The sequence below is a fragment of the Brachycentrus maculatus genome, unplaced genomic scaffold (assembly GCF_059751285.1).
Source record: "Brachycentrus maculatus isolate JH-2025_06_01 unplaced genomic scaffold, ASM5975128v1 h1tg000024l, whole genome shotgun sequence".
NCBI lineage: Eukaryota > Metazoa > Arthropoda > Insecta > Trichoptera > Brachycentridae > Brachycentrus > Brachycentrus maculatus.
In genome coordinates this window covers 288,106-432,284 of record NW_028280778.1, presented here as the reverse complement: position 1 = coordinate 432,284, position 144,179 = coordinate 288,106, and the positions used below count along the sequence as shown (strand labels likewise).

Sequence of the window (144,179 nt, the reverse complement as noted above, 5' to 3'; positions counted from 1 at the left end):
TGGAACGGTTCGCCAGTGTATCTTTCATTTTATCCAGTGATCCAAAATCTCTATAAATCAGTAAAGCAAAGATATTAGTATAATGTAGACCAAATATGCATATTTTGTTTATTAGCCACTGGTTTACAGCACTTAGTAAATTATGTTTGAATGCATAACTAAAGCATAAAAATAAGTATAAGCAAAAATAAACAAAAAAAACATGCAAGACATTTTTCCAAACTAAGGTAAAAAGCAGTATGTAGTATTGAGTAATATCCTAGAACCATTAGGTTAAAAGACCCATTTTCAGTCAAACATATAAGTAAATTACCCAATTCACCTCTTAAAGTACCTAAATTATATATTGCTTTTTATTTTGTGTTTTCGCCTGTTGATGAGAACATCTGTAGTTCTCTAGACTAGTCGAGATTACATTAATAAACTCAAAAGTGGTCTTATACAAGTGTTTTATTTCTATGCTTGAATCATTGTGTCATTCTACAATTTTAATACCAAATCAATAAATAATGTTAAGTGAGCCAGCATTGTTAAACAGACATTTTGCCTTCCGATATGGCATTGCAGTAGCTCATAAAAAAATCTTTGTTCGTTATAAAATATTCTTTTTTAAATCTTAACATTAGGTATGAGCAATTTCTTTTGACATTGATATCAATGTTTTTTCCCAAATCAATATAATTTTGGTTCACATCATCTCAATTTTTGTTTTCATCGTCCAGAGAAAGACTTTCTTTTTTGCTTATTCGTTTTTGCTGAGCTAAACACATCCGATTTTAGATGGCCCCTTTAGTCTTAAATTAATATTAAAATTATAGTGAGAGATTAAGTGCATTCCCCCATTTTTTATTCTACTTTCACATGGCTATAATGAAATGCAAGGCATAAAATAAGCAAAAAACGTAAAGACAAAAGGAGGTAATATTTATTAAATTACCTCTCGATAGCAGAAAGAAGCTCTTTCGATGGAGTTCCACCATTGGGAGACAAGTTATTCCAGAATATTGTGTGGTTGATGTGACCTCCTCCATTGAAACGAAGAGCTGGCTCCAGAGAAATAATTGTGGAAATATCACCTGTAGCAAATAATACACATGAATGTAGAATTAATAGGAGGAGCTTCCTAACAACACCATTTTTTCTGTATCACAACCGATGCACAGATCACTGTACAGGTAACCACCGTTTTGCGCCCGTTCGATTTACGCCAATTCACAATTATTGAACTTCTCCAAGGTACTTAGCCATATTTATGGATATTTTTTTTGAGGTTTTTAAACAGACGACCATAGTATGAATAATAAGTACACATTTTAATTAAAAAATCATAACTGTCTAAATACTCAGTCTTAAGAAATTGGTTATAATCTTGGATACTGTCAGAGCTTAAAATGCCATAAGTACCATGCACTGTTTTTACCTTAGGTGCTCATAGACGTTTATGAGCAGTGATTAGGTAAATATAGATTTTGATTAAATTTTTAACATCTCAACATAGATGAAGAAGAATATGGAAGTCTGGGCATTTACTGGGCTTACGACTGTTATAGGCTTGGTTAAGTGATCACTTTACACAAATGTAACATACACCAATTTTACCCATGATTGCCAACCACACTACTCAAATCTTTGGAACTTCTAGATATATTGATGGAACTCGTGACACAGTATGTGAGTTTACAACAGCCATAAATATAGCAACAGTCACAGGAAGTGTTTCAATGATTAAAACTTAAAATATGATTAAAATAATGGTATCTTCTTCATCTATGTTGGAATAGAAAAAGCTTATAGTTAGCAGACCCTTTTTATTTATATGCAAGGACAAGGACTAAAAATAACTCCTAATTGGAGATAATCCAGATTTGTGAAGTTTTTGGACAAACTCAAAATGTTGTAAATCATTACGATTGGTTGAGGGATGAAAAGTGGTTATCTTTGTATAACTATTGGTACCTTTAGCTTGCGCAGCGGCAAGTTTGTCATCGGCAGCATTCAAATTGGCAACATATGTGGCGTGGTGTTTGGAATGATGCAGAGCCATTATGTCTCCAGATATGACCGGCTCCAAGGCCTTGTATTCGTACGGCAAGTCCGGCAGAGTGTGCTTCTGTTTGGAACAAACATTGTGCAGAGATTTTCGCCTGTAAAGTAAATATAATTTTTAACTTTTAAGAAACGTCTGAGACATTACTATCTATCATTAGATTCCTAAAAGTCCATCAAACCTCCTCTCCTAGTTTTTCTCTCTACCTCCTTTTTTCCTTTGCCTTCCTTATTATCATCAAATTGTAATCTACGTTTTTTTTTTTTTTTTAAATATTCAAGCACTATCTACCCTTTGATTGCAAACAGCTATATATCAAACGTTTTGACCAATATCACTAGTCTGTTTTTGGTTGGTTGGAAGATATTGCTTTTTAGCAATAAGCCTGCCAATGTACTTATTTCTTTTCTTTTTTCTTTTACATAAAGTTTAAATAAGTAAAAATATTAAATTTATTTATATTAAGCAATTACCAGAAGGTTTAATTACTTCAATTAAAAACAAAGGCCTCCCAAATCATTGCAAGACTATGTTTTTTGAAGGTGCATTAAGTTAGGTATTCACAAGGTTAGGTTAGGTTAGGATCATGTAGTGCTTCGCACATCTGGACTTCTTCAATGGAGACATTGTGCTTGCAACAACTGTGTAAATGAGTGTTCCTCAGTATGCATCAATCATAAGCGCAGTATGCATCAATCAGATTCACAAGATTTACAGTGTCGGATTCGATTGATGGCAATACTTCATTAACTTTTCGCGTACTGATCATCCAAAGATTACACTTGATTGGAAACGGGGTACCAAAAGACCCTAGTTCATATTTGTATGGAAATCGTAATACACAGCTCGCAGCAAGTACCAATTCGCCGTCAGTTGAGTCATAGACGAGACATCCTTTCCAGCCCGTGTTCAGGTGCCGACTTACAGCAGCCATCCCATAAGCGAGAGACCGGAAATTGGATCGAATGAAAGCGGAGTAATCTAACTGTCTCGCTCTCTCCTTACAGTAATACCGCATTTATTAGAGTGAAAGAAACAACAGATAAAATAAAATAAAAAATAAGTACGTAGATCTCGCATTATTGACTGATTGTCCTTTTTATAATAGATAATATTTTGAAACATTTAATAATTTGAAATTATAAATAAAAAAATGAGGGAAAATTTTCTTTATGATTGCAAAAAATATGGAGTAAGTAGCTCTTATAATACTAAAGTCATTGAATTACAATTCATATATGAGGGGTTTCAATCCCCCTGTTAGGGTGGGGACTGACCGGAGCCATTTTGTCGTAATGTAACACGTTACGATGCGAGCATTCGTATAGTCAGTACAGCGGTCGGAGCGCTCGCCGCGAACGATGTTATGACAAAATGTTCCGGTCAGTCCTACCATTAGAGCCGGGTAGGTTAAAGTATAATATTTTGCCACTAAAGAACCACAAAGCATTATTTTGTCAGATTTTAACAGTTATTGTTGTAAAAATGCAGTAATTTTTAAGGTGTAGTTGAACTCAATTATTCAATTCATTGAATTCAAATATTCAATGAATTACTGACTTAGTTTCGAATAGAATTTGGCTAACAAATGATTCGTATTACTAATCACTTCGCAAAACAGATAAAATAAGTTCTTAAATATATTCTTATTATTAGAAATAGGTACATCAATGAACATAATAATGAAGGTTGTTTTAAAACAAACAAGATTATGTAATAAAGTACAATCTAAAAAATATACAGAATTAGTAGTAAAAATATGTTTTGAAATATACGTTTAGTACAATTTGAGAAATAATCGCTAACTCTCGATATCAAATACGTCTTGGTTCACGTAAGGTTAAATTAAGTTACGATAAGGCTTTTAAGTAAAGGATTTGTAAAACATAATTTAAATGAAATATCTAAATACATTCATGGTAAATTATTAACAAAACTTACAGAATTGATACAGAAGACACGCGAATTGCAAACATTTTTATTTCGAAGAGCCGGCTGTGTCAAGTCCACAAACGTCAAATTCGGCAGAAAAATAACATTACGCAATTTGCGCATGCGCAAATACATGAAGAGACGTGTGACTAAAAAATAATATTTAGTACCTAACTACCTATAGAATTAATGTATTTATTGAAACAAAATATTAGGGCAAAGGGTATTTTTTTAGGGAATAAGGGTGAACAAAATTAATTTTAATTCAGTACCCCGTACTAAAACGATCACCCCCCTGAACAGGAAGTGTTACAATGATAAAAACTTCAAATAATGGTTTCTTATTCACGATAAAAAAGAATAGTACCTTATAACTATAATTTTAAAATGTAAAATGTAAATATTAGTTTACTCTTTAACCGCAGGTTCGTACGTTAAATACGTACTACACCTGTGACATTATTTTTTGTGTCTGCTATGCGAATATCACATAAAAAAGGATGAGGAAGTAAAAAAAATGCTTGAATGTAACCAGATGCTCGATAAAGAGATTAAATATGAGAGGATAGAAATTTTGTAAGTAAATTAATATGTATTAAACCCATCTTTGTCGTCTGACCACTTTTCTTACTCAAATGGTGCAAATGGGGATCACAATGAATCAATGCGGTGTCAACTTAATAGGAATTACACAAAGGCAGGGCGATCAGTCCTTCGGTCCAGTTTAATGAATATAGGACTGGATTATGTTTAATAGGATGCAAATGACGTAAGTGAAGGTGTAGAGAATGAATGAATTACTGCTGTTTAGGAAAGGAAATGGAGGAGCAGTATTAGGTATTAGTTTCATGCCCCACCCAAACAGGGTTGAAGTTTACATTATTCATATATACAATGCCTTTAAGATATATTAATATATTAAATTAAGATACCTCAAATAAACATTATCATTTTTTAAAATTATTTATCTCTCTTTCCAACATTATCAAATAAGTACTGTTACGATGGCCAGTACTTTTGCACCTAGCAAATGGATTATATTTTGTTGTTTGATGATTTACAATAGTGAAAAAGAATACAGCTACGTAAGTAAAAATTCCGAGAAGTAACCAATCAAACCAAACCCATTATGAACATTAATTTGAACAGGTGTACTTAATCAGATAACAATGAATCAAAAATGTTTTTACATTGAAACCTAGGGTGTTCATACAACAAGGATTGACATAAATATTGATTGAGATTATGTGAGCATTCTTTGATTGTGTTTTTTTAAATATTTTTACTTGATGATAACGGTTTTAATAATATGAAATATATGTTTATAGAATATAATGATGTAAGATAGATGTAAGGAAAGAATTCAAGCCTGAAATAAGCATTATCGATAAAAGTAAAGTTGTGTTGAAATGGTTTGGGCATGTGGAACAAATGAGTGAAAGAAAAACAGGAAAACAGATTTATGAGACAAATGTTGTTGGGAATAGGAGCAGAAGAAGACTGAGGTATGTTAAAATATGTCAAATATTTACAAGTGGTCAGGAGTCTTTATTATCGGCGAGTATTCATGAGGAGATGCATGAATATGGAAAAGGGGAAGGTTGTTTTCGAAGACGGATTAGTGTGGTATTCTATTCTCTCTGCCTTTCCCTGCGGTGAAGCAGCATGATGGCTAGTTAGTTAGTTTTAACTTATTTATAAATAGATACTTAAGAAAACATTGAAGCGACCCAGGAGTTTAATAAATAAATGAAAAGATGTAATGCGGTGAAGCAGCATGATGGCTAGTTAGTTAGTTGTTAACTTATTTATAAATACATACTTAAGAAAACATTGAAGAGACCCAGGAGTTTAATAAATAAATGAAAAGATGTTATGCGTATGGACAGCAATGAAGATTTGGCACAATAAATCAAATAAAACCTTTTATCTGGTCACAATAAGAGTTTATTGAAGAGAGTATTGGTTAGTGCGATTGGTTACTATGCTAGCAGTTCTAGGTTCGATATCCTAAGGTGTTAATTAATATGAATTTAAGTGATTTAAAAAAAAATTGTAATACTTATATTATCTTGGATTGGTAAGAAAAATTGGACTGATCACATTACCTCTTTGTAATTAACAATCAAGATAACACTTTGTTGAAATCATGTACTGCCCTATGTACCAACCATTGAGTGAAGACAAGAAGAGTAAAATAATATTTTATTTTAACACGCCTTGTACCACTTTTTGTCCAAATAATAGTCAATGTTAAGTAAACTTAATAGCAAACTGAAAAAAAAACTATAAAACAGTAGACTAATAAAAATATTGTTTACTGTCATCATTTCGTAAAACATGACGTTCTGTTTGTGTTACACGTTTTTCACGTTACTTGTACTTGGATTAAAATTTGGTAAGAGTTGTAATCTTTATACTCATTAAATACCATTTTTATTTGAATATATTTTACAACAAATGTTTGTTTATTTGAGATACTATTTTTTTGATGTTTTAATGTTTAAGCCAGCATTTTATTCAGATTATGGAATTTATTGTTTACGTAATTTAGGACTTTTATGTAATACCACATTATTTAATGTAATGAGGATTGTTTTTTTTTTCTAGATGAGGGCTTGACACAGGTCGTTGGAATAGTACCTATAAGCGCAGTACTTACTCGTAAGGTTTTATTTTTTAATATAAAGAAATAATGTTTACCATAATGATAATAACATGCTAACGCTTTAAGTTTTGTACCAACATTTGTTGTTAGAACCACATTTTAAATTATAAAACAAATACTTAGTTTTTCACAAATATTTTATTTGATCAGTGACCGGAATTCATTACCGACACTATCAGACTTATGATGTCAATAACAATGAAACCCGGTCACTGGTCAGATAAAACAATTGTGGAAAAAACTATAAAGTTGTTTTCTTACCTTTGTTATAGCTATTGAAATTTGGTCTCAACATTACGCTTTAGTAAGAATGGTCACAGTTTTTTTTAATGAATTGTAAGCCAAAGATACAAAAGTCAGGTACACTTAAATGTTTAAAGTAGACATTCTAAAAATATATAAGCAATCAGCATGTGAGTATGAATAGTTAATTGTGTACAAATTATATGCCCAGGACATTAATGAAGAGTAATGTTTTTCAATTTGAAGAGCAATTCCGTTTTATATCCATGAGAAGTAATACATGCAGCATTTTCTTATCTCTGGTCTAAATGTACTACTTTATAGTATAATAGTTAAAAATTATTTCATAAGTATTAACTAGATGTCTCTACATTCTTTCTAATCATAAAGTTTGGAAAATACATAAATTTATATAAGTAAACCAATAATAAGCAGCTGTTTATTTACACATTTCAGCACCACCAACTACAAATTGTAGCGGACAGTTTGAATTATTTTCTGAGTGTGGCACGGCATGTCCTGCTACCTGCGATAATTACGAAACTCCATTTCCTTGTACATTACAGTGTATTGTTGGATGTTTTTGCGAAGAAGGATATGTGAGGGATGCTGAATGGAAGTGTATTCTGCCTTCCGATTGTCCACCAAAAGGTATTGAAATATACAAAATCAATAAGGTTATCAATATTTAAGGCATCAACTTTGTGCTCAGACGTTTTCGGCAATCTGGACCAGGTCTAATCCAATGCCCCTATAATCAAACATGCCTATAACACGTTTGCACATATATTTTGGCATATATATGTAAACTATAAACTGGTTGTAACTGGTTAGCGCCACCGCAAATTAAATCAATATCAATATGTTTAGTCATTAATTTTCTGTAAGTGCAATAGCATGAATGACAGTTATTCTTTAAAAAACTTTGTGCTGTCCCGACTTTATTAACATCCCACAGGAACAGTTGCCTGTCCCACCATTGCCTTCCTTCCGAGGTGAACGCACACATTCTATTGTTTTGTCCTCCCCTTATGTGATTCTCTGCCTCTGTTCACCCGTGAAGTCCTTCTTTATTCTTTATTTTTTTGTTCTCTGAGTGTTTTTTTTATTTTATTTTTTTGTTTTCTTTGCTTGTCTCTGTTTTTTTTTGTAACTTAACTCTTTTGTAACTGTGTTACTTTAGTTTTAAATCATTATCTTAAATATAAGTTTTTTTCTGATAAAAGATATACCAATTTTTTTCTCTCTCTTTTCTTCTGGATTATTAAAAAAAATATACGCATAGGGATCCTGAGGGGTGGGGACGAAGTGTGAGCCTTTGTTCATATATCCTCCTCCCTATATGTGTTTGTGTTTTCTAGTTGAGACACCAAAATGTGAAAAGGCAAACGAAGAGTATAACTTTTGTGGGACCGCATGCCCCGACACATGTGAGAACTATGGAACTCCTCGCATTTGCACGAGGCAGTGCGTTATCGGATGCTTTTGCAAAAGTGGTTATGTAAGAGATTCCAATGGAGATTGTATCCTCATTGCAGATTGTCCACTAAAAGGTAAATAGCTTATTAAATTTCTCAACAGAGATGGAGCATCCTTTTGTATGAAAGGAATATGGAAGTCTGGGCATTCTTAGGAGTTACGACCTGGTATTAATTAGCCTTCTAATACCGGGTTGTTCTCTAAGAATGCCCAGACTTCCATATTCCCTTGGTATAAAAAGATGCTTTTTGTTCGTTGAGACATTAAATACATCTTTTTGTATCACTCTTGAGAGTTTTAATGCAGTGTTTGAGTACAATCAAATAAAATAAAAAAGTTAATTAATTACTGTGGAAAGAATATTAAAAACTAACTAAGTATCACGCAGCTTCCTGTAGGGGTAAGGAGAGAGAATAGAACCCCATACCAATCTGTCTTTGCAAACAATCATCATTTCTTCCACATTTATGCATCTCGTCGTACATACTCGCTGATTATTCCAACTCCTGATCTGACCACTTTCAAGTATTTGAAATACTTGATCGTGTCAAGTTTTCCTCAGTCTTCCTGTGCTCATATGTCTAACTATATTCATCTCATTTATTTCCTTTACTTTATTTCTTCACCAATTCGTTACTTTTATCAATAAAGCTTATCTTGGCCTTGCATTCTTTCCTTATTTCACCATTCGAACATCTATCATTTTCTGCACATTGTTTTGAGAAATAGCATTTTGACTGTATTCAGTCTACTTTTATCCTTCTATTGTCAACTCCAGAGTTGACTTGAGTTAGTTACTTGGCAATACACAACTCAGTCCTGGTACCAACTCTAATAAATCATTAGAGTTGGTACCAGGACTGAGTTGTGTATTGCCAGATAAGCTTTCGCTGAAAGGTTTTTAGTTTCCTAATTATAGAATGTAAAATAAATGTAATATTTTATAATATTATTTTATTAATTATAAATTTCTTTCATGATTTTTTTTCTGAAACTAGCACCAAAGTGTCCCAACCTGAATGAGGTTTACCAAACATGTGGAACCGCTTGTCCGTCTACTTGTAGAAATTATAATTCACCAGGCCCCTGTACATTTAATTGTGTTGAAGGCTGCTTTTGTGACACAGGATATGTAAGAGACGATAATAATAAATGCATTCTCATAAAAGAGTGTCCTAAATGTAAGTATTGAATCTTTTGATACATCATACTACTGCTTACTACTTAAACATATTTACTCCGAATGTGTAGTAAACAGAGTCCACAAACTGCTTCTAAACTATTCTGTTGGCCACCAGCTCACTTGCATCCTTAAAAGTTAATTTCAAGTCCCGAATCTCAGAAGAGGGCTTCCGATGGATTGTCAGCAATGAACATCCTGAGCGGAAGGAACCCGATGCCTTGTAAAAGAGGCAAGCTTGATGGCGGCTCTTAGGAGACATGCAAAGTATATGGCCTTGCCCACTGAATCGCCTTTTCTTAGTGATAGTTATGATCATGGGTTTCTGCGTTCTACTCTACATTTCCTCGTTCCTTATGAAGTCAACCTACTGCATACCTAAGATTATTAGCAGGCATCTATTCTCAAAGCTGAGTATACGACTGCTATGGGCATTTGTAAGGTGCTATATCTCACAGCCTCTTCATTTGAACACTGTGCACATGAAAAGATGTTTTGTCTCTTTTGAAATATCATATCTTGATAAATAAAGAAGTTCCTGTTATATACTCGTGCAAACAAAAAAATGTAATTTACATGGTACAAGTACCTACTTTCAAACATTGCCAAGTGCTGTGTATCAGTCTTGTATGTATTATGACACCGCAAACTGTCTTCCATAAATTAAATGTATTTTGTGTTTCTACTTCTTCTATAATGTATTTCTACTTTTCTGTATTGTGTTATTAGATGGGAAGCTACCAACACATTTCAGTCTGTGTAAAGACTATGTGTGTGTGTGTTTTTTATTATATTTATATGCATTTTGTTCAAACTTACCTACCAAAAAAGATATAAAAATAGCCAATCCTCTTTGACTCAATCTTTGTGTTGTTTTTGCAAATTGATATTGAATTGAGACTTTTCAGATGGTAAATGTAAGTTGGCATCTATTTTTGAATCACAACTGAAGCCGGGAGTGGCTTGCGAGAGACAGTGTGACGGACCATTTCAGTGTTCAGCGCCACCAAAGGGAAAGTGTGTATGCGCAAGTGGCAACTTGAGAGACTCTAATGGCCAATGTGTTCCTCCAAGCAAATGTCCAGGTAAAATATTGCCAACTTTTAATTAAAGATTTACTTGGTAAATACCACTATTTCTTAAAATCTACTGTGATGCATCATTTTCAAACGTCGTAATGACGCGGAATGCATCGAAACACGTATCACAGTAGATTTTAAGAAATAGTGGCATTTACTAACAAACACTTTAATTAAAAATGGATAGATTTTTCCACAAAGTAACTGCCGAACCAAGTAATGAAAATATTGTTTAATTAATATAATAATTTTCATAAATAATTTTCTAAGCGTAGTACAATCCATGCATAATGGGCATATTTTGTGTGCATCATTAGATGATGATGTACCAAATATAAGAAAAGGTAGACTAAGTAAATAATTTGTTTGGAACATACTCTGATATGTACACGAACTATAGAAAACCTAATTCTATACATTATGGGGTGTTTTGTAAAAGTTGATAAATTATTTTAAAAAAATGATATTTTCGAAACCGGTTGAAAATAAATATCAAAAACTTAAGTGATTAAAAGCACACTTGGAGTTTTATTTTCTAAAGCTTATAAAATGTGCCACAAAGTGTCAGCAAAACATTCAAGAAAATATTATTATTTCAATGATGATCACGATTTTTCTTAAAAATTTTAGATTTTATTTTGATAATTTTATTTTCAGCTGCTTGCAGTGGGGCAAATGAAATATACGATTCCAGAGTTATAGATGACTTGAAATGTAGCAATATTTATAAACTTGGTCGTCCAAAGCAGACGCCTGTTGAAGGTTGCTATTGTAAGACAGGATATGCAAGGAATAAGAAAGGAGCTTGTATATCCATCGGCAAATGCCTGAAAAATAAATATTAATAACATCGATGTGTATATTTTTAATTCTGAAAAATACTTCGTAACATATTTATTAAAAACTAAACTTCAACACGAAAAGCCGAATCAAAAAAATATTTCTAAAAATAAATTTTGTACATCTTTTATTTTTTCATACTATCCTACGACTTTCCAAGAAATCTATTGTATGTTTCATTTTTTTAATTTTATATTTACTTTGTAAATACCACTATTTCTTAAAATCTTCCTGCGCCATTTTCAAACACCCTAAACTTCTTTCGAAACACGTGTCAAAATGGATTTTAATGAAAAGGGGAATTTACAATGTATTTCTTTAATTAAATATAGATATATCGCTCACTCCTTTCAAGAACGTCATAAATCAAAAAAACTTGATTTTTACATGTATTGTATTAAAAATGAATATCAAGCTACTTTTTAAACTTTTTACTGTGCAACAGATCTTTTTAGGTAAAACTTGAATGTTTTTTCTCCATTTGAAAAATATTTAGTATATTTAAAAAAAAATACTTAAACAATACATTTTCTTCAAAATGCAAAAACAACACTTTCTGCCCTGTAGCGGGTAAATATTAAGTTAAAAATATGCCGTTTTGCTGGGATATAGAACATTTTCTGGGTATTCCGAAAACATGCACTACTGGAAATTGACGATTTTTGATTTATGATGTTCTTGAAAGGAGTGAGCGATATATCACCACAAAGTGACTGCCAAATCAATAAAATATTTTTTTTTCATTTTATGGTATTTTTTTTTAATGACGACCGAATGACAACCGGGGTTAATGATCATAGTTAAAATACATAAAGTAAGAATATTTAAAACATAGTAAATGTGTAAATCTTGTCTATGTTCAAGTAATACTATGTTTTATTTTTAATGTTATTAAGCAGTAAATAAAGTACGAAATGATTTAAATAAACATTATTTTGTGAAACGCAAACGCGGTTAGATACAAGAATATCAAATATATAAATTAAGAGAGAATATTAAAAATCGTAATATGGTAATTACGTGTCTAAATGTATCGCCTGCGTAGTGATTTTGTTAGTATATTTGGCTAGCATGCTGGGATCCAGGGTCGATCCCCGGGGGAAATCCCAAATAATAAAAGTCATATTTATTCAAAATCACCCTTGACTGGTACCCGAAGTGCAGGACTGATCACCTTACCTTCATATAATTAACGATAAATCGGTAGTGTAAAGGCAAAGGGGTATATCTGTAAAATTTTGTTCCACAAAATGACTAAAATAGTGTATTCCATAATCTGGCAAAAGAATAAAGCTGTAGTTGCAGTACTTATTTAGTTTTCTTAAGATATGTACATTTAAAAATACATAAAACAAATGAGTTATTTAATTTCGCAAGTTTTTTTTGCTCTCCTGTAAAATTTGGTCTGAGACAGATATACCCCTTTGCCTTTACACTACTGAAATATACTACGTCTATGCGATGCAGTATCCTATGAACCATTCGATGCGTATGAGGGTTTAAAAGAGAATATATATTTTCTCAACATTTGACGTTCGATTGCGACTAAGGGTGATATAACAAGATGTATTGATATCTATGAATGTGAAAGAGACGAAGATTGCGTGCAAAGACAGATTGGTGTGGAGTTATATTTTTTCTGCCTACACCTGCGGGAGTGGCTTGATAGTTAGTTATTTTTTTTTGTATTTATGACACTTTGTATATGAAGGAATATATTTTAGGTAGGTACATAAATACGTTTTTTAAACATTTTATTAATTATATGTATTACGGCTCTTTAGGCATAGCCTGTGTTGAGCCGAAATACTTACATGTTAATACAATAAAGATTTTTTTTTAAATTATTAGATTATAAACATTACATACAATGGATACAATAACAATTTACAGTAGAAAGGTTTTACAATAAAATAATTACAAACATAAATTTTTAATTAATGTTTAACTCAGTAAATACCACTATTTCTTAAAATCATTGTTTCGATGCATTCCGCATCATTTTCAAACACCGTATGTGAAATTAATTCTAAATTTTAGAGTTGGGTCCTTGGGACGTTGAAGGTTGAAGCTGGGGTTGTAGCTGTTTCTTAATTTTTATTTATTTGTTTACTTTTAATTTTTAATTTTTATTTCTTATCAGTGGGAACATCAGACAATAAAGGGGGAGGCTTTAGTCATTGTCATATTGTTAATTATGGGTTTATTGTTATTTATATTTTTATGAAATTCTATTGTTTCAAAATGTTGCAGTTTATGGCTTTTCGTATTAATTATTTTTAGGATTTCTAAGTTATTGTGGGTAAATTTGTGATCATTATCAATTGAATGGTTAGCGAATTCCGAAAAATTATTATTTCTCAAACATAATTCGTGTTCCTTGATTCTTGTTTTGAATTTTCTGGAAGTCGTGCCAATGTACCACAAAGTGACTACCGAATCAATTAATGAAATTACAAATATTAAGCCTGGACTCTAATCTTTCTACCAACGAGAAGCGACTATCGACTGACACTGTTCTTAGAAACGTGATCACTTTTGGAATTCTTAATGTTTTGATACTTTATATTAAAAAGAAGATATTTAAGTTTTACGAAGCATACAATGTGAATTCAATGCCAAGATTCCCCTTTTATACTTGATAAAGAACAGACTATTCAAACATTTAAAACACGCGTTTGATTGTTAATGCAAACGATTTGGTTAAGGAGAATATTGACACAGGTGAAAATATGAATTTTCTAATAATTTTTTTGAAATAATCCTTACATTTAAAGCACAACTAATTTTCTCCGCCTCCGTAGGATAATGGTTACTCGGCTACCGTACTGGAGGACTCGGGTTTGATTCCCAAGGGGGGTCGAATAAATAAAAATGATATTTTCAGTCTGATATTTATTCAATATTACCCTGGACTGGTCCCAGAAGCGGATGGCTGATCACGTTTCCTTTAAATACTAACGATCAAGATAACACTGCATTCAAATGGTGCAGTACCCTATGCACCATCGGGTGCGGATAAGGGTTTGAAGAATCTTGGGACTGTCTGATTCTAGAACAGTATCAGTTCTTTTGACCAGTGCCAGACCTAAATCAATCAATCTAACCCTTATCCTCATCCAATGGTGCATAGGGCTCTGCATAGTATTGATGCAGTGTTATCTTGACGTACCTACACGAAGGCAAGGTGATCACTCCTGCGCCTCAGGGACCAGCCCAGAGTAAATAAATATTAGAGTGTAAAGTAAATAAATATTAGTTTGTAAAATAAATAAATATTAGAGTGTAAAATCACTAATATTAATTTTCACCCCCCCCTGCGAGTTGATCCCGGGACCTCTAGCATGGTAGCTTAACACGCTAACCATTACACCACTTAGCTGGATCTACTATCGATTTACTTGGCTCACACCTTCAGGCACTTGCTCACAAGGAAGGGGAGAATAATACGTTCCGTTTAATTTACAAACGTGTATCTTCGTCTCTTTTTAGTAAGTGGCTAGGAGTTAGATTACATTAGATACAGCGCTGCTCTCGACTCAAAGGGTGGTAATTGCATATTTGTCAAAAAATACATATCTGTTTCCAACTACACGTTTAAAAAAAGGGTTTATGAAAAAATCCTCACTTCCCTCCAGGGGTAGACAGAGAGAATAGAACAAGTCTTTGCAAAAACTCTTTGCCTGTTCAACATTCAGGAAAAATAGATCCACTTTTTCATAATAAAGCCAAAATGTGTGGTTGTCAATCATGGGTAGAATGGTGAATGTTGCACGTGTTTAAAGTGATCACTTAACCAGCCTACTCAAGTAAAAACTCAAAAGTAAGGCTTCCATATTCTTCGACTTCTTTGTTGACATGTAAAAATGACTCCTAAAGTGGAGAAAAATTATTTGGACATACTCAAAATTGCATTGAACATACTCAAAAAAGCATCGTTTAAAAATTACATTCTTTTTTTTTGATCGAAAAACCAAATTGATCCAAAATTTACAAAAAATATTTATTATCTAAAAACCCGCATGTGCAAGACAATGTCTACTGGATCCGTTTATATAATATAATAATATAATTAATCCAAAAAAAAGTAATTATGGAAGTAGGTATACAAGATGATGGAAACAATTCACTTTTGATTTTAACTGTAGTCAAGATTCTACGTGTGATGGAAATAAATATATTTCTGTAGACACAGCTGTAATAGGAGCACAATGAATTGTTGGTAAGTGACACATTTTGAAACACCAGGTATCCTCAGTGTTATATTTGCCTGGTCTAAAATGGCTGTAAAAGTCATGTCATTTACTCTTAAGTTATTAATTTTATGTGTAGTCGTTCAAAATGGTAGTAAGTTTCATTTCTTAAGTATTATCTGATGTTGAATGTTGACTATAGTGGTGTTGTGCGTACTGATGGTTAAGTCCTTTGATTTCTAGGTTGTTTTAAGGCAAGTAGTCAGATAAAGAAATGCTTCGGGAGACACGAGTATTATCGAGTGTGTGGGCCGCCGTGTCCTCTTACGTGTTATGACTTGATTGAAAAGTCGGCCTGTCGCAAAGAAGACGTTTGTGTCAAAGGATGTTTTTGCAAGCACGGCTTTTACAGAAATGATCAAAACGAATGCGTCCTTCCCGAAGACTGCTTTCCAGAACGTGAGTACAAATGCAAAATATAATTACTTAGTGTTTCCAAATCCTGTTTCATAATAAGTTTTGTGTGAACAAGGTTTTGGACTCGCTCAAAATGGTATGAATAAAATAACTGGTCAAATTATAAGCTTCAAAAAAAATAAAATCATGTTTTCAAGCATCTCTCATTATGTGAAATAATTGTAGTAGAATCTTGCATAGATTTAAAATAAAGTTCTCTATTTTAAATCTATGCTATATATATATATATATATATATATATATATATATATATATATATATATATATATATATATATATATACATATATATATATATATATATATATATATATATATATATATATATATATATATATATATATATATATATATAAATATATATATATGTATATATATATATATACATATATATATATATATATATATATATATATATATATATATATATATATATATATATATATATATATATATATATATATATGTATATATATATATTTATATATATAAATATATATATATATATATATATATATATATATATATATATATATATATATATATATATATATATATATATATATATATATATATATATATATATATATATATATATATATAAATATATATATATATATATATATATATATATATATATATATATATATATATATATATATATATATATATATATATATATATATATATTTATAAATATATATATATATATATATATATATATATATATATATATATATATATATATATATATATATATATATATATATATATATATATATATATATATATATATATATATATATATATATATATATATATATATATATATATTTATATATATATATATATATATATATATGTTTATATAAATCATTAATCTCATGGGAGTATACTAGCTTTTAATTTAAATTGATTATTACAAAACGTGTAAAATTCAAACCGGTAAATTGTTATTAACAACCCCTAAAAGGTTTTGCACAAATAAGCCACCTCCGTAGTGTACTGGTTAGCGCATTTGGCTACCATCTGGAGGTCTCGTGTTCGATTCCCAGAGGGGTCAAAATCAATAAAACTTATTTTAACTCTGGATTTAAAATTACTCTGGACTTTCACGCAATTGACTATACTATCCAGGTAACACTGTATTGATGCGATGCAGTGCCCTGTGCACCATTGGTTGCCGATAAGGATCAGAAGAATATTAGTAACCTTAGTTTTTTTTTAAAGGTTATTATTATTTTGTATTTATTTATTTTTATTAGGGTTATTTAGTACTAATCTCATATATAATAATTGTGTTTTAGTGTTTTTTTGGCATATTAAAATAATTTCCTTTCATAGTATAATGGATAGTTAATTGAGAAACCTGTTTTTTTACAAACGCGACCTAATATAATCAGACAAATGAATGTGGCCTTTATAAATGAAAAGGTTCTCCATAATTGGTAAAGTGGTTACCGAGTTCAATTCCTAGTGAGTTGTAAATAAAATTTACTGTTTTTATACCGTATTATTTATTATATACAGTATGCAATGGTATCTCAATCGGAAGATTGAGGTATTGACGCATTATGTGTCATTGGATGCAGATAAGAGACAACATTAAGAAAAGTATGTTAATGTTAATAGTGATAATAAAAATCAATGAAACTACTTACCGTAAAATCGACTAAAATCTTTCATGTAATATGCATCCTAAAATATTTTCTATATTTTATAAATATTCTGCTTCTAATGGTGCATAGGGCACTGCATCATATTGAAACAGTGTCGACTTGATGACTAACAACACGAAGATAAGGCCACTTATCCTGCGATTTAGAAGTAAGTATTTAAGTGAATTAGTCATTTTTCTTTTCCACGAATCCCAAAGGGAAAAACCGTCTCGAAAATTGAACATCAGACATGAGGCTCGGTAGTCGAATGCTCTTTCCACTTTACCACAAAGGCAGGCAATTTATAAGCTAATTTAGTATGTGCGCTCTTATATTTGAACATTTTAAACTAATTTTTGTTGGTCTTTTTTTGTATGTTTAAAGGAATATTCCGTAAAGTCTTTATTTTTAGAGGTTTGTCTGCAAGTAGGAAAGTAAGGATAGTGGGTAGATGTAAATTATACATCACAAAAATTCAATCCAATTGAATATAAATATTTCTTGTATTCATTTTTCAATTGCTGGGAACCTAACATGCCAGATTCGCAATCGAGCACCTACCCGACCACGCCATGCCACCTGACTAACATTTGTTCTGTATTCTTCAAAAATATCAGTGGTTTATATTTACGTTTTTTGACAATAATTTTCCAGTGCATACTACGTGCAAAACACCGTTGGAAGTTTATAACGAATGCCTTGCAAACTGCGAGTATACCTGTGATAACTTCGGTACTAATTTCCACTGTCCCGATGCCTGCAAGGGTGGCTGTATATGCCAAGATGGTCTGGTGAGAAACGAAGAGGGAAATTGCATACCTCCTTCCTTTTGTAGGAAGAATCTAGCTGGTGAGTATGGAATATAGTAAAAAATCATATTATAAAACCCTAATAAAATATGACTGATTTTTAAATAATGTATTACTAAGTAAATACCACATTTCTCTAAGAAAAAGTGGTATTTACTAAGTAATACATGAATTAAAAATGTATAGATTTTACCACAAATTGACATCCGAATCAATTAATGTAAATATTATTGATTTTGTGGGGAGGGTTTCTTTTTTCAAATCAAAAGGCTTTCTTTTTTCTTATTTTTTATTCATATTATTATATTTTAGTACAACAGTTCTCAAACTTTTTTGATGACGAAACCCATTTAAAATACTAACTATTTTATGGAACCCTAAAACAAGCTAAGCTTAGTTTTATGTTGATTTTCATCTATAATCATTAAACGAAAAATAAAGCAAAAAAAGGTACATTATTATACATTTTGAATTAATGTTTTACTTTGAAAATACCGCTATTTCTTCAAATCTTTTGTGACACGTGATTTAATGCATTCAGCATCATATTTACCAAGTAGAACTTAAATTAAAAATGCATAGATATTTACCATAAGGTGACTGCCGAATCAAGAAATAAAATTAGTTTCAAATCAAGTTGAGACACTCTAATACTCATTTTGTTTGTTAAATTATTATAACTGTAAATTTGAAATGATGAAAAGATTTTGATGATTCTAGATCCTTTGCCATGTGGAACATCTCTGGAAGATTTCCACTACTGCAGAGCAGCATGCGAGTCCACATGCCAGAATTTTGGTACCGAATTGAATTGTTCCGAAGAATGCAAGGCAGGTTGCATCTGCAAAGAGGGATTGGTCCGAGATGAAAATGGCCGGTGCATAATGCCAAAATACTGCAAAAATCTAGAAAGCATTGAAGGTAATCTTATTTTTTGGATATTAAAAGCATTGTTAACATTGTGGTATGGTAATATAACACTCTCCTTATAATTCATCGTTCACTTTGTGTAATACCACTTTTATAAACACTTAGTCATGACAACCGGTTTTGGAATAATCATTTCATCATCAGGTTATAAAAATAAAATTATTACGGTTCAATATTTATTCAAAAATAAAATTTTGAAATAGAGGAAGAAGACTAAATTGAAAATTGAAATTGAAATTGAAGGTAATCTTGATTATTTATTATTTTTATTGTGCTACTGAAATTTGAAGGTTGGCAATCGCTGTTCGCAGTAGCCCTATCATAAGTCTTTATCAGTGGCTGCTGCAGCCTTTTGAGAGACTGGGTAAAAAATACATTTTGAATATTTCATTTAATAATTGGGTAAAAGTTCTTCGTTTTATTTAGTAACCACGACATGAGTATTTATAAACAAAGGTTTTCGAGAGAGAGAAATAATTATTTGACAGATGCCACGCAACAGGCTGGTTTATATGAGGAAATGCATGAATTAGGAAGGGGCGATGATTGTTTAAAATACAAATTGCTTTGGCGTTCTATTTTCTCTACGTACCCCCGCTGGGAAGCGGCGTGATGGCTAGTTAGTCATAATAGTTTTAGACTAACTCTGTTATATTTCAAGTAAATGTTCATTAAACTTATACGTAAATATTTACGAATGCATACATTTATGAGCATATATACTCACTGTATGTTATATACACATACCCACATATTCGATTATATATATATATATATATATATATATATATATATATATATATATATATATATATATATATATATATATATATATATATATATATATATATATATATATATATAAATTTGTGTGTGTGTGTATTTTTTAAAATACGTTTTACTACATATTTGTAGTTGTTTATAATGTTTCTTTTGTTATTTTTCATTCTTATCATAGTAAGTTAGTTAATTAGTTAGTTTAAAAAAAAACATGGAACGTGTGTTCACAACAAACTCACAATAAGTTTACAAAAATATGTAAAATTTAGTTGTGTATTTAGTCGTCTAATCAACATTTTTTATTTATTTTTATTTATTTATATACATTTTTCCAGGTTTTTGCGGAGGTCCTCACGAATACTTTGACTGTGGCTCTCCATGTGAACAGAAATGCAGTACATTGGGGCAACCTTGCAAAAAGTTCTCCGCTCAGTGTGTGAACAAATGCTACTGCCACAGGGGATTTGCCAGAGATCACAGAAATGTTTGCATCCCTATTAAAAAGTGTCCCAGATCCACCCCAAGCTTACTTGCTATCTTTAATTCGCTCCGAAGCTGAATGAAAACTTTATTCTAAATTATTTGAGTATCAAAATTATAATATGAAAGTAATATTATTTAAATAATTAATACATAGTTAAGATACGTCGTGCAAGTTACTTTTTCCGCTGTTAATCTTAATTTTATAAAAAATGTGTTTTAATTTACAAAAAAATCTTAGATTTCAATCAAAAGAGCAATTGTCAGAAAAACATCGTTTGCTTATTACCTAGACCGTACGTATTTTTATTTTCAGACTTATGAATTAAGAAAGGCGTGAATTAATGGTCTCATTATTAAAAAATTCGGCATTCTTCGAAAGTACATATTTTTAAAGAATAATAATATTAAATAAAAAATTATATTTCTTTTCATCCCTTTTTATTCCCTACAAGCAAGCTTTTGTTTTAAAATTTTATTACTATAATTTATATATGTAGATAGCGACTGGATTTTTACAGTACACGTCTGGACATCTATAGAGCTAATGAACTCTCATTGTCTGTTTTAAGTGATCACTTTATACGCTGTGTAATAAACATCATTCTTCCCATGATTGACAACCACATAAAACAGATTTCGGAAAATTTTATACATGCTTCAAATAGATATAACTTATTTTTTTTAAATAAAACTTTCATCTGCAATATTTATAGCTGAAATTAGTATGTTTTTATATTAACAGAAACATGAATGATATGTTATATTAAACATATATGTAGTGTTTCACACGTTAGGACACACCAGAAAATATCATACTTAATTGATTCGACCAGTTTAAAAATAGTATATTCTGAGTATGTATATCTTAATTAAATCTTGATATGAATAACACCAAAGTTCACAGAATTCATGATTAGTCAACAAAAATTAGGATATATTCGTATTCAAAATATTGCGAAATTCTTTACTAGTATTTCATTTAGACTTTGATAGTATTTGATATTTGAAATCTCAAGCACCGCTAAATAAACAAAACATCAAATAATTCTTATTTTATGATGGAGTTAAGGGTTTGTTTGCTGAAAACCATCGCTCCTAGATAAACCTCTATTAATAATTGCCAAGTAATTTACGCGACACTGCGTCTCATGGCAACATCTTGTCTCGCATTTTATAGCCCCGAGATATTTAGCTTAAACTGTGAAGTAAACGAATGAGGAGAGGGTGTTCGTGTACTGGCTGGCTATCGCAGGGGTGTATCTTAATTTGCGTATCGCATGCCTTGGGGTAGTTAGCGCTCGCTAGCCTCGGTCCAAAAGCGAAAACTTTACTTCCGATATCCGCGCCGCTACGGCCGCGGTGCTAACTGAGCCGAATAAAAGTGAATTTACGTTTATTTTAATTTTAAAGCTCGCTTCATGCGGTGGGAATACGGCAACGATGGAAAATTAGATGATTTACAAATAACGATTTTTTACTCGATAATTTTTATTATAGTATTTTTGCTATGCACTCCACTCTCTATCGTATTGCACACCGAAGAAATGACTGTGAGATGCATTCTAACATAAATATTTAAATACATGTTTTTCAATATATTTATTGCGTTGTTTGTGTATGTACGCATATAGTTCAAACCGGTTGTTTTCGCGGTGATAATTTGATATTTAAAAATAACGTATTTTCAAATCTGTGAAGCAATGTATGTTATTGGCTGAATTTCAGGATATGAACAAAAAAAATATGAGTATTTTTTAAAGTTTAAAAAAAAATACATACCTACAAATTCTAATTTTTAATATCATTTAAAAAAAATCCTTTCACATATTTGAAAATTTTTATTTTGATTTTCATTTAAATTAAATCGTTGTTTTGTTTAATGCAAAATATTTTATAACGAACTAATGACAATATAAACGAACGTTCGTGATAGAATTTGCATTTGATTAAAGTTTCACACACACTCACACACACACATATATGCACATATTACTAACTAACCATCACGCCACTTCCCCGCAGAGGTAGGCAGAGAGAATAGATTACCGCACCAAACTATCTTTACATACAATCTTCGCCTCTTCCACATTCATGCATCTCCTCATACACACCCGCGGATTATTCCGCCTCCTGACCACTTTGAAATTTTTGAAATTCTCGATTATGCTAAGTTCTCTTAATATACACATATATGTATATATGCAATATATCGCTCATCTGGTGTAACAATGACGTAATTACACTTTTTTTAAAACAAGTTAAATATGTCAAAATGTGCGGAAAGACTATTTACATCGGGATAAACATCGACAGAATTCATTTTGTGGTGAAATGCCGCGAGATGGTGAGAGTGTCATTGTAGAATTGAGTAAAATGGCGCCATTTCTGTTGCTACAACGTCTGAATGGCACCCCCTGTAATACTTCTAAAATTGTAATTCCGCCATTGTTGCACCAAATGAGCGATACGAGTATATTTTTTAATTTTTTGTTTATAATTAATTTATTTGAAAAAAAATATTTTAGGTAAACCAAGCTACAAATACAAAACAGTAAACAAAACAATTAACACAATGCGAATTACAGGTCAGTTACAAATAGATACATGGCATATAAAAATATTCATTCTCAAACAAACACACTCCCATACACATACGCTCACATGGATACACTACATACACCCACACACACATATGCACATACATATGCACAATTAACCATTATTCGTAGAACCAGCGCCGCACACTAATGTGATTATTTTCAAATAAGTCTATGTTAAAATTTTTCAGAATTGCGTTAAAATTGTTAAAAATTTGCCATAAATATTAATTCTGTCTATAATTAGTAAAAACAAGAGGTGTGTGAAGAGGAGGCTTATTTCTAAGTGGTATTATAGGAACATCAATAGAGAGCTTACAGAGTAATTCAGGACAATCAATTGAATTAGAAGCTTTTTTAAGTAGAAATATAATATTATATTAGCAATTTGACAACGTTTTTGCAAAGGCAGAAGATACTTCTTCTTCATATTTGATCAAGATCATATTGATCTGAATGGTGTATCTCGAATATATTCGTATTTCAAATAAGGTAAGTTACTAGTAATAGACCAATTTATCCGATTACAGCTTATAATGGATATTGATTGATTCCAAAAGGCTAAATGACCCGTCATAAAGTACCCATCATCAATCACCGCCATAATCAGAGAAACGCGGTTATAATAAAGGGTCCGCCAAATAACATTTTTTTTTTGAAAATGGGGCGCAAAACATCGAGTGTAGCTTCGGCTGTGTGGCACGTAGCGCCGTCCTGTTGAAACCAAATGTTGCCAATATCCTCTTCTTCAATTTTTGTGAACAAAAATCCGTTCAACATGGCCCGATAACGATCGCCATTGACTAACGGCCACTCCTTGCTCATTTTCAAAGAAAAATGGCCCAATTATGCCTCTGGACCAAAATCCGCACCAAACAGTGACTCGTTTTGGGTGTACCGGCTTTTCAATGTATGCGTGCGGGTTTTCTGTGCCCCAAATACGACAATTTTGCTTGTTTACATACCCGCCAAGATCAAAATGAGCTTCATCCGAAAAGATGATTTTTTTGGCAAAATCGGCATCTTCTGTAAGTCGAATGTCGCAATATTTTCCAGCGTTGTTCAAGCGTATACACAACCATATTCGCTTAGCGGAAGGATAAAACTAATTATCTGTCAAATCAGACATGAGCTAAGTGTTACCATTCACGAAATAAGCACTAGTTGAAAAAAAAAACTTTAGATGGCGGACCCTATACTAACTACATGATTGTGAACAGTGTACCCTGCAGCTCAAACAGTCATCATTAGCGACAACTACAGCTCTCGTGTTAAGGTAACATTTCCATTTGGATTATTTACATAGCGTTTCATTATTTCCGCGGTGGGGATAATAATTGTCACCCGGGTGGTTTTATCAGGGTTAATTTCATCATCGGAACGGGGTGCGAACGACTGTGTAAATCGTATCTAATGCTTAATTCCATGTTAGAATAGATTTATACACATTTAAAAGATACAGATAACCGTGATTGATTTATAGTGCAGGATAAAATAAATTTTGTATAAAGTGGGCAGTGAACACGTTTTGTGATTTATTTGGAAGGTCGAGGATAAGAGGCTCTGCCCACTTTTAAATGTTTTATTCTTCGCCTTTCACCCTTACTATAATATTCTACAAAAATATCTCGACTTACGTGAGTACATAAGGAATACGTTTTTGGGCCTTTAAGTAACTCTAATATACGTAAATCGAATTTCTAGACAGCTAACATACTTATTACTTCTTGAAAAAACTGCCATATTTTAAAATGGAAAATTGTCAATGTCAAATATGAAAGAAAATATTGATATCACCCTTTAAGGAAACCCTGAAGGACGTAGACCCCCAGGTAGACCTCCAAAAAGGTGGAGAAATAGTCAGGAGTCAACATCCCAAGAGCGACAGGCAGAGGCACAAACAGATCCTGAGGATCTATAAAAAGAAGAAGAAGAAGAAGGTTATATATTATTATGGATAGGATGTATGTCAACAAAATGGATGAATCAAGGGTCCCATACATTGCGGCTAACGAGATACCACCGGGTCACCTCCTTCCCAGAATACCATTAAAGAGAAAAATAATTGGTCATCAATATAACAAGAGTTACATTATTGAGAAAACAGAACTTCAGATCATATATAGGAAAAATAAGAAAATAATTAAAATACATAACATTTTTCAACCAACGTAAGTATTGTGTAGGTAGTAGAATTTTCTCGATTCAAGTATATTTTTGTATCTATGTATTTTTTCTAGACGTATCTCGAATCGCGTAACTGGAGGTATTTAAAAATAACAAACATTAAATTATTGCAAAAGACTAGAATAAAGTAAGTATTTTTAGTCGAAAATGTAAAAAAAAACACAGATTTATGCTAACGAAGAAAGCTGTGTTACGTGGCATTAATTTAACCGGTGATATTTATGATCTTCACACTGAATTGCTTGGCTCTAGTTATCTTTGACATATTTATCTTCATGTAAAATATGTTCGTCTAAATGTTCTACTTTCTTGATATTGTTTTTATCCAATTAAGAGTATGTTTAAAAAAAGAATAAATACATAAGAAAATAAAATTAGAATAAAATTAATTTTTATATTACGCTTTAACAACGCCCTACAAGTCCCATACTTGAAATAAAAATATCTCTTAGAGTTGTCTCAAAAGTTTTTTTCAGATCCAATAGAATTAAAAAAAAAGTGTATTATATAATAATTAACCCAAATATAAAATTATAATAACCCCATTATTAATAATATCACAAAGACTACAGCCTCCACCCTATTGTCCATATTCCCGATATTTAAAAAAAAATACAAAAAAAAACAACTTTTACCCTTATTTCGTTCTTCAACGCCCCAAGGACACAAATCGAGATAAAGCTTCATGTACAGAGTTTGAAAATGACGCGGAATGCATCGAAACACTTACCACAATAGATTTTAAGAAATATTAGTATTTCCCAAGTGAAATAAAAAAAATGGATGGATTTACCACAAAACGACTGCTGAACTAATTGATGAAAACGCTAAGTCAGTTTATAAGAATAAAATAACATGTTAAGTGAGAGTTTAATGTAATATACAAACAATACAAATAATGGATAAATATTACTGTAAAACTTCGATATAATGGACTTATTACGGGGAGGGGTTGCCCGTTATTCCCGAAAGTCCGTTATATAAAAATTAGTTTAAAATAGATCAATAAAAAAAATATGATCACTGTATTAAGGTATATATTAAGGTAATAAATAGTACAACACACATATGAAATTCTATTTATTATCTTCAGACACTCGTCGTGAAGTGACATTGCTGTATGATACCGACGAAATGAGGGAAATGCGTATAATATAGTTGAACATTATTATCTGACAAAAAGTCAATAATTTGATCGGATTTTTTGTTCGTTATATCTGAAGTTCATTATATAGAGGTCCGTTTTATCAAGGTTTAACTGTACCACAAGTAACTCCCGAATAAATTATTTAAAAAATTAATCAGTTTATAAGACCGAAATAATAAATAAAGTGAGAGTTTAATGTACGGAAATGCGAAGTAATGCATGAAATGTAAGAAGTATGATTATTGTACATATACATTATGTACATACGCCGCGTCTGTGGCGATGGCTGATGAATGGAACCTAATCACGCGAACCATTCATTACCCCTGGCCCGTCATGGGATACATGTCATACCGGACTGGAACACACACCTACCGGCTGAATATATTCCACTATCCCATACCGCTTCCACGAAATACTCAGCCCTTTGAATAACTCGCTCGGGCTATTTTACATAACATTTGAATACAAATTCTGAAATTACATGAAAAGTCTAGTTATACAATTTGCCACCAACAAAAAGAACATGCTGTTTTTTGTTATATTTTTTATTAACATAAATTGTTTACATTTATTTAAATCAAAAATTTTAAACAATATTTTTTGTTAGCAGAGACCTACCAAGCCACCTTGTGTGTCTTATCGGTGAAGTTATTATTTTTAACTTGAATGAGTTAAATACATTTTTTTATTGTTTTTAACGATTTTAACCTAATATATTTTTTTCAAACCCTTATCCGCACCCCAATGGTGCATAGGCCACTGCATTCTATAAACACAGTGTTATCTTGATCGTTAACACACGAAGGGAAGGTGATCAGCCCTCCACTTCAGGTACTAGTCCAGGGTAATAATGAACAAATATTAGAGTGAAAAAATCACTTATATTTATTTGACCCCCCTGGGAATCGAACCTGAGACCCCCGGAACGGTAGCCGAGCGTGCTGAACATTACACTACGGAGGTAGACAAAACCTGATTAACCTAATATACACACAAAAAAGAGAGAAAAATTAAGAATGTAAACATTTTACAATTTTCATAAAATTAACACTTGATCATTCACCCATTCCTTTATTTTGCCTTTGTTTCATATTTTATTTTGACCTCTAACATCCGTCAGCAACTATGGATGAATGATAAGAAGAGTGTTGTGTTGAAATATTTATTAAATCATTATTTTTATTACTAAGGCGCCTGAAATTCAATATGACATTCTTGATGGAAGGAGGAGCAAAGTTAATTAGACGTGAAATTGAGTTTTTAAGTGGTGTTAATTTTTTTTACGATGAATGATAAGGAGAGTGTTACGTTTAAATATTTTATTTTTATTATTAAACCATCTGAAATTCTATCCAATACATTCTCGATGGAAAATACAAAGTAAATTAGTCGTGAATTAGAGCTTTTAAGTGGTTTTTAACAAAGTGAACGATGAATGATAAGGAGAGTATTAAGTTTAAAGGATTTATTATTATTATTTAAGCTTCTGAATTTCAATCTGATATATTCTTGTAGGAAAGAGGAGAAAAGTAAATTATCTCCACGAACAAGCTGCTGAAAAATCCAATAAACTTAAAAATGTTATTTCCATAATAAAGTGCAGATTTTATAGTATTACGATCGCTGAGTAAATATTTTTCACGATATTCATATCTCCTGTTTATGTGGCCGGTTGCAGTGTTTACCGGCCGGCCGGGCTCATTCCGCCGCATATCGCGGAACTGCACTCCGGAGCCGTGAACTTGCAAGTTGCATGCACCCCGACTGGGTAGATCCTCGCTCGTCCTGTACGTCCACACGCCTCGCAGTGCGCGTCGAGACGCCCTTGCGATCGCACGTCCCTACGGCCGCCCGAAGCTCCAATCTGCTCCCTGCGTAGCGGAAAACTTTCGTAGTAGCCGCGTAGCATACTGAGAAAAAAATATCACCAATTAAATCATAATAATATCAAAGTTATCGTAGTTTTCATCGTAATATTAAGCAGTAAAATAAATTCTTTAATATAATTGAACTTAAGATAAAAATAAGTTTTGTTAAAACGCTTTTAGGTGAAGTTTGTATGTGTAGGTACTCGTTTACGTACGTTTGTAATGTGTGGTGTTATTTTTTGACGGACAGTGGGGTGTCAAAACAAATGAGTGATGTGTAATGCATAATTTCAATCCGTTTTTAAGAGTGATAATTTTTTTTTGCATATACATATAAGTGTACTTTCAAAAGTTATATACGTGTTTTTGAATAAATAATTTAATGTTATCATAAGTGTAAGAAAAATTGCATGTACATATAAGTGTACTTTAAAAAGTTATTAATGTGTTTATGAATAAATAAATGGATGTTATCAAGAAATTTTGAGCAGGATAATAATTCAATCAAAAGGTTGGTACTTCGAAAAACTTTCAAAAATGAATAAAGTTACTTTAAAAATGTTTTATTGTATCATATGTTATGTAATACAACATTTAAAATATCATTTTATTAAGTTTTATTTAACTAATGTCTTGAACAATGTAATTTTTAATTTTTTTTTATGTTTATGACTTTAAAAAATACATGTACATTTTCAACTCATCTTAAGATATGCTTAGTCATTTAAATGTAGATCATTACCTTAATATGGTTTGTCAATGGAAATTTAAAGGACTATGTCACCTTTCGTAAAAAATAGCGCTACTTACAACGTAACATTTTCTCAATTTTTCCATCCCATAAGGGATGGGAAAAATTGGAAAAATGATACCTTGAATCATAAAAGAAGCTTTTAATGGAGTACCCATCATATACTTAAATATGGAATGTAAAACCTTCTCAGCGATGATTGTAATCAATATTGACATACTATTTTCCTGTAAAAAAAATAACGTCTTAGTAGTATAGAGGAGGGAAAATCATAAAATAAACAAAAAGTCTTTATTTCTATCGGATTCAGGAAAAAATGTTAGCTTATTTTTTCACCAAATCGAAATATTAAAACAAAATAAAAAACAATATGTATCTGTCATACGCTCTAAATCCTTGGATATTGGAATGAAATTTATTTGATAGGATACATATATCGTTGGTGAAGTAACTCAAGGTGTAGACTGCTTAAGGTTATGGAAATGATGATGGAATAGTAAACAGGAAAAGAAGAATCGTGCGATGACTGGGGTAATCGGGTTTGCATACCTGTTCTCGCACAAGCCTATATAAGTAATACACAAAGTGTACCAGGGACCTCAAGGGACTCGTACATATTAGCAGTGTATAAGTTACATAACCTAGTATTGATATAGGTATGTAATATATAAACTCAACTGAGCTCAGAGTAAATGACATAATTGCTTTATGGGGAAATAGAGGAAATATAAAAGATAGAAAATAAGGAAAATATAAGATATTGCTAGTGAACTCAGGATGACATACTCGTAGTTATTTAAGTTTTAAAAAACTACAGTAAAGTTTAACAAGGGGATGTATAAAGTAATAGAAGACAAGAAAAGTTAAAGGTTTAATCTTTTTTTTTGTTTGTTTTAAAAAATTGACGTGATCCAACAAGTCATCACAATTCCATGATAACAGATCTTAAATAATCGTGTGTAGTATTATACATGTTACCTGAATGGTTTCGAGTCTTTTTGGCTTTCAATACCCGTAGATATTGGAAGCACATATACCATATGGAAGTCTACACTAATCATCTCTTTAAAGTAGTCCTCTCTATCATACCCTCGTACATCACAGAACAGAGTTTCTATGTCTTTTACGGCTGTCAAAATATCCATTTTATGATCATTTTTAAAATTCCACTCCAGTGGAATCCTTTTAACCATGAGTATAGTGTCGTCCTTTATAGGTTTTTGTACGCTCGTATGGGCGTCTATTACATACCGATTTTTTTTATCTTATAATCTAATTTACACCACTTATGTCTTTTCCGTTTACATAAGTAGCTGCGTATGTAGATAAGAATTATGATTAGAAATTCTTTTGAAAGTATTAATGTGTGTTTGTTACATATAAGAGAAATTAATAAACAAAAATTAAAAGGGGTTGTTGTATGAATGATCGAGTTATTACAATATTGTTGATTGAAACCCTTAATTCATGAGAGAGTGAATGCCAAAGCTGAAAATAAATTGACATATCGCTCACTCCTTTCAAGAACGTCAAAATCAAAAATCGTCAATTTTTAGCTGTGCATGTTTTCGGAATGCCCAGAAAATGTACTATGCCCCAGCAAAAGCGGCATATTTTTAACTTAATATTTACCCGCTACATGGCAGAAAGTGTTGTTTTGCATTTTGAAGAAAAGGTATTGTTTAATTATTTTTTAAATATACTATATATTTTTCCAATGGAGAAACAACCCTCAGGTTTTACCTAACAAGATATATTGCACAATAAAAAGTTCAATAAGTGGCTTCATATTTATTTTTAATACATTGTGTTATATTTTCAAACTTTAAAAACGTTCTCCTGATAAATCAAGTTTTTTGATTTATGACGTTCTTGAAAAGAGTGAGCGATATCAATACCAGATTTATTTATTTAAAAAGCACGAACTAGATTTGAAATCGAAATTTAATTAAAAAAACACATTTCTTTACAAACAAAATTATGGCAAATGGTACGTAAATTAAAGTTTTGTGTGTAAAAGGTATTTAGTGAAATTAATTATGTAAATATGCATATCCCATGTACCAGACAAAAACCTGATTTTCTAGACCCCTTTCGAAATGGTCGCGGCCGTCACTCATACAAGGAAGATCTGTTTCGGTAATCCGCGGTGACAATGATGGATTTCATTTACCCTGTAGATTTGAGAATCCTATTTCAATATACGTTTATTCAAGTAATACATACTTGAGTCAGAGTAATAGAAGAAATAGCGAAGAACGTTTCAGTTCTAGAGCTGTAATACCAATTTTTAGAACGAAATTACCTAGACTTTGAAGATAAAAGGTAATATCCGTTGTTCGATGTACGTATATACTCGTTGATGCAGTTCTTCTACAATTGACGTTTTCTACAACGGATGCACTTCTTGAAATATGAAACTTTTTACAGAAATAAAAAAATACAGGATTTTGTGAGTTTATTACGCAGATTTGTTTATTAGGTAATGTGAAAATGGCAATGAATACTTAATCATTTATTTTATATTTATAAAAAATATTAAAATCTCATATTTCTAAACTGATATTTCTTGGAAGAACTACATTTATATAATATAATAATAGTCTTGTAATATCGGCAAGAAGAAACCCGGTCATTGGTCAAATAAAATATAAGTGGACAAAATTCGAAAGTTGTTGTTTTACTTTATAATATTGTATATATGCTACTGACACTATATATCTGTAATTAATTATGCCTATGCAATTATGCCCATGCCCTATGGCACTGCATCTATTTGATGTCATTTTAATTTGAACGTTTATCATATAAAAGTAAGGTGATTAGTCCTGCGCTTCAGGTACCACTCCAGGGTAATATTAAATAAAATCAGAGCAAATACACTCATATTTATTTTGATTTGATTTCGATCGAACCCAGGACCTCCAGCATTGTAACCATAAACTATTATTCTATGGAATCGGATAAAAATATGGAGTCAATGTCACACAAAAATAATATTATTTAATTTATGAACTAGTACTATTAAGTAACTGCTAAATTAAACTTAGAATGTCAGTTACACATTTATGACTTTCTTTTATTGCTCATTTAAAATATGTAATATAAACAACAAAACTTGACCCTATTTACCCGAGTTTACGGCATTGCTTTTCGGGTAAAAATAATATGAGAAAATGATGAAGAAAATCTTATGTTATGTTTCCCTTAAAAATAGCTTAAATAAATGAATGTGAAAATTACTAAAGTAGTAGCGCTAATAAACCGAAATTTAAAACACTGGATAAAAAAAAATCTCACGCAAACACTTCATATGCAATTTTTTTATAATATATGACTACTCCTATTACATACTCAGTTCTGGTTTAGTATAGTTAAGACAGTTTTTTTTATTTGTATTATGTTTAAAATTAAATTTAGTTGATTTGTTGGATGTTGTTATAAAGTTTCTTTTATTAGATTTGTACCACGTCAAAGCTTATTTCTTTCAATAGTATCTGACGACTTAAGAAAGCATTGTCTTGGGACCTTTCTACTTAAAACAAATCTGAAAGCTCATAGATAAACCGATATTCATTTTTTTTTCTATACGAACACTCGCGAGTGTAAAAATAAAATATATTATTTGATTTTTATTAATATTTTTTTATGATAACCTCAAAGAGCAGATTTGGACATTCAACATAGTGATAGTTTATTTGTACAACTCGGCAGTCTTACAAAAACCATTTCAAACACGGTGTTTGAAAATGATGTATCGAAATGACTAAATGTATCGAAACCGTCATTTATTTTATTGTAATTACAGCCAGACAGTGTCTGAATTCAATACTCTTTTCTACCGAATGCAAAACCTCAATGATTTCACGGACCATATGGAAGATATCACTTCCTAACTATGAAGCAATAATAATTATAAAATTTAGGCTAATGCATAATTTCTTGTTTTTATATGTTCATCTTTGTTTAGATAAGTACTTTTCGAACCCACAATATACTTAAAAAGAGAAGACATATTATTTTATTATGAAGTATACATGTAATATACTATGTACAAATTGGCTACAGCTGTTTATAAAAGAAAAAATGATTTTAAGAAATACTGGTATTTACCAAGTAAAAAAAAATAATAAAAAAATGTAAAATTAATATGTATTCAAGCACTGAGATGGTATTTGTATAGAAGTAGGTACATGATAAATATTTCAATTTACACCTATAGGCATTATATGACGTTAATTCAATAGGCAGTTGTCGGTACCCACCTCGGTGCGCGATAATGTCGCGGTGCGAACATTCCTAATGGCTTTGTGCATTCCCGCGACTGTCTGGAAATTTTAATAGAATTATTTAAATGCAGGAAGCACATAATGTATTAAGTTTCGAATTCTCGGCGGCGTCGTATGGGGAGATTATTGATTCACCTGCTCGCGCCGTTTTCCGAAACTTTTCCAATCAAACTTGTTGTTGAAAAGAAAAATACCGGCTGTTCCGTAATACCGGATGCAGTTCTCTGCAATGATAGGGCAATATCACTTGCAAACAGATCCATTCCGTCCTGTTATTGCTTGTCTGAAGGGATAACTTATGGAGATCATTTGCTTCCGTTCGATGTTTCACAGTCTCCGTTGTCGTATATATTATTTACGACGGCTTGGATTTACACAGTATTATGATTGTAAATTTGAAGTGCTGTCTGGTTGCATACTTTGAGGTTACTAACATAAACATTTTGAGATACATCACCACATCATACATAACATCCACACCACAAATACATCACGATTCCTTCCAAAACACTTTTATTATGACGAAACCATTATTACACTTTATTAGACTTACTATATTTCTCGACATATTATTTACGATGTCATCTACTTATTTAACAGTCTTATTTTTAACATATTATTTAAGATGGCTTGAATTTATACAATATTATAATTGTAAAATTGAAGTACTGTCTGGCTGCATATTTTGAGGTCACTAAGATCAACTTTTGAGATACCACATCACGATTCCTTTGAAAACACTTTTACTATGGATAAACTATTATTATTCTTTATTTGACTTACTCTATTCACATATTTAGTAGGAATGTTTTTCAGAAGAGGAAACAATGAAAAAAGATATAGAAATAGGAGTGAGTGCTGGAAACGGATGAAAAAGTTAACAGAAATCAACAATTTTCTTTCATTACAATTAAATAAATAAATAAGAAAAGATATGTTTTAAATAAAAATAATAATAAAAAAGGGAAATATAATATAAGAAAAATATGACTACGGAGTCAATTTGCTCTTACATATTTTAACGAAAAAAAATTATGACTTTTAAACTATTACAGAAATAAATTAATATGTTTTAAATAAACTTAAATTAAAGGTGGAACAAACGAGAAGGATTAGCCGAACGAATTACTCGAAGCCTTTTTTATTTTCCGTGCAAGTTGAAGTCGAGATAAATCGAGTTATCCCCCGAAGTAATGGACCAGAGAATTATTCTGTACTTTTACATGCATGAGAAAAATTTTCCGGTTCGAAAACGAAGTCTTGAGGTCTAATGGTAAGGGGTCGGAGTTCTAAGTACTTGCGCCAATAAGCTTACTGCGGGTAGATCCACCGGTTCTATTTTAAGTTTAAACCACGTATAAATGGTACATTATGTATGTAAATTATGTGTTATATATAATCACGTATGTGTGTGTATATGATCCTCATTTTATAGTTACATTTAAGATAATCGAAAATATATTAATTTTTTGACATCTCATCAAAGATGAAGAAAAATATGGAAGTCTGGGCATTTACGGGACTGACGACCGTCAAAGGCTGATTTAAGTGATCACTTTACACACGTGTAACATTCACCAAATCTACCCATTATTGACAACCACACTACTCAAATTCTTAGAAGTTCTATACATATGAACCAATTTTGAAACATTGTCCTTGAATCACTAGAACTTCACTAGATAATTATTGGTGAGATGAAAAGAAGCTTTTTATTGAGCAGAACCACTTTTATAAGTATGTGAGGTCCAAACCCTGGATTATAATCACACACATGAGAAACGTCAGAAAATATCATTTTCATTTTTATTATTTAAGCTTATAATTTGACCGGATAATTTATTTACAACATTTTGAGTATGTCCAAATACTTGTTCACAAAATCTGGATTATCTATGATTACAGGAATTATTTTCAAATTATTTTTTGACATCTCATCAAAGATGAATAAGAATATGGAAGTCTGGGCATTTACGGGGCTGATTTTTTTTTGTATTTTCAAATGTGAGTTAATTATTATAACTGTTGTTTTTAAAAGCCAAAATCACTCGTAAACGAGTGAAGGTATAAGAAATGGTAAATCCTTATTTTTTTCTTTTAACCCTTATCCGCATTCATTGAGTACCTTAGTGCATAAGGCACTGCATCGTATAGAAGCAGTGTTATATTGATCGTTAAATACACGGAGGAAAGGTGACCAGCTATCCGCTTCAGGGACTAGTGCTGGGTGATATTAAATAAATATTAGAATTACATATCATTCATTTCATTCAAACCCTCATCCGCAACCGATGGTGGATAAAGCACTGCATTATAAAGAAGCCGTGTTATCTTGATCGTTCACATATAAAAGAAAGGTGATCAGCCTTCCGCTTCAGACACCAATCCAGGGTAATATCGAATAAATACTAGAGTGAAAAAATCACTCATATTTATTTGACTTCCCCACTGAGAATCAAACCTGGGTTCTCCAGAACGGTAGCCGAGTGCCTAGACCATTACACTAAGAAGGCGAACTGAAAAATTAGTAATATTTATTTCGACCCCCTTGGAAATTGAGCCCGGGACCTCCAGCATAGTAGCCTAGCGCGCACACCACTACACTGTGGAGGTGGACATTCAACATTCTTATATATGAATTACTTCACTACATTTTGAGTGTTTCCAAATCCTTGTTCACAAATCTGGGTTTCTCTTCTTAGGAGTTATTTTAACATGTTGAAATCTCCATATAGATGTAGAAGAATATGGAAGTCCAGGTATTATTCTTAAGCGGAGAAACCTACATTTGTCAACAAATTGTGAATAAAATAACTGATCAAAATATGTGCTGCATAAAGATTTTAAATCATCTTTTCATGCGTCTTCAAGTATGTAAAATAATCCGGTAATGATCTTGCATACATTTAAATAACAGGGTCTCTCCTAAGTTAAAACACATAAATATAAAATTTGTGACAATTGTTTCACCTTGTTTTGGCAATAAAACACCGCATTATCAAACTGCAGTGAAGATCAAATTGAATGAGGGTCCTTATGTAGCTATACAATTCTAGGTACTAAAGTAAAAGTTAGTTTTATCAGGTTAAACATGTAAAGTCTTTGATTTGAATATTTGATTTATTAAAATCAAACTCTTTAAGGAACGTCTGAGACATTACCTTTTGTCATTAGAATCCTAACTGTCCATTAAACCTCCTCCCTTAGTTTTATACTCTGCCTCCTTCCCTAAACTCCCATTTCCCTTTGCTTTCCTTATTTAAATTATTAATTTGTAATTTATGTGTTTTTAAATGTTCAAGTACTATCTACCCTCTAATTGCAAACAGCTATATATGGTATCAAACGTTTTGATCAATAATGTACTTATATGTTTTCCATTTGTACATGAAGTTTAAATAAAAAAATAAAAACAATAATATATAAATTAAAATGGAGTTCAACAAATAAAACACCAAATGTTTAAATAAATTCATTTAATATTTTGAAATGCGTTGAAAAGAAAGCTAAAAGCTACAGCACCGAAAAATTCATAAATACTGCGGTTTTTCTGTTGTCAAGCCGTCGTTTTCTGCTTATTTCACATTTTCCATTCGGAATTCAAAAGTGAATCCTGGCGCTCGTGTGCGCCGATTCCCGCGCGACGTCGGACAGAGTTTCCTGATTGGCTCCCGAGGGAGGCGGCGGGAAACTGGATAAAAATTATCGGTCACATTTGCGGTCCGAAAATAGGCCGTTAGCGCCGTTTAATTGTTGGCAAAGGTTTAATTAAAACCCGCCGGACGTACCGGCTTACTGTCCGATGTCGTCTCCCAAGCATTTCTGCGCTCCTGTCGCCTCATCGACGGGAGCGGTGGGGTATTGGGTATCAAAATTACAAGATAAAACTAGTTTTAACTAACAAACTAACAAACCAACCATCACGCAGCTTCCCACAGGGGTAAGCAGAGAGTAAAAACCGCTATACCACTCTGTATTTATAAACATTATTCGCCTGTTACACCCATCATCCATTCATCCATCTCCTCATACATGTCCTTTGATTATTTCGACTTTCAAGTATTTGATATACCTGATCGCGCCAAGTTTTCCTCGGTCTTTCTCTGCTACTTATTCTAACTACATTCGTCTCATAATTTTCTTTTTACCGTTCTTTCCTCACTCGTTCGCTCAACATGTCTAAACCATCTCAGCACACCTCTATAAATTTTATCGATAATTCTTTTCTCAGCCTTGCTTTCTTTCTTTAATTTACCATCCGAACATCTATCATACATTGTTTTGCCGCACATTTGTCTGAGGGATCGCATTTCGAATGCATTCAGTCTGTATAATCCTTCTATTGCCAAATTAATGCTTTTATTCCATTAAGGTTGGAACCAGGACTCTGTTGTGTACTAACAGATTAGCTTTTATTTGTATGTGAGGTACGAATCCAGGATTATATTCACATACTCGAGAAACGCTAGAAAATATCCTTTATTATTATTTTTTTTAAGTTAATTCCGAATCAATAAATAATTTAGATAAAAATACAACATTTTGAGTGTGTCCAAATACTTGTTCACAAAATCTGGATTAACTCCAATTACAGGAGTTATTCTCATATTATTTTTTGACATAAACATAGAACAAGGCTTCTAAATTGGTTCATATATATATATAGAACTTCCAAGAATTTGAGAAGTGTGGTTGTCAATAATGGGTAGAATTGGTGAATGTTACACGTGTGTAAAGTGATCACTTAAACCAGCCTATGGCGGTTGTCAGCCCCGTAAATGCCCAGACTTCCATATTCTTCTTCATCTTTGATGAGATTTTAAAAAATAATAGATAAAACTAGTTTAAATCGGGTTTAAATTCGCAAATACAAGGTTTTATCTTGCTTTTTTCCGTGTGTCCGCATTCTGATCGGCTACCTCTTGATATCACGGTCATTTTTGAAATGTGATCTCAGAATTTTATTATCAATTTAAGGGTATGCGAAATCATTTCATTTTTCTTTATAGACGACAAGATGGCGAGGAATGCGAGCCGTCTCGAAAAATTCCGTCACCTTTATCGAAATTCTCAAAACATCGATGAATAATTATTTTCCAATGTTCTTAAAAACGATGGAATCCAGGAATTTAATTAAAAGGTGTTTATTAATTTGTGGAAATATTTTATTCATGTCTAAATGGAAAAGAAATATAATCGTAAATAAATTATATTTGAAGCACTAACTTTGTGATTTTTCATTTTATAATTAAAATGTAACTTTGTTTTATAATCACTATAAATATTTTATTATAACTTAATAATAATGTCTACCGGTTTCGAAGCTAACCGCTTTTTTTTTAATCAAGTTTGATTTATACTAAAACACTATCTACTTAACAGAGTTCAAAATGTTTTGACGGTTTGGCAAAGTAGTTTGGGTAGATCTTAAGTGGCTTTATTTTTTTATGAAGCGGTTAGCTTTGAAACTGGTAGACATTGTTAAATTCGCCAAATAGAAAAAAAATATTAATTCAATCTTTCACAAATTAATGCAATATGGATGTATAATAAAGGGCAGAATGGAAAACGTTACACAAATGACCGCTTAAATCAACTAAATGCCAGACTTCAATATTCGACATTTCGCTCACTCCTTTCCACAACAACATTTATCAAAAATCGTAATTTTTCAGTTATATATGTTTTTGGAATGCCTAGAAAATGTACTATTTCCCAGCAAAAGTGGCATATTTTTAACTAAATATTTACCCGCCATAGGGCAGAAAGTGTTGTTTTTGCATTTTGAAGAAAAGGTATTGTTTAGTTATTTTTTTAAAAATACAAAATATTTTAAAAACGGAGAAAAAAAATTCAGGTTTTACCTCAAAAGATCTGTTGCACAGTAAAAAGTTCTATAAATGCCTTGATATTTATTTTTAATAAATTTCATTCTATTTTTAAACTTTAAAAACGACCTCCTTAAAAATCAAGTTTTTTTTATATACGACGTTGTTGAAATGAGTGAGCGATTTGTACACCTATAAATGTCATTGAATCAAACATAACTAACGGGAAAACAACTCTCTAATGATATATGAGAGTTTATTTTTTAAAATTTATTATTAGATTAAAACCAATATTTTTAGCTTTTCCACTTTTTTATTTGACCAGCGACCGGGTTTCGTCGTTACCGACATCATCAGACTGGTGAGAGGCTATACAAATTGTTATGTTATATATAAAACAAGGCAGGAGTTGATAACCATGATTTGATATAATTTTATGAGAAATTAATTCGCTGTGGTTATCCGGATAACCGGATAACCACAGCGTAGTGGAAAAAGCCGTCAACCAGCATTTCCTGATACTTCGTTACATAATTTAAATTCATTTACAAAAAATGCAAATCTATTATAACTTTATATAAAATCGTGCTTTCAATACAAAAAAACCTTTATAAAAAATATTTTTAATATCATACAATACTTAAATTCACTCAAATTAAATTAATTTCTCATAAAATTATATCAAATCATGGTTATCAACTCCTGCCTTCTTTTATATATAGCATAACAATTTGTATAGCCTCTCACCAGTCTGATGATGTCGGTAACGACGAAATCCGGTCGCTGGTCAAATAAAAAAGTGGAAAAGCTAAAAATATTGGTTTTAATCTAATAATAAATAAAAAAATGTAATTCCATCACGAAGTGTCAGTGGATAATATAAATCTATTATATGAGAGTTTATTTTGCGTCCTCTAAATATATGATGACACATCCTTTTCGACTGTGCAACTCGCCGAATGATGTTTTATTTCTTCAGTACCGTAACGAATGTGCACTAAATCTATCGTGTAATGCAGCTGACGGCAGCTAGCGGTAGCGAGTGCCTAGCCGCATAGATACAGACACAATGTGTGTCTAAATTTTGTCTATATTTATATACGAGCATATAACATATCCACACGTATTTATACGTACGTTGCCTGGCACCGGCTAGATACGTACGTATGAGTATACCCCATCTACCGTAGCATCTCTCGTGCGATTTTCAATCCGTTTATAAAAGCCTTTCAGAGTTTGCGAAGTGGAAAACTTTAACATTTAATTACGCTTCTGACATAAGGCAGCGAATTGGGTGTGTTATATAAAGAGTTTATCATGGTCATCCCTTACTTCGAGCATGTATAAAGGTTTACATTGACTAATGGATTTCTATTTTCTATTCAAATAAGTCTAACTATCGTTTATTTCGTAATGTTGTCAGTAAAGCAAAAGTCATGTTTTGGTAAAATAGATATTGACATTTCAAATAATTTTGTATGAAAAGTGACCTACTCATTAAAGTCAAATATGTATTATACGATAAGCGCTTATGAAACCCAGATTTGTGAGCAATGATTTGAACACACCCAAAATCTGGTCCAATTAAAAGCTTCATTGGTCATATTAAAAGCTTTATTAAAATGAAAAATCATGTTTTGAAGCGTCTCCTAAAGTGTAAAATAATTAGATAGGATGTTGCACATTTAAAAAGGTTTCTGCTAATAATACAACTTAATCAAATCAGCCATAGATACTGCCTTGAACTCGCACATGAAGCGACGGATGCTTGCACTTTTTGCCTCATGGTTTAGAATAAATATGAAAAATAATGTGTATGTACTCGTAAATGCATATATACATACCATCCCAACCCACCGTTCTTAATTTATTTCGTAAATAACTCTTTTGCCAGCCTTGCATTCTCTCCTAATATCATTTTATCGCCATTCGAACATCTATCACATATCGTTTTGACATTTTCGCATTCCGACTGCATTCAGTCTACATTCACCCTTTCTTTGCCAACTCTATGCATCTATGTATAGATTTTATAAAGACAAGAAAAATATTACAGCGGTGAGTTTTCCATAACCCGAAACAGTTTTTAATCAATAAGAAAGAGGGGTCAAATACAAAATATAAAGGAGAAATTACTTGTGACGACATCAATTGAATGGAAGTATTAGATATACCTGATAATAATGTATTATCTGCGCTTTAAACGAATTTCGTTCCACCCTCCCTTCCAGCTGATAAAGCGGTCGTGTGAAGGGTCCCCCATACGTCTTCACACTCCACTCTTCACTTTACCGATAGTCCCATCTCCTGTGGAGGGGTGGGCGCTGGGTGCTGCGCTGATGGATCAGAGATGTGGGCAAGGGTTGATAGTCTGATAGTGGGCGGCGTCCTTCAAACCCTTACGGAACTACGGTAGCCTTCGCAGTGATTTGTGGAGAGCATCTCTGCTGAAAAATTAGACAAATATATCTCCGCCATATTGATATTATACTATACCTACATACGCCCAAAAGAAACTATGTATCTTAATTATTTTAAAAGACACTCCTTTGCATATATATTTTTTTATAAATCTGATTACAATAAAACCTAAACATTCTTAGTGGCGTAGTTGGGTAGACGTTCGACTGAGAATTTGGCATCGCAGGTTCGATTCCCGCTAGTTGCAAAATTAATGCAATTAAGGTTTTTATTAAATTGGTTTAGGATGTATTTTTCACATTTATCTTCTCTATCTTTAATATCCTGCCTGCAGACAAGCCTCTAAAAGGCTTTGAAGGTTATTCCATCGAAAAATAATACTCGTGTATTTTAGATACGCAAATATCCGCCTCCGTGGTGAAGTGTTTAAAGCAATGGGTTAGCATGATAGAAGTCTCGGGTTCGATACCTAGGGGAGTCAAAATAAATATAATCGTTTTTTCACAATATCATATATAATTAAAAAATTTACTTACTCAAATCAACCATAGATGCTGCCGCAAACTCGCACATGAAGCAACGTATGAATCATCTTATATATACATATACGAGTTCCAAAAGATATAGTTGTGTTTATAGAATGTTACACGTGTGTAAAGAATTACTTAAACCAGTTTGTGACAGCTTATTAGGTCTGTGAATTTCCCTGACTTCCACATTCTTTTCCATATTTTTTGATATGTCAAAATGTTTAATTTATCCGTCTTATACTTCAGTTGCTATTTTTTTTAAGTAAAATCAATCGATAATTCAGAATCAATGCTATGAAAAAATATTTTCGCGTTAAACTCACATTCACCTATTGATCCTAGAATTACACTCTCAAAAGTACCTACTAACTTTTCGTAATTACTCTCACCCTACATTGTAGAATAAGAGCACATAAATCGCAATTTAGCATGAATATGGCAAACTTAACTCAACTGTAACTGGCAATCTCTTCCAGCCGACCATTTATTTAGAGAGTCGTAAAATATTTATATGGGAAATTTTGCATTCGAGAGAAGGGCCTGCTATTGTGTTCGACTATCACGTACGTACCTAGCGTGTTGGGTTATTTCTGGGAGTATAACGATGCTTTATGGCGACTATCTGGTAAGCCAACTAAAATAATATTACCTCTCCATAGACATCCCGAATGCGGATAGTGCTAACTTTGTGCAAACAGTGAATCACGTGTGCAAATTAGTTTTGCAGTTGTTGCAATATTTTGGCGTTCAGATAAATAAACTTCTATCACTTTGCATACAATCGCCCGCGTTCAAATATCGCCGTACGATGTTTTGATTTGTGGGTATTTAACTAACAAGCAAATCATATGTCGCTCACTCCTTTCAAGAACGTCATAAATCGAAAAACTTGATTTTTCAGGAGAACGTTTTTAAAGTTTAAAAATATAACACAATGTATTAAAAATAAATATCAAGCCATTTATTGAACCTTTTTCTGAGCAACAGATATTTTTAGCTAAAACCTGAAGGTTTTTTCTCCATTTAAAAAATATTTAGTTTATTTAAAAAAATAATTAAACAATACCTTTTCTTCAAAATGAAAAAACAACATTTTCTGTCCTGTAGCGGGTAAATATTAAGTTAAAAATATGCCTCTTTTTCTGGGGTATAGTACATTTTTTAGGCATTCTGAAAACATGCATAACTCAAAATTGACGATTTTTGATTTATGACGTTCTTGAAAGGAGTGAGCGATGTATGACTTTATACACATATCGCTCACTCTTTTCAACAACGTCATATATAAAAAATCGTAAATTTTCATTTGTGCATGTTTTCAGAATGCCTTAAAAATATACTATATCCCAGCAAAAACGACATATTTTCAACTTAATATTTAACCGCAACAGGGCAGAAAGTGTGGTTTTTGCTTTTTGAGAATAGGTATTATTATTTTTTTTATATACTAAATATTTTTCAAACGGAGAAAAAACATTCAGGGCATATCTAAAAAGATCTGTTGCAAAGTAAATAGTTCAATAAGTGGCTTGATATTTATTTTTAATACATTTTATTATATTTTTAAACTTTAAAAACGATCTCTTGAAAAATCAAGTTTTTTGATATATGACGTTGTTGAAAGGAGTGAGCGATATGTTTCATTCACATTACTGTTTCCTATTGCATTAGATGAAGCAATAAATCAGTATTCTGATATACTACATACGCATGTAAACTGACTAACTAACCATCACGCCACTTCACTGCAAGGGTAACCTGAGAGAATAGAAAGCTACACCAATCTGTATTTGCGAACAATCTTCGCTTCTTCCACATTCATGTATCTCTTTATACGTACCCGGTGATTATTCTGACTCGACATTTGACGACGTTCAAGTCTTTGAAATACTTTACAAGTTTTCCTTGGTCTACTTGGTCTACTATTCCATTTGCTACCATATTTTTTGATTCACTGTTTTCTTATTTTTTTCAAAATTTCATTATTTGTCTATTTTTGTACTTTATAATTTACCTTTTGTCCACCTCCATTGTGTAATGGTCAGCGCGCACGGCTACCGTTATGGAAGTCCCGAGTTCGATTTCTAGATGGGGTTTAATAAATGTAAGTGATTTTTTCACTCTAATATTTATTTAATATTACCCTGGGCTGGTACCTGAAGCGGAGGGCTGATCACCTTTCCTTCGCGTGTTAACGATCAAGATAACTCTGCGTTTATATGATGCAGTGCCCTATGCACCATTGGGGTGCGGATAAGGGTTCAAATGAATGAATGAAATAATTTACCTTCACTATGATCTTATTCTTCTTACTTTGATTTAAAATTTATTTGAAGGAATATATGTAGAAATAACTAATGGTTAATGAGTGTTATTTTAAGACTGTTCCATTTTTCGCAATTAATAGCATTCAGAAAATAACATACTAAAAAAACTCGAATCTTGTAAAAAAAATAAGAGTCCGAGTAACTTCAATAGAACGTGTATAAAAATAGCTTTTTGTTTGTTTGTGAGAATTTAAATTCCATAATAATTGTAAGTAACAAACTGCCGTGAGGTTAAATTCAATATTCGTTTAGTAATAGATTAACATAATTTTTACTAACTGCTCGATAAAAAACCACATAAACGTTTTAATTCCAAACTTTTCCATACAAATGAAATAATTCGAAATAAATCTCACTCACGTAAAGTTTTTTTTTTTTACATATGCAAGTTTAAAAAATAACAATTATGCATTTGTTTAAATGATGGGTGGAATTTAAACCGTATTTTTTTACGCTTTTTGCGTACAAAGTGATCACAAAGTATTTTAACATAAAAAATATTGGTAGAAGAGAAATCACATATGAGTATAATATTCAGACATTCATAAAAAACAATACATGTTTCCAAATGCCTTTTTTGTATGTTTTATTTACAGTTGAAATAAGAATGATATTAAACTGTACTGTTTTGTGTAAATAAAAAAAACCTTTCCGATTAAAATCGGAAAGCTTTCCTCTAATTCGATATGTGTCTATATCACACCCAAAATAGGTTAACTACTTATTTATTTATACGATAAGAGTTTTAGAGACGTAAAAGACGAAGTACATAAAAGGATTGTTTATTTCCAGGATCCTTTTTCCAAGAATGCCTTAAATTTGCAAATTGATAAAGATCATTCTCCCTTTCAAGTTTCTCTGAGGCAAGTTGCGACGGGTGGATGATGGAAAATCGTCGATATAGAAAGTCATAAATGGATTACTTCCAAGCTCTAGGAATGGGAAAGACGGAAAATGAGATCTTGAGAAAGTTGTCGTGAACATAATTGCTATTGTATGAAGTGAACTTGAACGAATCGAGTATTATCGGTGATATTCATTCAAATTACTGGTTTTAAACTTGACGGCTAACTTTAATAATAATCGCGTTTCATGGGAAGTAAAAATTTAAACTTACATGTGCAGAAAAAACGAGAATATTCTATGCACTTGGATGTTAAAAATAATAACGCTTCTTTTAAGAGACATATTTATATTTATATTTGTTTTCAGTTGTTGTCCGGATGCGATAGTGCCAAATTTTCCAAGGTGCTTCTTTTTCCAACTACATTCACATCATATATTTCTTTAACCGTTTTTTCCTCACTCATACGTTCCACATGTCCAAACCATCTCTCAACTCACCTTTATTAATTTTATCGATAGTAAATAAAATAAAATAATAATATTCAATATGTTCAATAAGTAAAATAATAAAAAAATAGTACTTTTTTTACAAACGTAGTCTTTCTTTAACCGTTTTTTCCTCACTCATACGTTCCACATGTCCAAAGCTTCTCAGCCCACCTTCCTTAATTTTATCGATAGTAAATAAAATAAAATAAAAATATTCAAAATGTTCAATAAGTGAAATAATAAAAAAATTGTACCTACTTTTTTTTTACAAACGTAGTCTTTCTCTCTAACAAGTTAAAGCTTTAGGTACAGAATTAAATCGGACTCTATTATACATGGATACAGCCGAGGATTCGGGTAGGCGAGATAATAAGATAATTGTATAAAGCCAGTTGTACATCTATCTGAAATCTAATTAAAATCTTTCGTAATTAAGGCGCCCGAATTATACAATATTTTCTTCACTTATGATTTAATTAGCTCTTTTAAAAGAATAACTAGATTCGGGTTTAAAATTAAAACTTATATTTTCAGGAGAGCGGTTATTAAATTAAATTACCTGACGATGGGAGGATTTTTCTCCCGAAACTAACGTTAATTTGAAGCCGTTTTTGATACTTTTAGCTAAGTAAAAGAAAAAAACAATTTAAAAATTAAATTCTGATAAAAAAATAAAATAACTTTGTAGTTTTTTTCCAGCATCATAAACCAGTCTGACCTGCATCACAAACCAGTCTGACGATGTCGGTAATGGCGAATCCCGGTCATTACATAGTCAAATAAAATCTTTTGAAAGACCAATTTTGAGTTATTAATGTAAACACTTTGGACAGTTGTAAACTGTTTTTAAAACAACAAATGTTCTTGAAATTAGTCGTGTTTACATGAATCAAATCAAGAGTGGCCTTATGTTTTTTTAAAACCAATATTTAAAAAAATAAATATGATCATAAAATCATGAAAACGAAGTTTTATAAAGTTTATGGAATTTCCATTTCTTTATATTTTATTTTAATTACTGTTAGTTATTTTTTATATTCTGTGATAGTTATTATCATACATAATAAGCATATCAAAATTCATAAGAACATGTTAGTGAAGGATATAAATATAATTTATATTTGAAGCACTAACTTTGTGATTTTCCATTTTATACTTAAAATGTAACTTTGTTTTAAAATCACTATAAATACATAGTGATTTTAAAATAAAGTTACTTTTTAAGTATATATGATACAGCATTAGTTGACAAACCTGAATTTATTTCTTATTTTTATGTTAATGTGAAAAAAGATTTTTTCAAAATGATCGAAATGAACATGTTAAAAAATCATGATTTTTTAAAATAAAAAAACGTGATTTTTATTAAAAAGTAAAAAATCGAGTTCTGTAGTGGAATCAAATGGCGCAAAGAACACAATAGTGACGGAGTTTTAGGACTTAACAGTACAAACAAAAGTTAAGTGTATTATTGGTAAAATCACTTTTGTTCTCAGAACTTCGACCTCACAAATAAATCCTCTGGACGTTAAGAGTTTGAAGTGTATAACGACAAAATAAAGGCGACAGTAGAACCTGATGCCTTCCAAAATACAAAGTTAGGAACTGGTTTTAATGTCACTAACAAAATAATTTTGATCCATTTACTTCAAGTCATTAGAAAATATGCCACTAATGACCTATTCGTGTATATATTATTAAACGTATCTCAACTTGATGTGAAACACACATCGTTTTTATATGAAAGAGGATGGAAGTCTGATTATCCCAGGGTTTACAACATGACATTTGGCTGGCTTAAGCGTTCAAAACTCTGCCCATTATTTAAATAATGAATGCAATGATGATGTTTTATAATGGGAAGAATGGTGAACGATACACAAGTGTTTATAAATATATTATTTAAAAGAGAAATATTTGTGTTATAATTATTTTTAAAAAAACTTAAAATTCACACTACTTCTGTGGGCCTAAACCGCTCATTATTATAAATGGGTATCAAATTATGGTAGAGTCCACAAAATCACAATCCAACACAGATAATCACCTAAGTCAACCAAATAGCAGAGCATAAGCCCTGGAATTATTTATTTATTTAGAAATTTAACAGCACATTAACATAAATACATATAAAATAATGAATAAAAAATAAAACAGATAATTGTAACATTCCAATAACAAAATTTCACAAATGTTAAATGAGTTTAAAGTAAACAACAATAATAATATATAGCAAAAGTTAATAAGGCAGATTTAATTTAGAGCTAAAGTAAAAACATTAATAAAAAAACATAAACAGTTATAAGATATACAAGTTAGAAGAGCAATAAAGTAAAAATAAGTAATTTAAGGCAACAGGAAAATAAAGAAGAAAAAAACAGTAAGCTCATAAAATAGAAAACATATGCAACAGATACGTAGCTATTCATATATTGATACTTAGTATCAATATATTGATACGTACAATACATAAATATCTCCATTGTGAAAAAATCCAGCGCTGTAAACAAAAATTCGGACACAATTTAAGTATTGTCGTATTTCTCATCTTATCAGGGATAAGTAACTTTTTTTTGCTCAGACTTATATCTTATTTCGTAAAAAAAAAGATGGAATCCTATGATATAACATGATTTAATTATAACAGTTTTGTAGTTAATATAATTTTGCAAACGTATTTTTGAATTTGTATACTCCCTGCACCATTCTATGGATTCTTCCATTAGTCATTCATGGTATTGATTGAAATAATCGGTATATTACACTTGTATGTCTGTATGCATGATACGTGACTTCCTCGGAAACAGTATTGCATGATATATGATTGGAATTGATATAAATATTTTCTTTGTTGTGGGATTGCGTGGCTCCTGATAAATATTTGTTTTCAACTAACTTTGTGTTCAGAAAAAAATACTCTTAGCAAGTAAATTGGAAATGAAGTTAATAGCTACATATATAGTACTTAGTAGCATGAAAGCGTTATTTCACAATAAAAGTTTAACCGGGATTTAAAATGTTTTTTCCTTAATTTTGTATTAAGGTTCAGGTACGGTTAAGGCAGGGAAATGCCGTGGAAATGACATCATTAAGGAGATTGGGCGGAAAGTCGTTATTCGATCGTGTGGGAATTGGGAAGAAAAGAATGCCAGGAGGAGAGAATCCTCATTGCCAAACGAACTTTAAGACCGTTAGATTAAGAAATTCAACGACAGCCATTTCCGGAAAAATATTTTCAGTAATATCGTTAAAAAGAAGTACTATTAAAAAGTATACTTAAAAGCCAATGAAGTGCCCACAATGGAATTGTGTGACTTATACATGTACTCTTACTTATACCCAGACTTCCATATACTTCTACAAAAAAAAATGAATGAGTTGTATGGATATCGAGAAGAACGAATTTATTGCTCTATTTTTTCAAGCAACATAAATCGTGTTTCCATTGTAAGATGTAAGGTTTGTACTGACATTTTTTGTTGGAACTACATTTTATACAATTTTTATTTTATTTGTTCGGGAATTGTACAGCTTAACATATAAAAAATGATATACTAAACAATAATTACATTAAAAATAATAAACATCACATTACATTAACAAAAATAGTTACGTTAAAAAAACCAATTAAACAATTCCACATTTATGTTATAAAACTATTAAAAAACATTAAGAGATAACGTTAAAACCCAATCACATAAAATAATTATTAAAAAACCTATATAGTTGTTTTATTTTAAATCGTAAAATGATAAACTTTTTAATTGTTTAAAAAACGACAATAATTAACGCTTTAACCGCTTTTCTTTCCCCCCTTTTTTTCAAGTATTGCACGCTTACTACAGGAATGCATTAATTCTTTATTTCAAATCGGAAATGGAGTTCGCAAACCGTTATTAGCATACACTATTATATGTGCATGATCCGGCATTTAAATCCAACGTTTAATTTGCGACAAGGATCACCGAGTGATTGATCTTGGCCCAGCGGTGGGTGAAACTACACAGCCCCTCGCTTAGATTCCTTCACTTTGAAATGTTAATGAGATCTGTTCCGTGCAATCCAAATACAGTGTTTAAGCTCGATTTCCTTACTAGCTTGGAAGGACGTCCTGGAAAGCGAATGTTAATTTGCCTGTTGGGTTTCTTAAAAACGATTTATGGTCGATTGTATGCGACTGGAAATATAAACATGAAGTTGACTAAGAAACTTAATCGTACCTTAAATGAATAGAATAAGGCAATATTTATTCAATGTAAATTATTGGAGACGGTAAAAAACACTTAATAATTTATTTAATATTTCGTAAAACTTTATTATCGATTATATAAATTGAAAATACAGAAAACATTGACAAAGTCCTGGAGTCCTGTTTCCGACCCTAATGTATGGAAATGAAACATGGAGTTGGCTAAAGAAGGATGAAAGTAGACTGAATGCAGTCAAAATGCGATCTCTCAAATGAATGTGCGACAAAACGATGTATGATAGATGTTCGAATAGTGAAATAAGGAAGGAATGCAAAGCTGAGATCGCATTTCGACTGCATTCAGAATAATATAATATATTATAATAAAGTAATACATAATTGATAAAACTAAAAATATTGTTGTCTTTTTGTTGCTTCCAGTACATTTCCATTATTTGATATAAATAAAAAATAGTATTTTTTTTTTCTTTTTCAGAAACAGTGATGCAACATTACTCATCGACCTAGCAAAGCAAAAGTATTGTCACAATATATTATTGTTAAACAAATAAATATGAAATACGAGAAGCGTATTCAGAATGGTGAAAATAAAACGGTTGAGGAGGGTGACTAATGAGAGCCGTACGAAATTGCGTATTTCTAATCTACCCCCTGGGTGACGTGTTGCGAGGCGCTGTGATGATAGTTGCACTTCTTCCGGAGAGAAATCGGAAGGATATTAGTGTTTCCCCAAATTACACACTGCAAGTAGTGAAGCGCAAACTGTTGCAATAAAATCCGAATCGAGTGTCCCGCCGCGTTGTTGTATCAATCAGTGTTCAAACTAACAAACAAGTTTAAAGTGAACCCTGCAGTTTGAATAGTTTTGTTTCAATGTGAATTGATGTCGTGTTCAGTGGATAAAGTTTATCGTGTCGATAGTGATACATACACCGTGTATTTGCGGTCAATTAATTTCACGTAAAGTTTTGACGATTCGCTACGATTAAAGTTTGAATAAAGGTAACTCAAAATGGAGGACAGAGCGGAGGCGAGTCATTATCGAAATAATGACTTGCCCGAAACGCATCGTTATGGCAAGATGCGCAGCGGGGAGCTGTCGTCATTAGCGATGTCTTCAGACGCCAGCGAGACGAGCGACTCATTCTACGCTAATAGGGCGAGAGGAATTGGAAGAGTAAATCAATCGAATGACGGCGTAATGACTTGTCAGAGCTCTCCGATGAATAAGAGGAAGGTGCAGGTGACTATCGATCCTGCGGCGTTCGCTAAAGGGAACGGTGGACACACCCCGTTGTGCAAAAGGCGCATGGAGGTACCAGGGAATCAGAAGAACAGTGGAAGTTTCCCGAACACTCCTCAAGTGTTACGGCGAGTTGATATGATGCAGGGAGCAATATCAGTGTCTAGTTCTCCTGTAGTTTCGCGAAGAAGCGAGCTGATGTGCGAGAGCGTCTCGGTGCATCGATCGCCAGCTCTAAGCAGGCGTTCTGAGATCCTGTTCTCCGGGGAGAGCAGCTTGACCAATTCGCCTATCGTGGGGCGCAGGAGCGTGTTCGGCTCGCCGGCGCGCAGCATCGGGGAGCCGGGGGTGTTCGCGTCTCCAATGCACGGCGGCGGCGGCCGCGGCTGGCTCGAGGAGGAGGAGGCTGAGCTGCAGATCGGCGAGGCGCCCCCGGACCAGACATTGGTATCGGGATGGCTCAAGTTCCGCGACAATAAGAGAGTGAGTTATCATTTCAAACTAATTTGTAGATCTCCATAATTCATTTTGTAAATATTAAAATCAAACACTTTTTATTGTAAAAAAAGAAATTTACCTTAAAGACAAATATTTCCATAACGTATTCTTTACTGAGTAATTATATAATCCAGTAATTTTACTTACCATTGTTAAAAGTTTAACTAAATTATTTGTTATTTAAAAAAAAAATACATTGTCTTATTTTACTTCGCTTACTAAAATAATTTGAACAAATCGTAGTCATACAGGAGAAAGTGACTAAGTGCATTTTTTACAAAACCGTGATCATTAACTTTTATATCTTACTATCTTAATATTGCCATGAAAAAAATCCCAAAAGGAATATAAACTTGGAAGTATAATATATTGATTTGTTAAAAATGACTAACTGCATTGATGTTTCTTTTCTTGCGATGCAAAAGTGACTAAATGGGGCCTCATGAAAATTTTACGTTTTGGTAGTTGGTCACTTTCTCCTGTGCGTCTTTCTCGTTAAGTAATTAAACATCTATCTTTCTTCTAACCACTGTTAAAAATATAATTAAATATTTCGTAAAAACGAAAATTACATTGTATTATTTTGGTGTGCTCACTTTGAAATGACGTATTTTTGAAATGTTGAAAATCGCAAATTATTCTATCCTTTTGTTGGGAGGACGGAATGGTTTGGGACATGCGGATCCTACGGCTCCTTCAGTTTGTTGGCCACAGATGGCGTTCAATCACTAGACGAATTTTAAACAATGGACGCCATAATGAGAAACGGACGCGTAATCATTATTTCTCAGGAGACTTTTGTACAAGCGAAAAGACTTTTGTACAAGCGAAAATACTTTTATACAGGCGAAATAGAACGCTACTTCGGAATTGAAATTGAAACTTAATTACAAAATAATATTACACCGCTAATGTCATATAAAGGTGAATGCACCTTATCTCTATTTCCGGTATAAGGACTCGCCTTAGGAGCAGGAAGCTCACATTTACCGGAAACGCAATTTAAGATTTCTCTTCCTTATTTTCTTATTTTGTTTTTTCTCCCGAAAAATAGTGCCGTAAACTAGGGTGAATAGGGTCAGGCTTTGGGTTCTTTTTTTTTCCTATAATAATATGGCAATAGGTAAAATATACTCTATTATATAAATGTACCCAGTATTTTGAGTCTCCTTTATAAGTTTGTAATTTTTATTAAATTTAATACGCACATACACACATACCAACACGCATGTATTTCTAATTACCATCACGCCTCTTCTCCGCAGGGGTAGGCGTAGAAAATAGAACACCACACTAATCTGTCTTTACGAATAATCAGATTACTTATTTCTGACCTTATCTGAACCAAATGTTGCAAAGGGCACTACATCAAATTGATGCAATATTAATTTGATCGTGTATTACATGAAGCACCATTCCAGGGTAAAATTTAAAAGAATATTAGATTTAACTAAAAATAACTTTTATTTATATTGACCCCCCTTGGGAATCGAACCTGGAACCAGCAAGATAGCCAAATGTGATGTCCACTACTGTATAAACATATTACGTATAATTATTATGATAAAAAGAAATACAGTCTGATGAATAATGGAAAAAAAATCACACCGTCTTATGAATATTCCTATAGGATTTTTCAATGAAGATTGATGTTTATACATAAAATTTACAGGACGATATTTCGTTTTAATTTCTACGATATAAATGTCTTCTGAATTCCTTATATAGAATTAATTTATTGCTCTAAATTAATGTGTTTAAATTTCTTTAAAAAAAAGGTTTTATTGTGTTTAATTTTGTGAAACATTAACCCCATGAACGTTGAATACTTAATTCAAAGTAGTTTGAATATAAAGGTATGTAAAATTATAACATTAACCCGAAAGGAAATTAATAAGAAAATTAGTTCACGAGTGAAGTACAGCCTAGAAATAATAAAATATATAGCACTAGGTAATTTGCGGGAACATTGAGGGAACATTAATATGCTTGCTCTAGGAACATTATGCGATTTTCCCTTTTCCTTTGAGTACGAAAACTATTATTACCTCTAAAGTACGCTATCAAGTTACTTGTTGTAACAATATACTGCGGACTTTGTTAGCGAAAGCTTTTAATTCTGCTTACATTCTATCCATTTGAAATACCGTTAGTTCAACGCTTGAGCAAATTATTACTGCATTAAAAAGGTCGTGGACAGTATTATGCTCATAGAATATACCGTTTACATAATATTAAAATACACCCCTGTCTATCCTCTTAACGTCATGAATGCTAATTTGTTTGGTAATTTTGATGTTTACCTACTCATTACATGCGAAGTAGTGTCAATTAACTTGTATTTTGTATATTAAAAGCATTGTTAACTTTGTAATAAGGTAATATAACACTCTCCTTATGACTCATCGTTCACTCTAAATAAAAAAAGTTTCGAAGAAGAGCTATCTATAATTACATTGCTGTTAATAACGAATACAATATTGAATAATTCCAAAACATTTTGAACAGAATAAAAAACCCTCTCCTTATCATCCATTGTTTACTTTGTGTAATACCACTTTTTTAAACACTTATTTGTGACTACCGGTTTCGAAAAATTATTCCATGATCAGGTCATTAAAATACCATACAAATTATACCCTAAAATCAATTGTTTTATTACCATACCACAAAGTTATCAATGCTTTTAATATACAAAAAAAATACTTAAAATTAATTTCAATAAAAAATATTTTCTTTCTCCAATTACCGTAGACAAAAATGAAAGCTGAAAGAATTTTGTATGTAAATTCATTTAGTAATACCGGCGGGCGTTGTCTTTAGTAATATTTCAGTAAATTTTGGATCTATTTGATCATTCATCCAAAAGAATTAAAATAAAATAGACGTTAATTGTAATGAATGTTAGATTGAAATAATAAGTGGAAATTGTTGAAAAATGGTGCAATATTGGTAATGTAAACGATTATTTTTATTCTCAACATTTTTATTGTCCAAATACTTGTTCATAAATCTGGGTTTTATCAACTTAGGAGTTACATTTTTACATATATATCACAACATAGATGATGATTAAAATAGAAGTCTTACAACCTGCGATAGGATGGTTTAAGTGACATTTTACACACGTGCAACATTCACCATTCTACCTTTGATTGACAACCACACTACCCAAATCTCCTTAAAATTGTATTTATCCTATTTTAAAAAAATATTTGTTTGTTAACAACATTTTGAGTGTGTCCAAATATATGTCACTTGTCTCTTTTCTTCTTCATCTCACCAATAGATGTCACTAGTGAAAATTCTAGTGATTCATGTACAATGTTTCAAAATTGGATCATATGTAATATATATAACTTTCAAGAATTTGAGTTGTGTGGTTGTTAATCAAAAATAGAATTGGTGAATGTTTCGAATATGGAAGTCTGGGCTTAATATAAGAGTTTCTGCTCAATAAAAAGCTTCTTTTCATCTCGCCAATAGATGTCTCTAGTAAAGTTCTAGTGATTCAAGAACAAGGTTTCTAAATTGGTTTATATATATAGAACTTCCAAGAATTTGAGTAGTGTGGTTGTTAATCAAGAATAGAATTGGTGAATGTTTCACGTATGTCAAGTGATCAATGTAACCAGCATATGAAGGTCGTAAGCTCTGTAAATGCCCAAACTTTGTTATTCTTCTTCGTCTTTGTTGAGATTTCAAGAATAAGGATATTGGACTGTTTTGTAACTGATGAGTCGCATATGTTTGAAGTTTTGCAGTATCAAAACACTTGCAGTAGTCAGAGAACAGATACCTACCCTCTTTCAGGAGGGTACTCAACGCGGAAGCATCCCTTGAAGAGCGTGTGATACTAACGTCTGACTGCTTTAGATATGTGAGAGGGTTGGTACTTTACCTGCAATTCGTACACTGTACAGTCTGTACGCTGCGCGGTGAACGTATTTCTAAAATATAGAGAAGAAAACACGTGCTTGATATTATGTTGAAGCACTGTACAATATAAAGTGGAAAAAAGCACTAAAACATTTTCAAAAGTGAACTAGAATAATGCAATCCGATAGTGTATGGTATACTTAAGAATCGTTTTTGCAATAGAACTTTGAGGTTATAATTCTTTTTATTGTATTTTTATTTTTTAGTTTTACCAACATAAATTGTGTATTATTTTTTGACATCTCATCAAAGATGAAGAAGAATATGGAAAAATTAAAAAAAAAATACGAAAATAACTCCTGTAATTGGAGATAATCCAGATTTTGTGAAGAAGTATTTGGACACACTCAAAATGTTGTAAATAAATTGTATACATTTATTTTATTTACAATTTAAAACATATTTTAAAAAAAAACTATTTTCCAAAACCCACCAAGCCACTTTGTGCGTCTTATCGGTGAAGTTCTTTTGATTTTTTTTATTGTTTTTAACCATTTTAACCTAATATACAAACAAAAAAGGGAAAAATTAAGAAAACATATATTTTAATATTTTAATATTTTAAAATTAACTCTTGATCCATATTTTACCTTTGTTCCATATTTTATTTTGACCTCTAACATCCGTCGGCAACAAACTAAAAATGTTCAGAAAGATATACTGCAGTGTTTGACTCCCATATTTATTGTTTATTCTTGGGGCTATCAAACCTTCGTTGTGTATAAATCGTGTATCATGGTTTACATTCATTCAATCGTGGTTATTATTCTGGATAATCGAGTCAAATATTTAGGTTCGAAACTAACACCACCAAAATTGGATTTTTCTCTTTTTACTCATATCTGCACTCAATGGTATATTGAGCAGTGCTTGATAGTAGCATTGGCAATCATTTTATGTTTTATAATTTATTTATTATATTTAACCATATTACAAACATAAGTCACATATAATATTCCCGATGAGTAATTTCCATTACTCAATGTTTCAATAATTTCCTCTGCCAACAAGAAATCTGCCTAAAATAATAAGCATTCTAGTTTTATCTTTTTTCATATTTTCATATTATAAATGAAAAAAGATAAAACTCTCCTTATCATTCACCGTTCACTTTATGTAATACCATTTAAAAATTAAAGTGATATAACACAAAGTAAACGATGAATTATACGAAAAGTTTTATTTTACTATACCACAATGTCAACAATATTTTTGATATACCATACAAAATAAATGAAAAAGAGATTTCACATAATTTTTGACATTTTTTTGACACATCAAAGATGAAGAAGAATATGGAAATCTGAGCATTTGCTTGGCTGACGACCGTCATAGGCTTGTTTAAGTGATCACTTTTCACACCTGTAACATTCATCAATTCTACACATTATTGACAACCTCACTACTTAAATTCTTGGAAGTTCTATAAACATATATGATCTAATTTCGAAATATTGTTCTTGAATCACACAGAGACATCTATTGGCGATATAAAAATAAGCTTTTTATTGAGCAGAAACTCTTTAATTAGTATGTAAGGTCCGAATCCTGGGTTATAATCACACATATGAGAAACGCCAGAAAATACCATTTTCATTTTTATTATTTAAGTTTATAATTTGACCAGATAATTTATTTACAACATTTTGAGTATGTCCAAATACTTGTTTACAAAATTTGGATTATCTCCAATTACAGGAGTCATTTTTTCATATTATTTTTGACATTTTTTTTTGGATTATCTCCAACCAAAGGAGCTATTTTTCATCTTATTTTTTGACAACTCATCAAAGATGAAGAAGAATACTGAAATATTCTTCTTCGTCTTTGATGAGATGTCAAAAAATAATACGAAAAATAACTCCTATAATTGGAGACAATCCAGATTTGTGAACAAATATTCGGACACAATCTAAGTGTTAAATTAAAATAAGATTGTTGATTTTTTCTCATAATTCTTTAGTTTAAATGCAATCAGAACTCAGCGATGCATTCTAGTCTTGTATATTTTAGAAATACGGTCGCCGCTCATCCTCGCGGTTCATGAAAAGTCTTTTCAAGAAATATCTACCCAACTCCCTCGAGCAATTGGACTAATGATAATGTTTTGGTTCTCCACTCACATGGGATCTTTATTTAGTCAGCATAATTGGAAAAACAAAGATAACGAAAAAAATCGTTTGAATAATAAAGGATTAAAATGATGTGGTTTTCGGAAGGAAAATTATGAATATTAAGTTCTCGAAATCGATTTTTTCCTTCATATTTTATTCTATGCTCGAGTTTCTCAAACTATATTAAGTTTAAAACGAATATTCTACCATACTTGAACAGGTATTTTATATTTTTTTAATGAATTCATCTAACATACCTACACTATAAAAACATCTTCTTCTTCTTCTTCTTTTTAATGGCTTTTCACCCATGTTGGATGTTATAGTCATACTACAGAAACTAAAGTATGTATAGAACAGAATATAAATTATTTTATTTATTGATTTGGCATTAATTTTGTGGAATGACATGTTAATTATTAATAAAAAAATGAACACTTGTATAATACCACTTAATGAGTTTTTTTTCATTCCACACAACTAGTTTCGAAAATTTTATTTGTCCTCATCTGCAGTTGTACTATTCACCTGAAGATAAAGATTACTGTAGTTTTTTAAACTAGTCGTGTGTAATGAAATAAAACTCATTAAGTGGTAAAGTGAAAGTGTTTATTTTATAATAAAAAGAAAGAAGGAATTACCAAAGATAAAAAGTACGTCAAATGTTTCGTTAAAATTTCTTATGCGCGAAGTGCTCCAAGGCTTAAAAAGTATGAAAAACCCTGATTTATGCTCAAGTATATGATATATACACTCAAGTATTAAACTGATATTTCACGTAATTATTTCTTATGGATAAATAAATTTATCTCAAAATATTTTAACGCTTGTTTCAGATTCAAATAAAATAAAATGTAAGAAAATAACTTGAGTACGAGATAAGCTTTAAATTGTACAGTTCTCAAATGAGTTTTTGCAGTAGATCAAAGAAAAAGCAATAAAAAACTAAAAAGATAAATTATGAAATACGTTAATCATAATTTTTGATAAAAAATGTATATTTTTGGCATTAATTTTCGACGAACAAATACTGATGTTTATCATTCGGAAGCCTACTTACAGAATAAAAAGAATGATGAATGCGTAAAGTTTTTTCTCTTTTTGGATTCTTGAAATCGTTTACAAAATTAATTAAGTCTGAGCAGAAATTTGTATTTGTTTTCTACGAAAAATATTACTGACGCAATTGAAAGTATCAAAACTTAAAACCATCCATGGAAGAGGCACTTGAATGTTTAAAAAATCCCCGAGAGTGAAGCTTATTTATGTATTAAGGATGAGAAGGATTATTAAAATGATTAAGAGGGGAGCTAGCAGGTTTCCCTTGGGCAGGCCACGAATGCTAGAATATCGACTTTTTTCTTCTCCCAATCCTTTTCCGTCTATTTCCGCCCTCTCGTGTTTTTCATTAGAACATAATGGCGAGATGCAAGTAGAGGAAAATGTGAATAAAAAAGAAATAATTGAACGCGCTCCCCGCCGTCCTCCCTTCGTTCTCCTCGTCTGCACTCAAACTTTCCACCGATGGCGATGTTTTCCCGGTTCATTTTTCGTTAAAGTGATTCCAAGCCCGAATATGCAAAAAGTTGGCACTGCTATGGAAAGAACAAATAAAAGTTTGAAAATTCCGGCCAGCTGAGTTGTCGAATTCCGCGATATAACTTTGTTTATCTCCACACATTTTTGTATTGACACACTGAAATTGCGCTTTTAATACAACTGTAAGAAAAACTTTATATTGTTTTTTAAAAATATTTTTCCTGTCTCCATCCCAATTTATCGTCTTTTTAGATTCTTAGGGTCAGCTCTCCTCGTTTCAGGTTGTAGGTCCTTCCATAATTTACAACGTCACCTAGATCATGCCTTCGAATCATGTTATCTATCTGTAGAAACCATGATTTTTTTGGTGTTCCTCTAGATGTCTTTCAAGATCCATGGCAATTGCCTGGTTTACAATAAGTTCAGGTTCTCTACGTCCTATGTGCCCATACCATCTCAATTGCCTTTATTGAAACTTACTATTTTCTTGAAAAATATATATGTGTCAAAATAAAAAATATCATCATGTTATCATAATAAGTCAGAAAAAACGTTAAATTGTCTTTGTTTTATATTAGTAAATGTTTGTGCTTCCCTCAAAATATCAACATCAAAAAAATATACGACGTCAGATTGATTGATTGCAAATAGCGGATCAATTTTCAATTTAATGAGTTATGAAAGCTTCCATTTCCAATTTCCGTTAGTCAATAAACATTAGCTATCGACACCTAGGATATTTGGAAATTAACAGAATGTTCGAAAGTACGTCATGGCTTACTGGGACAAACGTTCAAACGGTAACTGAATATTTAACCAATAATATATAAACGTTTTTTAATTAAAAATACTAAAGTTATTTAAAAACCTGGTTTATTTACATAATTTTTTTATAAACTTAACCTATTAATTCAATTCTTCAAAATGAACTCTTTGCATCAGTTAACGTTTGTTAACATACATACATTTATATGTCCCATTTTTTTAAATTAAAATATTGCAAAGCGTCTATTAGTTTTGACAACCTCATATCATTGAACACTTGATTTGACTTTTAAATAGTTGAAAATTGTTCATTTCAATACAAAATAATCGTAGACTAATAAATAAAAGTAATTTTAAATATTTATAATAATAATGCCTATTTCTTGAATGTCACATTTCATAAACTTTATAAAATAAAACAAGTTGTCATCCGGAGTTGACGTATTCGCTGCGCAACGCTCAATAAAGCAACATTTGGGAGTTTTTTTGGGAGAAAATAAATTGGATAATGAATAATATGTTTCGGAAACGTTCCTTATATTCCTTCTTAATTGCTTGCTTTATTCTAGATTTGCATAAATTGCATTACGATATGCTACGAGACATTACATACAAATTGACAATAAATTGATTACAGTGACATTCCGTACTATTAGATTAAATTTTTGTTCTGACCTTTTTTATGGTGGAACTGCATTTAATATAAGAAAATAACAACTATATATTTTTTACACGTAAAATTTATTTGATCAGCGAATGGGTTTTATTGTAACAGACTAGCGCCTGATGACATCGGTTACGAATAAACTCGGTCGCTGGTCAGTTAAAATTTATATGGGAAAAAAAACTATAGATACAGTTGTCATTTTATTGTACAAACTATTAAAGTTGGCTATGGAAATGTTTGGGTGTAGCACGGTCTTTAGGACCATTAATTATTCCTTAATTTATTACAAATATGTGAGTGTTGCACCTCAATTTTATTCAATAATGTTATTCGGAAACTATTACGAATGAACAATTACGATACATGCTTACAGCCAGTCTATACATATAAACATGTGCAGTTTACAATGCTCATTGTCAGACTTTCAGTAAATTATTGTTAGCGACATCGTTTTGTTAACATAAAAATCTCTATGAAATACCGAAAATATTCCTCAAAACTCACTATAGGAAGATTTAAATGTGTTTTTGAATTGAATTTGCATTTGATTGTGCCAAGTGATTGCCTTTATTACCAAAAAGCATGAAAGTAACTTTATCCGATCGAGAAATTCAAATATACAATACATATATCGTTTTAGAGAATCAAGTATTAATTTTATCAAAGCAATGCTTTTTGTGTAATATAAGTTACCAAATTAAGAAACAGAATGCGTTGTGACAAATTAAATTCAATATAAATTAAAAATTATAAAATAACTGCAAGTAGGATTTGTAACTGCTTCATTACGCTTTTTTTAAAGGAAAAACCCGTCTCAGCTTTTAAAAGGCTTATCTTTAGGGAGGAAAGAAAGGATGGGGATTGTAATTGAAAAAAATATATCAAAAACACCCAGACTAATTCAAAATGATTTATCTTTAGAATTTATATTGCACTTGGCAAGAATCGAACCCGCGACGTCGGTTTCGCAGTCGAGTGTCTACCTAACTACACCACGGCGCCTGCCTATGTTGTTCGCCTGAAAAATTTATCTAATTGATAAACATGATTTGGTCAAAAATTTCTTCAACTGACAAAGGAGAATAACTGTTTTATAAAAATATAGAAAAATCATGAATTTCTAATATCTACATAGTTTGTTTATTGATTAAGTATTAACTGTATCGGGTTGTGGTCCCGTAGTTAGTATCGCGGACGTTTAAGTCAGAGTTTCTAGGTTCAAACCCACTCCACCACAATTTGATCCCAATTTCTCATAGAAATAGTATGAAAATGAAATATTTGTGTAAATGGTGAAAACACCAATATTTCTCATTTAATTAAAAAAAAGACCTTGTGCAATGACATATGGATTAGTTAAAATAAAATACTTGTATCAGAACACTAATTGAGTTTTATTTTACACGACTAGTTTCGAAAACTGCCGATAGTTTTATCGACAAAAGGCTGAAGTACTAAATTTTTGTGATCACTGCCGATGAAACTATCAGCAGTTAAACAAAACTTGAACAAAATGAAACAAAACTTAATTAGTGGTCTAAAACAAATGTAATTTTTTTATTTATTATATTCATAGTTGTGTTATAAATTATATAGTAGAGAATCCCATGAAGATAATACTGCCTTATTTGAAAAAAATATACATTTTCATCTCAGAAATTTTTCAATGTTTTCGTAAAAGGGGCCCTTTCTTTTGCAACTAAATAAAACCGTATACAGACAGAAGTTCACTGTCAAAGTTCATTAAGATTCACTAAATTTTCATCAATTTGAATGAAAGGACTAAACAGGATAACTTTTTGTATAAATTATCTTTTAATAACTCTGGAATTTACGTTTTTGCTGTCGCGTCTAGGCCAAGTTTGGAGGTAAAGTAAATATACAAAACCATTACTTGTCGCTTCAGGAAACAGAACAAACTCTTTCGGAGTGAAGATGAAACCATTCGCTCCCGAGAAAGGAGCTGGCAGTGCTATGGGGCGGGGAGGCACGATTGGTAACGATATAACTTAATAAATCGCCGACAGCTATGGGACTGAGACGTTTCAATAGATTTCCTTTACCGGGCTATCCTCTTGGAAATTTTGTTTCATGTATTTTAGAAATTACCAGTGGCGCATCGTGGCCTGATCCAATAATCTTGTAAAAACAATGCTTTTACTAATCAATCATTTTATTTATTTAATTCGATTCGACTTCCCTCTATATTATAAAATGATCCCTTTACATACATAGAATTTCACTAGAGACATCAATGAATATGAAAGAAAGTTTTTTTTATTTACTATTTTTTACTTTTAAAAACTCCTAATTGGAGATAATCCAGATTTGTGAACAAGTATTTTAACACACTCAAAATATTTTAAATTAATTAACTGGTAAAATTATAAGCTTAAATAAAAAATGAAAACGGTATTTTCCGGCGTTTCCCAAGTATGTGAATATAATACAGGATTCGGACCTCACATACAAATGAAAGAGTTTCTGCTGAATAATAATATCTATTTAATAAAATGTCTATCGAGTTCAAGAGCTGTGAACCGAGTTAAATCATTACAAGAATTTGAAAAGTGTGGTTGTCAATCATGGGTAGAATTGGTGAATGTTACACGTTTTTTAAGTGATCACTTAAACCAGCCTATGACGGTCGTTAGCCCTGTAAATGCCCAGACTTTTATGTTGTTCTTCATCTTCGTTGAGATGTCAAAAAAAACACTTATATTTATGCTCCCCCCTGGGAAGTTGGAATATAAATCCTTCGTATAAATAAAAGTAGGGATACCTTTGTACACAAACACGCGGCGCCACAGAGATCGAGGCATTAGCTTAAGGCGGTTTTTCCTCCACCCCGTCTTTACTCCTTTCCTGTCCGTCCTAATTTCGGAAACTAAGTGAGTTGCGTATCGTCATACAAAATGAGGAATATCCCAAATCAGAATCGATCAATATTTCTCCCTAAAAATAATCTCGTTTTGAACCGCTGAATGGTAACCGCTTGACAAATACACTTTGAATACATAATAATATTATATCAATGTCAATCTCAAAAGGTGACTTGGACAACACTGACGGCATTTTTGTAATTATATTTGTAAATATCGAATCCTTGAAAGAACTTGTTTATTTAATAAATCATTTATTTAAAAAAAAATTATTTGGACAATACTGTGAACAAGCATTTGAACACACTCAAAATTTTGTAAAAAACCCTTATTTTATGTAATTATCACAATATTTAAAAGTCTATTTTATATGAAAATCCTTATCTTTTCTTTGTTTATTGTTTTGAAATAAATTGCAATTAAAAATCATAAAATACTTTCACTTTTTCGTATTTTTTTGCTTGTAATTACGAGACTATTTACTTTTATATTTAAATATATTTGTTCGATTTAGGACAAATGTTTTTTAAGGATTAATATTTTAAGGAAGTGGATTATTAAAATAATTTTTAAATATTTGTTTTGGAAATACATCCATAGTTATTTTAAAGATAAAAAAACTAAATATTTTGATTTCGATCATTGTATTTTAAGATAATACTGATGGGTAGTAAGTTCAAAGTTAACCCAGATTGACTGTATTGTTTAAATGATAAAACCAATTGCTTCATATTTCTCTTTCCATTTCACGATTTGATGGTAATGATTTCAACATATACTTATATTGATGTAACATTTATTAATATTTGATATGAAAATATTTTTTTATAAAATTGCACAAAAAACATTGATTCACGTTTACTTATAAAGTCTTATTTGGTAAATAAAAATGAAATGTTACGGCACATAAAATTATCACTCGACTATCAAAGTTAAGTTTAGAGATACAAACTTACTTTTCGAGTTAAAGGAGGATCTTTTTAATAGATTTATATTATCCACTGACACTTCGTGATGGAATTGCATTTTTAATTTATTATTAGATTAAAACCAATATTTTTAGCTTTTCCACTTTTTTATTTGACCAGCGACCGGGTTTCGTCGTTACCGATATCATCAGACTGGTCTGATGATATCGGTAACGACGAAACCCGGTCGCTGGTCAAATAAAAAAGTGGAAAAGCTAAAAATATTGGTTTTAATCTAATAATAAATTGAGGATCTTTTTCTTTAAGTATAGACCAGAGAAAACCACCCAAATATACAACAGTAGTATTTTCAGGAATTTCATATAAAACAAGGCAAAAAGTTATGTCTGTAATTTTATTTTTAATGCTTAATTTTTCCCAATGCTCTAGACATTACTAAAGAAAGACAAAGCCTTACTTTTCTTTGATGACTTGCCACCCCTCAAAAATGTGGGTACTATTAAGAACATCCCTAACTTGAACATAATATTGTGGTATTTTGAGTGGTTTACGATGCAAATGACTAAAATTTTCAAGAGGGTTTCATTAGACAATATTGTTATTTCGTTTAATGCTATATAGCTATGATATTAGACAATTTGGAGATAATGAACTATGAAATGATAAATGTATAAGGAGTTAATGACTGACCATAAATACGTGAAAATGCGTGAAGTGTTTGTACTAATAGATTCTTAGTAACAAAGTGTTTTATATAAAATAATACATAACATTTAAATATTGCCCTTAAAGGATATAATGTATGACAAATCTGTTTTAAATAATAAAACATATTTTTTTTATTTTTAAGTTTTGTTCTGACATTTCTTGGTGGAAAAGCATTTTATATAATAAAATAACAACTGACAATTTCTTCCACTTATATTTCATTTAACGAGTGCAGGGTTTTGTCGTTACCGACATCATCAGACTGGTGGGAAGCTTGACAAAACTCTACATATGTGAGCTATAATTTATAAACAATAATTATTATAATACACTTCTAAAATTCACAAAATATAAATTCAATATGTCAGAAAAAATATTTTTAATTATTTTAAACCGCCACTTTGTTGTGTGTACAAATAAAGTATCTTTTAATACAGATAATACAAAAGTTTTTACCACATGTGGTGGATTTAGAAAAAGGGATGCATGAAGATAAAAATATAAAAACAAAATCTTTAAAATTGTGTTATTGTCACCATGATGAACTAAGATATATTTTGATATATATCTATATGGATATATGAAATGAAATTTAGTTTTAAATGTCATGTGGTAGCTATAAAAATTAATTAAAATAACAATATTAATTGGTGAATTGATATAAAAATCATATTAAAAAAAATATATGTACATATATATATGTGTATATATATATATATATATATATATATATATATATATATATATATATATATATATATATATATATATATATATATATATATATATATATATATATATATATATATATATATATATATATATATATATATATATATATAATATATATATATATATATAAATATAAATATATATATTTATATACATATGTATATACATTTAAATATATTTGTAAGATGAATGTGTTTGTTGCTTTTAACCAAGTTTATTTAAATTTATTCATCTATTTGTGACACTTTACAAAGCATATTTGTTTTCATATTATAAGTAATAAATAGGTACAATGAATACGTTTTCTTGTGAACAAAAAGGTTGTCGTGCTTTTGACAGTCTTTTGTGTCCGTTAACTTTTTGCGTACAAAAAGTTTTCCGACACATTTACTTCAGCGCTACTTATATTATATGGGTCCCCTCAGTTCACAGGGTGTTAAGAAAAAGTTTTGAAACAAGGAAACTGACCCAAAGAATCAATTTATTCGGAAAGTTTACGCGATTGACATGTATTATAATATATAAGAAACTTACAAAGGCGATAGATAAATAAATAAATACCAAAAAAAGTTTTTTTCAGTTTTCATTCGTTCGTAAACGTTTGTTACTCTTCATATTATTTTTTGATATCTCATCAAAGATGAAGAAGAATATGGAAGTCTGGGTATTTACGGGGCTGACGACCGTCATAGGCTGGTTTAAGTTATCACTTTACACACGTGTAACATTCACCAATTCTACCCATTATTGACAACCACACTTCTCAAATTCTTGGAAGTTCTATATATATGAACCAGTTTAGAAACCTTGTTCTTGAATCCTTAGAACTTCACTAAAGACATCTTTTGGTGAGATGTAAAGAAGCTTTTTATTGAGCAAAACCTCTTTTTGAATTGATGAATGTTACACGTGTGTCTCACATACTAATAAGAGAGTTTTTGCTGACATTATAGATCTTTTTAAGTTCTTATTAAAGTATTGATACAACGGCTATTTGGTTGAGGTTGCATACCACTTGGGGTGACATACCAGTATTCGTGCTTGTGTAAGTCCCCTGAGGTTGCTTATGAAGGTTGGTTACACAAATTATGATATTTCGTTCATTGATGGGCTTACACAATATTATAGGGCAGTGCCCGTAATCGTTATTATCCAATAAACTATTATGATGAAAAATCAATAACCACATTTCATAATTTAGAGAAGACTTGGCAGTAGCGCCAATACTGTGTGTATCGAGACACAAGGGATATGCTGAAATACTGAAGATAAAATATTTGATACGAGAAACATATTAAGGCATATTTCTTTTTTTGATGATGATTTTAGTGAAACGATGGCTATATTTTTTTTCCTTGAAATTTTACTATTTCAATAAGCTATTTAAAATGAGCATTATTTTTTTTCGATTAAGTTTTGTGCGTGTGTGTGTGTGTGTGTGTGTGTGTGTGTGTGTGTGTGTGTGTGTGTATGTGTGTGTATATATATATATATATATATATATATATATATATATATATATATATATATATATATATATATATGTATATATATATATATATATATGTATATATATATATATATATATATATATATATATATATATATATATATATATATATATATATATATATATATATATATATATATATATATATATATATATATATATATATATATATATATATATATATATATATATATATATATATATATATATATATATATATATATATATATATATATATATATATATATTTAAATTTATTGAATGTAGCTAGAAAAAAATATATTCATTTGCTAGACATTTCAGTTTTCATCATATTTTAATTAAGACATCTTAATAAAATAGTGAAACAGTGGTTAGGAGAATGTTGCAAGATAAAAGTGCTTATCTGAAAGTTGGAAAAACAAAATCATTTGAAAAATATACCAAAATTTAATTTATGAATTTAACCTAAAGAGTTATATGCAAAGAAGCATATGATCGAGCTTTAAACATGATATGAAAAAAAAGTGATTTTAAAAATTTGAATAATGACGTCATTTTATTCTAGTTCACCCTTCACTTATGCTAAAAGATGAATTGCTCAGTATTCTCAGTGTAATATTAGTATGGCTGAAAGCTAAAGCGAAGTGTTCTGCGAGTAATCTATGAAGTAATCATTGTTATGTCTCGTTATAACGTGTCTGCCATATAAACGGAAGAAATAATGTCATAATGTAATTGTTTTACATGAACGCGAGTCTTTCAAGGGCTAGGGGAGCAGAAACAATGAGGGATGGCATTGTTGGTTTTCAGGTGGATAATAGGACATAAACTAGTATCACGTGTTTCTATGCAAGAACGGCGGTTTGGTGAGGTAGAATTATTGTACAGGAAATATGAGAGGGGATGAAAATGTAGATTGTCATAACACAGACCAAATATAATTGTCTAATTATAATGAAAATAAGATGTAAGGGAAAATAGAGGGTCGACGAGGTGTGAGCAAAAGACAGATATCCTGGCTCCGGAATAAACGAGATTGGACGGTTATTAGGACCGTCGAGCCGCTGTCTAGAGCTGCCCAAGATAAGGAAAATTACTCTCACGTGATAGTCGATATCAGGAGAACCTGACGTGACATATGAAGAAGAAGGAACGATAGTAACATAGTCATTAACAGTTTGAAAAACAGTAGCATCACGCTTCTCCGATGTAAGCAAAGATAATAGAATGCCACACCACTATCTTGGCCAACATTTCAATGAAATACTCGACCATACCAAGTCTTCCTCCTGTTTTCAACTGCATTTGCCTCATAAATTGTTTTGACGTTCTTTTCTCAATAATTCATTCTACATGTCCAAACCATCTTAATACACCTCTCTTAATTTTATCGATATTACTTATTTCAGCCTTCTCATTCTTTCCTTATTTTACCATTTGAATCTTCTGTTCCCAACATTCACCCTCCTTTGTACATATTTATCTATCTTTTATTTTTAGAAAACAAAGTAGTATATGAAATTTAATAAAAGTTGTAATATTATCTGTTTTAAAGCAATTGCAACCATTGTAAAGCATAGAGCGACTAAAAAATAATGTACAGTGATGCCATATAACGAATCTCGATTCACACAACAGGCTGTATCGTATTTCATTTTGCCGCTACAAGATTGTATAATCAGTTGAAAAATAATTTTTAAAATATATAGCCAGCAATCATTTATCCTAATACAATATGTATTTAATGTAAATTTGAGTTTCTCATGTTTTGTAATGCTCTTAACGTTATATGCATTCGCATATTTCGTTGATCCCTTAATATATTACTTAAGTAAGACAGCGCAGTATTACCCTTGATAAGGGTTAAGCTAAGTCAGAACTGTCAATATTGGAATGTAATACAATAATTTTTGATTTTAGGTACCCGCCGTTGCTGTAAAACAGTTGCTATTTTGGAACCGAAAACATATTTAATTTTAAAGATTTTCTTTGTACTGTATTCTATTTCATTAAACTTAACAAAAAGTGATGTAGTTTTAGATACACTGAAAGACGCCTGAAAACATGATTTTTATTATTTGTATTATTATTTATTATTAAAACCACATCTGCTCCCTATGTGGAGCATATGAAGTCCACAAACCATCTCCAGGCTTTTCTGTCGGCTGTTAGCTCCCTTGCATCCTCCCAAGTCAGGTTCTCGTCCCAGGTTCAGAAGAGAACTGCCAACAAATTGTCAGCAGTAGTCGTCCTGGGCTGCGCAAATCTGATGTCTTATAAAAGACGCATGTTTGATTAAGGTTCTCGGGAGATAAACGGAGTACTTGGCTAAGCCAACTGAATCGCCTTTTCTTGATGACAGTTGTGACCAAGATTTTGTGCGTCCTACGCTTTATCTCTTCATTTCTCACAAAGTCAAACCATCGCACGCTTGAAATTCTTTACAGACACCTATTCTCATAGTTAAGTATACGGCTGCTCTAGGCCCTTGTAAGGTGCCATGTTTCAAAGCCGTATAAGAGAACAGGAGCAATGGAGGCATTGTATAGGCGGCATTTGGTCTTCACCGAGTACAAATCTGATCTGAAATATAAACTTATAAAGATAATATTATTTTCATTGAATATATTTTATTATTTATTGATTCGGCATTAACTTTGTGGAATGACATAATTTTTTTATTAAAATTAAACACTTGAATAATCCACTTAATTGTCGTGGAATTATTTTTCGGAATTTGCAAATCATATCATGGAAACTAACCACTCATTTGACTCCCATACACTTAAATTATTACACTCTGTTACAAATAAAGGCCAAGTCATGAATAATTTAGAAAATTTAAGAATACATAAAAATTTAAAATCAGATAAAACAATAATTAATAATATACTGTTTCAAAATACGTCACCATTATTATCAATGTTTCCTTTTACAAAAAATGTTGTTCCTTAACCCCCCTACCTATATTTATTAACCTATATATACACCTAAATATATTTTTATTCGTTAGTTTTAATTTGTACCAGAAGATGAAAACAATTCCCGTTTTCGAAACTAGTCGTAAATAAAAATAAAACTCGATTAAATGGATTATTCAAGTGTTTAATTTTAAAAGAATAAATTTTGGTAAATGGGGAGATTTTGGAACAGGTAGATGATTTCATATATTTGGGTAGTATGTTTTCTAGGGATGGAAAGATTGATAAAGACAAAGGAGAGTGAATGCTGGGAACAGAGTGAATGGTGCACTAAAATCAGTTTTAGCAAATAAAAATCTATCAGCGGAAGCTAAACTGGCAGTACATAATGGAGTTCTGGTTCCAACCCTTATGTATGGAAGCGAAGCATGGAGTTGGCAAAAGAAGGATGAAAGCAGACTGAATGCAGTCGAAATGCGATCGCTCAGACGAATGTGTGGCAAAACGATGGTTGATAGATGTTCGAATGATGAAAAAAGGAAAGAATGTAAGGCTGAGATAAGCATTATCGATAAAATTAAGAAAGGTGTGTTGAGATGGTTTGGACATGTGGAGCGTATGAGTGAAGAAAGAACGGTTAAACAAATTTATGAGGCGAATGTAGTTGGAAAAAAAGCAGAGGACGACCGAAGAAAACTTGGCACAATCAGGTATGTCAAATACTTGAAAGCGGCCGGGTCAGGAGTCGTAATAATCGTCGGGTATGTATGAAGAGAGGCATGAATGTAGAAGAGGCAAAGAATGTTTGCAAAGACAGAGTGGTGTGGCGTTCGATTCTCTCTGCCTACCCCTGCGGGGAAGCGGCGTGATGGTTAGTTAGTTAGAATAAATTTTAATATTATTATCACCAATGACTTAAATTGTATTGTATATGAATAGTTATTAAAAGTTCATAAGATCTTCAAAACTTAAGGGGTAGTTTTCAACATTTTGAATTCAAGTTTTAACAGTCACCAATAAATTGCAGAAGTTTATTTAAATTTCCTTAAGGAATTCATAAATACACCGACACCTCCGGCAGCTGCCAGTTATTATTATGATACGATTTATTCCTGAAATTTGAATTGTCTTCAACTTGCAAAAAGTACTTTGGTTAGAGAATTTGGTTAAACTTATAACAGGTGCATTTGTAATCAAAGTTATTGAAACTTTACGTGTTTAATGGAGATAGGAACTTAGCAAATTCACTTAAATGTTTAAGTTGATCTGTAAGTACAGTGTCTGGATGAATGATTAAGAGGCAAGTTAAAATTAAACATAAAACTAGCTGTACCCGACCACGCGCAAACAATTTTATTTTTATATAATTTATATTTGAAGCACTAACTTTGTGATTTTCCGTTTTTGTTTTGTTTTTTGTTGATTTTTTTTTTCTGTTTTTATTTTTTAGTAGAAAGTGTTTTAGTATTAATCAGTCTTGATAAAGAAGCGGTTAGCTTCGAAACCGGTAGAAATTATAATTAAGTTATAACAAAATATTTATAGTGATTTTAAAACAAAGTTAAAATTTAAATATATAATTTCATTTTAATTTATAAAGAAAGATCGATAAATACAAACTCACACATATCAATAAGCAAGGCGTATCAAAAATTCAGAGCAATCCAGAAACCATTTTTTTATCCGTTTTATTATCAGCCCATGTTTTTAAAAAATAATATTGTTTGACCGCCATGGCAGAGCCATCAGTTGGACATAACAGCCATAATAGCAAACCCAAATGTTGATCATAGTGGACAGCATACTACTTGACAGCTGCTGATACTTTAGATACTTTGCACTGTGGATTAAATTGTAATTTTATGGATTAATAATATTTTCATTGCTTTAAAGATATGTTTGACTTTATTATATTTTATTTCTTTTCCATTTTACAAGACTGAGCCACAGCTATGCGTGATAGGGTACAGATAGTAATGATTATAATTAGTTAAATTTATCAAAACATGCATAATATTAAATATTTTCATTAATTTATTCAGCAGTCACTTTGTTGTCATTTCATACATTTTTAATTTAAGTTTTATTCGGTAAATATCACTATTTCTATTGTGACTTGTGTTTCACCGTCACGTTGGTTAAAAATAATGTGGAATGCATCGAAACACGTATCATAATAATGTTGAAGAAATAGTGATATTTACCATGTAAAATATCAATTTAAAAATAAATAAATGTAGTGGTAATGTGTGTATTCTATTTTATTTATTTTCTATTTCACCAGACTGAGCTACAGCGACTCATAGCCGTGTACTGCTAGTACTGAATATTATAAATTTTGAAGTAAAGCTAACCCACATGTATGTTAAAATATAACATGCATAGGTACGTTGTACGTCTGTCGCTAATCCCCTTAGACTAAGGTTCTTATCTCCAAAGAGCGTTGATTCAGTGAAGCTGCAAGCCCTATATTGTATACACACTTAGTCATATAAGTACTGTGCAAGCTTTGCTATTCAAGTAAAAAAGGAAGATTCAGTTAACCGTCCTAGAATCAGCAAGATCTACTGAAAATTGCTTTTTTAAAACGTGCCATATATTTGACGGAATTTAAATTCATCGTGAATTTTGCTCGAGAATATGTGTAATTATATTAGTAATAAAAGAAGGAGGAATATAATCATTTTCTTCCGTCGAAATTACAACGAAAAACTTGAAATATAAATTATGACGTTATTTAGAAGTTTATTAAATTATGAATAATATTTATTCTTTGATCTATCTTGTTTAAAAAACATTGTTAAATTTGTCATCTTCTATTTAAATAAAAATGGAAAAGTTCTTTATTTCAATATCATAAATCTCCTTAAGTTATACATCGATTGATTTGAAATTTTATCACAACCTTGTATACGCACGTGTCTATTTATATACACCATTGTTAAATATGTGACAAGGAAAAACGCTCACTCCTTTCAAAAACGTCATATATAAAAAATTGTCAATTTTCAGTTGTGCATGTTTTCTGAATGCCCAAAAAATGTTCTATATCCCAGCAAAAGCGACATATTTCAAACTTAATATTTACCCGATACAGGGCGGAAAATGTTGTTTTTGCATTTTGAAGAAAAGGTATCGTTTTATTATTTTTTTTAAATAAACTTAATATTTTTAAACGGAGAAATAACATTTCGGTTTTACCTAATAAGATCTATTAAAATGTCAATATTTGGCATGATATTTATTTTTAATACATTTTATTATATCTTTAAACATTAAAAACGATCTCCTGCAAAATCAAGTTTTTCGATATGTGACGTTTTTGAAAGGAGTGAATGATATGACTTCTTAAGCCATATACCCAGACTCTCATATATGTAGTTCTTCATCGATGTTTATATGTCAAAAAGTAAAAATACTGTAATAAGTGAAATTATCCAGATTTGTGAACAATGATTTGGGCGCAACTAAAAATGTTCTGAAAAAAACGTATTTAAAAACAAAATCGGTCGATGGCAGCACCATCTATTGAATGTAACAACAAACATGGAATGATAAACTTTTCACATGGTGGAAGCTGCTGATACTAAGATTTTAAATCTTTTCCGTTCAATTGATTTTTCATAGATTTTTAGCATTTTCGTTGCTTTGTGAAATTATAGATTTTAGAAATTCGTGTTTTATTTATTTTTTATTTTTCATTTAACAAGATTGAGTAACGGCAACGCTTGGCCGGATGAAGTTGTCTTGTATCAAATTACGTTCCCGCTTTCCAGGATGATTCGGTTTTGAATTATTTTGTTAGGTAAACGAATGACAGGCTGTTCGATCAAGAAGCTATAAAATTTACGACTTTTAGCCGAGCAATTTTTCCACCATCTTGAAACTTGCAAGAGTTGCAACCTCCATAAATATCCTTTTATTGCGAAGTATTTGGAATTGCATCGGGATGTTTATTTTAAAATTCACAAGTACCAATAAAAGCTGTGGGTGCTTTTAGAAAGATAAAATATACATCATACTTTGCAACTGTTTGCAGAGTGAAGAAACTTACTATTCATAAAATGCAGTCAACAAAACTATCGATATCTCAATAACTTGGGGAGGATTTTAATTATAAGATTGAAATTGCTTACTCAAAGAAATTGATTGAAGTTTATTCACAACGTTTTGAATTTGTCCAAATACTTTACAAATCTGGGTTTTCTCCATTTAGAGTTATTTTTACATTTTTGACATCTCAAATGATAAGAAATGTGGCAATACACACGTGCAACATTCACTAATCTCCTATGATTGACAATCACACTGCTTTAACCTTTGGACCTACTTTTATTTTATTTTATTAGAAGGAAAAACAACAGTTTCAATACATTAAAATAAATCAGAATACATTTTTTTTAAAAACCAATTACAGTTTTTAACATTTATGCATAGGAAAAGTCTATATAAAAGAAGAGATATGAGATAAGGATGGGATAAAGAGAAAAGGAGATGACAGGGATAGGAAAAGAAGAAAAGGAAAGGACTGGGAATAGAATTACCCTTTTTATAATAATAATAATAAACCCTTATCCACACCCCAATGATGTATAGGGCACTGTGTCATATAAACGGAGTGTTATATTGATCGTTTACTCATGAAGGAAAGGTGATCAGGCCTCCGCTTCAGGTACCAGTCCATGGTAGTGTTAAATAAATATTACAGTGAATAAATCACTTATATTTATATTATCCCCCTTGGGAATCAAACCCGGGACCTCTAGAACGGTAGCAGAGCGTGCTGACCATTACACTACAGAGGCGGACATATATAAACCCTTTTAGGTTTTTAAAATTTCGAATAAATTTTAACTTTTAACCACTTTTTTTTGTATTTTTTCCAACTGGTTTCAACAAACACTTTGTCATCTTCAAAAATAGATATGTACTTAAACATATATCCCTAAAGATAACAAGGCGATTGTCGAAACCGGTTGTATAAAAAACACCAATAATGAATGTGCTTGAAAAAAATATAGATTTTTTCATAATCATGTGTTAGATTTTCACTTTTCATAAATATTAGTCTCTCAGACAAACACTAATATAGAGTTTTCTTGAATGTTTTTCGCAGATTTTGTGGACATTTTATAAACTTTATAAAATAAAACAATTTTGTTTTTAACCACTTTTTTGTTAGTACGTTTTCGTTAGAACCTTGTCATCATCAGGGTCGATACAATGGTGAAGTACATATTTAACCCTGATAATGACAAGTTTACTCTCAAAACCGGTTAGATAAAAAAATGAACCAATAAAAAAAAATTTAAAACAAAGTTGTTTTAATTGAAAAAGTACTAAGACGGTGCACTTAATCCATGAACATAATTGTTTCCCCAGATCGATCAGATACCTACCTACTTATTTCTAAGTTATCACAATTATTTTCAAAAAAAAATAATTACCTAGTAAATACCACTATTTCTTTAAATCTTCTGTGAAACGTGTCTATTGTCTATGTTCCCACTGATAAGAATTTTTTTTATATAAATAAGGATAGGTTTTACCACAAAATGACAACCGAATCAATAATTTTTTTTTTAAAGTTTCATTTTTAAGTGTATCGGGTTGTCTACCCGTTATTAGTGTCGCAGACTCTTAAGTAACAGTTTCTCGATTCGAACCCACTCTACCACAATTTGATACTTTTTTCTTATAATAAGTCGCTTAGGCTCAAGAAATTGTATGACATAGAAGTATTATTTTTTGACATCTCATCAAAGATGAAGAAGAATATGGAAGTCTGGGCATTTACGGGGCTTACGACCGTCATAGGCTGGTTTAAGTGATCACTTTACACACGTGTAACATTCACCAATTCTACCCATTATTGACAACCACACTACTCAAATTCTTCCATATTCTTCTTCATCTTTGATGAGATGTCAAAAAATAATATGAAAATAACTCCTGTAATTGGAGATAATCCAGATTTTGTGAACAAGTATTTGGACACACTCAAAATGTTGTACAAAGAAGTATTTTTGTAAATAATAAAAACACAAACATTTCTCTTTTTAGTATTTTTTTTTTTACAATTTTTTTATCAAGTATCAGCAAAAAACATTCAAGAAAAAATAATATTGTTGACATAACTTTTTTAAACTTTTTGTTTTTGTTTTAAGAACATCGGTTACGATATTTTCTTTGAAAAATATATTTTAAAGTCTTTGAACTTTAAAAGTTGCTCATATTTGATGCATGTGTATAGTAATGGTAGCTAACGATGTCGCCATAATTACAAGAGCCCGCAATATGTCCTGCCGATAGTACAGGCACATTAGCGGGGTGGATTCAAAGGGGAGAGTCGGCCAAACTGATATTTACGAGCGAGGACACACTTTATAAATTACTGAATTTTTGCACAGAGGGGAATCAAGGGGAATTGTGCCGACTTAATGAAGAGTAATTCCGCTAGATCAGACATCGCAGCGCAGGGCCAGACCCGGAATTCATTATTATCTTGGCGTGCAGTGTCCGATTAAATGCACGAATTAAATGTACACCAGTACTCAAGTATGTGAATAAATAATACGTAACTGTACGATACAATTATTGTACATACGTACCTACGTACTTCTACCAGATTGGTAAAAACTCCCAATATAAAAATTATTGCTTATATTAACAATTTAAAAATACTTTTACAAACTTTTAAAAAACTTTTGTACTAACATTTCTTGGTGGCACTGCATTTTATGGAATGAAATAACAAGTTTGTAATTTTTTTCCACATGAATTTTATTTGATCAGCAACCGCGTTTTGTCGTAACCGACATTATCAGACTGGTGATGTCGGTTACGACGAAACCCGGTTGCTGGTCAAATAAAATTCACATGGAAAAAATTACATAGTTGTTATTTCATTGTATAAAATGCAGTGCTACCAAGAAATGTAAGTACAAAACTTTTTTAAAAGTTTGTAAAAGTATTTTTAAATTGTTCATATAAGCAAACAATTTTATATTGGGATATTCTTTATTCCATACTTTTACAAACATTTCAAATGAAAACAGTCAATTTGTATATAAAACATAAAATTAGTTTAAAAAGGCTCGTTTCTTTAAATATTTAGTTTTATGAAACAATTAATGTTTTAGTAAATCATGAAAATCTTTAGGCGCTTTAATATGATGTTACAAAAGATTTTCAAAAAATATAACTTGTTTTTATCAACCTAGATGTTATGAATGTTAATCGACATTTTTTCGCGAGTTTAATGTATGGATTTAAAAGAAAATTTAGTTTGCATAGACTATTAATTCAAGAATTGAAAAAAATATTAGTATTTTTAGACTGCAAAAAATAATACTATCTATTCATTCGGCATTAACTCTGTGGAATGACATGTTAATTATTTTTTAAGTTAAATGCTCATATAATTAGATTTTTTTAACACTTGACGATGAAAACAACTGTAGTTTTCGAAACTAGTCGCGTCTAATGAAATAAAACTGAAAAATGGTAGCATACAAGTGTTTATTATATTATGCAACAAAAAGGTAAATGAAAACGATAACAAACCTTATTATGAAAATACTGCTGACACAATTTTTTTAACCTTTGATTAAAAATAGCACGAGTAGCCTTTTACTTGTTAAAACATATTCCAAACGCGGTCCGTGATGTTGAAATTGCAGAAGGTTTAATTGAAAATACTTGCCGAAAATGCAAAACGTGAAATTCTTTCTTAATTCCTAACAATAACAAAAGCATTTGATTGCTTTGATTGATAGACAAAGCGTGTTTTTGTGTTTGAGTTAATGAAAAATCCCCAAATCTGACTCTGCCAATAGACGAAGTGACAGTTTAAACGATAATGGCCTTTGATGATATTCCTTCTCAGGGGAGATTTGTCGTAATTGTTTTGGACGAATCCAGTATGTACCAGTTGGTGGCATATACTATCCGAAGTAAGTACTTTGACAAGTCTCATAAGTTCGTCGTTAGGGCGGTAATTGCTTGAGAGCGTGCTTTCTGATGGCGTGAAAAGTCTCGTACTTAGCGGGAAGAAAAGTGCATGTACTGACCCATGAAACGATTTCTCTACAGCTACCGATTATAACATAACAGTTTGTTCGTACATTCTTATATTGTAAGATTTTTATTTATAATTTTTTAAACGATAAATTAACAAAATATTTTGAGGATAGCTTTAAACAAAAATTGTCATGAACATTTCACTAGAAATAATGATGAAATAAGACTGCCATTATTGAAAAAAACAGATTTGCAAAATTGTTTAATGTAAAAGGGTTAGAAAATGTATGATGAGATGCCTGAATGTATGAAGAATGAAAAGAGAAATAATTTAAAAATAAATGTTTTGTTTACTTTTTTTTACTTTCCGTTTTTGTTTACTTTACAAAGGAAATGTAAGTATACATTTCCTTTGTAAAATATGCATTGGTGTTTATTTTCTTGCCAAGCAAAAATGACTTAAATGGCCCTCCAGAGCAACGTTTTGGTAGTTGGTCACTTTCTCCGGTACGACTACGATATGTACATGTAGTAAATAAGGTGTATATAATAGTTTATATTGATTGTATTATAAGCTAAGTTAAGAAATAATAATAATAATAAAAATATATTTAAATATCGGTAGTTCAACATTATGAATAATTTAAAGAATGTACGCTAAATATTTCACGTTTGTCAATAAATTATAATTTTGACGTCAAAAAATGATCTCGTTGTTTTGGACGCATCGATGGCGTCCGTTCTTTACCAAGGTGTAAATGAAAAAACATAAGTGTTGCCCTATGGCAACCTGTGTTGACATTATAAAAAAAGATTAGGTTAATCAAAAATGAGATGGAACCTACCTGGTCATTTAACTTGACCTACCGTTTCTATAGATGAAAATTTAAAGGAAATACAAAGAAAAAAATAACAAATAAAATAATTGATTATAATCTCACAATATTCCGAAAAGACTAATATTCAGTTTAAAATGCATACAAATAAGTGTTTAAAAAGTAGTTATACACAAAGTCAACAATGTATGGCAAGGAGAATTTTTTCATCATACCACAAAGTTATCAATGCTTTTAATATACAAAATATAAAATGCCTATAATTAATCTGTTTGGGAAAAAGTTCCATTAAAAATTTAATAGTCGTAAAATATTTCTTTCTGTTTTTTCATACGTTTGTATAAATCCGCAGATTTTTTTAAATACATTTTTATTAAGAAATTTTACAATATAATATAATTATAAGTACAAAAAAAACTACTGTATAAGTACAAAAGAATATCCTACAAAGGCGTTGCCTGTGTTTGGGTGCACATTTTATTTTAGATCATAATAATGGGCACTGAAAAAAATACAATATTTCAAAAATATGAATAGAATAAAAGTGCTAATACAAACTACAAATATTTAACTAAACAGAAAACAGAAATAAAAAATTGAAGTGAAGTGAAAATAAAAAAAAGTTATTAAAACGTTGATGCCTACTTTATGAGTTATAAATTCAAAGGAAGAGGGTAGTTTGATCTGCTTTTTTAATAAATAAATTCAAAAACATTTTTAATCGAAACAAATTAAGATAATTAGTGTCATATAATAGTTGAATGTAGCATTTCTCTTCGTGAGAAGTTCATGTTCCATATCGGGTGTGAAAGTTCTAGAAGTGAAACATGAACTAGTATTTAGCTAATAGAAACGTCAAGAACGTAAAGTTGAAGGATAATTACTTTCAGCTATTAGACATCCCCGGCGGTCAGTTGGGTGGAAATTGTAAGTCGGACCGAGAAGGGTTCAAGGGAGAAATGAGCGAGATTGGGCGCAACGAGTCAACAAACTTGACACGTCAACACTACCACGAGTGTACTTTGTACTCTATACTTGTATGTTAAGATTGCAATCACGATCAAAAATGTATAAACGGTTTTATTGATTCAAATTATTCCACGTATATTATTATAAATATATATATATATATATATATTTATATATATATATGTATATAAATATATATATATATATATATATATATATATATATATATATATATATATATATATATATATATATATATATATATATATATATATATATATATATATATATATATATATATATATATATATATATATATATATATATATATATATATATAAATATATACATATATATATATATATATATATATATATATATATATATATATATATATATATATATATATATATATATATATATATATATATATATAAATATATATATATATATATATATATCAAAACTTTTCTGGTAAATAGTAGTTACTTAGGTAAATTGTTGAGTGGTTAATTCCAAGTCTATTGGTTGAGTTCAAGTATGCGCATAATGAAAAATGAATATAAACAAAAACATTTCTTTGTTTTTCGTCTCGTATAATGGTCTACACGATCAGCCACCAAACTGCAGTTCCCGGGCTCGATTCATAGGAGAGGGGGCAAATAAATATAAGCGGTTTTTTCACTCTAAACTTTATTCCATATAACCCTAGACTTTGGTACCCGAAGCGTAAGGGCTGGGTCACCTCTCTTTCATATATTAACGATCAAGATAACACTCCATTTATAAGATGCAGTACCCTATGCACCATCGGGTGAGGATGAGGGTTTGAAGAAGAAGAGTATGTATTTAAAAATAAATTAAAGTCTAAATCTCATTGTAAGTGATGTGGAACCAATGATTTCTCAATTTTGATTTGTTGAACTTTTAAAATAATAACTCGTTATCATAATAAGTGGAAGACCGAGCAAAAACTTGGCATGATAAAGTATTTCGAGTGATTTAAAGTGGTAAGGTAAAAAGCCTGAATAATCAATGAGTATGCAGAAGGATATGCATGAATGTGGGGTATTGATTTGTTTTACAAATTGCAATGTATGTACAATTTGTTTCAAGAAACAAAAACCTTCAGCCATTTCCTAATCAATTTACCATACAAAAAGCTTACATTTGAAAATTTCCTATTGCATTCGTGAAAATAGCTCGTATTCCGCGCAATTGAAAGATTTTCCTCGCTACGGAGCTTTGTAACGAAGCTTCATACACGGAGCTTTAGTAAAGTTATATATTATAGAATACACGGGGTTTAGTAGTGAGCCAATGCAATAAGAGAAGTACAAAATTCTTTCAAGAAAATAAGCTTCTCCACAGTGGAGTTAACTGATTCTGATGTTACAGTACTCCAATATTCTATACTTAGTAAAACGTGTAAAGTGGTCTTTTATTATTGTTAGTTTCAAAATGTTTATAATTATGTTGGTAAATATATTATGACTGGGTTTTCTTTGAGTATATTTCCAAATATGTGAGAATTATTACTTTAATCAATATTAAATTTGATTTTTTAAATATTATTAGTTTTAAAATAATGAAGATATATAAAATGATTAAAGAAAACACTTCGTTTTTTACCACTTGAGTTATATTATAGACTACATGTTTCAGAAGTTAAACTTCCATCATTCAGGTCTGTATAGTAACTATAGTTATATAGTTATTATACAGACCTGAATGATGGAAGTTTAACTTCTGAAACATGTAGTCTATAATATAACTCAAGTGGTAAAAAACGAAGTGTTTTCTTTAATCATTGTAACATGTCTTACCACAAAGTTAATGCCCAAACAATAAATAAAGATATATAAATATATCCGTATCAATTAATGATATGTACCTTTGTTTATTCGGAGAAAGCTTTTTACTTTTTTAATCCTTAACTGATAGCAATCTGACGAGATTTCAAATCTATCGAAATTTCAACAGTTTAATTTTCGAGGGGAATCCTACAATAGTGCATATAAACTAATTTTTAAAATAAATACAATATGGATGTTCTACCGGATAGTAAGCAGAATGCTGAATGTTATACGAGTGTATAAAGTAATCACTTAAAACAGCCAAATAATTGGTCTTAAGCATTGACATTCTTTGACATCTATGTAAAAGAGGCATTTATCTTCTATGAAAATTGTAATTTTTTTTTTTGTATATTAGGTTAAAATAGATAAAAACAATAAAAAAAACGTATATAAAAATAAGTCCACCGACAAGACACACAATGTGGGTTGGCGGGTCTCTGCAAATAAAAAAATATGTTTATTATATTTAGAAATTATTAAATAAATGTAAACAATAAATGTATTTATATGCATATATTTACAACATTTTGAGTGTGTCCAAATACTTGTTCACAAAATCTGGATTATCTCCAATTACAGGAGTTATTTTCGAAATAAGAGTTAAGAGAGTTATAAGAGTTTCTGCTTAGTAAAAAGCTTCTTTACATCTCACCAATAGATGTCTCTAGTGAAGTTCTAGTTATTCAAGAACAAGGTTTCTAAATTGGTTCATAAATATAGAACTTGAGTAGTGTGGTTGTCAATAATAGGTAGAATTGGTGAATGTTACACGTGTGTAAAGTGATCACTTAAACCAGCCTATGACGGTCGTCAGCCCCGTAAATGCCCAGACTTCCATATTCTTCTTCATCTTTGATGAGATGAAAAAAAAAAAATTATATATACTTACATAAAAAATAAAGAAAAACTTGCTTTTATACCACTTGAGTGTTTTTTTTTGTAATTTCAACATGTCTTACCACAAAGTAAACGCCGAAACAATAAATAAAATATTTATGTGTATGTATAAAGTTAACAAATAAATGTAAAAAAAAATGTTATCAAAAAACTCGGTAGGGGACACCCACAATACATTTAATAGATCAAATTTTTAATTAAATTATGACGTTTTCGTTATCACTAAAGTAACAAGTACTACGAAATTCTTTGATCATTTTCCGTTCCATTTTTTTTGAGATAAATTTGTTACAATTTTTCGGAGGGGTGGTCGGGGGTGTTAAAACATTTACACAAAAGACGTAATGGACAAGGAAGATGTTAGCGAAACCGAATATTTCATTTCAGTGTTTTTCTTAATGTTTCTCATTGTATGAAAACATCCTTTATTAAACATGAAGTCACTTAAAACTTCTACTCACCGCATACTTCTATCACTCGTATTTTCTATTGTGTCCGGAATACAGAAAATCTCTTACAATAATAACTTTCTACGTCTTGTATAACTGAAAGCGAAAATATCCACCGTTTAACATGGCACTCCAGGTATAGTAAGTGGTGCCACGTTAGCACATAAATCGAACTAGGGTTGCGCACAAAGAAATATTATTTGTGTAGCACTATTGTAATGAATTGTCGAAAATAGAAAATGTGTCGGACCAAAAAAAAAGCCTTTTTCTTCTCTTCCTCTAATTATTTGTTTAATACTGTAACAATAATTTTGAAGCCAAAAATCACTTATATTTATTTGCCCCCCCCCTGGGAATCGAACCTGGTACCTTCAGAACAGTAGCCGAGCGTACTGACCATTACACTACTGAGGTGGACAAAATGTTAGATTTATTTTTTCTTTCTATTGATATATTAAAATATGACAATAAAAACGCATTTTCACAACGCCTTCACGCCCGTGATTTAAGTAATTGGAAAAATGATCAATATTGACGCAAAATGAATAGGGTCTGGAGGATTGTCGAAAACATTTGTTGGTCAATCATCAAATCAATATGACGCCCAGCGCCATAGTACGTAGGGCAGGGATGGCGAACCTTTTTGAGCCTGAGTGCCAACAATTTTTTTTCAGTGTAGTAATAAATTTCACGTGCCATATGCCTTGCATCAAATGTTTGTGTAACTTCAGATTTTCAATATAAACAAAGCATTAATTGATCAAAAAATAATTAAGTACTTCTAAATGGCAAAATAAACCAAAAATAGAATTAATAAATGTAGAACCCTTAAAAAATTATTATTATGGAGACTTTTGTTGTTAAATGCTAGTTGTATTTTTTTATATCGCGTTCATGGCTGGTAGCGTTTAATAGAATAAGAGCAGTAGTACTTTTGTCTGTTAGTCTAAACTAAAAAAAAATAATTGTATGATCCCTTTTTTCTCTTCATTTGCGTGCCATGCAAAGTGTGTACCGCGGCACAATGGTGTGCCTTGATGATTAGTTGGCGTGCCGCGGAAAAAAATCTAGTTTTTTGAAAATAACACAATTGCTCCAAATTTTCTATAGGCTCACATTTTGCATTAAGCATAATTTGTTAAATATGTGACCATAATATGGTAAATATGCACTTCTAAAATTTCTTACTTTGGTAGGTGTACCTTGAATAAATAAGTACCTTGAATGGGTAAATGATCAAGAGTTAATTTTATGAAAATTGTAAAATGTTTATATTCCTATTTTTTTTATCTTTTTTGTGTGTATATTAGGTATAAATCGTTAAATACAGTAAAAAAATGTATTAAAAAAGAACTCCACCGACAAGACACACAAGGTGGCTTGGTGGGTCTCTGCAAAAAAGTTCTAAATTTGTATAAATCGTGATATAAATAAACGTATACAAATAAAAAAATACAAAAAAAAAAAAAAAAAATTGACACTGACCTATGGCACGCGTACCATAGGTTCGGCATCCCTGCCGTAGGGTCTTCCGCCTTTACCATTATACGCTTGTAATGTGTTTGGATAATAAGTGGCTGAAAGGACGATTGATTGGAGGGTGGCATTCAATGGAAGCCCTTCTGGAAGATGAAAGGGAAGAAGGTTAGAGAGGAGTCCAACGCCAGGAAGCGAACTCTATCAAGATGGAACGATTGATTTATTTAAAATCAAACCTGTCTGTGGACGAGGTGCTAGATTTATTTTCAATCGGATACACATAAGTTTTATATTTGAGAATTGATAATAAATATTATATTAACGGCCGTGGAAAACAAAGGAAATTTATTTTCATTCTTCTTCTTCGTAAGTTAAGATCAGTGTTATGATTGGCTTGCTTTTGTCATGGTCAGCTTCAACCTATCTCTTCAGTTGAACGTATCCGCAACGGTTTTGTATATTTTTTTTATAAATGAAACATTTATTACAAAACTAAGTAGCGAAATAAACTTGTGATTAACTTCAGATTATTACGTATTTACAAACGAAGAGGTATGAATTTTATGTACTTAATTTAATGTGATTTAAATATTAGGTAATACCATTCGTGATTCTCATTCGTTAAATCCAGCTTAGTTTGTTTGGGAGCATCAAATTTTAGTGCGTACATTGTATAGTTTTAAAAATGAGTGAATATTAAGAAGAAATTTTACAAAAAAATGACTTCATTGATATGTATTATACATTACTATTTAATAGTTAAAATTAAGGTTTTAAATAAGGTTTAAATGAATATTTGTATTTGTATAAAGCTATTTTTGTTGAAACGAATAATTATATTTGTATTCGGTTTTCTGAAAATTTCTCTTTTTTTGGCTAGTTTAAGAATAATTTAAAATTTAATTTAATTAATCCAATAAAAACAAAATAAAATTTTAGTTTTTAAAAATATTTCAATAATTAAAACTGAGAAACCTGTTTCATTCGAAATGGGCTCATCATCGAATTTATGTTTAGTCATTGCAGCCTGCTAAAAGTATTTTTTACCCATTTTCAATTTAATTTTTACTTTGTAAATACGACTTTTTAAATATCTACTGTATCAGTATTTCGATGCATTCCGCATTATTTTCCGAAAATGATTTGGAATCCATTAAAACATGTGTCACAATAGATCGTAAGAAATAGTGGTATTTACCAGATAAAGGTTCAATTAAAAATCGAGAGATCTTACCACAAAGTGCCTAAAAAATCAATCAATAAAAGTACATTTTATCAATTGTTTAGTTGTGTCATTATATTTTTGTTCTTCTAATGACCACTCAACGTTAAAAATGGGTGTTGATGTATCATCATTACTGATGTTCATATACGAATCCCTCTTTGGGTCTTAGGCATTCCTCTTGTATTGTGCATTCGTAAAATTGGGGTGCACATTTAGTTGTCACTTTTCTATAACACATTTCCAGCACCCTTCCTAGAGGATGTGGTTAACACGACGCGGTAATGGATGGTCACTCTGAGAGGGATGATCGATCATCCCGAGGTCTTGACCCTTGGCAAGGAGCGTGTATTGGGATACATGCTCACATGTCGCAAAAGGGAAAGCATTCAATATTTAGACCCAGCTCCTGAACATAAAACTTTCAATATGTTCAACGGGAGCAGTACTAAAAAGGGAATATCTGCACTAAAAATATTCTAATATTTAAATTTTCCTCAACATTTCTGTTCCAAAATATCGTTTTGGGAATCTCAGTGGTTTAAACAAATTTATGATTTTTTTTATGTATTGTATTTTAAATTTTAATTTTACTTCGTAAATACATACTACTTCTGACATAATGATGCCGAAAACATCGAAACACGTGTGTTAAATTTTAAGAAACGGTTGTATTTGCCAATTTTTTTTAGAGTATTCTGATCATAAAAATCACACTATAATAACAAAAACGTAGACATCCTAACAATTATCGATACGAAAAATCATAAACTTTTAAACATAGAAACAGTAAAATTCTTAAAAGAATAAATAGTGATCATTAACAGTATGGTGATTATTAAAGCTTCCACCTAAACAAGTAAATAGAAGATAATTAAATCACAAAAAAATACATACCTATTACGTATAAGAAATATAAAAAAAAAAGCAAACAAAAATAGATTGTATTATAAACTTAATTACGTACAATAAAAATACAAATTCAGTGTCAATACAAAGTCTTTCTCCAAGGACAAGAGCTTAATCATTTATTTGGAGAGGCGCAGTGTAACTAGTATAAGATATTTTATAAGGAGAAAATTTCTACATTAAATGTCTAGTTTATAAATTGAATTGTAATATTTTTTGTAAAGATTAGTAAATTAATGAAAATAAAATAAAAAGTGTCATATCTGGTGATCACAAAAAGTACACACCTTTCTGGTAGTTGTGGGATGTGGAAAAATACAATTTAAAAAACATTTCTGTTGTGTTTTTGGTGAGTGTGCTATCGGCCGTGGAGTGAGGTTACTCCGTATATTTACACGATAGCGTGCGGATTACAACATATTTATGGGGTAGAGTGTTCTAAATTTTAATGCCATTTTATCGACGTTTATCGCTTGTTAATGGTTTCATGGAAATTTCGTAAACAATTAGGGGTGAGATAAATTTAAATTATGGAAAACAAAATTATATTGACACGGACATAATATATTTTACATACATTTGATAAATTCGTCTTCCATTTTAGTGAAGTGGTCAACACGTTTGGTTACCGAGCTGGAGGACCCGGGTTCCATTCCCAGGAGGGAGGGTCAAAATAAATAAAAGTGATTTTATTCTAACATTTCATTGATATAACTGTTAAATAAATAAAAAAATGTTCGTTTGTTCAAAATCTTAAATTTCCTTAACTTATTCACTGCTCTGAAATTTCGACACAACGTTGCATTTGAATACACGCATATTTTCATCTATCCATACATGAAAAAGCAATGTATTTTAACGTATTTTATCTTGTATTTAATCATCTTTTAACAGCAATGGCAGCTCCATCTGTTGAAAAATAGCTATATACAAAAAAATGCTTATGGCAGACAACATATTTCCTTAAAGATGCTATCAACGAGTATTTTCAATGTTTTCGATTGTATCGTTATTCAATAGGTTTTTATAAATAATTTTGTTACTTCACAAACTTTGTGAAATTAAACATAAAAGCTTATTTTCTATTTTCCTCCTTTTTTATTTAATTAGACTGAGCCATGGCTGTGCGCAACTAGGTAAAGCCAATAAATAAATCAAATGAATTTTATCAAAACTATAATTTCATTATTACAATATAAAACAAAAATAATTTTTTGACATCTCATCAAAGATAAAAAAGAATACGGAAGTCTGGGAATTTACGGGGCTGACGACCGTCATAGGCTGGTTTAAGTGATCACTTTACACACGTGTAACGTTCACCAATTCTACCCATTATTGACAACCTCACTACTCAAATTCTTGGAAGTTCTATATATATATGAACCAATTTTGAAACCTTGAAAAGAATAATTTCTTGAATCACTAGAACTTCACTAGAGACATCTGTTGGTGAGATGGAAAGAAGCTTTTTTTCCGAATCCTGGATTATAATCACACACATGAAAAAAGCTAGAAAATGTAATTTTCATTTTTATCAATTAAGCTTATAATTTCACCAGATAATTTATTTACAACATTTTGAGTGTGTCCAAATACTTGTTAACAAAATCTAGATTATCTTCAATTACAGGAGTTATTTTCATATTAATATGAAAATAACTCCTGTAAATGGAGATAATCCAGATTTTGTGAACAAGTATTTGGACACACTCAAAATGTTGTAAAACAAATATTACTTCACAGTCATCTTTTTCTTTCTCGATATTCAAGTATCAAGGATATACCGCAAAACATTAAAATTATTTTCAGCATTTTTAATCTTGTATTCATGACCTCTAGCTTTTTGATTTTTCTTTTCTTACCCTTGCCTTCAACTTAATCCGCGATGATATTCCTGCAAAAGGAATGGGGGAACTTCAAATTATGGGTGATTTATGACCAACTTGGGATCGCTGTGGTTTACCGAACTCCAACCGAACGATTAAGGTCTGTCGTTAACTCAACTAAAAATGTACGCCATGTTTCCTATGTTTCAACATGAAATGTGAATAAAATATTTATCAAAATAACAACCATATACACAGGTGTCAAATATAATAATTATTTATATGTTTAAAAAAATCATTATCAAATGGCTGCATAATATGTACTTTAAACGTTAGATTATAAAGCGTCATATTCATTTCAGAAAAAGTGCTTTTCACTGCATTTTATTATTAATATAAATTTTTTTTTTAAAAATACATATTAAAATAATACAAAATAGTTGGTAAATATACAAAACATTTCAAATATAACATTTCTACCTCTCTAATAAAGTAGATACTTGTGTTTAGAGAGGGAGTTCGTTTTACAATGATTTTTTTATAAACAATGTAAATTAAACAAAGAAAACAAAAAATAAAAAAGTAAATAAAAAAAAAATATTCCTTGGTATGGAGTCTAGGTAGGGGTGAGCCTAATATGTTTTTTTTTTTAAGTTTTCGTTTTAAAGGTTTCATAATTTTAATAGATTTTTAATTTTAATAGTTTTATGAAAGTTTTTTATGAAAGCTTTTACTGGAGGCAACTTTAAAAGAATTAATAAGAAATATATTTTACACAATATGTAAAAAACATAAGTGCATAGAAAATAAATTTAGTAAATATTTAAAGAAAGTCCAAGAGGAGTAAAAATAAAAATATAAAAATATTTTCCGAATAAGACGTTTTATCCGTTTATATGCATTTTAATTGAATATTAAAATTTAAGCATTTGTATTAGACTACTATTTGAGTTTTAATTCAATTTATAGAATTACTCTTGAAAACTACAGATGTTTTCATGTACAGGTGAACACTATTTTTTTTTGTCAGGTGAACGTCTTTTTGATCATCTGTAGATGAAAACATCTGAAGTTTCGGAAACTAGTCGTGTGAATCTTTGTATTAATTTCTCAAATATGAATGGTGAGGAATTAACAGTACACGAAATGGTAAATAAAGTGAAATTTAAGATACAAACCATACACACATACATTCATGCATACATATATACATACACATACGGATTAAAATATGAGATAAAAAAATTAAACAGTAGAAAGCAGCAAGTAAATGAGGTCTTGATAATTATTATCAATTTTTTTTAAACAAAATCTGATTATTCATTTTATGCTTCTAAAACTTCCATTATTTTTTTTTCAATTTTCATTAAAAAGACATAAAAGATTATGAATCAAATCAATACACGCTTTTAACATATCGATAATTATGCATTCACTGTACAAAATATACTTTTCTACCACACCTACATTGAAATGTTGATAGTTATAATTGATCGTGAATCCAATTTACATTAAAAAAAAAACATTTTTTCGTGAATCGTAAGAATATCAAAAATAAAGTACGGCTTCATGGGGATCCTAGAGTATGATGAAAAAGCCCTGTTTTATAAGCTTGTAGTAATCAAAGGGAAACATCCTACCCCTCGATAAAAATAAATAGAATGACGAACAAATCCATACTTAACTAACGAAGATACACAACACAAAGATATTAATACAACCATAAAAGAACTTTCTTTTGTTGAAGATAACGATCTCTTTTATAGAAATAATGTATGACTTTATTATAATACCCATAAAAATAATGGTATTATATCCTCACAAACTACCACAATTGTTTGTCTGTTGTTTCGGGAGGGTCTTTAGAAATGCAATATCATGTTTGTTTTTCTATTTTTATAATGCTGAGTTAAGAATTATTTTACGATAAACAATTTTACGTAATGAAAAACTTCTTCAACTTAAGGGGATACAACGTAAACATAGAATTCAATCGCAGGCCGACTACCGGAGAGGTCACACGTCTCTTCACGCCCAATTTTTCTAAAGAATGTATATTGAATATTTTTTCGTTTCAAAAAATATTTTTATGCTATTTTTTAACTTCTTTCCTTTCAATAACTCTTTTCTTCTCAAAACCAAATAATTGATTCTAAGAAAACTTATTTTTAAAATGCAATAACGGTGTTTTAAGACAAAAATAAAAACGTTAATTGTTACCTGGATTTTATCATAATATATAATATAATAAAACCCTCATCCGCACCCCAATGGTGCATAGGGCACTGCGTCATATAAACGCAGTGTTATCTTGATCGTTTACACATGAAGGAAAGGTGATCAGCCCTCCGCTTCAAGTACCAGTCCAGGGTAATATTGAATAAATATTACAGTGAAAAAATCACTCATATTATTCTTACCCCCCCTGGGAATCGAACCCGGGTCCTCCAGAACGGTAGCCGAGCGTGCTGACCATTACACTACGGAGGCGGACAATATAATAATCAATAACTGCATAAAATATAAATACAATCATAATAACTGCATAAAATATAAAATAAAAATGTCAATTTTGGATTTTGCAGTAGTGGGATTTTTCAAATTATTTTATTGCCACAAAATAATAATATTATGAATACAAAGATCATTTTTCAAAAATATGGAAGAGTAAAAAAAAAAGAAAATGCTAAGATTTTTTTTTTTGATATCTCAACATAGGTGAAGAAGAAAACACCATGATTTTAGGCTAGCTGTTCTAGGACGTATCCGTCTTTTTTTTAAAGAAAATCACCATGCACCAAGAAATATCAAATAAAAAGAAATAAAGAATCATCACTACACCAGCATGCAAACAACATTATATATACACCATGCTACATATCGGTCTTTGGTGCGATGATGTGATGAAAAATTTCTGAAAGTAGTTTCTCATGAAGTGTTCGTTGGTGGATGTACTAGTTGATTATATTTGGAGCGTCCTTTGTCAATATCTTTGCCTACAAAGTTTACATATAAAAAAAAAACAAAATTTAAATGAAAATTAATGTACGGACACGATTTCTAATTTAAAAAATCACTTGAAATATAAATTATTACTTTCTTGAGTTATATTGCTTTAACAAGAGATTTACACTTTACAAAAATTTTCGTTTTCCATTATGGGATTCTATTACGAAGTCATTCTTACGGTGTTATTGTTTGATATGGCTTTTGGTTGTTGTTCGTTCTCAATTTGAATAATCTTCCAGCGCAGAGGCCTCTGCAATACATTTTCTTTTTGTGGCGCGCATCAAAATGTTTTTCTTTTCAATTTAATTTTAAACTTTTTTACCGATAAAACTGTATTTCAATGCAATGCCTATCTTTTCCCGAAATAAACAAGATATTTGTCAAAATACAATGTTCAAAGACTTCGCATGTGTTGATTTTTATAATGTTTATATATTTTTTTCGTTGATTCAGGATCAATTTATGGAAAAACATGATGATTTTGATATAAATTTATATTTTTTATATAATAAATTGTATAGATTTATTTAAATCAAAAATATTAAACATTTTTTTTTTGCAGACACCCACCAAGCCACCTTGTGTGTCTGTTCAGTGGAGTTATTATTTTGACTTGAATGAGTTCAATACACTTTTCATTGTTTTTAACTATTTTAAACTAATATACACACAAAAAAGAGAGAAAAATTAAGAATATATACATTTTACAATTTTCATAAAATGAACTCTTGATCATTCATTCACCCATTCCTTTATTTTGCCTTTGTTCCATATTTTATTTTGACCTCTAACATCCGTCAGCAACAAATTTAAAATGTTTGGAACGATATATTGCAGTGTTCGACACCCATATTTATTGTTAATTCTTGGGACTATCAAACCTTCGTTGTGTGTAAATCGTGTATCATGGTTGTGTACTAAAAGATTTCCATATTTTTGTCTAAAATAAAACAAATATTTTGAATCTGACTTCTAATTAAGTTTTTTAATGTAAACACGACTAGTTTTGAGAATTGTGGTTCTCATCATTGCGTGAAAATATAAACTATTTCTAATTCACCCGTTGATGAGAAAACTTGTATTTCTCGAAATTAGTCGTGCTTAAGTAATAAACCCAAAAAGCGGTTTTATACGCGTGTAAAAATTTAACATTTAAAGTTTATAACATGTAGAACAAAATTTCTGTTTTTATACAATCCCTTAAAATGATAACACTTTTGCGTCGGGTACAAATTGCATTAAAATTCATACTGTGATTGTTTTACAGATCTTTAAAAAATATATTATTTTCTGTAAATTATCACAAATAAAATAAAGTTTTTTGTTTTATAAAAAAATAGAGAATGGTACTTCTTTATAACCAAATGTATTAAAATACTATAATTTTTAGAGGTTTAAAATCTGTGCTCTGTATATTTTGGGCCACATTTTATTATGCTATAGTTAATAATATCCTAATAGTGGAATCTGTTAGCAGAATCTTAAAACAATATTTATATTTTTTTTCGTTGAAAGTTTTTTAAATGCAAAGACTCGCATACAAGTCATCTGTGTTTCTTTAAAGAAATTGTACTCATATACGAGTCATCCGTGGCTATGTAAAAATGCTGTCTCAGTCATCGATTTTAACTCTTTAGGTAGAAAGTATGTGTATATTTATTACAAATGACATTTGGTTACATAAATTGGGAAAATGAATCAGTTATCAACCAGTTGTATTATGCATTTAATAAGGTATACCCTTAAAATATAATCAAACATCCACACACGGTTTTGAAATTAACAAAATATCATTAGCTGTTTCTCATTTGCATGAGTTTCGTGACCGGGAAAAGTTCATTAAGGAAATATTGTACCGCTTAGGAAGTCGAAATCGGTGATCATTCTTACTTCATTAGTTTTTAACTACATTTTACGTAATAGTTCACGAACGTAGCATGTGTAACACGCCCCTATATAATCCGATAATCTCATGTAATTTAACAGAAATACCTACAGGATGGATTACGTGTTAAATAGGTTTTCACGAAAAAAACAAACATAAATACTGAATAAAACATTTTTTTTATTATTTTGATATATTTTTTAATGAATTTCACTAAGTAAGGTTAAGATTCCAGCTTAGATTCCATACATAAATTAACAAAAAAAATCAAGTGATTCGGCAGTCACTTTGAGGTAGAATCAATTTAACTTGTTAAAAACCGGTACATGGTAAAAATACTTTATTTGAAAAGGATGCGAAATGCATCGAAACACGTGTCAAAATATATTTGAAGAAATAGTGGTATTTACCAAGTGAAATTCAAAATTTCATCAGCTGATTTGGCAGTCACTTTGTGTGTATGCCAAATGTATCCATTTAATTTAAAAAAAATATTTAGTAAATTCTTCTATTTCTTAAAATCTATTCAGTTTTCATATTGGTGTTTGGTATTTACCAAGTTAATCTTAAATTAGAAAATTCTTAAAAAGGCATTTAAAAAGAAAATTAGAAAGGCATTTTAAAACCGGCTGTGAATTAATATTGTCAGCAAGTTAATAAAATCGAGAAAAGAGTACATGATTTTTTTTCTGAATAGAAATAATGTTAAAGTTATGTATACTCCATGGTTTTAATCTCAGTCCTAATAGAGCACATTATTTACTTCACCACTTTTATCAAGCTAAATTATCATGGGTGAATTTCACAGCCTTTAATTAGAACTCGGAAATAACAACCCTTTTGCCTTTATATTAAGTTCTAAACAAATTTCAGAATTTTGTTTCTTCACATTATACTCACGTTAACTTTAAAATAGTAAGAAAACCGATATTTATCTTTACTTTTGATTTTATTTTGGTTTGTTTCAAAACAGTCTCAAGGTTTAAAAGGCAATGAACGCAGCCGCCAGGAGTTAAGGGTATTTATTAAAACCAGATAAAGTTTTATCTTCCTTGTCTTTCGGGAAGATTATAGGGGATTGTCGGTCATTGCGCCGTATCTCCCCCGAGATCGCTACTCCAAGGAACATGTAAGGGAATTGTCGAATGGAATTCTGCCCGGATACCTTGTCACACTTATCGTGAAGTCCTTGCAATTATTAGCGCCTACAGCGAAATATATATCCAAGAAAATCCGGATTACACCCGACCATGGCTGTTTTATAGATGCTATCGGATTACTTGTATAAGGGAAGGGGACTTTATAGTTTTGCGAGGACAATTGCAAGAAATGCCAAATATCACGTGTGGACATGACAGGTTGACAAATGTTCGAGTGCATATTGCAGTAATTCCGGGAATTTCCATCAAATCGGGAAAAAAACAACAGACATTAAATCGCGTTTAATATTTATTGGATTTTTCTTCATTCCCTTATCCCAGGAAATGGTGCAAAGGGCACTGCATTGTATCTAGGCAGTGTAGTATCGATCATTTATTTAACGAATGCAAAAGTTATGAATTTTATACGCTTCAAATAAAATAATATAAATAATTGATTCGAAAAAATATTAATAGCAGTAATTTAAGTGCATTGCATATAATTAATATTAAGTTTCCTTTACTTCAATTATAAATTATGATAAATGTATTTTCAAATTAAAATATGGACTTTGTAAATTGATTGAATACATAGCAATAAGAATACTTCCAGGTTCGATTCTTAGGGGGGTCAAATTATACATAAGTGATTGCTTTAGTTTAATATATAATTAACGATCAACCCAATATTCCACCTATTTGATATAATTCTGTATGCACCATTATGTACGCATAAGGGTGAGTAAGAAAACTAAAACGAATTCATAGTTTTTATATATGAAAGTTTGGTTAGCGTTGGATGAAATAAGTAAATATTGATATTATTTTTGACATCTCATCAAAGATGAAGAAGAATATGGAAGTCTGGGCATTTATCTAGTGAAGTTCTAGTGATTCAAGAACAAGGTTTCTAAATTGGTTCATATATACAGAACTTCCAAGAATTTGAGTAGTATGGTTGTCAATAATGGGTAGAATTGGTGAATGTTACACGTGTGTAAAGTGATCACTTAAACCAGCCTATGACGGTCGTCAGCCCCGTAAATGCCCAGACTTCCATATTCTTCTTCATCTTTGATGAGATGTCAAAAATAATATGAAAATAAATCCTGTAATTGGAGATAATCCAGATTTTGTGAACAAATATTTGGACACACTCAAAATGTTGTAAGTAAATATTGATTGAATTTGAGATTACGAGTATTAATGTTTTTTTTAATATTTGGTTATGTTAGTAATTTAAAATTGATATTTTGGTCAGAGATATAATATTTTTGCTACTTTTATTGGTTTGCGAAGCCAGCAGTTTTTATTTATTATAAATATTCAACCTTCTAGAAGATTGCATTCAATAAGCAGCAGTCTATGCGGTCGGATTCGTGAGCGAGAAATTCCTTGTCCCTTCCCTAGACACCTAAGCTGAATAAGGCGTCTAGCAGCGAGTATCAAAGCAGTAGGAAAAATAACGTCGTATTGTTACTCCTTTTTATCGTGCCTACAGGATTCTTTGTGTTGTTGGCTCACCAAGAAATCAAAACTACAGCGTGGCGCAAAACTAATCACCCAGTTTTGTTTTTAAATACCTTTTTTAATAAATATAAATATAATATTTTGAGCAATGGGTATTTTTAAAAATTAGTGTACATTTTTATTAATTATATAAACAAGGTGATATCCGTCAAGCTGCCGCCAGTGTTGATACACATTTGCACTCGTTTTATCGCATTTTCCTTGACTTTCCGCAAGATATCCGGTGAAAACTGTTTGTATTCCTGTCTAATATTCTCTTTAAGGATTGCAATTATTTGGAACTTGTTGGCAGAAACCTATGAATTCATGTAGCCCCTAAGAAAGATGTCTGGGATCACAAAAACTAAATCACCAAAACGAGAGATGACGACGAGGAAACGCTGTCTTCACAATTTCCATTGTTGCTTAAACTGTACATATGTGCTCAATTGCTTATTTGTTTGTATACTGCAGTTGTTTAATTTATATATGTAAATATGATTGACGTAAGACGCAATTTGCAAAAATTAAAACAATTTCTGGAAGGATGATTAATTTTGCGCCACCTTGTACAAGCATTGTTTTTGTAGAACCTAGCGGTGATTTTTTTTTCTTACAAACATTGCAATCATACCCTTTGCGAGAGGGTATTTTAGCAATATGGAGTTAACTATAATACTCGCATTGTAGCTAGCGTGACGGGGCGCTTTGTAAGGATTTGTCGAGCCCTAATTTTTGCCCCCTGAGAATCCTTCGGTTAGTTAAACCCTCGATAATTGAAAGCGTAGCTCGTGATTGCCTCTAAGTTTACCTCCGATGTTTGGATAAAATTTGTATTATGTTTTAATAAAGTGAGCTTAGAAATGTTAGCTATCCACTAGAATGAAGCAAACGTACTTATTTTTTTACAATAATTACGAGTGCATCCTTAAAATAATATTATTTTTTCTTGTTTTTTACAATTTACAAATTTTCTACCGAATAAATCAGACGTCAAAATTTAATTGATTTATGAAATAAAACGAATTGTGTAAATAAAGAAACCTATGAAAGTCTCAGTATTTACAGGCCTTTTCAATTGTCAAAAGCTAGTTTAAGTATTCATTTTATATTTATGTATTAATTTTGAATCAAACACAGATTTTTTGAGTCTACTATGTTGTATTTTATTTTAAAAAAAAAACACAAAAAAATTATAATTGTTTAGCCTTGTTAGGGCATTATCGAATGAATTTGTTTGATAATGCCCTAACAAAGCAAAACAATTGTCAAAATATTATTTTTTTATGTTTTTTTGTTAATAAAATACAACATAGTAGACTCAAAAAATCTGTGTTTGATTCAAAATTAATACATAAATTAAAATGGAGATCTACAAATTAAACGCCAAATCAATAAATAAATAATTCATTACATACGTGTGTAACATTTATCTTTCTATCCATGATGGACAACCAGCTACTAAAATTTTGGAAGATGTATTTCAGTTTTTATTGACATCTTCGTTCACATACTACTTCTTGGCGCTATCTACATTTTCACAAAAATTAAGAAACACCCACAATATTGTGTAAAAATAAATTCACAAAAGAAGGGATTTTAGTGTGTAAAAATACAGTCTGCATACGAGTAACATGTCTGCCTCGCCCTTCAATCGCGTAAATCATTAAATATATTTCCATCATTCAATATATTTCGTTATTGATAATAGACAATTATTTTTATGAGTGGAAGAGATCGGAAGAAAGGCCATAAAAACTTTAGTAATACACGTTGTTTGCAAGTTTCTATGCCTCTCCACGTCTTTAGAGAAAAGCGAATTTCTAAGAAGGTTTATTTCATATTTCTAGGCCGCAATGTTGATGAGGAAGAAGTTTATAGAGGGAAGTAACCCTCTCCATTAAGGGTATGATTTAATCAAATTCTTATTGTACTTTTTTATTGAATTGCTTTCGCTCGTGGTAACTTCGTTGCGTGATTCATTACAAGTACCCTCCAGTTGTTTTTCTTTGTAGAATGTGGACAGATGTCCTGAACATTTTTACGATACCTAAACATTTTTTCTTACACGTATTTAAAAGATAATAACAAACCAAATAAGCAAATCAGACACGAGATTTCTCATTCCACATATGTAATCTTTTTATTGTCAAACGAATTATTCACACTTAATACAACTAGCGCGACAAATCAGTCCAAAACAAATAATTAATATGTTTCAATATAACAAAAAAACAAATCGTTTTTTGATTTGGCATTTAGTTTTTGAATTATAAACAGGTTTGATGAAAATATTTTCTTGTTCAAATACTTTGATATGGGATAACATATGCGAGATTTTTATTAATTTATATTCAATGATTATTAAATTTAAAATGCAACCACAAATGAAAAGTATGCATATTTTTTTTGATATCTCATAATAGATGAAGAAGAATATTGAAGTCTGTAAGATTTACTGGGCTTGGGATCTGATATAGGCTGGTTAAGTGTACACACGTGTAACATTCACTAATTCTACCCATGATTGATAACTAGACTACTCAAATTCTTGGAAGTTCTATATAAACGATTCAATTTTGAAGCATAATGCTTAAATCACTAGAATTTCACTAGAGACCTCTATTGGTGAGATAGAGGAAGCTTTTTTATTGAGCAAAAATTATTTCATTTGTATGTGAGGTCCGAATTCTGGATTATAGTCACATACAAGAGAAACGCTAGAAAATATCCTTTTTATTTTATTATTTTAGCTTGTTATTTGACCTTAGCTTATAATTTAAATAATTAGAAAAATAATTCCTATAATAAGAGATAATCCAGATTTGTGAACAAGTATTTGGATACACTCAATATTTTGTATATAATTTTACCACTTAATTTATTAACAGCATTTTGAGTGTGTCCAAATACTTGTACACAAATCTCGATTATCTTCAATTGCAGGAGTTATTTTTGAAATTATGTTTTGACATTAAAAAAAAACAATAAAAATAACTCCAGTAATTGGAGATAATCCAGATTTGTAAACAAGTATTTGAGCGCATTCAAAATGTTGTAAATATATATTAACATATAAATATGTATTATAATCGCATGACTGAAATATATTTATATTTCAGCCATGCGATTATATTACATATGAATGTACCATACAGTGGAAAAAAACAATAACCCGCCTTTTTAAGATTATCAGAAAACCAGAAAATAACAATTTCAAAGTTTCCCATTCAATCCCACACTCGAGCGAAACTTTACAAATGAATTTTTATTAGTCTTCTACCTCACAAAGCGTGTAAGAGGAGTCGGATGGGAAGTAGAAGCGATGCGTAGAGATTAACAAAAGTGCTTACGCAGAGTAAAGAACTCCCTCCCTCAGTTCCGTAGAACTAATTCACCACTTATGGAACCGCCTCGGGGGTAAATTCAATGCATATGACCACACAATATAGTAACTAATGGCATTAGGTCCTTTTCAGACTGGTATGATAATTCCACACCCCACGCATTTGAGCGTTCTTATGTTAATTGCGACGCTCGATATAATATATTTTATTTATTGATTTTGAATTTACTTAGTACAATAATATTGTAACAGGGGTGGAAGCGTAGTTGGGTAGTTGACTGTAAAACTGGCATTACATCTTTGATTCCCCGCCAATTGTAAAATAAAATCAAGAAATGTTTATTTTCAATTGGTCTTGGTGTTATTTATGTGTTTTTCACATTTACCATACATATCCTCAGAGCTTTTTTTTCATGTAACTTAATTTTTTTGGACAATTGGATGAAACCATGTTTGCGTTAACGTATTTAAACTCTGTATTTATATAATTCATCAAAATGAATAAATACGGTATTGGAATGAATATGGTATTTAAATGATATTTATGTATTATTTTTTAGTAAAAAGCTTGACATAAGTGACTTTTTTTGTTTAAAATTCCTGCCTATCCTTTTTATTCTACCTACAGACAAGCCTCTTAAAAGCAGCTTTGAGGGTTATTTCTTTGAGAAATAATAAATAAACGTATGAATAGAAATGAGTCCTTTTTTCTCAAAACAAACACCTAATTAGTTTATGTTTTAAATGTTAAATAAAACACTGATTTTTTGTCTTCTTAGTTTTATTTTGTTGTTAAAAAAACACATAATAAATAAATTTTGTGACAATTGTTTCGTCTAGCTATGGCATTTTCAAACAAATGGGAAGATTAAATGGACTGACGATCTTTATGTTACTATAAAATTTAACATGTGGAGTAGTAATTTACGGGAGACAACAATAGTTAGTTAGGAATTTACGGGAGACAATAATAGCTCAAAAAATACTATTATTTTTTAATGCACCTACATATATGTACTATACATATATATATTGAGTTAAGAATTGCTTTCAAGATGCGTGTAATAAAAAGGAAGTGTATTAAAAATCAACCAAATGAGTAATGTCTGTTTGATGACTTGCGATATAGTTCAGCGGAGGAATGCACGAACTTGTTCATATACGTGCAGGCTTCGAGCTTTCGCAACGCACCGAAATAAATAATACGCCGGCCACACTCCCCTGCAGTGGTCTGACAAAATGAGTAATCTCATGAAGGCCAGCCCCCAAGCATGTCAGGGTAGATTGCCTGGTAGTGTTCTCCCTGCCATCCCCGTAAGATTGGAATTCTCGTCTGCATGAGCGCCCGCACCCTATATTTTATTTTCCATCTGGCGTTTTGTTCTTACCGAGAAAAACTGATTCGAGCTTTCCACTATATGGTAAATACGTACACACATATCTGTGTAACGTACATATGAGTGTTCGATATTAGACCTACCATATGGCTCGATTTGACCAGAATTTTTCTGGTTTGAAAGGATGCCTTCAAATCTCAAATGGTTTAGAAGCAATTTCATTTAAATTTTATTTTTGTTTTTCATAATTAATCAAAGCCAGTTTAAAAGTATTTAACTTATGTACATTTTTTAATAATTCATTCAATCAGATGCTAGATTATTCACCCTATGGATGATATACCAATATTATAGGTGTCTCAAAAAGAGTTGATGCAAGGCTGATATAAGCATATGGATAAAATAAAGAAAGGTGTGTTGAGATGGTTTGGGCATGTGAATCGAATGAGTGAAGGAAGAGTAGTTTTTAGACAAATTAAAGAAGCAAATGTGGTTATTAATAGTTGCAGAAAAAAAAAAAAACTGACATCATCAAGTATTTCAAATACTCAGAAAAACGTCAGGTCAGGAGTCCGAATAATCGGCGTATATGTTGAGAAGATGTATGAATGTAGAAGTGGTGAAGATTGTGTACAAAGACAGATTGGTGCGGCGTTCTATTATCTCTGCCTACCCCTGCGGGAAACCGCGTGATGTTAGTTAATTCTTTTTTCTGTATGATTATTCTGTATGTATGTATTTAAATATTTTATGATATGTCACTCATTCCTTTCAACAACGCCATATTTCAAAAATCGTCTATTTTCAGTTGTGCATGTTTTCGGAATGCCCAAAAAAATGTACCATATTCCAATAAAAGCGGCATATTTTAAACTTAATAATTAAATTTTATTTTTATTCTTTTTTAAATTTTATTTTATCGGTTTTTGCATTTTAAAGAAAAGGTATTGTTTAATTATTGTTTTAAATAAACTAAATATTTTTCGAATGGAGAAAAAACCTTCAGGTTTTACCTTAAAAGACATGTTACACAGTAAAAAGTTTAATAAATGTTTTTTTATTTTTTTTAAATATTTATTTTTAATACATTTTACTATATTCTTAAACTTTAAAAACGATCCCATGAAAAATCGAGTTTTTTTGATATATGACGTTATTGAAAGAAATAAGCGATGTATGATTTTACAAGTAAGTATTATATGTACGTAGATATTTTCATTTTCGATAACAGACGCATAGAATTTTGTTACATATTACAATTTGATTGTTGTACAATTAATTTGGCTGTGACAATGACATGATACACCTTGATTTGTCGATTACTATTTTACATAATTGTACAGTAGAGGAAACTATTCGCTTAATCAATTTCAATTCATTCCCTAGTTTGCACAGCGTATACCCATATAGTGAATCTACCTTTGATAACAAATCCAACAATCCGAATGAATTGGAAGGTGTTCGGTGTTTGATTTTAGCTTTGTTTTCAAGCTCTAGGATGTAGGAGGTAATCCCATTGGGGACACCATATTAAACATGGAAGGAATATTGTGTGATTAATACTTGATGCCTATAATCTTGATCTCCATTGAATGATATTGTACAATAAGGTAGTAGTAATACTCAAATCGATATACTGTATTAAACATACATAAATCAATATATGTGATACACGTCTCAACGAATAAATATTTGATTTGATACCAAAAATGATGCAAATAATACAATGTTCAAAGATTTAAAAAGATAATATTTAAACATTATAAAATAAAACATTTATATATAACCCCTATCCGCACCCTATGGTGCATAGGGCACAGCATCAAATTGACGCAGTGTTATCTTGATCATTACTTACATGAAGGCAAGGTGATCACTCTTGCGCTTCAGGAACCAGTCCAGGGTAATATTAAATAAATATGAGATTAAGAAGAGAATAAATATTAATATAAAATAAAACAACTTTATTTATATTCAAAGCATTTACTTTGTGGTCAAACATTTTAATTGATATTAGTAATGTTAGTAAATAACCACTCACCGACTACTTCTGTCTACCGGTTTCGAGACGTACCCGTCTCTTCTTCAGGACATACACTACAATTTAACAATCATGCGAACAACAGTGGTGTAGTGTTGTTCGCATGATTGTTAAATTGTAGTGTATGTCCTGACGAAGAGACGGGTACGTCTCGAAACCGGTAGACAGAAGTAGTCGGTGAGTGGTTATTTACTAACATTACTAATATCAATTAAAACAACTTTGTTTAAACCACTTTTTATTGGTAAACTTTATCCAACCGGTTTCTTTTAAACCGGTTGGATAAAGTGTACCAAAAAAAGTGGTTAAAACAAAGTTTAATTTATTTTATTTTATAAAGTTTATAAAATGTGCCACAAAGTATCTGCGAAAAACATTCAAGAAAATATAATATTTATTTTCTCTGTACGTATTTTTTTGTATCACATTTAAAAAGATCAAGTTAAAATTATACATATATTAAATAATATAAATAAAAATAATATTTGAAATAATGTAACTAGTATAGTGGTTAGCACATTTGGCTACTTTACTGGAGGTCCAGGTTCGATTATAAGGGGGGTCAACATAAATATGTGTTTTCTCACTGTAATATTTATTTCATATTACCCTGGACTGGTACATGTAGAGCAGGATTGGTCATTTCGCCATCATTTAATAATGATAATAAATAATAATAAAACCCTTATCCGCACCCCAATGGTGCATAGGGTACTGCTTCATAGAAACGCAGTGTTATCTTGATCGTTTACACATGAAGAAAAGGTGATCAGCCCTCCGCTTCAGGCACCAGTCCAGGGTAATATTGAATAAATATTACAGTGAAAAAATCACTTATATTTATTTGACCCCCCCTGGGAATCGAACCCGGGACCTCCAGAACGGTAGCCAAGCGTGCTGACCATTACACTACGAAGGCGGACAAAATATAATAAACGTATAATAAATATAATATAATATAATAAATATAATATAATAAATATAATAAACGATCTAATAAATATTGTGTCAAGATAAGGGCCAGTAAAAGTAGCAAAATATTTTAGTTATTGATGTTTTTGTGTATATATTACTCATTCATGAACATAAATTTCATTTCACTTAATCTCATTTAAAGAATGTTAAATACCAAGGTTTTGGAAAAAAGAATGAAACTTTCATGATTATAAAAATTAATTAATTTAAATATAATTTAAATATAAAATGTTTTCCCACATTATTAAAAGTACCTCCTTTCATAGAACTTTAGAATGGCATAAAAAAGAGAAAAATCACATTTTTTCTTAATTATACACTGAACTAAAAAAGCAAGGATTCATACAACACGCGAAATTTTGTTAATTTATCATCATTTGAATAGACTTACAACAATGCTTCTATTTTTGGTATTATTTTTTTAATGGAGTATTTTCATTCAGAAAACAAAACATTACGCAAATCGTTCCGTCAGAAATAAAATGATTTATTTTAAAGCCAGTAATTAAAAATGCCTCCGCTCATTGACCATCTCTGATTCTTTCGGCTGTAACCGTCAATTAACCAATAATTTGATGAGATTCCTTCTGAAACCTTGCGAAGCGCCAAGTTTGTGATTTTTTGTAATAAAGATGGTTTTTGGTATTATCCTTCTTAACCTTTCCTTTCCGGTGCTAAAATAAAACGCGCGTCCAGGTGTTGGGTAGTCACTACACAATAAAAAATAGCGATTTTAAATTGAAAAAATATGGACATTCATAGCTTATCCCCTTCATTAATTATAAATGAAGTCAAAAATATGAGTAATTTAGACATATTTGCTGAAAATATTAAAAAACAATTTGACAACTCTCAAGAAACAAGCATAGGTCCAATCTTGTCGGGAGCTCGAAAGCAGCTGACCACTATCCAGAGAACGTTGAGCCTTGAGCTCCTCACGCTTATACAGTGCATGTATGCAAGAGTGAGATGCGAATATAGTGTCGCGGTTACCGCACACTCTTCACGCGCTGTTTAAATATATTAAACCTCCGATGTACCCGATAAATACTGAATATTATTAATATTATTTTTTAAATCAATGCGTAAATATCATATGAAGGAATACCTAAAATCTTAGCCTTGTATTTATTATGTTTATAAGATATTATGATTATTAGAAGCAATGTATACTAGGTACACATCACCGGGAAGGAAAGGTTAAGTAAACAAAATAAAAATGTTAAAATAAGCATTGATATCGCAATAGTTTTTTTAGTTAATAAAATTAACAACACAAGTACAATACAGTAAAAAGTCAAAAGTTACAAAGGATTATAACTGAAAACATGTAATGAAGCTAATAGGACACAGTTTTATTTGTCCAAACAATGGAGAAATTCAGAATAAAAACAATTAAACGTAATTGCCTACCTTTACATTTGACGGTAGCGAGATATCCAAGTGGAAAATAATTGTCTTATGAGGGAATAATACCTTAACTCGTCTGTAAATTAAGTACAAACCGACCATTAAGCTGTTGGCTTTCTGAGCGAGTGTTTAAGCAAGATGATAAAGCGGCGGTTTGAATGAGAAATCTCTCTCAACGGCCCCCGTAGGAAACGGATACAACAGAGAAAATCTGGAGATTCAATATGACACACGATTATAAGGAATACTGTCTTGAATCTGTCGTGTCTCTTGAATCTGTCACGCGATAAGCATTATATTTCCAATTAGACACGCTCGAAAAATTCAATACTTTGATATCAAGAGCTGAAACGATAGGAAATTAAATAAGTTAGAAATTAAATATTTCTTTGATATTATTAGAAGCGAACGAAGGATGAAATAAGAATCCACATCTTCGAGACGTTTAGAGAAATGTGCCTCTCTGCGGTATCTAATAAGTTTTCCGTAAATAAAACTTTCTAGAAAGCACACAAGAAACTTTATTTTGCTCGATTCTTGGTTTACAGTTATGAGACTGCAAACATTGCCATATTGTATCAGCATATAAGTATGTAAAATGTGGGTACGGGATCCGAAGCAGGGATTTTCCCACTCTGTTCTGGCGCCCGTAGTAAGTGCACCATTTAATTTGCATAAACAAAGTTTAGAAACGCAATAGTGTCTGAACGCAATCCTCTGTATGCTTATAGCGTGTCGCAAATAACTGCTTCAGTAATATCCCCAAACTCACTTAGAATATTATACACTAATTCAATAATTCGAAACCATACTAAATACCATTCCGCACATTGAATTTCATTAGTTTTATCGATTTATTATATGTTCACTATATTATATTGTTTCTTTATGGATGATATCACTCACTCCTTTCAAGAACGTCATAAATCAAAAATCGTCAATTTTCAGTTGAGCATGTTTTCGGAATGCCCAGAAAATGTACTATATCCCAGCAAAAATGCATATTTTTAACTAAATATTTACCCACTACAGGGCAGAAAGTGTTGTTTTTGCATTTTGAAGAAAAGGTATGGTTTAATATTTTTTTTAAATATACTAAATATTTTTCAAATGGAGAAAAAACCTTCAGGTTTTACCTAAAAAGATCTGTTGCACAGTTGAAAGTTCAATAAGTGGCTTGATATTTATTTTTAAAACTTGGTATTTTATTTTTAAACTTTAAAAACGTTCTCCTGAAAAATAAAGTTTCTTGATTTATGACGTTCTTGAAAGGAGTGTCAAAGTGAGAGAAATATCAATTTATATCATAAATGTCTTAGCTGAAGCATCTATTATTTTTATAAGTTTGCGAATGCGAAACGACCTGGCATCATTAAATAATAATGCAATATGGATGTTCAGTTATATATTAATTATATTAATTAATATCTGGTCCGTACGCGGTGCTGCAGTTGCTTAGCTTCTGATTTAGCATTTATAATGGCCTATAATGTGTGGTAGCTGCGTTAGAATAGGCTTAATGAATGCGCATTTGCATTATCAGCATAATCCGATATGATCCCCGGCATCCTTGCGACATGAACACACGACTAATAATACGAACGTGTACAGCCGCGGTGTCCCATACATCGGCAGCGGTATCCTGCATTGCATCATTTAAGCGGAGAAAACACTGCACTATAAACCATACGGCTGTGTCCCGAATCTAATGTTAGCCCACTTTAAATTTGTAAATAAAAATGAAAAACAACTTATCAGAAGTTACTACATTAATAATGTCAATAGTATACATTAAATATATGAACATATTTTAAATATTGTTATTTTTTTACTACTATTGTAAGTACTCTTGGATGAGTCGAGAACTTTACATATGAAGAGAATATTTTATATGAAGCTATAGCTTTTCCTTTTTATTTAAGCTGAGAATTCTTATTCACTTTTCACTATTCCTATATTTGGAGAATTTTAAAGAATTCTTACATACGTATGTTCAAATGCTATTTACTATGTATGATAGATATTTAAATGGTGATATAAGGAAAAATATCCAAGGCTGGGAAAAGCATTATCGATGAAATTACGAAAGGAGTATTTTACACGCTTGTAATATTCACCACTCAATCCATGATTGATAACCACATTATTCAAATTTTTGGAACTCATATATATTGGATGATGTTAAAGCTAGTCGCAGTCTTAACGTAAGCCTCGTGAATGCCCTTATATGAACATATGTATTCGTATATAAATATGCTTCGTCTCTGTTAAAATATCTAATATATCTAGATATGTTATAATGGGCATCTCAAGCCTGCAAAAATATGGAATTAAAATATGCTCCAAAATAATCAGATCACCAATAATTTTTTTTTATTTAAAATGAATTATTTTCAGAAAGTCTTTCTTTTAACATTCATCGCTAATTCTTTAATAACATTTAAGGTTACATTTATTTTTCCATAATAATTGACATTGTGTATTTTTTTATGTTTTTAAATCGATTTAATTATGTAGTTTACCAGGATATCTATTCGAGACCATTTTGCTTAAAAACCACTTTTTTATTGAATTTCCATTTAAAAAAATCAGTTGAAGTAGTTTTTATTTGCCTTATAAAATGTACAAGGCTAATAACCAGCAAAAGGATATTTATTCTATCCAGGCAGCTTTGTGTAAGGATTGGGAAGCGCAAAAGACTATTTCATTTGCATATAACAACGAAAATATAAATAGGAATAATGTCATTCGAGTCAACTGTGTATAAAGAATTAACAAGACACAAAAGAGAGCATGTCCTTTTCAATTGGATATCATATTTACCTTTTAATATAATATTTTTGGAAGAAAGTAGGCTTGTCTGAGAGCTGTCGTCTCTATAGAAATGAATAATAAAAGTAACTCCGTTCCCCGAAATGCGTTTGCGGGATTGCGTAATATATTTAGCTGGAAATATAAAAACACAAAGTTGCGTGAAATCTCATACAGCGAGTAGCTTGTATCATTTCGCGCCTGTCTCGGGGGAGGCAGCTTACAAGAAAACAATTTTCCCCGCCTAACGCGGCGTGAGAAATTTCCAGGAGATTTTGTGTCGATTTTGCCGAACTTGACTGTTTCTTGTTGTTTGCGAATATCTTACACCGGGCTCGAGATCAGGATGCTTTATTCCGAGTTATCCTTTTTAAAGTTACAAGTAAGGGGATTTATGTGCGCAAATCCGAAAAGGATTTTGTAGGAAGTGTGAAAAATATTTGCATAGCTTTAAATGCGCGTTTTAATTTAGATTCCTTAAAACTTCTTAGGTAGAAAGTTTGCGCAATATAAGGCTAATTCCACTCAAGAAATATATATTTCTACCAACTAAATTTTATATATAAACTTTTTTTTTAATTGATTAAAAATGGTTACAATGTTTTTTTACAATTTTATTGAATTTTCTAAAATGATTAAAGAAAACACTTCGTTTTTTACCACTTGAGTTTTATTATAGACTAAATGTTTCAGAAGTTAAACTTCCATCATTCAGGTCTGTATAGTAACTAAAATATAAAATATAAAATTGTTCTATAAATAAGGAGAGGGGAAAGTAAGGGGAAGGGGTTAGTCAAGGGACGGAGTTTGAAAACAAAGGAAAAAAACTCCGTCCCTTGACTAACCCCTTCCTCTTACTTTCCCCTCTCCTTATTTATAGAACAATTTTATATTTTATATTTTAGTTATTATACAGACCTGAATGATGGAAGCTTAACTTCTGAAACATGTAGTCTATAATAAAACTCAAGTGGTAAAAAACGAAGTGTTTTCTTTAATCATTGTAACATGTCTTACCACAAAGTTAATGCCGAAACAATAAATAGAATTTTCTAAACATTTCTAACGATATTAAAATTTAGAACGCAGTTCTCTTCAACAAAAAAACTGGACTCTTGTGCTTGGAGAGGGACTTACACTTGTTTTAAAATTTACAATTTACATTTAATTTTTGTAGAAATTATTATGTTAATTTTTTTCTTTCTTGGATTAACATTTATAAAATTCATTAAATTTATTTTTTAGCATTTTGAAGTCTTCAATTTTTTACGTCTGTAGGAAGGTTGTTGAAGTATCCTACTAGTTACCTATAACAGCTCTTAGAATTCATAGATCCATTTATTAATAAAAAAAAACTAAAAAAGTGTCCTTTAAATCATTCAATATTAAACAATTACATTTGACCGTAACCTGAAAAAATTCACTTACTATTTTTTCCACAAGTATCAAAAATTTTTAATTTATAACTAAACCTAACCATCACGTTGCTTCACCGCTGAAGTAGGTGGATAGAATAGAACGCCATACTAATCTTCCATTTCAAACAACATTTGCTTCTTCCGCATTCATGCATCTCATCATACAGACCAGCCAATTATTCAAACTCTCGACCTTACCACTTTCGAGTATTTGAAATATTTGATAATAATCACTAAAGCTTACCGAGTACGAGTCACATATTTTTTTAACCGGCCAAAATGTAATGGTCAATAGAGGGCGCTACAGAACTATGATTACCGACTTCTTCGTACCTCAGTTGAATGGCATTGATGTGACAGAGCTGTGGATTCAGCAAGATGGCGCAACATGCCACACGGCGGGTGCAACCACCAATTTATAGCGGGGAATTTGAATTTACATACCTATAAAATAATACTCTCTATAAATAATTGAATCCGTACACTCGCAAAATTTCACCCTCGATATTTAAGGAACAACATGTTTTATTTTATTTGCAGGCTACTTCAGTTGTGGAGCTTAGTTTCTACGTTCTCGTTTTTCCTCCGTTGGTACATAAACGGTTTTCTATCGACACGAACATGTCACAAACTGTTTGCAACTTTTACTAACCATTGCGTTTCGCTCCAAGTCGTGATCGATAACATGTATGTACACAGTAAACAACATACTCGGTAAGCTGTAGTGAACACTTCGGAAAAGAAAAGTTTTTTAAATTTCAAAATATTATGAAATGCTTCATGTTAAATCTGAAAAAAAAAACCTACTGTTTTACTCCAAACTAAAATGGCTTCTTTACAACATTTTGAGTGTGGCCCTATACTTTTTCACAAATCTGGATTATCTCCAATCAAAAAAGTTATTTTCATAATATTTTTTGACATCTCAACAAAGATGAAGAAGAATGTGGAAGTCTGGGTATTTAAGAGGCTTAAGACCATCATAGGTTGGTTAAAATTATGGCTTTATTTCATTCAGCTCTTTAACTAATATACTTTTTCGCTACTTTATAATATTCTTCACAACCCTAACCATCTCAATATTTGTACTTATTTTATTGATAACTTAATATAAGGCTATAATTATTCAATAAAATAAAGCTTTTCACCCCATTTAAGTTATTTTATCTTACTATTTCTGTACATATAGCCGTATGAAATTATTATTTGCCTGCCAAACCAGCTTAGATTGCCAATTTCGTTCTATGCTTCGTACGAATATTTTCTATCTTTTTACCCTCATAATGAATTCATGAATTGATTAAAAGATTTTTTTCTAGAAAACAAAAATGTTACGCTCAGTTTTATCCACGTTATAAAATGATGTTTTCTAAAACTTAAAATACATATTAGGATATGAAATTGAAATGTTTTGATAAAACAAGTTACATTTAAAAAATATATATATATTTATTAATTCATTTTCTATCATCTTATGATCACCTCCTCGCCTTAAACTAAAATGACTTAACTAAAAATCTCTTTTTCTACTTCTACAAAATTATTCGTAATCCCAAATAATTTAAAAGAAAGAAATATATTGCGGAAAACAATTTACATTTCTGACAATGGTCCATCGCTTTGGTATATGGTCTTAAACTTTCACACGTTCTTAACCATGGTATTTAATTAATCGAAAAAGTATTTGATTTACTCTCATTTCATTTTATGAAGTAAACTTGTATTTTATTCAATAAATTATAAATTAAATTTTTAAATACATTTTAATTTTTTATTTTCTTTACGATTAAACTTTTATTTTAAAGTAAATATATGCGGTGTTCATTCAATCATTTATTATATAAATGCAACATGATCAGTCTTTCGTTCCTGATACTTGGGTGAAAGAATATTAAATAAAACCCTTATGGTGCATAGGGCACTGCTTCATATAAACGCAGTGTTATCTTGATAATAATAAAACCCTTATCCGCTCCCCAATGGTGCATAGGGCACTGCTTCATATAAACGTAGTGTTATCATGATCGTTTACACATGAAGGTGATCAGCCCTCCGCTTCAGGTACCAATATAGGGTATTTTATTAATTCATTTTTATTAATATTAATTACATATGTATGTATTTTATTCATATAAATGTAAGGTTACTAATTACTACCCTTTTTGTGCGATTTGCAAACTAATGTTTATGCTTAGAAGTATGAAAATGGATGTACATTGTAGTATGAAAAGAAAATTGAAGAGTTCATCCCTCGGGCGGAAGACTACAAAAGTCTTCAGCGATTCTTGTTTTTCTATTGTTAGTAGTTCTGAACTTTGTTCAGTTTATTCACAATGGAATGGCTGCATTTGTCTTCGGGAGATAATATTTTATTTACAGATTCTGCAAAAGTTTGACACAGCAGTTTGATCGGATGATGCCTAAGAGCTATATTATCTCCAGGGGATATTACATAATAATTCTTGCAAAAAACATATTTTTCAAGTGACCTATGTATATACGATTCCTTTTAAATTTAAAGAAATAAACAAAGAATTTCACATATTAAAACCCTTGTGTGTTGTAAATACTTGTTTTTTAAATCCTTGGTCAAGTTTACGTCCGCCGTGGTAAGTGTCTCGGGATCAATTCCCAGGCCGGTAAAAATAAATGATGTATATTTTCATTTCAATACATATATATATATATATATATATATATATATATATACATATACATATATATATATATATATATATATATATATATATATATATATATATATATAAATATATATATTTATATATATATATATATATATATATATATATATATATATATATATATATATATATATATATATATATATATATATATATGTGTGTATTTAATATTACCCTGGTAGTACGTAAAGAATAAGACTTACACGACATATAAAATGGCTAGGTGGGTCTCAGAATTTTTTTTATTTTTTATGAGGTTGAATATTCATATGTATATACTTATATGTACATTTATATTTAATAAATAAATGAAAAAGCAAAAAAAATTATAACAACTGAATCGGTTTTCTTTTTATTTTTAAACACATATTTAAATATACAAAACAGTTGGTAAATATACAAAATATTAAAAAAAAATAACGTTTCTACCTCTCTAATACATTAGATACTTGTGTTTAGAGAGGGAGATAGGATATAATTTTCGAGTTTTAATAGCTTTCGGGGGATAATCTTTATTTTGATTAATAATATTAATAATTGAAATATTTGAATGAGTGATAAAATTTCTTATTTCAATTATCATTATGAAATAATCCGACTGCGTGTAAGGATTCCTCAAAACCCAGACTAATTCCGGTTGACATCGATGCAAAAGCTCTAGTCGTCCTGAGTACTGGGTAAATGGGACAAAAAGCAGAGAATCCTGCAAAATGCGAGACAACGTGAGCCCTTGTGCACTGCTTATCGGAGCCTAGATCCTCCCGCCCCAGGGGTGCTATACTATCGCCTACTACACTGGAGCCTTCAGTCGGACGAGCAGACGGCGGAAAAATGGCCCAACACACGACAGCGTCTTGCCGCTTTACCGAAATTGGAGTAGATTTTTTAAAAAAAGGCGAACTTGTTCAACGAAGCAATAAAATGCCTTTTCCTTCACAAGGGACCTGCAGGAAAGCGTTTTATTTTTCAAAAAGCGGACCCTGATTTGGTCGAAATCAAGAAGTTTAATAATGTTTTATTTTTCCGACGCTTTCTTACTTTATACATCAATATAATACATTTAATTTCATTGATTGATTAAGTAGTCAATTTATAATAATACCTTTTAATTGTTTAATTAATAATAAAACCGAAAAATGTTTTATTTAAAAAAAAACAGACACTGATTTGGTCGAAATCAAGATGTTTTAAAATGTTTCATTCTTCCATCGCTCTCCAACTGTTTCATGAATTGATTTGGCATTCGCTTAATGATAATGATTATCTGTTTTTGAATTAAATTTAACTTGGTAAATACCACTATGATGTGGAATTACCCAAGTAATTTTTTTTATATATTTTATTTGATCAGAGATCAATTTTTTTCTTTACCGACATCATCAGATTGAGTTTACTAGTCTTATGATGTCGGTAACGACGAAATCTAGTAATCACTTTAATTTAAGTCTTAGTAATTAATATTTTTTCGAATCTGTATTTTACATGAATGATTTTTTTGTAAATTTTATGAAGGGAATGGGACTTGAGACAAACAAACAAATATTTTTGTTGTTTCTCCTCTTCACTATTCAGTTAAAATTTAAGCTTTTGGCACTTTGTTGGCATAATTCATTGTTTTTTCAAAACCAAAAATTAAAGAAAGTTCTGACATTACATATAAAACAAGCTCCTGAATATTAAACTAGACAAACAATCTTACATATCCTCGTTAAATTTTCTAAGCCATCTTGGTTTTATTATATTTTCAGATATTTCAATACAAATTTTTAGACATGGTATAAAATAGATTAAAAATTATACCTCATAAAACTGGTCAAAACTGAACTCAATATTATAAATAACATCAATTGCGTATACTTTTGCTTCTATTTGACATTATAATTTTGATTTTTACCCTGCGGATTTAATTTATAAAGATTATAAATATATTTTATCATTAATAAGTGAGTGCGAGACAAATATATAAAAAAAATATTGTGATAAAGAAAATATCTCCTATATGGCTTTAAGGAGTACTTACTTCATTAAGCAGTGCTCTCTTATTCTGCATCAAGAGTAGAACATATTAGAAGGAAGATATTTTAAACTAAAAGGTTATACATATAATATAAAATATTTATCACTTTCTGGGGACAATGAATTTCCGCTTGTTAATTGAATTCCATTTTCAAGTGCATCTTAGAAATATATTTCAATTATGAAAGCTAACGAGCGAGTCAAGTCTGTTGACTTAAGCAAAGAATAATAGAGACAATTGGATCTCCTACCCATTCCCTGCTAGGGGGTTGTAGCGCTGGAGGTTACCTATAGCGCAGGGGGTAGTAGGCCGTCTACCCACGATAATGGCTAGGTAGGAATGTTTGCTCGGAGCTTTCACTTCTCGGGTAATTTCAAGTTTTGACGGGGTAAATATTGGCTGAGGATTCAAGTGTTAATATTTGCGAGCGTGACGTCTGATGCAATCTTAGACAGTTGTATGGGAATGTCACTTTCGATTGTCAAACTAACTGGAGTGAGATATGGCCGCAGTACGAATGGGAGGATCTCGGATATTATGCCGCGCGCTTCGCAGAATGGAGTCATATTATTAATTTATATAAATAAATACGTTCCCTTTGAAATGGTAAGTTCTCTCTGAAGGAAACACTCGGGTGTTAAGTGTTTCATATTGTAAATCATAATGTTGTGGAATGAAAATGGGAAAATTAAGTATCAAGACGATTGTTTCAAAATAATATATTGTGATAACTTTAAACGATCCATTTACTTAAAATAATCGGTTATAATATACGAAATATTTACAACATTTTGATTGTGTCCAAATACTTGTATTTGGTAGAATTGGTGAATGTTACACGTGTGTAAAGTGATCACTTAAATCAGCCTATGTAGGTCGTCAGCCCCGTAAATGCGCAGACTTCCATATTATTTTTCATCTTTGACAAGATGTCAAAAAACAATATATACGAAATATATTAAAACCATCACGTTACACGAAATATTGGCAAGCATTTTTTTTCATCAAGGGATGAAAAAATCTAATTAACAAACCATCACGCCGCTTCCCCACAGGGGTAGGCAGAGAAAATATGCTACACCAATCTCCGTCGATTATTTAGAATCCTGACCCGACTACATTGAAGTCCTTGGAATACTTTATTGTTCCAAGTTTTTCTTGTTTTTTCCTGAAGCGCAGGACTAATCACCTTGCTTTCATGTAAATAACGATCAAGATGACACTGCGTTATCACGGTGCAGTCCCCCATGCACCATTGAGGGCTAGTAGAAGAAGATGAACATGTTTGAATTATTTTAAATAAATAGTGTTTTTTTAAATCTCAACATAGATGAAGAAGAATATGGGCATTTACGGGGCTTATGACCGTCAAAGGCTGGTTTAAGTGATTACTTTACACACGTGTAATATTCACCAATTCTACCCATGATTGACAACCACACTACTCAAACATATTCTTCCGTATTCTTTTTCAAAAATATTTGTTGCGATATCAAAAACTAATAGGAAATAACTTTTTTAATTGAAGATAATCCAGATATGTGAACATGTACTTGGACACACTCAAAATGTTGAAAATACATAATGCATTACGAAGTGTTTTTATTTTATTTCATTATTATTTTACAGTGCTTAAAGTGTGCACATATTAAAATATAATATCAGGATGAATTTGAAACATGCATTGTTATATAAAAGCACTGTTAGCGAATTGTTTGACCAGTCTTCGCATTCCTCCGAGCTCAGTCAGTGCATCGGGAAGCCGAGCTTATTCGGGTCTTCATTGCACATTGCGAACCGAGGAATGTGCAAACAGCGGCGAGATGTCGACAGACCCTTGGGGCATGGAGGCTTTGTTACGGCAATAAGTTTAAGTGGGCGAGCACATACCGCCACCGGCCCGTGCCGTGTCGGAAAAGCTCTCTGAAGAACTTGTAAGTCTGTTGACTGACACACACCACGAAACAGGCCGGCAGAGAGAGATTGAGGTAGTACATTAGACTTTCAGACAAATCCGATTTAGCTAAAAATTATCATACTATGTAAATTTATAGAACTCGATATCATCAAGATTTTTATTCACATTATTTTGACTGTTTCCAAATACTTGTTCACAAATCTAGGTTTTCTCTGCAATAAGTTTTTTTTCACAATAATTTGAGTGTGTCCAGAATTTTGTTGCACAAATTCCGGATTTTATCCACTTTGTTGTTATTTATATCAAAATGTTAATGATATAAATATATACAAAACCAGAATTTGTTAAAGAAAATTTGGACGTTTTAGGAATATTGTGAATTTAATTATCAGCTCATGAGAAATTTGTTTTGACAAAATATTATTTTCTTGGTAGATGAAAGTTAAGTTCACTATGGAGAAAATGGTGCCCCAGATCACCGTTTTATAGATCATTCTTTAGAAAAAAAAACCTATCGAAAATTTATTAAAAGTATAACTCATTTTGTTTTAAACATCAAGTTTTTTTATGTATCAGCCCTCCGCAATAAATAACAGCCTTCACAACTTAAATTAAGTTTAATTCTCTTCTGGAAATTTCAATCGAAAATAATACTTTTGTAAATAGCAAAATAGCCAAGTAAGACCTGCGTGGTCATTTTGTACGTGATCAGTTTTACTATCAAATTCAATAAATTATTTTTAAAACAAACAATGAGTTAAATAAAATTGTTTCATTTCAAAATTCTCGGCAAGATATAGTTATACATTTCTTACGAACAATGAAAAACATACAATTATATTTATGGCATAGTTCTAAAATATTTTAATAATCTCTTATTAGAATATTTTATATGATCGCGTCATTGACAAAATTATGAGAAAATGGATATTTTATTTTATTACTCAGAAATAACAGGACAAATTTTTAAGGATTATAAAATATCTCATGAAATATTAATAATTAATTTTCGGAATTTGCAAATCATATCATGGAAACTAACCACTCATTTGACTCTCATACACTTAAATTATTACACTCTGTTACAAATAAAGGTCAAGTCATGAATAATTTAGAAAATTTAGAAAAACATAAAAATTTATATTCAGATAAAACAATAATAATTAATATACTGTTTCAAAATACGTCACCATAATTATCAATGTTTCCTTTTACAAAAAATGTTGTTCCTTAACCCCCCTACCTATATTTATTAACCTGTATATACACCTAAATATATTTTTATTCGTTTTAATTTTAGTTTTAATTAGTTTTAATTTGTACCAGAAGATGAAAACAATTGTCGTTTTCGAAACTAGTCGTAAATCAAAATAAAACTCGATAAAGTGGATTATTAAAGTGTCTAATTTTAATAAAATCTCATAAAAGAAATACCTAAAAAAAACTGTTTAAAAATTAAGCCGATTTCTTAAACTTCTGCTTCTATTAGCTCTTCTATATTATTATAATACAGTATCATAATATAGATTATTCTACGGATTTTAATTATAAAGGTTATATGTATCTTTTTTCACGAATAAGTGAGTACGAGGCAAAGAAACACATTTTGTAAAGAGAAAAATGTCTGCTATGTGGGTTTCAGGAGTATTTACTTCATTCAGCATTCTTGTGTGTATAAACAGTACCCAGACGTCTATAGTATCAACAACCGTCGCTCTAAATAAGACAAGTTCTTTGTGTGCCCAGAGTTAGTAGAACCGAGTGTGGGACAGCTCTAGAGGGCGGAAGAGATGTGTAGAATATAGGAATAGCGTACAGGAACGGCGTACATAGATGTGTAATAGGCAAAGGGGGATGCAAACCGGATGCTCCATATATCAGGTGTAACCACGTGTCGCGTTTTGGTGTGGCAAATGTGATATGTTATCCCTGGCATGAAGGTTGGAAGGTTAAACCCGTTTCAATGATAAGATTCTGGTCTAATTATTCCCAGTGATGCCGTTGATTAATTACTTACGTTATGTGATTTATTGTAAACATCATATTGTATTCTTGTATTTTAAAACGAAACTGTTAATAATCATTTTTTTTATTTCAATGAAAAGTTATTGTAATGATAATAACGTTACGTTTTGTCATGAAATACGTTTTTCCTTCCCTAAGTCAAACTACACAAAACAATATAATAAGAAAAAATATATGATCTCCACCAAAATTTAATTTGGATTTTTTTCAATTTTCTTTTATTTGGATTATAATTAAAAATTGTAAGTGAAAAAACTTTTTATCACAGTTTTATTTATTTTAGTTTAAATAAATGCGTGAAAACAAAAAAGAGTGAATGCCAAAACAATAAAAAAAATTACAAGCGTTACGTTTTTATTTTAATGTTTAATCGCAATTATGCAGTAAGTCCAAAAAACCTTACCATCACTTGCTTTTGAAATTGTGAAGTCCTAGAAAATAAATGACATTCTAACTATTTTTATATAATTTCAGTAATTGATTCGGAGGTCGCTTTGTGCTAATATATCTCCATATTTAAAGTTTTACTTAGTAAATACCATTACTAATATTTTATATAATATTTTTTTTGGCAGTCACTTAGTGAGAGGATGTTTCTGCCAGTGTCAAGTCTTATTATAACTTTTTAAAATTTAATTTATAATGCCAAAAGTTTTTTTTAAACTTATAAATACTTAATCTCTGATAATTGAGATGATTGGTGATGAGAGATCCTTCAATAGGGACCAGTGGTTATTTGTCTTGGAACAAAACCTTTCAAATTATTAATTATATTCATTGAAATCATAGTATTCGAATATAATACAATACTATTCAACAATCAACTTCCAGACAGTTCAAAGTTAAGTGTCTCCCCTCAGCAGCTTAGCGGTACTTAACTGTTGCCATATTATCCAAGTTAGTCTATAGTGGCCAATTCTGCTTAAGATTGAGTGAGCTTTCACCGCAACTTACTGCATTGAAGTATTCGTCTATCGAGCTTTCAAACTATAAGTTGTCATATTAACATCTACTACCTACATGAAACCCAATTAACGACAGGTTAATTTAATTAAACTTTTAATAATAAATGTAGGTGGTTTTATAGGTTCTAACTTTTCATTGAATCCTTAATATATTTTGGAATGATATTGTTTCGTTTTAGGTTTATGATATGATCAAATAATTATAAAATGTGTTTTTTGATATATGACGTTGTTGAAAGGAGTGAGCGATATACAAATCATGAAAAGTACAAAACGGTCCACCGCGGTGGTATAACGAATGTTTCTTTGAAACATTGTAACCAATTCTATGAGGTCTCGCAGATATCTGTAGATGAAAGTAGTTAAAAATATATTTCCATGTTTCTCTTAAAACCTGAATTTTTCTTAAGGAGTCGAAATACATATTTTGCTGCAATGTTGTTTTTATGTGTTTTGTGTAAATAAAATACAACATACAATGAAATAATTTTACTCAACTGAAATATCGTGGTATTCGTAGTTCGTGTTGTCTAGTGTTTATGTCGGTATTCGGAATTATTTCATGAACCTTTAGCGAATTATTAAGGCAATGAAATGTTGAATTGGAGATAGCTATAAAATTCGACGAATTTATTCGCACTTTTTATACATCAAACCTTTGTTTATAATTTATATTTGAAGCACTCACTTTGTGATTTTCCATTTTGTAATTAAAATATAACTTTGTTTTAATACCACTAAATATTTTATTATTACTTAATTATAATGTTTACCGGTTTAGAAGCTAACCGGTTCTTTATCAATACTAATCAATCAGTATTGTATTAGTATTAATCAGTCTTGATAAAGAAGCGGTTAGCTTCAAAACCGGTAGAAATTACAATTAAGTTATAATAAAATATTTATAGTGATTTTAAAACACTATAAATATTGTTTTATTATATTTTAAAATGTTTTTGTTGATAATCATAAAATAATTTATTTTAAATTAAAAAAAGTTACATTTTAATTATAAAACAAACATTTGATTTAACGCGTCAAGACTTATTTTCAAATAGATACTAACACAAACAAACGATTTAAATTAGTTGAATTATTCGTTTAAAATAATTTAAACTAAAATTTTATCAGGGCGTGGACGAGGTATTTAAAACCGCCCTGTATTTTTACGGGAGAGCATTAAAACAAAAGTTATGCTCATAATTTTACAAATATTTTATAAGTTAAACTAAACCGACGTATTCAGACACAAACAAATACAGTTAAGTGTTAGATAGTAGGTTATTAAGTAAATACTTAAGGAATATTCCCTAAAAAATATCGATCTCAACAATAAATATTCAAATAATTAGAATTAATTCTTTACGATAAAAATCAAGCTATTTTTAATAAAATTTATTGCAAAAAATCAAACCCATTTACAAACATTGTTAAAGGTTTTGTTCTGATAGTAAGACAACAATGTAGTTCAAAAAAATATATTTGACAAGTGACTGGGTTTTGTCATTACCGACATCATCAGTCTGATGATGTCGGTAACGATGAAAGTCGATCACTGCTCAAATAAAATAATACTGGAAAAAATGTAAAGTTGTTGTTTAATTTAATAAACCAAAGCATTAAGTGGACAATACACATATTTTTTGTAATTTTTATTTAATCATCTTCATTTTAATATATTACCTTTACGACATATTTTGAGGAAAGGATTGATACGTCGGCTTACAATTTTAATGAGATTTATTCAATCATTCATTTAAAAATAAAACATGTGTTTTTTAACATTAATTTTTTTTAATGCGGTAAATATTCTCTTCATCCAAAGCTCTCAAAAATGCATTATTGGAAATAATGTCCTTACCCACGGGAAACAGCGGAGGCAAAGCGCAATATGGATTACCGTAATGATGACTGCCATAAAACAATATTTATAGGAAGTGTGCGAAAAATGGCCATTAGCTTCACCTACAACATACTTAAACGAGGGGCCAGGTCAGGTGTTGCAGTCAAAATGTCCCGTGTAAGTGGTTCCTTCTAAAACGAGAAGGAGGTAACCGTGTTGACTTTTTCTCTTAGTGGTTCACTTTTACCTTCATTGGATTACTCGCGTGATTTCGTTTGGGCCGACGTTACTGCCAGATCGCTGAATTGAAGCATAGTTCACAAGGGAATGATTCAGTAGATGTAATAAAACGTTTTAAGGATCCATTCCTCGCTCTATAATATCTGGTCGTGTCATAGGATTTTAATGGAGTATATGATATATGTCAATTTGGGAGGGTAACATTTACGAAAGTCCCAATTTAAATGTTGACAAATTTATACCAGCTTTTTTATTTTTTTTTTTATTGGCAAAGCACCCAATTTTGGGTGATACTTGCCATACTAGTGATTTTACTTAAACAATTTTTTTTTATGATTTTTTTTTTGGGGTCACACTTTTTTGCCATACTTTTTTACATGATTAATGATCGCACTATTTATAATTTTGAAGTTGATTGACAAAAGGTGTTGGACATTCAGCGGGAAGGACAAACCCTCCGACCGAATGTCCTGAATGAACTCGAGGTTAGGGAGTAAGTCTCATCCTCCTCTCCACACGCGCACAACGAACAAGTTAGAATGTTAATCTTTTTGAGGTGGGATGCAAGTACAGTGTGTCCGATCCTCAGCCTGTACAGAAGGGATTGTACCTACTCAAACCGATATCGAAAAACATATTTTCTAAAGAAAAATAGGATACAAAAGAATACAACATTTTGAGTGTGTCCAAATACTTGTTCACAAAATCTGGATTATCTCCAATTATATTGTTTCCAATCATTTATTCAATAGGAGATAATCCTGATTTTGAGAACAAGTATTTGGAGACACTCAAAATGTTGTAAATAAATTATCTGGTCAAATTATAAGCTTAAACAATAAAAATGAAAATGATATTTTCTGGCGTTTCTCACGTGTGCTATTATAATCCGGGATTCGGATCTCACATACTAATAAAAGAGTTTTTGCTCAGTAAAAACCTTCTTTTCATCTCACAAATAGATGTCTCTAGTGAAGTTCTAGTGATTCAAGAACAATGTTTCAAAATTGGTTCATATATAAAGAACCTCCAAGAATTTGAGTAGTGTGGTTATCAATAATGGGTAGAATTGGTAAATGTTACACGTGTGTAAAGTGTTCACTTAAACCAGCCTATGACGGTCGTCAGCCTCGAAAATGCTCAATCTTTCATGTTATTCTTCATCCTTGATGATATGTCAAAAAAAAATATACAAAAAAATAATGAGCTGAATGTGAATGTAACACAAGTGTCTAAAGTGATCGCTTAAGCCAGCCAAATGGCAGGTCATCAGCCTGGAGAGGCTTAGACTTCCATTTTGTTTCATATAAAAAGAACGATAGATGTCTCATGATGAGACACCTATAGTATTATGTTAAGAGAACATACTTAGCTTGTACTCGGACATTAAATTTATTAATTTATAATTGTCACTACTTGGATGCTTTATATCAAATACAGATATTTTATATGACTAACTATATAACGATCGCGCTTATTCCCCGCAAAAGTAGGCAGATAATCTGTCTTTTTTTTTCCTCTTCCATTTCATGCATTTCCTCATACATACCCGCCGATATTCCAATTCCTGACCTGGCCACTTTAAAGTATGTGAAATATTTGATCAGACCAAGTTTTACTCGGTCTTCCTGTTCTTTTATTTCCAACTGCATTTGATTTATAAATTTGTTTTACTGTTCTTTTATCAGTTATTCGATTAACATACCCGAACCATTATATCACCATTGGAATATCTATGATTCATCGTTTTGCCGCACATTTGACAGTGTTCAGTCTACTTTCAAACATATATTTTACACGAAATATATATTTTTGCTAAGTTGAGTAATCTAATGAGTTTTTTTCTTTACAGTGGAAGCAGCGATGGGGAGTAGTAACGAAGCTTTCTCCAGCAGCAGGTAAGTTTACAATTTTTTGATGTTTTTATTGAATTTATGAATAATTTTTTCGACTCTTTATACTATCTGACCTCTAATTTCAATCTGCCATATAAGATGAACACTTGTCTGATTTGGTTGATTGTAAGGTATGGCGTCATATCAATCAATCTGCTAATGTAAAATTCATAAATAGTGTTTAATAAGTCTTTAGTAATATAATGTATGATATTATTTATTGATTCGGCATTAACTTTGTGGAATGACATAATTATTTTAATTAAAAACACTTGAATAATCCACTGAATTGAGTTTTATTTTGATATTACGACTAGTTTCGAAAACGACAATTGTTTTCATCTTCTGGTACAAATTAAAACTCAACTAAATTAAGTTTTAATTTGTACCAAAAGATGAAGACAATTGTCGTTTTCGAAACTAGTCGTAATATCAAAATAAAACTCAATTCAGTGGATTATTCAAATGTTTTTAATTAAAATAATAATGTATGATCTTTTTAGTAAATCCTTTTTTTTTTAAATTTGATTAGGTCCTCTTAGTAGTAATTTTTATATTGATATCTTAACATAAATGAAAACAATATAAAAGTCTGGGTATTTACAAGCCTTACGACATACCAAAGGCTGGTTTAATTGATCACTTTAGACACGCGTTACACTCGCCATTCTACCCATTATTGACAACCACACTATTTAACTTAAGGAAGTTGTATTTACATATTGCTCAGTCCTTTTAACAACGTCATATATCAAAATGCTTGATTTTTCAGGAGATAGATTTATATTATCCACTGACAGTTCGTGATGGAATTGCATTTAAATATATTATTAGATTAAAACCAATATTTTTAGCTTTTCCACTTTATTTTTTTTTGACCAGTGACCGGGTTTTGTCGTTACCGACATCATCAGACTGGTACCAGTCTGATGATGTCGGTAACGACAAAACCCGAGGAGTTTTAAATGTTTAAAAATATAATAAAATGTATTAAAATAAATATCATGCCACTTATTGAACTTTTTAATGTACAACAGATCTTTTTAGGTAAAACCATATTTTTTCTTTATTTGAATAATATTTAGTAAATAAAAAAAAATAACAACAGCTTTTCTTTAAAATGCAAAAATAACACTTTTTACCCTGTAGTGGGTAAATATTAAGTTAAAAATATGCCGCTTTTGCTGGGATATAGTTCATTTTCTGGGCATTCCGAGAACATGCACAATGAAATATGGTTGAGATTAGTACTTTGATTCAGTGGTTTATCGGCCCATGACCGGTTGTAAGGATAAATGTATTTATCCATATTCTTCTTTATGATATTTAAAAAAAAAGAAAACTTTAGGACACAAATTGTTCGTTTCGTTTCCAATGCAAAACGAAAGATACTTTTTCAGTATGAGATAATGCCTTTACAGCGAACTGAACTATGTTATACCTAAATTTTTTAACGATAAATTACCAAAATATTTTAAGGATTAAATAGTTTAAACAAAAATTGTTATGAATATTTTACTAGAAAAAAGGATAAAATAAGACTGCCATTGTTGAAAAAATCTGAGTCGCAGAATTGTTTAATGTAAAAGGGTTTGAAAATGTACCATGAGATGCCTGAATGTATGAAGAATGAAAAGAGTCTAAAAATAAATATTTTGTTTACTGTAAGGAGATGTAAATATAAATAAAGATAATGTAAATTTACTCTAAATAATAGTTTATATTAGTTGTAATATAAGATAATTTAAGATATTTAAAAAAAAAAATGTTTGTACCTACCGTTAAAACTGCTAACCGCGCCGTGTTTCCGTCATGTTAAATTTGTTGTAGAATTTCGTCGATTTATCCGATACTGTGAGCATTCCTAAGTAGAACTGGATACGGATTCGTATCGATTGGTCAAACTTTGTTTAGCTGACTGGTGGATTCGTCTACGAATCAAATTCGAGTATCGACGACGTCGGAAATATGAAAACACGAATTATTTCGGCTGATTAAGTTTTCTAGTGAAGGAGGGTTGGAAGGGGTGGCGAAATGAGATGCATTGCTGTATTGTTGTGGGCGGAATGAACTGTTTTATGGCGAGGGGGTGAGTGATTTATTCCTTTCAGTCAGTAAGCTCAGTTTGTCTGAGCTTTCCAGATTGAATGAAGACTGAGAAAACTCCTCCCTCGAAACCCTTTAGAAGGTTTTTATTATCACATTAAAATTTATTGTGTTAAAGGTCTGAAATAAATCAGTTCTTTGAAATCTTTTCTTCAGATCGGAACCATAAATAAGGAATATATTACCACCATTAATAAGTTTCGCCAACTTGTGATACCGATTTCAAATAAATTTAGAAATTCATAGATATATTCATATATATTTTATATATTGTAATATTATGTCTTATTTTTAAATATAAATAACTAATTACAAAAATGTACCCTCTGTGAATTTTCAGTGCCACATTTTACAATATTGATTTATAGAATTGTATTGAAAAAAAATGCAATCAAATACGATCTATTTCAGATCAACTCAGTTCCATTATCCATTTATAATTAGCTCTCATAAATGTAGTTTCTCTTTTTAATTACTTTACGGATAACAAAAGCAGGTTTTACAACTTTATTGCATGATTATTAATGTTCTTTTGATGAAAAGAGATATGTGTATTTAGATTTTATTTGATGGGTTTCTGTGGGAAGATCTCTATGTACGATACCATAAACCGTGTCGATTGCAATGTGTATGCCTTGCTGGGAAGTGCTTTCTTTGAAAGTTTATTTCTTTAATGTGTTATATGAGAGTGATTCTTATATGCATATGTATTATGCATACTTTAACTGAAAATATTGTAGAAAAAAAAGCATTCCTTTTTTCAGTTTCTGTTATAGATTGTGTGGTTAAAATCAATTAACGACGAATCCCGCATGTTGGTTACAATACCATTATATTTGATTCCCTGACAAAACCTTTTGATTTTAGGGTGGCACAGGGTCGGCGGAGGAAGCTCGCATGTCTCGAGGCACTTGGACTGCCGAGACTTTTTAATTTCGCGCCGTAATTTATGGCTTTCGCGCATGAGTTTTTCCTGGTACTCATCACTGCGAAGAACTTAGAAAGCTCGAGGCACCTTGCCGAAAAGATGAACTGAAAATACCGGCGTATAGAACTGATTAGCTTGTCGGGTGGGACATTTTGATTAATTGGAGTATTTTAGTTCGTCGCTGAGAGAGTTGCTCTTTTTGTGGGTACGTATCTAAGAGTTTCGGCGCTAAAGTCGTAGTTCGGGCGCTATTTCCCTGGTGCATGGGGTAATTGGTGCCCCTTTACGTGATTTGATCTATTCAGAATGCGCCCCGATTTGTTTTACGTAATATTTTTCCGTGCGGACGTTTCCTCCTGCGCCGGAAAGCGAATGTATAATTTCCTTCCATTTCGAGTGAGTTCGGAGGGCGTTTTCTTGTATCCACTAACCGAGTTTGTGAAGTTGGTTACCCGAAATTTTGTCGTGTTCTCGGCCTGCTACTTTTGACACGTATTCGTTTATCGTATAACATGTTTTTAGTAAAGCAATAATGTTTCGTTTCACCGATATCGATAAATCTGATCTACGCCACTGAATTACAGACCCTGTGAACGCAGCAAGGTGCTTTGATTAAAAGCAATTTATTTTGTAGCTTTCGGATGAAGTGTGTACAATAATTACGATTAATTTTATATTTGACCTGATTCGAACGACAAGTAGATGCTTTCACATATGCATTCGTGCTAGGAAAAATCAGTTCTATACCTTTTTCTAACCTTTATCCGCACACAAAGATTTTTTCGAAACAAGTATATTCTTTTGAAAACAAAGGAGTTTTTGGAAGGTAAGGAGTTAAAAAAAATATATATATTTTTTCAATATATGTTCTAAAAAACAAAAAAAATGTGATAAAAATAGTTCTATTTTATAAATACGCTGAATAAGATATCCCCTTAAATTGTTCCTGGTCAACTTCTTTCGCCAATTTTAAAAAGCTCATACCAAATCAGTAAGTAATATGAAATTTGATAATATGTTGTTTGTGTTCTATCTTACGCTTCTATTAAATTGTCCCTGTAAATAATAAGTGTTTTACCTTCTTACACATCAAATTGTTCGTGTCAAATAATTATGTTCTTACATAAAGTTTTACTTAGTAAATACCACTATTTCTAAAAATCTACTGTGACACGATTTTCGATACATTCCGCATCATTTTCGAATACCGTAAATGGTGTTTGAAACACTTCTCACAATAAATTTTAAGAAACAGTGGTATTCACTAAGTAAAACTTAATTTGAAAATGGATAGATTTGACTACAAAGTGACTGCCAAATTAATGAAATTGTATTGTATCTTATATTTTTATTGTATTTTTTCTGCTTTATCTTCAAACCCTCATCCGCACCCGATGGTGCATAGGGCACTGCATCACATAAACGCAGTGTTATCTTGATCGTTGACACATGAAGGAAAGGTGATCAACCCTCCGCTTCAGGTACCACTCCAGGGTAATATTGAAAAAATATTAGAGTGAAAATGTCACTTATTTTTATTCGACCCCCCCTGGGAATCGAACCCGGGACCTCCAGCACGGTAGCTAAACGCGTTAAACATTATACCACAGAGGCGGATTTTATTTTACTGCACATCAAATTGTTCCTGTCAAACAATTGTGTTCTATCTTACATCTTATTACATATTAAATTGTTCCTAGCAAGCTTGTTTCGTAAACTTTTCCCGAAAAAACGTGTCGATATCCGATACTGCACATAATCACAAATAGGCAATGTCAGAGGCCTCGTTTCAGCCCCAAGTAGCGGTATTAAGGGATCAGCGGACCCTAATAGCTTTTTGATAGATCGCGGCGCTAGAGATAGGACCGGGCCACTAGCGGTGGCGGAGATTGATGGCCTGCACTCCGCCATACGAATACATCCGTCTTAGTGATGGCTTAAATTCTTAAATAATGCACCAAGACTGAAGCGGGCAACTTGATATGGCCTCGATCTTTCAATACCAACTTGCAAGCGTCGACAATTCGTTATCACATTTCACCATACCTTACGTATGGAATTGAAGCATGGAGTTAGCAAAATAAAGATGAAAGTAGACTAAATGCAGTCGGAATGCGTTCTCTTAGACGAATATTAACCCTTACTGGTCCAATGTCGAATCTCATTCGACATAGATTTTTTGCTCTTAGGTCCCATGTCGGATATTATTTGACATTTTTTTCATCATAAGTATTATTTATTTATATTCCAAGCTTACATTTTTGTCACTCATATCTATTACAACAGTATGTGGAGCAGAGGAAAAAAGATTTTTTCCAATTGGAATGTAACTGTCCACTTGTGTTTTGTTTTTTTTTTAATTTTGGAGGACCGAAAAGGGTTAATGATCCTCTGGTCCATATATTTATATGTGCGTATTTTGGTTAGAACATACGTTTTTGCTGTTGTGAGACAAATGCAATGGCGTGGAATGTTCTTCCACCAGTTGTTAGAAATAGTAAAAGTGAGATGATCTTAAGAAAAAAAAACTAAAAAAACATTTGTTTGCTAAATCATTTCCACCATCTTATTTTCCCCAATTCATTCACAATGAAGCGCCCTTGAGGTAGTATTTTACGAAAACGGCGTTGCATATATTATCCAAATTTATTATTATTATTTTAGGTGCCATTACAATTTGACTGATATTTTTACAATACTATTTCCAACCCTAATGTATGGAAGTGAAGTATGCGTTTGGCAAAAGAAGGATGAAAGTAGAGTAAAAACAGTCGGAATGCGTTTCCTTAGATAAATGTGAGGCAAAACGTTGTATGATATATATTTGAATGGTGTTATAAGGAAAAATTGCAAGGCTTATATAAACATGATAAAAAATGAAGAGAGGTGGTTGAGATAGTTTGTATAGTAAACAACACAGTAATAAAACAAATTTATGTGTATGGTTGGTAATAGAAGCAGATGAGACCGAGAAAATATGCACATATCAAGGCACCGCGTATATTGAGACTAAGTCTTTTTAGTCTAAGACATTTAACATATACGTTTACCCTGACCGCAACCTTAAAAATACACAACTCATTCATTTCGTGAGTATCAATAATTTTAAATTTATACATGGTAATATTACCTCAATAATTTATGCTAGACCTCTTTATGTATTACCTTAATGTATGACATTATGGGTAACTGGGTTATATGGTGTGTGTCTCTGTTCACATTTCAGCCGATACAGGATTACTTAGGACATATGAGGTAAGGAACCAACGCCATAACTTTGAATGAAGGTAATGGAGTGAAGAATGTGTAGAACGTCTTGTGTGACGCTGTTCATATATTAATATGAATAGTCATTCATATAAGGTTGAAAGGAAAGTAACATGCTTTAGGTGTAATATTTTTATTTATGTTTTTATTCAATCTGTTATACTCCTAACAAAAGCGAAGTGGCTTTTTTGCATTTTTCCTCGTCAGACTCAGCGAATTAATAATGATTTTTCTATAATTTTTTTAACTATCATTATTATTTTCATACCATAATCTTCATCTGTAAAAGCTGAATCTTCATCTGAGGTACATAATATTTTATTAAATTGGGGCCATATAAATTATTTAAAAAAATTACTATTATTTTTAACGTTAAATCTTTTATTATGATGAATCAATTAGATTTATTCATTTTATCTCGGAGAACATTGTTTTAATAAAGGGTTTTAAAATTTTGCGGATGAAAATTTTCAGTCTATCCCTGTTTTACAGTATGTACAAAAATAAAAAAAAGGAAAATTTTTATGATTTTTTTATTGAAGTGTGTGTGATAAATTACAAATTGATTTCAACGGTTTTGTTTGAAGTTTAAAAACATTTCTGCATAGAGCTGATGCTTTCAATAAGTCCCTTCACGCTGTCGATAGTCTGAAATAAAATGGAAAAGCTTAGACAATAATTGAATAAATAAAATATCAATTCAAACAAATAGAGATCAAGATCTAGGATTTATCCACTCTGGCATAAATTCCTGACATGTGTAATATTAAATAGTTCTTTTACTTTTGTATGAAATGAAAATCGTCTTCTTTTTTATCTCAATCATGTGGATTGGTCTGCAGCAACAAATGGCACCTCCTTGTCCACTCCGGCCTATTTTGCGAAACCCTCTTCAGCTACTCATACGTTGAACTACTTCTCATACGTTGAAAATTGTATCAACGTTATTAAATTAAACTGAAGGGTGTTTTTTTTAAAATCTTTTTATAATGTATGAATTTTATTTAAGAAATTGCAATGTATCGGTAAAACAATCTACACATCACTCACTCCTTTCAACAACGTCATATATAAAAAAACTTGATTTTTCAGGAGATCGTTTTTAAAGTTTAAAAATATAAATAAATGTATTACAAATAAATATCAAGCCTTTTATGAACTTTTTACTGTGCAACGGATCTTTTTAGGTAAAACCAGAATGTTTTTTCTCCATTTGAAATATATTTAGTATATTTAAAAAAAATAATTAAACAATACCTTTTCTTCAAAATGCAAAAACAACACTTTATGCCCTGTAGCGGGTAAATGTTAAGTTAAAAAAATCCCGCTTTTGCTGGGATAAAGTACATTTTACGATTTAACGATTGAACGATTTTTGATATATGCCGTTGTTGAAACGAGTGAGCGATATGACAGATGTTTAAAAGGTGATATAAGGTAAAAATTCAAGTCTGAGAAAAGCATTTTCTATACAATTAAGAGAAGTATAAAACAGATGAATGTAGAGATGGTTTTGGTTTGTGAATCGAATTAGTGAAGAAAGGACAGTAAAACAAAAGCATGAGGCAAATGTAGATGGAAACAGAAGAAGAGGAAGACTGACAAACTTAGCTTGATCAAGTTTGTCAAGTACTTGAAAGTGATAATGTTAGGAGTTAAATAACCGGCGGGTACGTATGAGGAGATGCATGATTTTAGAATAGGCAAAGGTCGTTTATGAAGACAAATTGGTGTGGTGTTCTGTTCTCTTAATATTCTGCCTAACCCTACAAGGAATCGGTGTCATGATTTGTTAGTTAGGTAGTTTAATTATACCATCTTAATACTCTCCTTATCATTCATCGCTCATTTTATATAATACCACTTTAAAATGATTGGTATTACACAAAGTGAACGATGAATGATAAGGAGAGCATTATATTACCATACCACAAAGTAAGCAATGTTTTTAACAAACAAAATATGTAATATCAGTGTAATTACATGGGTTACTGTATTGTCAATACCGTTGACAAAGATTTAATAAACAAAATATGTTATGTCTTTGTAATTATATGGGCTACTGCATTGTCAACATCGTTAACAATGCTTTTAATATACTAAATATTTAATATCTTTGTAATTACTTGGGCTACTGCATTGTAAACATCGTTAACAATGCTTTAAATATACAGAATATGTTATATCTTTGTAATTATATGGTATACTGCATTGTCAACATCGTTTACAATGCTTTTTATATACAAAAAAGTAATATCTTTTTAATTACATGGGCTACTGCGTTGTCAACATCGATCTTGACGTCCACAGCCAGTTGGGTGAGACACTCAATTTTTTTGATAATGTCTTCAGGAGTTGGGTTTGCCCCACCGATGAACATACAACCCTCGAACACTTCATTGGTATCGTCGATCAGCTGTTCATAAGCTTTGGCAGCTTCCAGGACAACGTCGATGGCAGCCTGAAAAAAATATAAAAAAATACTTACCAACATTTAAATTTGTAACATATTGTAATCTAATAACTTCATAATAATGATAATACAAAAACTTTTGTAACATTTAAGTTTTGTACTGAGATTTCTTGTTGGAACTGCATTTTATATACATATGTAATTAAACAACAACGATAAATTTTTCCATATTTATTTTATTTTACCAGTGACCAGGTCTCGTTATTACCAATCTGATGATATCTTTAAAGATGAAATCTGGTTACTATCAAATAAAATAAATGTGGAAAAAACAATAAACATAATTTTTTTTATATTATGTTATAATTTTGGATAATTTGTAAAGTGCCATTTTTGTAAAATACCAGTTTGACGATATCGGTTACGACGAAACTCGGTTGCAGGTCAAATAAAATTTATGTGGCAAAAATCACAAAGTCAAAGGCGCTTCACTATGATCAAATTGGAGGAAAGAAGATTATATGAATGATTCAGAAAATAATTTCGTTTTTAGTTATTTCGATAAAGATCATTTTACTGTCTCTGTTTATAACTGCTAGTGGAAGAACCAATCGACGCGTGAGACTATCAACCAATTCGATATGGAATGCACAGCTCTTCTACAAGCACTGGAACCGGATTATATATTTTACCAATGAGATGAATCATTTGATATTTTTTATGCTCAACGCATGCTTGGCTTTTTACGGATTTGGTCGAATTTAGAAAATGTGATTAGTGTCGATCATGTGATGGTTGAATTTTATTTTACTTACGTTTACTTTTGTAAATAAGTTATTGATTTAGTTACTTGAATTTTGGTATAAGATTCGGAAAGGCATTGGACGAGTGCTGCAGCATCCTCAATGATTCCCTTTCCCTCAACCTGTAAATGAGACATACTTTCTAAGTAATTATTTAAAGAAAAATATATTATAAACAGTTTCTACATATCTCAATTTTAAAAGAACATTTATATCATTTTTGACATCTCATCAAAGATGAAGAAGAATATGGAAGTCTGGGCATTTACGGGGATGACCATCGTCATATTCTGGTTTAAGTGATCACTTCACACACGTGTAACAATCACCAATTCTACCCATTATTGACAACCACACTCCTCAAATTCTTGGAAGTTCTATATATATATGGTATATGAACCTTAAATTTTGAAACCTTATTCTTGGATCACTAGAACTTCACCAGAGACAAAGAAACTTCATGAAAAGAAGCTTTTTATTGAGCAGAAACCCTTTTATTAGTATGTGAGGTCCAAATCCTGGATTATAATTACACACATGAGAAACGCCAGAAAATATCATTTTCATTTTTATTATTTAAGTTTTTAATTTGATTCTTGTTTTGAATTTTCTGGAAGTCATACCAATGTACGAATTTTCACAGTCCAAGATTAATTATTGGAAGTTCTATAAACATGTATATGAACCAATTCAAAAACATTGATCTTGAATCATTAGAACTTCACTAGAGACATTTTTGGTGAGATGTAAAGAAGCTTTTTACTAAGCAGAAACTCTTATATTAGTATGTGAGGTCTGAATCCAGGATTATAATTACATACATAATGCAAAATACATAATGTTTGTGATTATAATCCTGGATTCATTATACAAAATATCATTTTAATTTTTATTATTGAAGCTAATTAATTAATTAATAAATTAATTACCAGTTAATTTATTTACAACATTTTGAGTATGTTGTAAAAGAACATTGTTTATTTTAAAATAAAAGCTTTTCAATAACTAGAAGAATATGCTTAATTCTTGCTATGGCTCAGTCTGGTTAAACGGAAAAAGAAAGACGAAGCACACATATCTAATTAGTTTAATTTCACAATGCTTATGGGTTTCCAGTATTTTAGAAGCTGTCCAGAAGCACTCTCTACGTCATGAGTGATATCTAGTTTTGCGTGTATTGTTATAACGTTCAACAGATGGCACTGCAACTGCAGTGGTAAAGTTTTTTTAACCACTTTTTAAGTATTTTTAAAAAAGTGCTTACCTTTTGAGCAGGGGTTGCCTGAAATAATAAAAAAATGCATTAATATATTTATAAATATGAATTTTAGAAATGAAAAGACACGGATCGTTTTCTCGTTTATCGTATTATATTTGAGAATTCATCTGTTTTCATTTAATTGGTTATAAAAATTATGTTGTGACATACGAAGGAATGGAGCAAGTTTACAAGAACCTTCTTATTTAGAGTGAAAATAATAAAACCCTTATCCGCACCCATATGGTGCACAGGGCACTGCTTCATATAAATGCAGTGTTATCTTGATCGTTAACACACGGAAGGAAAAGTGATCAGCCTTCCATTTCAGGTAAAAAAACTCATTTTAAACAATAATGACTAAAACAAAAGGATTTTAAAATCTTCTTCTTTTTCAAACCCTCATCCGCGACCAGGGTAGTATTGAATAAATATTGCAGTGAAAAAATCACTTATATTTATTTGACCCCCCCCTGAGAATCGAACCCGGGATCTCCAGAACGGTAGCCGAGCGTGCAAACCATTATACTACGGAGGCGGACAGACGGTTAAAATACAAATCTAAATAAAATATAATTTTAGGTGTATTGCACATTTAAGACGTCTCGTCTTAAATGTGCAATACACCTAAAATAATATTTTGGTGCATTGTGTTTTTATTATATGCACACCTATATGCAGGTAGAAATTCGATTTAATTTAATTTCTTGTTATTCAAAATAAAAATATGTAAGTTATGATATTACAAAATTCGAGATTTTAAGAGAATAAATATGCAATATCATCGCTAAAGACATAAACTGTTGTTTTTTTTTATTTATTTTTGATTTTTAGTAAATATTTTAAAATGAATAGAAATTGAAAATGGTTAGTTACATTTTTTTCAAATTCATATTTTAAACAATCACATTTTACCTTATTTGTCGATTATTGTAGGATTAATAAAAATTGTGTAACTAAATTCTCTTACCGAAACGGCAACAAAAGCCACAGCGAACAAAATAAAAAATCCCTTCATTGCGTTTGTGTGACACAAAATTGATACTGATTCGATAAATTCAAATATTTTCTCTTATAAATATTATTTTAATGATTTCATATGGATATCAATTCGGATGTAATCTTATTTGTGATTCGGCAGAGATTGATATCTCTGCACCACCAAGGCCAATGTTTGATTCAATTTCATGTAAAAAGAAACACGTAAGGGAGAGTAAATGATAAGAAAGGTATAATTAAACGTTTTTAAAATTAATATGTATATAATGAAAACTAAACTCTTTGTTATTGAAGAAAGTTGTAAAAATTTAAAATTATTTTGAAATTGATGTGCTTTTATTCTTAGTTTACACACGAGTATATCAAACTATGGTGATAAAAAATAGATTTTTGAATAATAAAAAAAGCACGCATTATCTGTTTTATTTAAAAAAAATAGTATAAATATCACTAGATATATTCAGATGGTTAAATTATATTTTGTAATGGATATCGACTAATGACAAATAATAAAAAAACGTTGTTAAACAAACCTGTTTTCTGAAATGATTTTTTATTTATTAATTTCTTTTATAGACTTTTTGTTACATTATTAAACATTTAAAAAGAAAACTATACACGGTTATTGGTGTTTTCACTACAGTGAAAAAACTTTAGAATTATGTTAAAGGAAATAAAAAATCCTAAAAAATGTAATAAGATTCTTAAAACATATGTATTAAATGTCTAAATAAACATAATTTCAAAATATACCTATTTTCTTAGTATCTTTATAAAATTAATTAACTTTGTTTTCACCACTTTTTTTTATGAATACAATTTAACCTACCGCTTTCGACAATACCTTGTCATCACCAGAGTTTATTTTAAATCAAAAACAATAAAATCATTAAAATACTCTCACCAAAAACAACCACACACTCAATAAAACATTAAGGATATTTATGGAGTGTGTGGATGTTTTTGGTGAGAGTATTTTAATGTTTTTAATGTTTTTGATTTAAAATGGACCCTAATGGACCCTAATGAAGGTACTGTCGAAACCGGTAGGTTTAATTGTGTTTATGAAAAAAGTGGTGAAAACAAAGTTAATTAATTTTTTAAAGATATTATAAAATGTACCGCAATGTATCTGCGGAAAACATTCAAGAAAAAATCCAGTAGATTTTTTTTGTTTTTATTCAAATAACTTTTTAATCTTTTGTCTAAACACTTATAAATCACGTGATTTCATTATATTTTACAAATATCTTATCAAATCATCTAAAAACTATACTATAATATTAATCAGATTTTAAATTACGTTATTTGGGCATTATAGATATCATAGAAAATGATTTAAAGATTAAATTAGTCATAATGTACCTTTTGCTTTGATGTATTTCAAAATCTATATTATAACGTGTTAAAAAAAAAACTCTTGGATAATAAAGGTAATGCTAGGTAACTAATAAAATAACAGTACTTTCCTGCACAATTTTAAAAGAAATAAATTACAACAATTCGGAATAAGTATAAATTAACAATATTGTGATTGTGTTCATACTTTTGTTCACTAATTCTGGAATTTTCTCCACGCCAGAGTTATTTATATCAAGATTTCTTATCGATATCTCAACAAAGATGAAGAATGGTTAATAGGATTTTCAGGATATTTATAATTGTAACTTACAAGACTTAAAAAATGTAATAAGTTGGTTTAAGTGATTATTTTATCAATGTCTTACATTCACCATTCTACCCATGATTGACGACCACACTCCTCAAATTTATGTATATAAAGACATAAAGTTTTTTTTCTTATTTAAATAATTCTATTTCGAACCACGGGTATGTTTAAATATCCATATAAAAAAATGTTTCATGTTCCTACAGAATGAATGGTTTTGTTGCAGAGAAATGAATGTATGAATCTCAGAACTCTACTAGGAAACCATGGAAAATAATCGCACAAAAATTAAAATACAAGCGTAAAATATACTTTGATTAAATTGGGTACCTATAGCTTGATGTGAATGATAAAAAGCGTTACACATTTTTTGTTAAAAACTATATCTGGCGATTATTTCAAAATAAATCATTCTTTTACAAAGGTATGTTTTGAAAATGATTATTGATTTATTTTAAGATATTGGACTATCTGCAGTAGATTACCAGCTTTTATGAAAATATCCTTGAAGACATGAGTTTTGATTTATTAAATCAATGCACATTTCATCGAAGTACCATGTAATCAAATACAATATATACAAGTATGTATATATTTAATAACGATACACACATTTGTACGTACATATCTGCACAGATGATAAAAGTGGAGTCTCCAAATTATATTCCATCGAGGTCCAGTCAATCTAGATCGACTGTTTAATCATTCAAGTATGCCAAATAGCCACACATGATGAAAGTGCTTGCTTTGTTTAGTTTCAACATAAAATTGATATAAAAATGATAATTAGACCCATTCAAAATTAAAAAAAATACCTATTAATTTTAATCCTAATAAAACTTGTACTAATTCATAATTTCCTTGTCTCCTGCTCATACTTAAATGATGCATAGGGCACCGTATCAGATTGATGTGATGTTAACTTCATCGTTACTTGTATTATGTAAGGGAGAGTGATAAGTCTTGTGCTGCAGATATGAGAGGATATATTAAATATACATATTCCAAGATATGAACATTTAAAAAATATTTATAAAGTAACGTATGGTTTATTTGTGTTTTTCAAAACAGATTTGAATAAAAATAGCAAATCAATAATTCATTTTGATTGTCAACTCAAAAAAATTAAATCTATTGACCCAAAAATTTCAAACTGGCTAAAATGTTTGGGATTAATAATAAACTCACTATTTTTGTTTATGATCAAACAGTAATTGTACCAGTAAAAAACTTAGTTTCTGAATGAATTTTCCAAACTGGTTGAATTTTGCTGTTGATTAAATTTTGACGCTCAAAAATAAGATAAGATAATATTTCTTTCGTTACGGTTTATTTTAAAAAATGATAAATTTTCCAAATGGCCTCTATTACCATGAATTTACATAATATTATGAAGGGATTCTTTTAGACACTGTGTCTTAAAAAAATAAGATACTAAAAAAACTCACTCAAGTGTTGAACAAAAAAATTACAGTTATTGCAGGATATTAGAAACTTATATCAGTATTTGTTTCCTTATTATTATGTTATTAAAATATCGTTCTTTTGTTGAAGCATCCTTGGTGTATTTGTGCAATACTTTGATATAAAATAAAAGTTTTTGTTATTAATATCAACATTTATATTTGAACACACCTTTTGCAAAATCATATTTAATTTAAATAAATCTTATTTTTAAATAGCAATACATATTTTAAAAAAAAACTTGTTATATTTAAGTTTTGTGCTGATATTTTTTGGTGGAACTGGATTTTAATAATTAAATCATGTTTGTTTAAATTTAAACAAATAAAAATCCCTCTTCCACCATATTTTCACAGTAAGTAACTAGGCATTTGTGAGCATGAAAGCATTTACTTTTAAAAATAATAACTTTAAAAAAAATAGCATTGATTAGGCAATATTACACTCTCCTTATCATTCATCGTTCACTTTGCGTAATACAACTTAAAAACACAACTTCATTGTACTTTATGGCATTGCATAAATTGGACGATGAATGATAACGAGAATGTTATATTACCATTTCCAATGTTCACAATGCTTTTAATATACAAAATATTTATAAGATACTAATCATTTAAAACATATTTCACCAAGATTAAGAAAAAAATGTTTTAAAATAATATGAAAACATTGGAATGGTAAAGGATATTTATTTTTTATTTATTGGTAATTTTTTTATACTCAGATTGGGATGACGATTGGTTTTAGACGCATTTCTCGAGTGCAGCAACACTTTGTATTAATTCAGTGGTAGCCGCAACAATCTAAAAAAAATAGAAATATATAGTCTGGAATTGAAAAAATTAAAATTATTTTTTTGATAACTATTTGAACCCGGTCACGCATTGCTATGGCTCAGTCTGATTAAATGAAAAGCATGACAAAATTTTCGTAGACAGCATAGAATTCCAATATTAAATAATAATGAATTCACAATTTTATTGGGTATACAATGTCTTAAGCAGCTTTTAAAAGCCGAGATTTTCTTCTTCATCTGTGATGAGATGTCAAAAAATAAAATGTACAATGATATTGATGAAAGTATATGTTTACTAACGTAATATAATGCTATAACTTACATCGTTGATGGCGACAGTAACATCCTGCAAAATTCCGTTAGCGATAATAGCAAAGCACCGAGCGATTTCAATCTGTTCGGCAATTGTAGGAATGCTTCCTCCAAGAGATAAACAGGCATCAAACTTATCGTTAGCATCCTCGACCAGCTGGTCGTATGCTTCGGCGGCTTCAATCACCTTGTCGATGGACGCCTGTAGGCAAAGGGTTAACACTACCAAATATTAATATATTTTTAGACATCTCATCAAAGATGAAGAAGAATATGTTAAGCTTCTTTTCATCTCACTAATAAATGCCTCTAGTGATTCAAGAAAAATGTTAATAAAATATTGGTTCATATATATAGAACGTCCAAGAATTGGGTAGAATTGGTGAATGTTGTACCAGGCTATGACGGTCGTAAGGCCCGTAAATGCCTAGACTTCCACGTTCTTCTTCATCTTTGATGAGATGTCAACAAATGCTGCGAATAAATATCTAATAACTTTTAAGAAACGTCTGAGAAACATTACTATCTATTATTAGATTCCTAATTGTCCATCAAACCTCCTTCCCTTGTTTTTCTACCTCCTTCTCTAGACTTCCCTTTTCCTTTGCCTTCCTCATTATCATCAACTTAAATTTATGTGTTTTTTTTTAATGTTCAAGCTTATTCTACCCTCTGATTGCAAACAGCTATACTGTATATGGTATCAAACGTTTTGACCAATATCACTAGTCTGTTACTCTTGACTTTGTGATATTTTGTTGCCAAAATCATTTGAACAAAAAAAGGCTATTCATCTTGTAAAGACAGATTGATTTGGCGTTCTATTATCTATGTCCACCCCTGCGGGGAAGCGGCGAGATGGTTAGTAAGTTCGTTAGTTGTAATAACATTGGCTGCAGCGTCAACAATGAAGAAAGTAGACTGAATGCAGTCGAAATGCGATCTCAGGTGAATTACGTACGGCAAAACGATGTATGATAGATGTTCGAATGTTGACCAATGAAACACTTCAAGGCATTATTGATAAAATAAAGAAAGGTGTGTTGAGATGGTTTGGGCATGTAGAACGATTGAGTGAGTATAAACCGTTAAAAATATATATTTCTAATCAATTTTTATAGACAACGATGGAGTTTCCGTCTTCAAGTCGGTGAAATAATTAAAAGTAAAATATTTATTATGAAAGATAAGGGTGTATTAAAAAATCTTACTTGAATACTGGCCACAGCTTCAGTAATACATTTAATAGTCTCAGCAGCATCACGCATAACTGACTTACTGCTTACCTGAAAATATTTAAACTATATTAATATTATCGTCCATACGAAGAACTAGAAATTATATCAATCTCAAGTCATTTAAAAGAAAATGATCTTAAGTTATTTATCATGTTAATTAAATTTTATGATAATAATAAAAATGTCTTCATCTTATAGGGATCAATCTGTGTGATGATCAGTTAGCTTCTTTCATTATCAGTCTCCACCCGACCTCATTCTCCGCTCGTGTCTTCAACTTATTGTACCCGCTACAGCGCAAGTTGGAGTTAAATTGGTCCATGTACGCTAATCGGGCCATACTCTGTAGTTTGTGAGAACTCCGCAATCGTGAGAAGCAGGCCTGGGTATCTTATATTATTGGCTATCCATGTGGCTCGCTGTTGTGCTATTTTATTTTGTAAGCCCAGCCCTGTTTAATACCTCGTTGTTCCCAATATGTTCCAACCAATGAATCCCCAACACGCGCTTATAGCAACACATTTCAAACGCCTCCAGCTGCCTTCGTTCTACCTGCCTGATAGACCAAGTTTCACTTCCATATAAGCATAGCATAGTATGCTCCAGACTATAGTTATAAATATGGTTTCTCTTTTTTATATCGATGGAACCTTTCATAAGACATGAGATGAAAATATTCCCTAAAGTAGATTCGTTAATCTGATATTTTTCTTAATTTTCACCGAAAAAAATAGAATTCACTGCATTTTTATATCCATCTCTAAAGAATAATGGTTGTTACATTTACCTTTCGTGTTGGAGTTCTCGGATTCTTAAGGGGTTAAAATATATATCAGTGATTTTTCATCCTTATATATATGTTTTATTTCGCCTTTGGACAATTTTATATGACATAAACATAATGTTTTGTTGATATTGTTTAGTGTCATAAAATTTTTGTTACTCTCATAGAAAATAATCAATAATTAATTTTGTGAAAAATATTGAAACAAAAGGCAATTCATTGCAGTTTCTGCCAATGCCAATGCAACAAATATGTTTTGTATCCTGGTTTGATTTCCTATACGTTTTGTGGTAAAAAGTAGATAATTGAAAAGGGTTATTATTTTTTATATATATTATGATATTGCTTATGCATTAAAATTTGAAGGGAGGTTTTAATATTTAAAATAATTACCATAATTTCTTTTGGCTGGTCAGGGGTTGCCTATAATAAGAAATAAATAATAATATTAATAAAACAACAAATAATTTACAGTTCTTTGTTTCATTTTATTTCAAATTCGTATTCTGTCTTCTATAATATTTTTGTGGTATTAAAAGTTAAATGCATATATTTATTAATAAACCTTCTTTGAGTCTATCTACACACAAAAATTAAACAAAACGCGCCGCATAATTAAATGAAACGCTTACAAGTTTTGAATGCATACTTGTTCGAGTTAATTATTTTTTATCAGCAATCAGTTTTTTTAATACAATCGGAGCCTGATAAAAAGGGATGAAATTATACATGTTTGTAAATGTATACAAACGTATTATTGCTCTGTTTCTTGTAAGCAGTGCCTGGGTGCATTTTTTAAATAAATCTACATATAAAGGTCCAGAACTAGATAAAACATATTTGACAGCTGACAATGATCGTGGTAGATCGAGGCAACGTGAAGTAGTTGCGTTACAAAAACGTAGGAAGTAATCAAAAGCAATGTGCGTTTAATTATCATCAATGTGCAGTCACCCATATGAAGTGATGTATCTCGCAACGCAAATAAATTGATCATTTGATAATCTCCCACAAATGTGCGACAACCCATGTGTAAAATCCATCAGAAAACGTCCCTTTTAAATATCTTAAAAATATTAAGTTTGATAGTTAAAAAATAATGTATTTTTGAACTTTAGTCTACAATCAAGTTAATTTTTCGTTCATTATGTAATATATTTAAAAAAAACTTAAGTGAGAATAAGAGTGAGGACATAATGATTATGAATTGAGTATGCATTGATCCAGTACAGTACCTTATGCATTGTAGGGTTGATATAATATAAATGTAAAATATAAATCCTTCCTTATTTTGTAAGTACAATTCAAAATTAAGAGTCATTTTGAGATACAAAAAAAACAGTTCAAAAGTAAATAGCTTACTGAAACAGCAACGAGTGCCATGGTCACGAATACCAAAAGTCCCTTCATTTTGTTTGTTCAGGTTATAATAATTAAAAAATTAAAATAATTCAAAAGTGCTGGAAGTTTCCTTTATATTCTAGATTTATCTCAAATTTTAACGATTTACAATCTTTCGATTCGATGATATCACCGATAATTTTTTTAAGTTTTATTTTTTGCTCTTGAATCTTTGGTCTCTAAAACAACTGTCGTAACTGACATATTTGGGGGTTTTCGTAGGATTCATTTTATTAAGACTTTCTAAAAGAGTTTATTTCACCGTTAAACAGGTAAACAACATTTTCAAAGAATAATTATAAAAACAAACTAACAAAAACCTGTTAAATATAATTATAAACAAAATTGTGTGATAAATATTTGTTTGATTAAAGTTTTACTGAGTAACTACCACTATTTCATAAAATATATTGTGATACGTATTTCGATGGATTTCTCATCATTTTCAAGTCTAAGTTTTTGAATTGTGTTCTTGGGACGTTGAATATGGTGTTGAAGCTGTTTTTATTTATTATTATTATTTCTTTATCAGTGGGATTTTTTTTGCAGAGACCTACCAAGCCACCTCGTGTGTCTTGTCGGTTGAGTTGTTTTAATTTTCTGCAAGTTAACAACAATATTGAGTGTTCAATATTCAGCCCTTTATAAAAAAAAAACATTCCCTGTTTAATTAATACAAACGCAGATACGACAGTTATGTCACAAAACGACAAAATGTGAAGAAATCTACGAGAGAATAATCTTATTTAATTATTAATTAGGATTTCCCGTATCAAGTGGAAACTTATAAAAAAATTGTATTACGTATAAAGTCCAATATATAAGATACAATCAGCTTAGATAAATATATTGTTTTGGGTTTACACATTTTTTATTTATAAAAACATGTCACACTAATGTTTGTGTAAAGTACCATTAAATATATGTATATTGAAGGGTTATTCAATCAGTTGTGAGTGTACGTTAATTGGGTGAATGGGGACTCAAAGTATCCTTACCTACAATCTTATGAATGTAAATAAATATTTGCAGAGATGAGAGATACGTCCTTAGGGATTTTTTT

General features: G+C 30.7%; 3 protein-coding genes and 1 long non-coding RNA gene across 4 annotated transcripts in view; 2 read left to right on the top strand and 2 right to left on the bottom strand.

The window, feature by feature from the left end:
- Sod2 (superoxide dismutase 2) overlaps positions 1 to 4,087 on the bottom strand; it is a 5,479-nt gene extending 1,392 nt beyond the window's left edge. Inside the window, exons 1-4 of the mRNA XM_088268533.1 lie at positions 3,989 to 4,087; positions 1,957 to 2,144; positions 938 to 1,076; positions 1 to 50 (exon numbers count right to left, since the gene is read on the bottom strand). The exon at positions 1 to 50 is cut by the window's left edge and continues 105 nt beyond it. Coding sequence (XP_088124659.1) covers positions 1 to 50; positions 938 to 1,076; positions 1,957 to 2,144; positions 3,989 to 4,023 — 412 coding nt within the window. The 5' untranslated portion in view covers positions 4,024 to 4,087. The remainder of the gene's footprint in view (positions 51 to 937; positions 1,077 to 1,956; positions 2,145 to 3,988) is intronic.
- A 2,211-nt stretch (positions 4,088 to 6,298) lies between these two features.
- Positions 6,299 to 21,217, top strand: LOC148313051 (zonadhesin-like). Its single transcript, XM_088269440.1, has 12 exons — positions 6,299 to 6,377; positions 6,590 to 6,643; positions 7,347 to 7,541; positions 8,252 to 8,443; positions 9,368 to 9,550; positions 10,458 to 10,634; positions 11,286 to 11,462; positions 15,696 to 15,815; positions 15,905 to 16,120; positions 18,450 to 18,644; positions 19,325 to 19,525; positions 20,650 to 21,217. Exons 1-12 carry the CDS (start codon positions 6,320 to 6,322, stop codon positions 20,871 to 20,873), a joined length of 1,992 nt encoding a protein of 663 aa, XP_088125566.1. The 5' UTR covers positions 6,299 to 6,319; the 3' UTR covers positions 20,874 to 21,217.
- Positions 21,218 to 51,302: 30,085 nt separating this feature from the next.
- On the top strand, positions 51,303 to 116,716 carry LOC148313050 (uncharacterized). The gene is made up of 2 exons (XM_088269428.1): positions 51,303 to 52,016; positions 116,513 to 116,716. The coding sequence occupies exons 1-2, from the start codon at positions 51,303 to 51,305 to the stop codon at positions 116,714 to 116,716; spliced, it is 918 nt and encodes a 305-aa protein (XP_088125554.1).
- Positions 116,717 to 133,238: 16,522 nt separating this feature from the next.
- On the bottom strand, positions 133,239 to 135,472 carry LOC148313049 (uncharacterized). The gene is made up of 3 exons (XR_015838434.1): positions 135,421 to 135,472; positions 134,457 to 134,474; positions 133,239 to 133,314 (listed from the first exon to the last, which is right to left on the bottom strand). It is a non-coding gene; the product is annotated as an uncharacterized LOC148313049 (long non-coding RNA).
- Positions 135,473 to 144,179: the final 8,707 nt, after the last annotated feature.

What these genes read in the sequence shown, in the direction of transcription:
- LOC148313050 (XM_088269428.1), top strand. Translation starts at nt 51,303, where the DNA reads ATGGAGGACAGAGCGGAGGCGAGTCATTATCGAAATAATGACTTGCCC. An exon ending in AGTTCCGCGACAATAAGAGA is followed by an intron (nt 52,017 to 116,512) that starts GTGAGTTATCAT and finishes TTGTTTGACCAG; the next exon opens with TCTTCGCATTCCTCCGAGCT.
- LOC148313051 (XM_088269440.1), top strand. Translation starts at nt 6,320, where the DNA reads ATGACGTTCTGTTTGTGTTACACGTTTTTCACGTTACTTGTACTTGGA. An exon ending in TGTACTTGGATTAAAATTTG is followed by an intron (nt 6,378 to 6,589) that starts GTAAGAGTTGTA and finishes TTTTTTTTCTAG; the next exon opens with ATGAGGGCTTGACACAGGTC. An exon ending in TCCTCCAAGCAAATGTCCAG is followed by an intron (nt 10,635 to 11,285) that starts GTAAAATATTGC and finishes TTTTATTTTCAG; the next exon opens with CTGCTTGCAGTGGGGCAAAT.